At 43.2% G+C, this 144,179-nt stretch overlaps 1 protein-coding gene across 2 annotated transcripts; it reads left to right on the plus strand.

Moving 5' to 3' along the window:
* Window positions 1-17,751: 17,751 nt before the first annotated feature.
* Window positions 17,752-113,072, plus strand: si:dkeyp-120h9.1 (Y+L amino acid transporter 2-like). Of its 2 annotated transcripts, none has more exons than XM_068001683.1 (10): window positions 17,752-18,109; window positions 44,491-45,040; window positions 70,235-70,360; window positions 72,408-72,552; window positions 89,480-89,603; window positions 96,286-96,389; window positions 100,088-100,184; window positions 103,331-103,480; window positions 106,491-106,674; window positions 108,337-113,072. In XM_068001683.1, exons 2-10 carry the CDS (start codon window positions 44,566-44,568, stop codon window positions 108,414-108,416), a joined length of 1,485 nt encoding a protein of 494 aa, XP_067857784.1. In that variant the 5' UTR covers window positions 17,752-18,109; window positions 44,491-44,565; the 3' UTR covers window positions 108,417-113,072. The 2 variants fall into 2 exon arrangements, with proteins under 2 accessions (XP_067857784.1, XP_067857783.1); XM_068001682.1 differs by lacking the exon at window positions 17,752-18,109 and adding an exon at window positions 18,471-18,836.
* Window positions 113,073-144,179: the final 31,107 nt, after the last annotated feature.

Here is a 144,179-nt window from a genome sequence, read left to right on the forward strand (position 1 = left end):
GTTTTCAGACAAAATTTGACATTGAGCCACAAAAGGAGATATTAGGACAGGTGATCAAAAGCTTGGTCAAAGAGATAAGTTTTAAGGAGCGTCTTAAAGGAGGAGAGAAAGGCGGAGAGACGGAGAGGTTTAGGGGGGGATATTCCAGAGCTTAGGGCCTAAGCAGCTGAAGGCACGGCCGCCAATGGTGGAGCAATTCAAATCGGAGATGCACAAGAGGCAAGGATTGGAGGAGCGCAGAGATCTCGGAGGGTTGTAGGGCCGGAGGAGGTTAGAGATAGGGAGGGGGCGAGGCCATGGAGGGATTTGGAAACAAGGATGAGAACTTTAAAACCGAGGCATTCCTGGACCGAGAGGCAATGTAGGTCAGCGAGCACAGGGGTGATAGGAGAATGGGACTTGGTGTGAGTTAGGATACAGGCAGCAGTGTTTTGGATGAGCTCAAGTTTATGGAGGTTGGAAGATAGGAGGCTGGCCAGGAAAGCATTGGAATAGTCAAATCTGGAGGTAACAATATATATATACATATTATAATTCTATCATGTTACATGCTGGCATGTCATAAAGTCTACATTCTGTATCCAAGAATGGCATCCCTAATGCTAGACACAGCTTTTATGTTGCCTCTAAAGATTAAGTAAGCATTAAGTAAATAAATTGAAGTTGGACTGGTACTATGAGGGCTATTTTGCAGACCTTCCCTAATGGCTAGTGTGTTAATGGAGATGAGGGTCACAGCATTGTAGCCCCAATTGTTTGACCCATGCTTGCCACTAGTGAGGCTTTGTAAATTATCCATTTTATATCACCTGCCACAATATTTCCAGCAATGTTTTCCCAGCACTGTATAATTACATTTACAATTGGTTCTGTCTAGTTTTACTGCTTGTTGAGTCAGAAAGGGAGAGAGACAGAATGAGAAAAACTCAATTTAAAGTGCCCTGTCAATCAAAAACTCTTAACACCAATGACCAGGTGGCTTGTTTACCAAACTATAGCCTGCTGTGTTTCACAAGAATGCAGACTGTGGCCCTCTTCTTGACATCCCAGTAATTGCTTTGTTTCTGTCATATTAAGTATAGAATCTCTTGTTATACAAACTGGACCCAGCTATTTATAATGGTATATTGCTGGCTAATTCGTTTTTCAGACAATCTGACATTCATCAAGATATTACCTGGAAATTACTTGAAGTCCTTTTTAAACCTTTTATACATTTTTTGCTAAATATTGTCTGTTCCCTGGTTGGTTCCTTGACATATTGTTCTAGAAAACTGCCTCGAATGCATTCCATGAACTTGTCCTCCAAACTAGTTTTGTCAATTTGGCTTGCCCAGTCTACGTGAAGATTAAAGTCCCCCACGTTTATTACATTACCCTTGTTACATGTTGATTTATACTTTGTCCAACACTATAACCACTGTTAGGGGGCTGATAAACTACTCCCACCAGTATTTTCTGCCCCTTGATATTTTTTAGCTCCACCCATACTGATTTTACATCCTGATTTTCTGAGCTAAGATCCTTTCTCATTACTGCCTTTATCTCATCCTTTATTATCAGGGCTACCCTCGCTCCCTTTCCATTTTGCTTATCTTTTCTAAAAGTCAAGTACCCTGGAATATTTAGTTCCCAACCTTGGTCGCCCTGCAACTACGTCTCAGTAATGGCTACTAGATCAAACCCATTTATCTCTATTTGTGCCACTGATTCATCGATCTTGTTACGAATGCTTCGTGCATTCAGATATAGCATCTTTAATTTTAACTTTTTACTATTTTTTCCTGATGTGACCTTAGTCACTAATGCCCTATTACATTTGTTAAACTCTCTGTCCTTTCCTGACACACTCTGCTTGTTTTTATCCAAATCACTACCCTGCTCTACAGCCTTGACTTTTCTCTTTAGACGTATAATTTAACCCTTACCTGAAACCCCTCCCCCCCCACTATTTATTTAAAGCCCTATCTACCACCTTAGTTATTTGATTTGCCAGGACATTGGCCCCAGCCCAGTTTAAGTGGAGCCGGTCCCAACGGAACAACTCCCTCTTTCCCCAGTACTGGTGTCAATGCCCTATGAATTGAAACCCTTGCTTCCCACACCACTCTTTCAGCCATGCATTTAACCATCTAATCTGTTTGTCTAATTTGCACGTGGCTCAGGTAGTAACCCAGAGATTATTACCTTTGAGGTTCTGCTTTTTAATTTGGACCCTCCAACAACACTCAAGAAGCTCGACATCATCCAGGACAAAGCAGCCCACTTGATTGGCACCCCATCCACCACCTTAAACATTCACTCCCTCCACCACCACCAGCACACTGTGGCTGCAGTGTGTACCATCTACAAGATGCAGTCCAGCAACTCGCCAAGGCTTCTTTGACAGCATCTCCCAAAACCGTGACCTCTACCGCCTAGAAGGACAAGGGCAGCAGGCGCATGGGTACACCACCACCTGCACGTTCCCCTCCAAGTCATACACCATTCTGACTTGGAAATATATCACCGTTCCTTTATCGTTGCTGGGTCAAAATCTCGGAACTCTCTACCTAACAGCACTGTGGGAGTACGTTCACCACACGGACTGCAGCGTTTCAAGAAGGTGGCTCACCACCACCTTCTCAAGGGCAATTAGGGTTGGGCAATAAATGCTGGCCTTGCCAGCAATGCCCACATCCCATGAATGAATTAGAAAAACCCTAGCTCCTCAAACTACATCAGCAGAACCTCATTCCTAGTTCTGCCTATGTCGTTGGTTCCAACATGAACCATGACAACTGGATTCTCCCCCTCCTTCTCCAAGCTCTTTTCCAACCACGAGGAGATGTCCTTAACCTCGGCACTGGGCAGGCAATACAGCCTTCATGTACTATTCCCTAACTACCACATTCCTTTCACTCCCCCCACTTGAATGGTCTCCTGTACCATGGTGCGGTGATCAATTTGCCCATCCTCCCTACAATCTTTGTTCTCATCCAACAGGTAGCAAGTACCTCGTTCCTGTTGGACAAGGTCAAAGGCTGAAGCTCCTCCACCACTGCATCTGGGGTCCCCTTACCGGCCTGACTCTCCGTCACATCCTCCTGTCCCTGACCACTAAACAAATCTAAACCACTACCTAACCAAAGGGATGTGATTGCCTCCTGGGTCAAAGTGTCCAGATAATTCTCCCCCTCCCTGATGCATTGCAATGTCTGCACCTTGGACTCCAGCTCAACAACTTTGAGCCGAAGTTCCTTAAGTTGCAGACACTCACCGGAGATGTGGTTGCCTGGAATCACGATGCTCTCCACGAACTCCAACATACTGCAGTTACCACACACCATCTCCACTGCCATCTCTATCTAACCTTGTTTTATATGTTTAATTAACCAAAGTTTTTATGTAATTAATTCACCTGGTTTATCTTTAGTTTTTTTAAAACTAATTAATTTATCTAGTTTAAGTTATTACTTCAATAAAGTATTAGCAAGTTATAGGTTCCTAGTTCCTAGTTTAAACCATTCCCCTAGCTTAGAGAGCAAAACTTAAGGTCTAGATAATATTTAGTAGGTGGATTTTAGCTTGATTTTGAATTAATTAGTAATTAATTATTCTGAATGTTTATTTATTTAACTATTTATTTATAGTTTATAGTTAAAGATAGAGTTTGTATAGTAAATTAAAGATTTAGTTTAATTTCCTCAGGTTCTGCCGCTCCCCGTTTTGTGCTGACTATCATGTCGCCTTTTGAGATTTTTCCCTGGGTTTGTTTAACTGCTCCGGTTTCCTGTTCTTTTTAACTGTTTGTTTATCTTTAAGGCTTTTTAACTAACACTAACAGGGCACCTAATTTACGTGGAGCCAGCAGGTACCTGTGACACTACAGGCAAATCACTGGTGCCCAACTGCCCTATACAGCTGGAAAATCCATTGTCTGCCTGCTATTGGAAGGTTTGCCTCGGCTCCCTCCGCGCCCTCCCCCCCCCCCCCCCCCCCCCCCCCCGCTAAAGACCCTGTAGTGGCCCTCCTCAGTTGCTTGTGCAAGGGGGACTGATCCAATTTTTTTTGACGAGTGAGTTGAAGAAAAATGTCTTTATGTCAAGAATTGTTATAGCATTGAGTGGTTTGCTACAGGGAGTAGTTGAGACAGAGGCAACAACAACAACTTGCATTTATATAGCGCCTTTAGAAAGTGTGAGGTGGTGCATGAGTGTGGGGTGGTGCATTTTGGTAGGAAGAATAAGGCGGTCACGTACTGCTTGGATAATAAATTTAAATGGGATAGAGTAGCAAAGGGATCTAGGGGTACAGATAAACTAATCACTAAAAGTAGCGTTGCAGGTTAATAAGGCCATAAAAAAGGCAAACCAAGCTCTAGGGCTCATTTCTAGAAGGTTAGAATTGAAAAGCAAAGAAGTTAAGTTAAACTTGTATAGAACCTTGGTTAGACCACACTTAGAGTGGTCACCATATTATAGAAAGGATGTAGAAGCATTGGAGATGGTGCAAAAAAGATTCACAATGATGATACCAGAACTGAGAGGATATCCTCATCTGGTAAGGCTGAACAGGCTGGGGCTCTTTTCTCTAGAAAAGAGAAGGCTGATGGGTGACCTGATTGAGGTCTTTAAGGTAATGAAAGGGTTTGATAGGGTAGACGTAGAGAAAATGTTTCCACTTGAGGGGGAGTCCAAAAATAGAGGTCATAAATATAAAATAGTCGCTAATAAATCCAATAGGGAATTCAGGAGAAACTTCTTTACCCAAAGTGTGGTAAGAATGTGGAACGTGCTACCACAAGGAGTAGTTGAGACAAATAGCATAGATGCATTTAAGGGGAAGCTAGATAAGCAAATGAGGGAGAAAAGAATAGAAGGGTATCCTGATAGGGTTAGATGGAATAGGGAGGGAGGAGGCTCATGTGGAGCATAAATGCCGGCATAGACCAGTTGGGTCAATTGGCCTGTTTCTGTGCTATAGTTTCGATGTAACTCGATGTAGTAAAATGTCCCAAGGCGCTTCACATGAGTGTTATCAAACAAAATTTGACACCAAGCCAGATAAAGAGGCATTCCAATTTTTAAGAGAAGATAGACATCATTAAAGTCAGTTTTTACTGATTTCATAGAATCATAGAATGATATAGCATGGAAGGAGGCCACTCGGCCTATCGTGCCTGTACTATTTCTTTGGTAGAGCTATCCAGTTAGTCCCACTCCCCTGTTCTTTCCCCATAGCCCTGAAAGTGTTTTCCCTTCAAGTATTTATCCAATTCCATTTTGGAAGTTACTATTGAATCTGCTTCCACCACGCTTTCAGGCAGTGCATTCCAGATCACAACAACTCGCTGCATACATTTTTTTTCCCTCAGGTCACCTTTGGTTCTTTTGTCCTCTTGTTACTGACCCTTCTGCCACCAGAAACATTTTCTCCTCATTTACTCTATTAAAACTGTTCATGATTATTGGAAATATGTTATTACTAATGTTACCAAGGGTTGTTAATTCTTCTTAATAATATCTTCCACAATGATTCGGGCCCGAGTGTGACCGAACATGCAAGCTTTATTATAGACACAAGAACAATGGTCTAATGCAGTTATACCAAACAACAAGTATTTATATAACAATGTTCCAATACAGTTATATCAAATAAACAATATTATACAACCTGCTGCCACTAGGAGATATCAGGCTGATCAGACCTAGTTCATGGAGTACGTGGATCTCCGCCGTCCTGAGAAGCTTCTAGCTTTCAGTGGGACAATGCCCCAGCTCTTATATCTTTCTGAAGGCTATTTGCTTCTTGTAGCTTAATGACATTAGCCCCATGATGTAACCTGTCCCGGACATCATCCCCCCAGGATGCCCATTGTTCCAGGCATCTTTTGGCTATCGATTCTATGGTGTTAACTGTTGTCAGACACCTTTTCTATGGGGTTAACTGTTGTAAATTCTATCTAGCTTATGGGGAGGGATGTGCCCTTATCATTCTGTGTAGGCAGGCCCCTATGTGTCCTGTTTTTGCTCCACAATCTTAATTTGGATTGTTCGGATGCATTTAAGATGTCTTATCTTGGGTATGCCAATCATGAAGGTTACCTCATTACCTGAACAAAGTTCTTGCAATTAACGTAACAGGATTAGTCTGTGCCAATATCCTGAGCCTTTGATTATACCTTGGGACTTCTGTTATCTGCTTCTGACAAGTGGTCTTCAATGTGTCTGTTTCACGCTTCTATTGTCTCTGCAATCTTACCATTCACTTTGCCTGATGTCAGACTTAATTTTGTCAGACCTAACTGTCTCAGCAATATAAATGTTACCATTTCCTGTGGAATGTTGGCTCCCTTTGTAGCCTCACCTCTCCTCACAGTGGGTGATGCATGCTGTTAAGTGTTCTTATAGACACAGGGTCTGCGCTTCCCACAGCATCGCTTTTTAGCCAAGCACCTGAAGCTTTGCATGATGGGATACACGATTATGATTTCGTATAGAAATCGTATTTCTTACAATGATTTTGAACACCTCTATCAAATCTCCTCTTAATCTTCTCTGCTCTAAGGAGAACAACCCCATCTTCTCCAGTCTCTCCACATAACTGAAGTCCCTCATTCCTGGTACCATTCTAGTAAATCTCTTCTGCACCTTCTCTAAGGCCTTGCCATCCTTCCTAAAGTGTGGTGCCCAGAATTGAAAACAATACTCCAGCTGAGGCCTAACCAGTGTTTTATAAAGGTTTAACATAACTTCCTTGCTTTTGTACTCCATGCCTCGATTAATAAAGCCAAGGCTCCATATACGATTTTAACAGCCTTCTCAAGTCCTGCCACCTTCAATGATTTGTGAACATACACCCCCAGGTCTCTTTGTTCCTGCGCACCTTTAAAATTGTACCATTTAATTTATATTGCTTCTCTTCATTCTTCCTACCAAAATGTATCATTTCATACCTCTCTGCATTAAATTTCATCTGCCATGTGTCTGCCTATTTCACCAGTCTGTCTACGTTCTTCTGAAAGTCTGTTACTATCCTCCTCATTGTTTACTACATTTCTGAGTTTCATAACATCTGCAAACTTTGAAATTATGCCCTGTATATCCAAGTCCAGGTCATTAATATAGATAAAAAAGAGCAGTGGTCCTGATACTCTCCCTGGGGAACACCACTGTAAACTTCCCTCTAGTCTGATAAACAACCGTTGACCACTACTCTCTGCTTTCCGTCCCTTAGCCAATTTTGTATCCGTGCAGCCACTGCCCCTTTAATCCCATGGGCTTCAATTTTGCTAACAAGTCAATTATGTGGTACTTTATCAAATGCCTTTTGAAAGTCCATATACACAACATTAACCGCACTACCCTCATTTATCCTCTCCGTTACTTCATTAAAGAACTCAATCAAGTTAGTAAAACATGATTTGCCTTTAACAAATCTGTTGTGACTTTCATTAATCAGACCATACTTTTCTAAGTGCCAATTAATTTTGTCCTGGATTATTGTCTCTAAAAGTTTCCCTAACACTGATGTTAGACTGACTGGCCTGTAGTTGCCAGGTTATCCCTCTCTCCTTTTTTGAACAGGGGAATAACATTTGCAATCCTCCAGTCCTCTGGCATCATCCCCATATCTAAGGAGGATTGGATGGTTGTGGCCAGAGCCTCTGCAATTTCCACCTTTACTTCCCTCAGTAACCTAGGATGCATCCCATCCGGACTGGGTGACTTTTCTACTTTGAGTACTACCAACCTTTAAGTACCTCCTCTTTATCTACTTTTAACCTATCCAATATCACTCCTACCTTCTCCTTTACTGTGACATTGGCAGCATTCTCTTCTCTACTGAAGACAGATGCAGTGTACTGACTTAGTACCTTGGCCATGCCCTCTGCCTCCACAAGATCTCCTTTTTGGTCCCTGATTGGACCCACCCCTCCTATGACACCCCTTTTACTATTTATATATATATATAAGATTATTGGGTTCTCTTTTATGTTAGCTGTTAATCTATTCTCATTCTCTCTCTTTGCCCCTCTTAAGCCCATTTTTAGATCTCCTCTGTACCTTTTGTATTCAGCTTGGTTCTTTACTGTATTATGAACCTCACATTTGTCATATGCCTTCTTTCCATCTATAAATTCTCAGATCTTTTCAGGCTGGTGGATTGGTAAAAAATTATTCTCGTCTGATTTTGGCATTACGATCCCTGAATTCTCCCTGATTTTTACACTGAAAATCAGGGGTCCCGGGATGTACACACATTACATTAATGACTTCATCACGCATGTTGTGTGATGTTCACTATGTGCTTAATTACAGCAGCCTGCGAGAACTTTTGGACCTATCGGTGAGGTCAATAAATTGTGGACATTAACTGTATAAATAATTCAGGCTATCATTTAGCTTGACTGTACCTTTTTTTAAAGTCCCTTGCTCATTTTATTGATTCCAGCAATATTCCAAGTAAAAAGTGATTTTCTCCAAATTTACCTAGCTTTTTTGCAGTTCAATTCTCCCCTGGCTTTTGACCTTAAAAATAGAACTTGAAAAAAACTGGGTATTTAAATTGGCAATAAAAACTGACTTTAATGATCCTTGGAAATAGATAAACATTTGAAGCAGAAAATGATACTGGGCTACGTGTAGAGGGAGAGCAGTAGGATTTGTTTTGGATTGCTCTAGCAAAGATCTGGCACAGACATGATGGCCCAAATGATCTCCTTCTGAATGTTGGTTCTATGGTCTAAACTCATTCCAACCTGGTTTTTGCTAATCTTTGTTAATTGCCCTCTTTCATTATTCCCCTTTAACACAGGTAAAATCTTTTCAACACAGAAGTACCTGCTCACTCTCTTGCTCTGAAATGCCTCAAGTAAGTGAATATTTTCATAATGCCCCACAGATCAGTACCCTATTATGTTTTTAAAAAATATTGACGTAAATTAAGAGTAATTTAAAGGAGTAAACTCCTTAAAGGGAGTAACTAACTAGCTTAATCTAAGGCAAGTCATGGCAGCAGAGCTTGCCATGATATGCTCCTCCTGCACTATGTGGGAAGTCAGGGACACTATCGGTGTCCCTGGCGACCATGTGTGCAGGAATTGTGTCCAACTGCAGCTATTGGCTAACCCCATTTCGGAGCTGGAGCTGCAGGTGGATTCATTGTGGAGCATCCGCGATGCTGAGATTATCTTTGATAGCACATTCAGTGAGATGGTCACACCGCAGGTAAAGATTACTTAGGCAGAAAGGAAATGGGTGACTGCCAGGCAGAGTAAAAGGACTAGGCAGGTAAAGCAGGAGTCTCTTGGGGCCATCTCCCTCTCAAACAGATATTCGGCTTTGGATATTGTTGGGGGAGATGGCTAATCATGGGAATGCAGCAAGAGCCAAGACCGTGCCACCACGAGTGACTCAGCTGCACAGGAGGGGAAGAAAAAGAATGGGAGAGCAATAGTGATAGGGGATTCCATTGTAAGGGGAACAGATAGGCGTTTCTGCAGCCGCAGACATGACTCCAGGATGGTATTGTTGGCCAGAGGCTGCAGAAGACTGCTGAGCTGAATTCAAAGTGCTAACAAAGACACTGACCTTTTGAACTGAGGTGACCTGGCGTTCAGTCACTGGTCTGAACTGGCCAGAACCGGTTTGAATTCGTTCCGCTTCTTACAGAGACAAAGGAACGGTGATGCTACCTGAGCCCTTGGAACAGAGCCAATCAGGGGATGACATCGGTCACTCCAGCAACTTTGAGCCAACCGGAGAAGACAGCATCGTTCGAAAAGACAGACTTGGGGAATAAAAACTGAAGAGTTGCTGGCTTGGGCTCAGTGTGTGTCTTTGTTTGTTTGTGAGCAAGAGAGAGAGTGTGTGTGTGTGTTTTTGTTGGTGTGTCTTTGTTTGTGAAGGAGACTCTGGAGACTAACCCTCGTGGAAGTGAATACCTTACGTCAGGGACGTAAAGACTGCGTCGGGGACGTGGAGACGACGTCGGGAGTAAGAGGGAGAATTGCCTGGCCAGCAGCGTCTCTCCTTTCCGGGTAATATAATATCCTTTCTATTCTGGGACCACTCTGGGAGTGCTGTCAGGAAAACCTAGTGGGTGTGCGTTTAAATCCTAGTTTGAGTATAAACCTGTATAACCTGCTGTAAACTACATGCCTATATCTAACTAGACGTATAAGCGGTATGTACATGATCTAATAACGTTAATAAAGCGAATTGAGAATTAAGAGAGAATTGACTCTTCCTTTGTGTACTAAGCTAAAACCGTTAACCGGTGACTTCCGGTCAACAGTATGTTGCCTCCCTGATGCTAGTGTCAAGGATGTCACGGAGCGGCTGCCGGACATTCTGAAGGGGGAGGGTGAACAGCCAGAGGTCGTTGTCCATATCGGTACCAACGACATCGGTAAAATAAAGGGATGAGGTCCTGCAAGCAGAATATAGGGAGTTAGGAAATAAATTAAAAAGCAGGACCTCTAAGGTAGTAATCTCAGGATTACTCCCAGTGCCACGTGCTAGTGAGAGCAGAAATAGGAGAATAGACCAGATGAATGTGTGGCTTGAGAGATGGTGTAGGAGGGAGGGATTTAAATTCCTGAGGCATTGGGACCGATTCTGGGAAAGGCAGGACCTGTACAAGCTGGACGGGTTGCACCCAGAACCGGGACCAATATCCTCACGGGGGCATTTGCTAGTTCTGTTGGGGAGGGTTTAAACTAGTATGGCAGGGGGATGGGAACCAAAGGGCAGGTACAGATAGGACAAATTCAAACCAGGAGACAGGAAGTAGAAAAGCAGTTAATGACGTAGTTAGCGACTCAGAAAGGCAAAAGAAGCACAGGTTAAATAGTGTTCAGCGCAGGAATTTGACGGGGTTAAAGGGTATATACTTCAATGCAAGGAGTATTACAAACAAAGCAGATGAGCTAAGGGCACAGATAGACACAAGGCAGCATGATATCATTGCTATAACGGAAACCTGGCTTAAAGAGGGGGATAATTGGCAGCTCAGTATCCCTGGATATAGAGTTTTCAGGCAGGATAGAGTGGGTGATAAAAAAGGAGGGGGGGTAACATTATTGGTTAAAGAATCAATTACAGTTGTGAGAAGGGATGACATGCTAAATCGATCATCAATCGAGGCCATATGGGTTGAGCTAAGAAATTAAAAAGGGGCAGTCACACTACTATGAGTGTACTATAGACCCTCGAATAGCGAAAGGGAGATAGAAGAACAAATATGTAGGCAAATTTCTGAGTGCAAAAATAAGAGGGCAATAATAGTAGGGGACTTTAACTACCCTAACATCAACTGGGATTCAAACAGGGTGAGGGGCACAGAGGGTGCAAAATTCTTGATCGGTGTCCAGGAGAACTTTTTTAGCCAGTACGTGACAAGCCCAACAAGAGGGGATGCAATTCTAGATTTAGTCCTGGGAAATGAAGATGGGCAAGTGGGTGACGTGACAGTGGATGACCATATTGGGGATAGTGATCACAATTCAGTTAGTTTTAGCATTATTATGGAAAAGGACAGAGTTAAATCAGGAGTAAACATTTTAAATTGGGGGAAGGCTAATTTTACAGAACTAAGAGGTGATTTGGCAGAAGTGGACTGGACACAACTACTTGAGGAGAAATCAGTGGCAAGCCAGTGGGAGGCACTAAAAAGTGAAATTCTACGGATACAATGCAGACACGTCCCCTCAAAGAAAAAGGGTGGCACTGCCAAATTTAGAGCCCCCTGGTTGTCTAGAAGTATACGGGGCAAGATAAAGCAGAAAAAGAAAGCTTACGACTGTCACAGAAAACTAAATACTGCAGAAAGCCTAGAGGAGTATAGAAAGTACAGGGATGACGTAAAAAAGGAAATAAGGAAAGCAAAGAGAGGGCATGAAAAAATATTAGCTAGTAAGATTAAAGAAAACCCAAAGATGTTTTATCAGTACATTAAGAACAAGAGGATAGCTAAGGAAAAGGTGGGACCTATCAGGGATGATAAGGGTAACTTATGTGTAGAAGCAGAGGATGTGGGTAGGGTTTTAAATGAATATTTTGTCTCCGTATTCACAAAGGAAAGGGCTGATATGGACGTAGTAGTTAAAGAGGAGAGGTGTGAAATATTGGATAAGGTAAACATAACGAGAGAGGAAGTACTAGAGGGACTGGAATCCTTGAAAGTTGATAAGTCACCAGGGCCGGATGGATTGTTTCCTAGGCTACTGAAGGAAGCCAGGGAGGAAATAACGGATGCTCTGAGGATCATTTTCCAATCCTCACTAGATACAGGGGAGGTACCGGAGGACTGGAAAACTGCAAACGTAGTACCATTGTTTAAAAAGGGTACGAGGGAAAGGCCGAACAATTATAGGCCGGTCAGTCTTACCTCAGTGGTGGGCAAACTATTAGAATCAATACTGAGAGATAGAGTAAACTGTCATTTGGAAAGGCATGGTTTAGTCAGGGATAGTCAGCATGGATTTGTTCAGGGAAGGTCATGCCTTACAAATCTGATTGAATTCTTTGAAGAAGTGACAAGGAGGATTGATGAGGGTAGTGTAGTGGATGTTGTCTCCATGGATTTTAGTAAGGCATTTGACAAGGTCCCACATGGCAGACTGATCAGAAAGGTAAAAGCCCATGTATACAGGGAAATGTGGCGAATTGGATCCAAAATTGGCTCAGTGACAGGAAACAAAGGGTAAAAGCCAATGGATGTCTTTGCGAATGGAAACCCATTTCCAGTGGTGTGCCACAGGGCTCAGTGTTGGGTCCCTTGCTGTTTGTGGTATATATTAAAGATTTGGATTTGAATGTAGGGGGCATGATTGGCAAATTTACAGATGACACAAAAATTGGCCGTGTAGTTGATAGTGAAGAGGATAGCTGTAGACTCCAAGAAGATATCAATGGGTTGGTGGAGTGGGCAGAAAAGTGGCAAATGGAGTTCAACCCGGAGAAGTGTGAGGTAATGCACTTAGGGAGGGAAAACAGTAAAAGGGAATACGCAGTAAACGGGAATATATTGAGAGGGGTAGAGGAAGTGAGAGAACTTGGAGTGCACGTGCACAGGTCCCTGAAGGTGGCAGTACAGGTAGATAAGGTTGTGAAGAAGGCATACGGAATGCTCTCCGTTATTAGCCGAGGTATAGAATACAAAAGCAGGGATGTAATGATGGAACTGTATAAAACGCTGGTAAGGCCACAGCTGGAGTATTGTGCGCAGTTCTGGTCACCACATTACAGGAAGGACGTAATTGCTCTGGAGAGAGTGCAGAGAAGATTTACAAGAATGTTGCTAAGGCTTGAAAATTGCAGCTACGAGGAGAGATTGGATAAGCTGGGGTTGTTTTCCTTGGAGCAAAGGAGGCTGAGGGGAGACTTGATTGAGGTGTACAAAATTATGAGGGGCCCAGATAGAGTGGACAGGAAGTACCTGTTTCCCCTAGCGGAGAGTTCAAGAACTAGAGGACATAGATTTAAGCTGATTGGCGGAAGGATTAGAGGGGACATGAGGAAAAGCTTTTTTACCCAGAGGGTGGTGGGTGTATGGAATTCACTGCCTGAATTTGTGATAGAGGCAAGGACCCTCAACTCTTTTAAAAAGTACCTGGACCTGCACCTAAAGTGCTGTAAGCTGCAGGACAATGGATCAGGTGCCGGAAGGTGGGATTAGAATGGGCACCTGATTGTTCTTCGAACCGGCGCGGACACAATGGGCCAAATGGCCCCCTTCTGTGCTGTATCTTTTCTATGGTTCCATGGTTCAATGGTAAGAATATAGATAAGTTTTTACCTTACTTTTATTTCCAACAAAGAAAGAATAGTAATGTAGACAGAATTGGTTTAAACTGTGTTCTAGCAAATCCTGTCTTTTCCCCTCAATGATGCTGGTAGCATTGAAGGAGATGAGTTTCAGGGCTGAAGACATTGTACTTTACGGATAGGGACGTATAGATTATTAAATAAATAAGCTAGGTGGATAAAATTGAGCTTAAAGGGTTATTAGGATTAAAACACATCGGCTTTCAAAACACAGGTGTTTGATCACAGCAGGGTTAGTGTAACAGAGGCGATTACTGCAACATAAAAGGCAATAAGTTGCTATAGAGCTTACATCAAAGGTTTTGTACAACAAAGCTATGGCTCAGGAAAAGCAATGACAAGAAATAATAGTATGGTATGAAAATCAAAATACTGCAGATGCTGGAAATCTGAAATAAAAACAGAAAATGCTGGAAATACTCAGTAAGTCAGGCAGCATCTGTGGAGAAAGAAACAGAGTTAAAGTTTCAGGTCGGTGACCTTTTGTCAGAACTGGAAGAAGTGAAAGATTTAAAGTTTTTAAGCAAGTACAGAGCCAGGGAAAGGGGAGGGGAGGATAGAACAAAAGGGAAGGTCTGTGATAGGGTGGAGGGCAGGAGTGATTAAATGACATAAGGGATGATGGTGCAAGGTAAGGGGGATGGTAATGGGACAAGTAAAGAGACAAAAGACGGGTCCAGAGGAGCTGTAAATGGCAACAGCAGAACCAATACCAGCACCTGCTGACTGAAAATAAATGGGAGCAGTGGTTCTGATCTGAAGTTATTGAAATCAATATTGAGTCTGGAAGGTTGTAAAGTGCCTAATAGAAAGATGAGGTGCTGTTCCTTGAGCTTCCGTTGAGCTTCATTGGAACAGGGTAAGAGGCCGAGGACAGAAAGGTCAGAGTGGGAGTAGGGAGGGGAATTAAAATGGCAAGTGACTAGCAGGTCAGGGTCACGCTTGCGGACTGAGCGGAAGTGTTCAGCAAAGTGATCACCCAATCCGCATTTGGTCTCCCCAATGTAGAGGAGACCGCATCGTGAGCAGCGAATACAGTATACTAAATTGAAAGAAATACAAGTAAATTGTTGTTTCACCTGGAAAAGAGTGTTTGGGGCCCTGCATGGTGGGAAGGGGGCCCGATACAATGGTGACTGTATCGGGCCCCCGAACTGGAAAATTTCATTAACTTTGCTTCCAATTTCCACCCTTCCCTCACCTTCACATGGTCCAACTCTGCCCTTCCTTGACTTCTCGATCTCCATTTCTGGGGATAGGCTGTCAACCAATATCTACTATAAGCCCACCGACTCCCACAGCTACCTTGATTACACTTCCTCCCACTCTGCTTTCTAAGGGCTCTATTCCTTTCTCCCAGTTTCTCCGTCTCCGTTGCATCTGTTCTAACGATGCCACCTTTCACACCAGTGCTTCCGATATGTCTTCCTTTTTCTTCAACCAAGGATTCACCTCCATTGTAGTTGACAGAGCCCTCGACTGTGTCCGTCCCATTTCCCGCAATTCTGCCCTCACCCCTTCCCCTCCCTCCCAAAACCATGATAGGGACCCCTTGTCCTCACCTTCCACCCCACCATCTCCACATTCAAAGTATCATCTTCTGCCATTTCTGCCACCCTCAGCGTGATGCCGCTACCAAACACATCCTCCCCTCCCCTCCACTTTCAGCATTCTGAAGGGACCGTTCCCTCCGCGACGCCCTGGTCCACTCTTCCATCATCCTCAACACTCACCCTCCTCCCCACGGCACCTTCCCGTGAGAGTGCAGGAAATACAACACCTGCCCTTTCACCTCCTCCCTTCCCACCGTCCAGGGCCCCAAACACTCCTTCCAGGTGAAACAGCGGTTCACTTGTTTCAATTTAGTACACTGTATTTGCTGCTCACGATGCGGTCTCTACATTGGGGAGACCAAACCCAGATTGGGTGATCACTTTTGCTGAACACCTCCGCTCAGTCCGCAAGCATGACCCTGACCTTCTGGTCGCTTGCCATTTTAATTCTCCGTCCCACTCCCACTCTGACCTCTCTGTCCTCGGCCTCCTACACTGTTTCAATGAAGCTCAATGGAAGCTCGAGGAACAGCACCTCATCTTTCAATTAGGCATTTTACAGCCTCCAGACTCAACATTGATTTCAGATCATAACCACTGCTCCCATTTTTTTCGTTCAGCAAGGGCTGATAATGGTTCTGCCATTTACAGCTCCTCTAGACCCATCTTTTGTCTCTCCCTCTCCATTACCACCCTCCTCGCCTTGCACCATCGTCCCTTTTTGTCATGTAATCACTCCTGCCCTCCACCCTAACACAGATCTTCTCTTTTGTTCTTTCCTCCCCTCCGCTTGGCACTGTCCTTGCTCAAAAACTGCTAAATCTTTCACTTCTTCCAGTTCTGATGAAAGATCATTGAACTGGAACGTTGGGCCAGAAATTGCTCCCGAAATAACAGAGGAGCTCAACAACGCTCTCTGTTTTTAGTTGCGAATTGAAGGAGCAATTTCTCGCATTTGCACATGTTCACTAAAACGCAGAAATTGTGAACTTGCTCCTATTGGTTCACCGTTGATTTGACAGCTTTGAATTAAAGGGCCATTGCACGCTGCAATCATTGAAATCACTGAAAAAATGGCAACTTGCTTATCTGCCCAGCTGGAAAGTAACTAGTTACGCCACCAAGCAGGTACCCTTAAAAATACCAGGTCTAAACAAAGTTTTAAAAGTGTGGTTAGTCTTAATGACCGTCAAGCAACCAAAAATTAACTTTTAAAAACGTGGAGACTCATATTACTCATTTTAATAGTTTTTGGTCATTGAAAAAAAAAAATTTTAATTAAAATTTTTCTTTTACTTTAATTTAATTCAATTATTTCTTTGGTTTTTTTATTAAAAAATGTTGATTTTTTATTTACAATGATATACAGAATACTAACTTTAAATGAATACCTGTCTGCCTGTGGGCGTGCCTTCTCTTCCTGACAGATTTTTGGGAGTGTCTCCTACTCTCACAGACTGTTCCATGCCTATCAACACACATTGCTCAGAGGCTGGGTTGATAGCACACAATTTTTTTAAAGTTCAAAATCACGCAATAGAGTTTGCAGTAAATATATTTGTTAAATTAATTTGCAGGAGCTGTTCTGTGTGATTTCTGGAGCTCTATTTCTTTCTCCACAGATGCTGCCTGACTTGCTGAGTGTTTCCAGCATTTTCTGTTTTTATTTGAGGCCTCTTATACCTGTCTAGCTATCTGTTCAAAGAACTTGGGTTGCATGCAGCAGGATGTAGAAAATGGTATAAAAAGGGCTACATTTGACACCATAGGAACTTTTGCTCCGCTGACAAGACCAGGTATGTGAATAGGCTTGGATAAGCCATTCTCGCGATTTCCCCCTAGAAGTTAACTGCACGGATAGTTTTAACCTTTAAAAGGTGACAAAATCACTGGGAAAAAAATAGCCTTTACTTATGACTTTAAAAAAAAAAATTACGAATTCAAATAGAATTTTTCCAAAATTTACATGGAACTTTACCTGAACGCGGCACTTTACCTTACCGTGCGGGGTTTGGGCAAAACAGGGAAAACAATTGACATAAAGGCTTGGTAGGTGTTTTGCCAACGCCTGTCCTTTCTAAAGTTCTCCTGCTGTGCTTGCTGAGACTCTGGTAAATCAGATTGGTGTTTTAAAAGAAGAATATTCAGTAACCTTTTTCCTATATGAAAATATTTGTTCAAAATTGCTGAAAAGTAGAATTTAGATAGCAATCCCCATTTGAACTACCCATAACCAAAACAGTGCCGGGCAGTGAGTTGGTCGATATTCCAATATAGTGCGTTGATACAAATATGCAGCGCTCGGATATTGCCGCCGTCTGGTTATACAAGGGCCAGCTGTTATGCTGTAATATCTTGTTTTGAAATGCAAGCGAGGAGGATGAATGGATGTTGTTTGTGCCTTTAAGGATTGCCACTCCGCTCGTTGCCTGCCTTTTCTGCTCGGCCTTCCTAATTGGAATATTAGCCCCTCCAATCCTTTGCTGCAAGGATGGAGGAATAAAGCGTTTGGGTTAACACGTAGTTTTTTTAAAAAATAGGTCGGGGAAAGCTGTAACGATAAGAAGTACACCTGGAAGCTCTTCTGGCATGCGAGTTCAGAGAGAGAGAGAGAGAGACAGCGCGGGATTGGAGAATTTACATTTATTTTTAGATTTGACTCTTTCTCCGTCTGCAGGCAGCTGGGGTTTTGCTATCGCCGCCGCCGCTTGCTGTTCCCTGGGCACGGATTGGCTTTATGAGGTGAGTGGTGGCGATGGAAACTCTCCGGGACAGTCTGCGGCTGCAGTGGAACGTTGTGTCAGGAATGACGATGTCTCAACGTTCTAAATTGGAACATCTCCGGGTGTGTCAGACCCGGGCCTGCGCCTGCACCCGCACGTCTTGTGCTTGCAACGCTCCTTTTACATTTGCTAAATGCTTTTTTATTTGTTTTGTTCCCCGACCCCCCCCCAAAAAAAAAACCGGAAAGGGATATTTTAAAGACTCATTTAATTCTTGCATATACCGAATGGGCGTTTAATATGATTCCCCCCCCCCCCCGTTATGAGATGGATTTTTGTTCTGCCAAATTGCGCGCGTGAGTTTTTCGGAATATGTAAAGTGAGATAGACTGATGCAATCCTCTTCCTCCTTCCTTACTTGAGTGTGTCTGTGGAACAGCACCACGCTTGTACTCTCCTTTGCCGGGATGAGTAAATCTGATCCTGCTGATTGAACCCCCGGCGTTGGGTTGTCTATTTACGCCGGCCAGAGATATAGCCCGATTTGTGGACGTTTGGTCCTCGCCGCCGTTAATTGTAAGTTCCGCGTTCGATGCAGCCGGTAGTAAGAACTGACACGTGTTTCTGCGCTCCGGATCCAGGAAAATCTACAGCTCGGTGAAAGTTCTCGTCTAGAAGCAGCAGGTTTTTAGATTTCATCGTGTGTAAGTGTCTGTCCCAGGGAGCGGAGATTCGAGTACAGAAAGGTAACGATAAACTCCTTAGACGGTAATTATGCGTATTGTAAGCGCCATTCAGATATCGACTATCATCTATTACTAGTCAAGAAGCATGTTAAAATACAGCTTGCTTGTATTCAGTCAGGGCTGTTGTGAGTTCAGATTTTTTGGGGGTGGGGAGGCTTTCTTGAAGTTGTTGGTCAGCTTTTGCTAGTTTTCTAGATTGCTATGTGTAATTTTATTATTGAAGACCAATAAGTTGGTGGATTTAGACTTTCCTGTGTGTTTAAAAAAAAATCGTTGTTTTTTCTCTTATATTATGTATTAAAAGTGCTTCACAGTCTATGAATTACTTGTGAAATGTTATCCCTGTTAATGAGGGCGAACACAACAGCCAATTTGTGTGCATGGTCTCGCAAACAGCAAATGAGATGAATTATCAGTTAATCGTGTTTTTGGTGGTGTTGGTTGAGGGAGGGATGTTGATCAGGACACTAGGAGAACTCGCTGCTCTTCTGTGACTAGCATCATGACATCTTTTATGTCCTCCTGAGCAGGCAGACAGGGCATCAATTAACATCTCATCTGAAAGACAGATCCTCCGACAGTACAAAACTCCTTTAGTACTGCACTGAAGTGACCCACGAGGGGGAAAGGAAGGGCATCCAAAGGTAGAGCTCCCTGGATGACTAAAGATATAGAGATTAAAATGAAACAGAAAAAGGAGGTTTATGATAAATGTCAGACTGTAGAGAACAAAGCTGAATACAGAAAGTACAAAGGAGAACTGGAAAAAGGAAATGAGAATAGATTAGTGAGTAACATAAAAGGGAACCCAGAAGTCTTTTATAAACATATAAATAGTAAGTGGGTTGTCAAAGGAAAGGTGGGGCCGATGAGGGACCGAAAAGAAGATCTTGTGGAGGCTGAAGTACTAAATGAATACCTTGCATCCATCTTCACTAGGGAGGAGGATGCTGCCAATGTTGCAGTAAAAGAGGAGGTAGTAGTGATATTTTATATGATTAAAAATAAAGTGGAGGTACTTAAAAGATTGGTAGTGCTCAAAATAGAAAAGTCACCTGGTCCATATGGGATGCATCTTAGGTTGCTGAAGGAAGTTAAAAGTGGAGATAGCAGAGGCTCTGGCCACAATCTTCCAATCCTCCTTAGACATGGATGCGGTGCCAGAGGATATTACACCCCTGTTCAAAAAAGGGGAGAGGGATAAACCCGGTAATTACAGGCCAGTCAGCCAAATGTCAGTGGTGGCGAGACTTTTAGAGACAATAATTAATAGTCACTTGGAAACGTGTGGGTTAATAAATGACAGTCAGCACGGATTTGTTAAAGCAAAATCGTGTTTTAGTAACTTGTTCGAGTTCTTTGATGAAGTAACGGAGAGGGTTGATGTTGTGTATATGAACTTTCAAAAGGCTAGAGGATAAAAGGATAAAATACTACATAATAGGCTTTTTAGCAAAATTGAAGCCCATGGGGTTAAAGGAGCAGTATCAGCATGGATATAAAATTAGTTAAGGGACAGAAAGCAGTGAGTAGTGGTGAAGGGTTTTTTAGACTGGAAGGAAGTATACAGTGGTGTCTCAAAGGGGTCGGTTTTAGGACCACTGCTCTTTTTGATATATATTAATGACCTGGACTTGAGTATGCATGGCGTAATTTCAAAGTTTGCAGATGACACGAAACTCGGAAATGTAGTAAACAGTGAGCATAGTAGCAGACATATAGACCGATAGCAGATGCAGTTTAACGCAGAGAAGTGTGAAGTGATGCATTTTGGTAGGAACAACAACAACTTGCATTTATATAGTTCCTTTAACGTAATAAAATGTCCCAAGGTGCTTCGCAGGAACGTTATCAAACAAAATTTGACACCGAGCCATGTAAAGAGATATTGGGACAGGTGACGAGATAGGTGAGTGAGCAAGTATTTCTGAGTAGGTGTCGTTTCATGGCGTTATTGAGGACTCATGACTACTTTTTGGGGGAGGCTGATGGTGCAGTATTTGGTTGATATGAGATAACTGCAATTTTCCTCATTGTAGGGTAGATGACAGTGACAACTGGACTGAAACAGGGGAGCGGCTACTTCTAGTGCGCAGGTGTACAGCAGTACAGCCTGGATATTGCCTTCACTCACAAATTTATGCATTTTGAAAACTTGTATTGTGTGTTCATTTAAGAAATGCGTCCATGTTGTGCAGTTCAAGGCTATACATTATCACATTGAGTGGTACCGTAAATAAAGCTGAAACCTTTTGGGAAGATATTCTGCAGTAATGCACTGTTCTGTGCAGCTAGGTAACTTTAGTAAGAATTGTAAAATATCTCACAATGACCATCTCAACAATCTTCTAGGCTTGGAGTTGTAGATTGGGAATCGTTTTGTGTGTTCTATTGTCACTGCAATTTTATGTCATTAGACAATATTCTCTACGAATTAAAAACTACTTAGCAATAATTAATTGAACCCTTACTGTTGCTACAAAAATAAAACTGCGGTGTGCATGTTTATAGTTGCAGAGATGAAAATGATCATTATGTTGCTAATGACACCTTGATCTCTGCAGCTTTCCACATGGTCAACCACACCATCCTCTCCAACAGTTCTCCTTTGTTATCCAGCTCCCTGACATTGCCTTCGCTTGGTCTATTCTTAACTATCTGATTGTAGCCAGACCATCTCTAGCACCGGCCTCTTTTCCCATCCGGCTCCCCACCATCATCATCTCCAGAGTCTCTGAAGAACCTATCCTTGGCCTCTTCCTTGGCTACATGCTGCCGCTTGTTGATGAGATCCATAGACGTGGGGTCAGCTGATCACTGATGACACCCTGTTTTCTTGCCCCTTCGACTGTCTCCAACATCAAGTCTTAGATGAATCTTAACTTTCTCCAGCTAAATATTGAGAAGACTGAATCAAAGAACCATAGAAGGGTTACAGCATGGAAGGATGCCATTCGGCCCATCGAGTCCGTGCCAGCTCTATGAAAGAGCAATCCAGCTAGTCCCACTCTCCCGCCCTTTCCCCATAGCCCTGCAAATTTTTTCCTTTCAAGTACTTAGCCAGTTCCCTTTTTGAAGGCCATAATCGAATCTGCCTCCTCCATTCCCTCGGACAGTGCATTCCAGATCCTAACCACTCACTTTTTTTTAAAAAAAGGTTTTTCTCACGTCACCTTTGGCTCCTTTGCCAATCATTTAAAATCTATGCCCTCCGGTTCTTGACCCTTCTGCCAATGGGAACAGTTTCTCTCTATCTACTCTGTCCAGAACCTTCGTGATTTTGAATATCTCTATCAAATCTCCTCGCAACTGTCTCTCTTCCAAGAAGAACAACCCCACCTTCACCAGTCTATCCACGTAACTAAGGCCCTTCATCCCTGGAATCATTCTAGTAAATCTCTTCTGCACCCTCTCCAAGGCGTTCACATCTTTCCTAAAGTGCGGTGCTCAGAACTGGACACAGTACTCCAGTTGTGGTCAAACCAGTGTTTTATAAAAGTTCATCATGACTTCCATACTTTTGTATGCCTCTATTTATAAAGCCCAGGATCCTGTATGCTTTTTTAACCACTTTCTCAACCTGCCCTGCCACCTTCAACGATTTGTGCACATATACCCCCAGATCTCTCTGTTCCTGTACCCCTTTCAGAATTGTGTCCTGTAGTTTATATTACCTCTCCTCATTCTTCCAACTGATATGTATCACTTCGCATTTTTCTGCTTTAAATTTCATCTGCCGGGTGTCTGCCCATGTCACCAGCCTGTCTATATCCTCTTGAAGTCTATCACTATCCTCCTCACTGTTTACTACCCTTCCAAGTTTTGTGTCATCTGCAAATTTTGAAATTGTGCCTGTACACCCAAGTCCAAGTCATTAATATATATCAAGAAAAGCAGTGGTCCCAGCACTGACCCCTGGGGAACACCACTGTACTACACCTTCCAGTCTGAAAAACAATTGTTCACCACTACTCTTTCCTGTCCCTTGGGCAATTCTGTATCCATGTTGCTACTGTCCCCTTTATTCCATGGGCAGCATTCTTGTTCATAAGCCTACAGTGTGGCACTTTATCAAACGCCTTTTGAAAGTCCATTTACACCACATCAACTACATTGCCCTCATCTACCCTCTCTGTTACCTCATCGAACAACTCTATCAAGTTAGTTAAACATGAATCCTTTAACAAATCCGTACTGGCTTTCCCTAATCAATCCACACTCGTCCAAGTGACTGTTAATTTTGTCCCGGATTATCGTTTCTAAAAGCTTCCCCACCACTGAGGTTAAACTGACTGGCCGAGAGTTGCTGGGTTTACCCTTGCACCCTTTTTTGAACAAAGGTGTAACATTTGCAATTCTCCAGTCCTCTGGCACCACCCCCGTATCTATGGATGTTTGGAAGATTATGGCCAGTATCACCGCAATTTCCACCCTTGCTTCCCTCAGGAACGTAAGATGCATCCCATCCAGAGTGGGGGACTTATCTACTTTAAGTACAGCTAGTCTTTTTAGTACCTCTATCAATTTTTAGCCCATCCAGTATCTCAACTATAACTTTACTGAAACTCTGGCAGCATCTTCTTCCTTGGTAAAGTCAGATGCAAAGTACTCATTTAGTACCTCGGCCATCCCCTCTGCCTCCATGAGTAGATCTCCTTTATGGTCCTTAATCGGCCCCATCCCTCCTCTTTGCTACCTGTTTACTGATTACATGCCTGTAGAAGACTTTTGGATTCCCTTTTATGTTGGCTGCCAGTCTATTCTCATATTCTCTCTTTGCCTCGCTTATTTCATTTTTCACTTTCCCTCTGAACTTTCTATATTCTGCCTGGTTCTCACTTGTGTTATCAACCTGACTTCTGTCATATGACATCTGAAGCCTTTATCAATGGTCCCTGACACACATTCTGCTCCCTCAACACTACATCTCCCTCCTCAACCATTGCCTCAAGCTGAAGCAGACTGTTTGTAACCTGAGCATCCTGGTCAACTCCTAAGTGAGTTTCTGACCCCGTATCCTTTCCACCATTAAGATGATCATCTTTGAAACCTAACCTGCCTCCATCTAAACGTCAGTCCACTTACCGTTGTGTGGAAGTGACAAATTAACCCTTGAATGTTCATTTGTCACTTCCACACTTGATTACAGCAACCCTCACCTTGCAGGTCTCCAATCCTCCCGATTGGTCATCAGCTGTTGTCCTCACTGACCTTTTATTGGCTTTTTATTCATTCATGGGATGTGGGCGTCGCTGGCAAGGCCAGCATTTATTGCCCATCCCCAATTGCCCTTGAGAAGGTGGTGGTGAGCTGCTGCCTTGAACCGCTGCAGTCTGTGTGGTGAAGGTTCTCCCATAGTAACTTGTTCGAGTTCTTTGATGAAGTAACGGAGAGGGTTGATGTTGTGTATATGAACTTTCAAAAGGCTAGAGGATAAAAGGATAAAATACTACATAATAGGCTTTTTAGCAAAATTGAAGCCCATGGGGTTAAAGGAGCAGTATCAGCATGGATATAAAATTTGATTGAGTTTTTTGAAGGGGTAACCAAGAAGATAGATGAGGGCTGTGCAGTATACGTGGTCTACATGGACTTTAGCAAAGCCTTTGACAAGGTACCGCATGGTAGGTTGTTACATAAGGTTAAATCTCACGGGATCCAAGGTGAGGTAGCCAATTGGATACAAAATTGGCTTGACGACAGAAGACAGAGGGTGGTTGTAGAGGGTTGTTTTTCAAACTGGATGCCTGTGACCAGCGGTGTGCCTCAGGGATCGGTGCTGGGTCCGCTGTTATTTGTTATTTATATTAATGATTTGGATGAGAATTTAGGAGGCATGGTTAGTAAGTTTGCAGATGACACCAAGATTGGTGGCATTGTGGACAGTGAAGAAGGTTATCTAGGATTGCAACGGGATCTTGATAAATTGGGCCAGTGGGCCGATGAATGGCAGATGGAGTTTAATTTAGATAAATGTGAGGTGATGCATTTTGGTAGATCGAATCGGGCCAGGACCTACTCCGTTAATGGTAGGACGTTGGGGAGAGTTATAGAACAAAGAGATCTAGGAGTACAGGTTCATAGCTCCTTGAAAGTGGAGTCACAGGTGGATAGGGTGGTGAAGAAGGCATTCAGCATGCTTGGTTTCATTGGTCAGAACATTGAATACAGGAGTTGGGATGTCTTGTTGAAGTTGTACAAGACATTAGTAAGGCCACACTTGGAATACTGTGTACAGTTCTGGTCAACCTATTATAGAAAGAGTGCAGAAAAGATTTACTAGGATGCTACCCGGGACTTGGTGGTTTGACTTATAGGGAGAGGTTGGATAGACTGAGACTTTTTTCCCTGGAGAGTAGGAGGTTTAGGGGTGATCTTATAGAAGTCTATAAAATAATGAGGGGCATAGATAAGGTAGATAGTCAAAATCTTTTCCCAAAGGTAGGGGAATCTATAACGAGGGGGCATAGATTTAAGGTGAGAGGGGAGAGATACAAAAGGGTCCAGAGGGGCAATTTTTTCACTCAAAGGGTGGTGAGTGTCTGGAACGAGCTGCCAGAGGCAGTAGTAGAGGCGGGTACAATTTTGTCTTTTAAAATGCATTTGGACAGTTACATGGGTAAGATGGGTATAGAGGGATATGGGCCAAGTGCAGGCAACTGGGACTAGCTTAGTGGTATAAACTGGGCGACATGGACATGTTGGGCCGAAGGGCCTGTTTCCATGTTGTAAACTTCTATGATTCTATGATTTCTCCATTGATTTCAATGGAGAGCCAACTGGTGCATTGTCAATCCCCGGAATTCTCTCATCGCCAGCGAATCAGGAAGAACAATTTCCGGATTTCCACGCTCGACTGCCCGTTTGCGGTCGCGGGAACTTGCTCTTTGATTTCGCCTTTAATAACAGTGAGTGCTGTTAGGCGCACTGTTATTTTAAAATGAGAAGGTATAATAGAGCAATAACCTTTATCAGCTGGGCTTGACTGATTTACTTAAAAGGAATCTTCCAATACCCTAAAATGAGGGAAAATAACATTGTAGCCTACAGGAACAGATTAGATTATTAATTTTGATTTAAATAGGCAGAATGATTCACTTCACCTTCATCATGTCCAGTAAACTGAAGTAATTGGGCACAGTGAAGTCTGTAGTTAATCATCATTTATTTCTCTAAAAGGTATTAACTTTTGACATCATCTTCCATCTCTAACTTATTTGTATAATAGCAATTCCACAGAGGTCTTTGAATAGTGCAGGCAGGAAATTTAGAGGTCTCTTTGGGTGCGTTTACACTATGTTTAGTGTCTGTTTGGTTTCCAATTTGTACTGATACGAACTTGTTCAGTGCAAATGTGGAGCCTAGGCTTGAGCTGACCGCGAAGGAAAGTGGAACAAGACTGCCTTCTTCAGGGAGTCTTTGCTTCAGTGTTGGGTTGGGCCATGATTCCGTTTCAGGTTCCATTTACACTACAGCTGTAGCATTGGTGTGAATTTGTTCTTGGGATATGGGCAACACTGGCAAGGCTGGCATTTATTGCACATCCCTAATTGCCCTGAGAGGTGATGGTGGGACGTCTCCTTGAACTGCAGCAGTCCATGTGATGGTGCTCCATAATGGTGTTATGATATTGATCCAGTAATGATGAAGGAACAATGATGTATGTCAATGTCAGGGTCGTGTGTGACTTGGAAGGGGCCTTGGAGGTGACGTCGTTCCTAACATTGGTATTCGTACCCTTCCGGGTGGTAGAGGTCACAGGGGTTAGAGGTGCTGTTGGAATCATAGAAAGGTTACAGCATGGAAGGAGACCATTCGGGCCATCGAGTCCCCACCGGCTCTATGCAAGAGCAATCCAGCTAGCCCCACTTCCATGCCCTGTCTCTGTAGCCCTGTAAATTTTTTACTTTCAAGTACTTATCCAGTTTCATTTTAAAGGCCATGATTGAATCTGCCTCCACCACCTCGGGCAGTGCATTCCAGATCCTAACCTTTGGTTCCTTTGCCAATCACCTTAAATCTATGCCCTCTGGTTCTTGACCCTTCTGCCAATGGGAACGGTTTCTCTCTATCTACTCTGTCCAGACCCTTCATGATTTTGAATACCTCTATCAAATCTCCTCGCAACCTTCTCTGTTCCAAGGAGAACTACCCCAGCTTCTCCAGTCTATCCACGTAACTAAAGTCTCTCATCCCTGGAATCATTCTAGTAAATCTCTTCTGCACCCTCTCTAAGGCCTTCGCATCTTTCCTAAAATGCAGTGCCCAGAACTGGACACAATACTCCAGTTGTGGCCGAACCAGTGTTTTATAAAGGTTCATCATAACTTCCTTACTTTTGTACTCTGTGCCTCTATTTATAAAGCCCAGGATCCCGTATGCTTTTTTTAACCACTTTCTCAACCTGCCGTGCCACCTTCAATGATTTGTGTACGTATATCCCCAGATCTCTCTGTTCCTATACCCCTTTTTAGAGTTGTGCCCTCTAGTTTATATTGCCTGTCCTCGTTCTTCCTACCGAAATGTATCTCATCACATTTTTCTGCATTAAATTTCATCTGCCACGTGTTCACCCATGCCACCAGCCTATCTATATCCTCTTGAAGTCTATCACTATCCTCCTCACTGTTTACTACCCTTCCAAGTTTTGTGTCATCTTCAGATTTTGAAATTGTGCCTTGTACAACCAAGTCCAAGTCATTATGTCAAGAAAAGCAGTGGTCCCAGCACCAACCCTGGGGAACACCACTGTACACCTCCCTCCAGTCCAAAAAGCAACCGTTCACCAATACTCTCTGTTTCCTGTCCCCTAGCCAATTCTGTATCCATGTTGCTACTACCCCCTTTATTCCATGGGCCGCAATCTTGATGACAAGCCTATCGTGCGGTACTTTATCAAACGCCTTTCGAAAGTCCATATACACCACATCAACTGCATTGCCCTCATCTACCCTCTGTGTTACCCCAGGTAACCTTGGTGAGTTGCTGCAGTGCATCCTATGGAAAGTACATACTACAGCCACAGTGTACTGGTGGTGGAGGCAGTAGCTGTTCAGTCCAGTGGCAGGGGCGAACTGACGTGTGCTGGATGCTGTTAAGGTTCTTGAGTGTTGTTGTGACTGCACCTGTCCAGGTAGATGGTAAGGAGTCCATCACATTGGAGAGGTTTTGAGGGGTCAGGAAGTGAACCACTCGTTCTGGAATACACACCCTCTGTCCTTCTCTTGTAGCCGTGGTGTTGATATTACTAAGCTTCTAATCACTTGTGACCCCCCAGGAAGATGATGATGGTGGTGCTGTTGAAGGTCAAGGAGAGGTGGCTGGACTTTCTCTTATTGGAGATGGCCATTACCTGGCACTTTTATGTGGCACAATATTACTTGCCAGCCTAAGCCTGGGTGTAATCTTGGCCCTACTGAAGAATGACATGAGCTGTTTAATTATCAGAGGAGTTGTAAATGTTGCTGAGCATTGTGGAATTGTCAACAAAAAGCCCCACTCCAACCGTATGATTGGGGGAAAGTCAATGATGAAACAGCTGAAGATGGCTGGGCTGAGGATCCGACAGTGATTTTGCGTTGATTGGCCTTTGCTAACCACAACCACCTTCCTTTGTGTCAAGTATGACTCCAACCACTAAGGGTTTTTCCACTAACGGTTTTGCTAGGGCTCCTTGGTACCCTAATTGGTTGAATGGTGCCTTGATGTCAAGGGGAGCTACTCTTACTTTTCCACTGGCATTCAACTCTTGTGTCCTTGTCTGGATCAAAGTTGTGATGAGGGCTGGAACTGCGTGGTGCTGGCAGAACCAAAATTGAACACCGGTGAGTCGGTGTCACTTGGTGGCATAATTGAAGACTCATTCCATTACTTCACTGATAATTGGCAGGTAATTGACTGGGTTAGATTTGTCCCATTCTTTGAGTTGAACATACCGCAGTAATCTTCCAGTGTAGTATTTCTAACTGCTAAGAGGGTAAAACTGCCTTTTGATGTGTGGGTGGGGGTTTAGTGCAAAGAATAGTGGAGACCGAGGCTGGGATTTTCTTAGAATATCATAGGCTAGGAGCAGCTGCCATTTCAATTTGATGAGTGGAAAATTGTGGGCTGGGGAGTGCAGAAGTAGAAAATCTCAGTCATAATCTCTACCTCCAATGGGACAGGCTCCCAGTTGACACTGGTTGCTCATGGCATACAACCCTAGCAATCTCAGTGACCAGTACACACTACAATCAGTGTATGTACCCCACTACTCAACTGCACTCAAAACGTATTCTAAGATTGACTTCTTCCTGAAGCAATCTGTCTTGTCTCAAGTTATAAGCTGCAACATAAAGCCAACTGACATCTTAGACCATTCCCCAATTTCCCTTTGGGTTACCCTAGCTAAACTTCACTCCATCCTGATGTTGGTATCTTAACCCTGGTTTCCTCTCTGACCTGGAGTTCCATAGGTACAGCTTCTTTATTGCAGAACTGAGAACCAACAATCTCTCACCTCCCACAAGCTACTGTAAGAGATGAGCAAATCAGTCAGTCCTTGGAGGAAACCTTTCAGCTTCAATCAGCAAGAATATAAGTTAAGAAGAAAGGTTCAGGTAACTAAACTTATTTTCGCTAGCAAAAAGAAAACTGAGGGGAGACGTTATACAGGATTTCAAAATGCTGGAAGACATTTGGCACAGGATCAAGGGACACCAGCACAAAATTCACAAGCCTTGAGCAAGGTTAAAGAAAGGATATTGGACATGTCAAACAGATTTCAAGAGAAGGGAGTTTGTTTGGGTCAGTTGACTTTTAAAAGAAGTTGGATCAGCGTCCCATGTGAACTGGGACTAGAGATTTTAGCGAGATTCTAATAGCACTGCTTCACACTTTTTCAGGGAAGGAGCCTAGTTTTCCTTTAAAGTAGGAGATCAACAGTTATTGATGGGAGAACAAGCCCTTGATTTGAATAATCACCCATGGACTTTGGATGGAGCGGGCATGATGAATCTTGTGTCCACTTCTAACAATCGACTTTGATCTTGAGGCACAGAAAGCCACCGAGATGTGGAGCAAATGGTAAAAATGAGAAAACAATAGAGAGCGTGGACAGGACCCTGACCGTGACCAGAAGTGAAATAAGTGGGCTCTGTAAACCTCCTCAAAGTTGAGGTTACCATCACTTTTTTTTAGCTGATAAGTCACCTTTTTCATAGTCAAATACTATGAACAGGGTTAACTATTGCATCATTTAAGTAGAGTAACCTCATCTCAGACCTCACTCAAAAGTGAACTTGCAGATTACTCTCTATACCTCCAGGCCATGCAACAGAAAACTGTACAATGCCCACCTATCCTCGTCTTCCACAAAAGTGTTCAATTTCTCAATCTTAGCCAGTAAGATCCATCTGGGTGTAAGAAGCTTCCAATTTGTGTGCTATCTCTGCTCAATTTAAGAAAAGGCATGGCTTTTAGTGTGTGTTTTCCTACAGCAACATAGCTGAGATCAGGAATTTAGTAGCATGTATGAAAAAGCCCATACCTTACCATGTCGTGACATTGTGAAATGATGCACCAAATGAACAACATCAGAGCCCATCCAATGTGATTTTTTTTTTTGGGTTCACATTTTCTTCTTGCCTGCAATCACTCCCAAGCTCATCCATTGCTATTTCACACAGTCCACAACTCACCACCAATGCTGGAGTCCAACAGTGCTACCATCTTGAATGTCTTGGGTATGGCAGCATATTTCCACAACGTACAGCTGACTCAGCTATGGCGATGCCAGAGTCACCCAATGCCGCTTCGTGACTGCCCAACATGCCAAAATCACGAATTGCCTCAATATTAGCTCCTTGGCAGTTAACATCAGAACCCACCCCTTACAGCAGCTGACCATTGAAATTTTTCATCAACCTTTGCCAATGCCATTGTCACTAGTACCCACAGAATATGGCAATATCACAGTGCAAATAACACCACATAGTCCAGGAGCTTGCATCTCGATTATGTGACTGGTAGTAGATTCTGCCCAATACAGGTCTATTGCTACCAAATAAATCAGCACCAAAACCTACCCACAATAAATCTTATGCCTTTCATCTCCTACCTTTTTCATTAGGTCTTGCTCAGAAGCTGCCAACACTGAAATGACACTTTTTTAATGGAAAATGTTTTCCAGCAGTTCTAATTCTAAAAACTCTGTTTTTCCTAACCCCTTTAAAATCCAACAATTCTCCCCACGCCATTTGCAAACTTGGGTCCTATTTGCAACAGGTTCTTAACCCTCAGCACTTATCACACAAAACTCACTGGACTCTACCTACCCTTAGTTACTTCTGCAACACTTCCTCTCCTGCAGCTTCTTCTACCCAGGAGGGTAAGAACAGCTATTTCATGGGAACAAACATTAAGGAAACTAACTGAGGACTTTCTAAATTAATTGACTATATTGGTGGGGAAACTTTGTATGGAACTGGCACCTGGGTTTTGAATAAAATTTGGGGCAGAGAGTGAGTACTGGCACTTTTGCACAGAGAGACTCTGAGGACTATTGGATGGGAACTAGAAGTGCTCTTCTGGGTTTGTGACGTAGAGAAGACCAAAACTAGGAGCAATAAATAAAAGATTGTCTAAAATAAATCCAATAGGGAATTCAGGAGAAACTTCTTTACCCAGAGAGTGGTTAGAATGTGGAACTTGCTACCACAAGGAGTAGTTGAGGCGACTAACATAGATGCATTTAAGGGGAAGCTGGATAAACACGAGGGAGAAAGGAATAGAAGGATATGTTATAGCATTAGAGGAGGCTCGTGTGGAGCATAAATGACGGCATAGACCAGTTGGACCGAATGGTCTGTTTCTGCACTGTAAATTCTATGTAATTAAAGCATGTCATTGAGCATAGTATAGTAAATGTTATTCTCCCTGTGGGAGTGCTTGTGTGCCAAAGTGTAAAATTCCTTTCCACTAATGTTTTTCACCTTTTGTGAATACAAAGAAAAAGGGAATGATTGTTGTCTGGCAAATCTTGACTGTGAGGGAAGGTGTCCATAGTATGTGATTTTTGGGATTCATAGCTCATCTGTGGGAACACGGAAATGCCTTCATTATCTGAATTTAGGTCAGACTCTATGCCTGTTGGAGGCAGCAGAAAGAAGGAAATCCCTACTATCCCTGGGAATTCTATGAAGGATTGAAAATAGCCCCATAGATGGAACCAATTATAATCCAGGTCATCCCACTTACTGGAGAAAATTGGCCAGTCAGGCACCTAGGTTTTAGGGTAAAGGGAGCATGGCACTCACATTAAAACCAATAAAAATTAAAAATAAACAGAACTTGCAATTCATTATTTCCTCAGGATGCCTCAAACTGCTTCAAAACTTTCAACTTTTGAAGTATAATCACTCTCTAATGTCAGCAAATGTAGAAAGATCCCACAAATCAAAAACGAGATGAATGAACAATTAATCTATTTTTTGCATAGTTATGTTGGTTAGGCCTGGAGAGCACTCTATTATTCTTCACGTAGTGCATGGGATCTGCTTCCAAGGTGATGGTGCTAGCCACTGAACCAAGCTGATACCCAACTGGTTCTTTTTCTACATGCTAAGTCATCAGATAGAAATGGGTGAGGAAGGCTATTTGGCACCCCCAGGGAAAAATAATCTACATTGCCCACATCCAGCTGTTTCTTAATTCCAGAGTTTTTGCCTCCACCACCATACCTTGAAATCCATTTCATGTGTCAACAACCCTGTGTGAAAATGTATTTCCTCATCATCCTAAATGAGTCTTTCTCTAGTTTGAACCTGTGCTCCTTATCCTACTAATTTAAAGTTGAGTTCTGGATTCACCTTTTTAAATTGGTTTCTCAAGAAGTACATTCATATTTTATGAGGGTCTTGCACATGTTTACATTCATACATATATTTTATGAAGCTTTTATGCATATGTGTATATTACACACACATTCTATGAAACCATTGTATGATTAAGGGTGCATTCAGGCACACATTTTATGAAGCCAATGTATATTTAGATGTACAATTTGTGCACATTTTATGTGCACATTTCCATACATAGTTTATGGAGTTGCTGTGCGTCCTGACTGCACATTGCTTGCAGGAAGAATGTATTCCATCAGGCTGCCCACTTTGGAAGCATTAAAAGTCGGGGCCCTGAAACAACTTCTTTGGCCCAAAGTTTTGTGGTTGGTTGGGCTTGGGGACGGTGGGGAAACAGTCCTGCATGCTGGTAGTCATGTTGGTTGGGGTTGGTGCCCCTCATGGCCAGTGGGTGGTTGCTGTATTGAGTGGATAATTATGTTGAATGGGTCTCCAAGAATAGACCCCAGACTGCCTGGTATTTTCCTAGCTCCAGGTGGAGGCCAAATATTGCTTATTCTGATCGTCAGATGTCCGACATGTGTTTCAGCCTTGTGAGGCCGCATTCTGTCACCGAGGGAGAATGCATCATCCTGTCGCTCATATAATTTTGTTGCGGAGATCCTTTCTCTCCAAGGTGCAGGCCCAATGAGCACTGAGCTGGATTATGAGATCTGTCACTAAAGTGATCTCCCAGAATGTTGTCCAGAATGGCTGGATGAGGGGCATGACCAGAGTACGTGCAGGAGGATGCACCCCTTCAGGAGTTGTTTGGAATGGAGGGATGGAATTTGCAGAGTACGTGTAGGGTGCTGTGTGCGCCATGCATAGTTTTTGAATTGAACTTCATGCATTTTACTGAAAGTGTGGAGCTTAGGATCTGACTCCACACATTTTGTCATTCCTTCACCATTGGCCTAAGTCATTTCCCAGGCATCCTTTAAGCTTTCAGTTCCATCCTTAATCACACACAGGAGATACTTCTGCATGAGGCTATTGAGGTATAGCTCATATTGAAGTCTCCACAGGGTTCTGGAGTTACATCAAAACTACAACACAGAAACAGGCCATTCAGCCCAACTTGTCTATGCCGGCCTTTATGCTCCATACGAGCCTCCTCCCCCTCTACTTCATCTCACCCTATCAGCATACTTTCTATTCCTTTCTCCCTCATGTGTTTATCTAGCTTCCCCTCAAATGCATCTATGCTATTTGCCTCAACTACTCCTTGTGGTTGCGAGTTCCACATTCTTACCACTCTTTGGGTAAAGAATTTTATCCTGAATTCCCTATTGGATTTATTAGTGACTCTTTATTTTATATTTATGACCTCTATTTTTGGACTCCCCCACAAGTGGTAACATTTTCTCTACGTCTAACTTATCAAACCCTTTCATTATCTTAATGATCTCTGTCAGGTCACCCTTTAGCCTTCTCTTTTCCAGAGAACAGAATGCCAGCCTGTTCAGCCTTTCCTGATAAGGCTATCCTCTCAGTTGATGCTTCATCTGGAGATAGTGGTGTTCATCATGTTGGATAAAGTCAAATTCGTTTGATAGCTGGTGGATGGCCATATCTGGCCCTTGTGGAAGAGCTGGCGTAATGTAGTAATCCTTTTCTCACGCCAGGTTCTGCCTCCAACTGAAGTAAGTCCTTTTGGAAGCTCCCCATTCTTCCATATTGGACCCCTTGAGATCTTTAAGGAAGCACCTATCTGATTCCTGGCTGAATTATAGTGACAGTTAAGTTCTTATGGCACTCTGATCTCTCCTGAGAGTGTATGAATTGTAGGGGTGTTAGGGGGAGACATCCTGGCTTCCATTCCCAGCCTTGGGTTATGTTGGCAGGGGAAGGGATCAGGCCACAATCAATTGGATCCTAGCTGCCCAACAGTAGTATCTGAAATTTAGAAGATTGAGTCCTCGCTCTTGTTTAGGAAGCTGGAGGCTTTTGAGGTGTATTTGTGGCCTTTTCTCCACCCAAAGGAACTTGGAGATGCAACTGTTCAAGTTGTGGAAAACTTGGGCTGGTTCCTTAATAGCAGCATGTGAAGTAGGTAGAGGAGGTGGGAGAGAATCTATACTGTGTTCATTTCAAGAGTGATATCGGCTGGTTGTTCCATCTGGTTAGGTCAATGTATATGCTGATTTGGGAGAGGGGTGGAGAGAATTCCTGTGGTACAGGATGGCAAGAGTTGGTATGGAGAAAATAAGCAAGCCACCTTTCTGCTGAGCTACTGGCACATTGCATACCAGGCAGGAAAGGCAGAGTGCTTGCTGTCAAAACTCTGGATGCTGGCAATTTCCCCCTAAAAATCCTAAGAGTTTGGAAGACCTTTTGAAAATCATGTGTACAGGTTGTGATGTCAGCAGAAGTCTCCAGATTTACCTATTCTACACTGCTCACTATCTTCTGTACTGCTAGATGGTCATCTCTGTCATCTCGTGAATGCTGAAAAACCCAAGTTTCTCCAGTCTTTTCTCATAGCTCAGACCTCTGATGCTGGGGATCAGTGTTGTGGTGCGTCTCTGCACTGTCTCCAGGGCTCCAGTGTTTGTTGTATCTTAGTGACCGGAACTAGGCGCTGCACTCAAGGTGTGGGTTTGATCAGAACACTATATAGTTTATGTATCACTTTTTCCTACTTATACTCTACTGTTTTGGCTACAAGATAAAATAGTTATTTCCTAATCAGAGAGGAAGATTGGGGTAAGAAGCTTGGAATGTAAGTCTAGAAGAAGAGAACGGAAGCAGCTTCTTTGCTCAAATTAAGCTGATTTCTTGGGCAATTCTGGACTACTGCTGGACAAGGGAAATTAAAGTTAAGTGAAGAGTTTGGCCTTATTAAAGACAGGGTGCGTTTGAACTTCATTGCTTCTCCTTGTGGTATAACCTCGACTCTTGTAAAAGCTAGAATATCAAAGCAGGAATGGCTGCACCTGAGGTTCGAAAGGACCTATGAAACCAAATATTGCTACTCTAACTAGAAGACTACAATTGTAAACAATTTTACAACACCAAGTTATAGTCCAGCAATTTTATTTTAAATTCACAAGCTTTCGGAGGCTTCCTCCTTCCTTCAACATTTACCTGAGGAAGGAGGAAGCCTCCGAAAGCTTGTGAATTCAAAATAAAATTGCTGGACTATAACTTGGTGTTGTAAAATTGTTTACAATTGTCAACCCCAGTCCATCACCGGCATCTCCACATCATGACTAGAAGACTACAGTACAGGGTTTGCTGTCTGCCTTGTTATGTAGGTATACTTTGTGTCAATTCAACTCAACTCAGAAGATTGTGGTTTCAAGCCCTACTTCAGGGCTTCACGTATGCAAATAGTGCAGTGCAGTACCAAGGGAGTGTTGCACTGTTGGAGGTGCCATGTTTTAAATGAGACATAAAACTGAGGCCCTATCCACCATTGAAATGGATGTTAAATATCTCTTGGACTTTTTGAACAATAGTAGCAAGTTGTCCCATTGTCCTGACTAACATCCCCTCAATCAGCCGCACCAAAAATAAACAAACAGATCATCTATCCTTTTGTTGTTTGTGGAAGTTGCTGTGTGCAAATGGCTGTTGTGTTCACCTTGATAACGATAGTTCATTGTATGTGAAATGTTTTGGTGTGTTATATGGCAATGTGATAAGGCACTATGTTAATGCTACTTCCCTGCTTCCAAAACTCCTACAGTAGAGTCCTGGAGAGCTGTTTAAAAGTAGGAAACACTATAAGAAATCCATTGCCTGTTTGGCTGCAGAAGTTCAATGTAACCTAGGAGTGTTTGACAGTCTTAAGAAGAGAAATAGGATCTGGATTGATTTTTAGATTTTACATACATCAGCTCTCACTTACAGTTGTAAGTGAGAGCTGATGTATGTATCGTATTATTGGGATAGACACGGGCACAACTGTGAATATTTTTAGCGAGCCTAACTGTACAGACTGTTTAACAATCTGTCAGGTAACCATGGCAGTACACATTAGATCAATTTATTTAATGTACAGCATGCTAGGGTGAATTTCTGCTTGCACTTTCAGCCTTAAATCTAATAACAGCATGAATACAGTGTTGCCTCAGAATTGGTGACCTGAAGAAACAGTCAGAACCAGGGTTACTACCCCTAAAAGAAGTACAAGTGCCAAGCGTCTAATATAGTACTTATAAATGTAAGATTGAATTCTAGCCAATAAGGGGTAATGGCCAAATTGAATGTAATCAATTTTGACACCTTTTGAATTAAGAACAACATTATTATTAATTGGCTGTATTGAGGACCAGGATTTTCTGTGCTATAATTTGGGAACAGTACTGGACAAATGTATATTGACAGGTATGGGGTAGTCCTGCTTTCTGTACCATAGTGATTGTTATTTTTGCTTTCTATGATTGCTAAATGGCAGCCATCCAAGAATCTTTTACATTTGGTTGATTATTGTAAGCCTTTAAAGTGTAGCCAAAAATGAGATGCACACTGCAGGATTCCAGGTGCATGGATTGCTTCTTGGGTCTGGAACTCTGTTTCAAAAGTTCCTATGCTACTGCTGTGGACTAGGTCAAGGGAAGTTAACTTAAAACTGAAAAGTACAATAGATTTATCTTAATTAGAATTAAGTAACTTCGAATTTTCTGAATTCAAATTTTTTTTACAGCATTAAATTATTAGGTGGCTTTATTCAAATTATTGAATAATTTAATTTTTTTCACGTAAAAAGTGACTAAGAATGATCAGGAGTAGACCTGATTAGGAGCGATTCTGGAGATGGCCTTCTCCATCTAGAAATACTACAAAATGCTGCGGTACAGAGGGATCTGGGCGTCCTTGTATATGAAACACAAAAAGTCAACGTACAGGTGCAGCAGGTAATCCAGAAGGCAAATGGAATATTGTCCTTTATTTCTAGGGGGATGGAGTATAAAAGCAGGGAAGTCATGCTACAACTGTACAGGGTACTGGTGAGACCACATCTGGAGTACTGCGTACAGTTCTGGTGCCCTTATTTAAGGAAGGACATACTTGCATTGGAGGCAGTTCAGAGAAGGTTTACTAGGTTGATTCTGGGTATGGAAGGGTTGTCTTATGAGGAAAGACTGAACAGGTTGGGTCGATACTCATTGGAGTTTAGAAGAAGGAGAGGAGATCTTATTGAAACGTACAAGATTCTGAGGGGACTCGAAAGGGTAGATGCTGAGAGGATGTTACCCCTCATGGGGGAATCTAAAACTAGGGGGCATAGTCTCCGAATAAGGGGCCGCCTGTTTAAGATGGAAATGAGGAGGAATTTCTTCTCCCAGAGGGTCGTGAATTTTGGAATTCTTTACCCCAAAAAGCTGTGGAGGCTGAGTCATTGAATACATTCAAGGCTGAGTTAGACAAATTTTTGATCAGCAAGGGAGTCAAAGGATATGGGGAAAGGGCAGGAAAGTGGAGTTGAGGTAAAAATCAGATCAGCCATGATCTCATTGAATGGCGGAGCAGGCTCGAGGGGCCGAATGGCCTACTCCTGCTCCAATCTCTTATGGTCTCATCCTCGCAAACATCTCTCATCATGTCATGTGGATTCTTGCGTTAGTATTTATGCTGCAGTAAAGTGAAAGGGCTGAAATTGGTCCTGATGGCAGTATTTTTTTTTATTCGTTCACGGGATGTGGGCGTCGCTAGCAAGGCCGGCATTTATTGCCCATCCTTAATTGCCCTCAAGAAGGTGGTGGTGAGCCGCCTTCTTGAACCGCTGCAGTCCGTGTGGTGACGGTTCTCCCACAGTGCTGTTAGGAAGGGAGTTCCAGGATTTTGACCCAGCGACAATGAAGGAACGGCGATATATTTCCAAGTCGGGATGGTGTGTGACTTGGAGGGGAACGTGCAGGTGGTGTTGTTCCCATGCGCCTGCTGCTCTTGTCCTTCTAGGTGGTAGAGGTCGCGGGTTTGGGAGGTGCTGTTGAAGAAGCCTTGGCGCGTTGCTGCAGTGCATGTGCAGTATATTGTTATAGATCGAGCTGTTATTTAAAATGAAAAGGTGTTCCTGAAAGGAAGAAAATGGCGAGATTTCACTTTGGCAGCTCTCATGTAATCTGCTGTCGAGATTGTTTGCCACAATCTCTGTTTAAACACCAACTTCAAGCATTGCAGTGCAGCAGAAACTGCTTCTTTTGAGATGCTAAAACTGCTTGTAGGATCATCGAATGGTTACAGCATAGAAGGAGGCCATTTGGCCCATCGAGTCCATGCTGGCTCTTTATAAGAACAGTCCAGTTGGTCCCATCCCCTCTCTCTTTTCCCCGTAGCCGTGCAAATTTTCCCTTCAAGTATTTATCCAATTCCTTTTTGAAAGCCATGATTGAATCTGCTTCCTCCGCTCTTTCAGGCAGCGCATTCCAGATCATAACTACTCACTGCATTTAAAAAAAACAAGTTTTTCCTCATGTTGCCTTTGGTTCTTTTGCCAGTGCCTCTTTGAAAGTGTGTACTCCACTCTGAATAGTTTTACGTGATTTGATGTTGGCCTAGTACACCCAGTTTAGTGTGTTGTGTGTGCGTTTCTCTCCTCCCCATAGATGCAGGTCAGAAGGCTTAGTTTAAATTTAGAAAATAATTGTGCAATATCTCTGTAATTTGTGGCAGCAATTTGGCTTTCAATCTGTCACATGTAAAATACATCTACATGTATTAAATTGCCTCCACTCAGCATCTCTTTATAAGAGATGGCAAATCTTCAATTGTAAAACTTTTTAACATACTTGTATCAATCATCTCACCACAATGTCAACAAAGAATTATGAAATGTACCAGGTAAGTCAGCCATTGTCTTTAGATATATTGGCCTTGGAGTGGGTGCAGCCCAGATTCACCAGGATGATAGCGGGGCTAAAAGGGTTAAATTATGAGGACAGATTGCATAGACTAGGCTTGTATTCCCTTGAATAAAGAAGATTACGGTGTGATCTAATTGAGGTGTTTAAGATGATCAAAGGATATGATAGGGTAGATATAGAGAAACTATTTCCTCTTGTGGGGAAGTCCAGAACAAGGGGGCATAACCTTATAAGTTAGAGCTAGGCTGTTCAGCGGTGATGTCAGAAAGCTCGTCTTCACACACAGGCTAGTGGAAATCTGGAACACACTCCTCCATAATGCTGTTGAGGCGAGGTCCATTGAAAATTTCAAAACTGAGATTGATAGATTTTTGATAAGCAAAGGTATTAAGGGTTACTGAAGCAAGGTGCATAGATGGAGGGAAGAATATCAGCCACCATCTAATTGAATGGTGGAACAGACTTGAGGGGCTGAATGGCCTACTTCTGTTCCTATGACATTGGCATTGAACAGGTTGGCTGTTTCATGAGGTGGTGACGATAAAGGACTGTATGCATTTTTATTGTATTTATTTGAATCTCCATCTCATCTTGTCCTCTGTCCTCTTATCCTCCCTAAACTACTTCCTCCACATAAACTCTTCTGCCTGTATTCATGGCCACTCCCTCGACCTTACTATCTCCCATGGCCTCTACTTATATGGTCTCGATCACAGACAAGGCCATCTTTGATTGCTTCCTTGTATCCCTTACCACCCACATTCCCCTACCCCCTCTTCCAACCCCACTACGTTCTGCATCCGCCCCTGGGGGAAAAAAAACCCCTTCCCTCAAGTCAGTTACAACTGCACTTTCAATCTGCTAACTGCCTAGTTTTTGGCTCCACCTTCACCATGATACTTCTGTAGCTGTCAAACTGCTCAAACACTTGCTTTTCTCCACCTTGATACCCTTGTCCCCAGTAAAATCCTTACACTCATCCTGGTTGTTCGCCCTGGTATGAACCCCTATTTGCTCTCAAGTCCAAGGGGCGTAGGCATGAGCGTATCTGGTGCACAACTGCTTTAGCCATCTAATCCAAATCTAGCTGGACCACATCAAGTGCTATCGGGCCTTGCTGTCCTTTTCCACCAATGCCCACTACTACAGGATCATCCTGCAGAACAAAGATGACCTTCAGCTTTTCTCCATTACCAACCATCTCCTTAAACCCCTCTTCCCCCTCCACCCTCCCCTCCAACAACAAATGTGAGGAGCTCATGGACTTCTTTGTCACTAAGATTGAGACTGTTCATTCAGCTGCCTCTGCTGCTTCTACCCCTGAATCCATATCCTTCTCCAATTTCTCTCTTATCTCTTCTCATGCCCTCTCTAAGCTCCATGAGATCGACCTCCTGCTTACTTCACTCCATTCCTACTAAACTGCTGACCACCCAACTTCCTTTCTTAACCCCCCTGCTAGCTGACATTGCAAATGGTTCCCTCTCAGGTACTGTCCCCCTCCCTTTCAAAACTGTTTCTGAGCCACCCTCTTCAGAAAAAAATCACCCTTGACCCTCTTGTGTTTGCAAACTACTGCTTCATCACCAACCTCCCTTTCTTCTCCAGCCTTTGAAGGATTGTCGCATCCCAAGTCTGTGCCCACCTTTCCCCAACTCCATGTTTGAATCTCTCCAATTAGCTTGCCACCCCTCCCACAGCATTGAAATATATCTGTGACCATGGTGCACTCGAACATCTTGGCTTCCTCGACCTCTCTGCAACCTTTGATACAGTCGATCACACCATCCTCCTTGACCACCTCTCCTCTGCTGACCAGCTTAGTGGGAATTGTCCACTCTTACCTATCTGATTGTAGCCATGGCTTCTCCTTCAGCCCCTGCAATGTTTCCTTGGAGGCCCGCAAAGATCTATCTTTGGCCCTTCCTCTTCCTCATGCTACTGTTTCGTGACATCATCCAAGGACATGGGGTCAACTTCCACATGTACACTGACAACACCCAGCTCTACCTCCACCGTCTCTTTTATCCCCTTGACTGTCTGTGCTGTCAGACTGCTCGTGTGACATCCAGCCTTGAATGAGCCACAATTTTCACCAGTTAAACATTGGGACGACCAAAGCAATCATCTTCGGCTGCCACCATCACAAACTTTGTATGCTTGCCACCAATTCCATTCCCTTCTCCAGCTGCTGTGTCTGGTTGAATCAGACACTTGGCGTCCTTTTCAACCCCAAGATGAGCTTCTGACCCCATATCCTCTCCATCACAAACACTGTCTACTTTTACCTCCACAACATCGCCCAGCTGTGCTCCTGCCTCAGTCCATCTGCTGATGAAACCCTCATCTATGCATTTGTCACTTCCAGATTTGACTCTGCCAATGCTTTCACGGCTGGGCTCCTGACTTCCGTGCTCTGCAAATGCCAGCTTATCCAAAACTCTGCGACCTATATCCTATCCTACATCAAACCTTCAATTTAAAATTCTCATCCTCGTGTTCAAATCCCTTCATGGCCTCGTCCCTCCCTATCTCTGTAACCTCCCCCAGCTCTATAAATCCTACCCCCCCCCCCCACCCCCCCAATCCCAGAACTCTCCGTTCCTAGGACTTTGGCCTCTTATGCATCCCTCCCACCCTTTGCTCCACCATTGACAGCTATGCCTTCTGCTAGCTAGGCCCTAAGCTTTGCAATTCCCTCTCTAAACCTTTCTGGCTCTCTACCTCCCTCTCCTCGTTTAAGACCCTCCTTAAAACCAAAGCTTTTAGTCCCCCTTCCACCCGTCCCTACTCCCCATATCTTCTTGGGCCCAGAGTTCATTTTTTGTCTGATTACGCCTCCTGCGAATGTCTTGTTAAATTGTTACATTGAATCTTAACATAAACTGAATGCAGTAGACCATAATCATTGAGAACAGCTCTTGAATCTCACATTACAGTAAATACTTGTTGTTACTCTGTATAGCTCAGGTACGGGGCTAATACTGCATTTTCCTTATGTTTAATTATGTAATTATCTAATGTCCAAACATGTTGAAATATTCATGTGTGAAATAATTGTGTATTGCATTCTGGCAACGCACAAATAAGGCCGTGTGATTAAAATGAAGCTCCATGGTGATTTTTTTCTTTTATAACTTTCATTGTTTATAGGGAAATGTGAAAGAGTTTGAACTAACTATAGTTAAAATGCTAACTGTATTCCCCCAAAACCCATTGTGACTAGCGCCAGGGATTGACTGCTTCCGCTATCGATGATGCACATGCGCACTCTGGTCCGGAGCGCGTTGGGCCGCGCATGCGCAGCTTGACACGTGTTGCACGTGCACACTTGATGTTGAGCCGAGCACACGCATTCATTAATCATTAGCCGAGCGTGTGGAGCCTGCTGTGCTGGGCTGTCTGTCCTCTGAAATCAGTAGTGTCAGCGCTGTGTGTTCTCTGAACTCGGTAGCCTGCCTGACTGGATCAAATTACACATTCCAGACAAAGGGTTGGGTGAGTATTGCCCTCCCACAACCTGTCGATGGCAATAGCAGATTATGTTACTTCCACCATGGTGATGGCAATAGACGCCACCCTCAAAACTGAGAATGGAAACAGAAAATGCTGGGAAACACTCAGCAGGTCAGGCAGAATCGGTGGAGAGAAACAATTAACAATTCAGGTCAATGTCCTTTTAATCAGAACTGGAAGAAGTTAGAGATGAATAGCTTTTAAGCAAGTATGGTGTTCAGGAAGAGGGGAGGGGGGTGCTGGAAAAGAACACAAGGGAAGGTCTGTGATAGATTGAAGGGGAGGAGTGATTTTAAATGACAAAACGGATGATGGTGCAAGGCAAAATGAGCTGATAATGAGACGAGTGTAGAAACAAGGGATGGGTCTGGAAGAGGTGTAAATGGTTCCAGCAGAATAGCAGAGGAGGAGGAGGGAAACATGGAAAATTTGATAGAGAAGACTTCCATGGCCCAGGAATGTGGCGGAAGAAAGGCAGGTAGACCCAAGGGGTGCGGACCACCCCCGATAGGGATCCCCGTCCCGAGTACCAGCCCACACCTCCTCCACTCCCAGTGGCCCTGATGGAGCCATCCTCCATTACCAGCAATCCATGTCAGAATGGAGTCAGGCTGTTTGCAAGAAAATAGAGCAGATTATTTAATGTGATGATCAGTCCGATAGAGAGTACGTGATTCATTGTCCACAGCCTTTAATAGTTCCTGGATACATGAGGTCTGGATTAGGTGTGAACTTGTGTGCTTCGAATGGTGTCTTGTTCAAGGTGCTCCTTTGTGTCGTTTGAAACCAGCTGTTTGAAACCAGCTGTGTCGTGTGAAACACATCTCTTCGAAGGACTATTAAGAGTTGGGTAGTTTTTTTGCTACTTGTTTGACCAGTATGTCCAAATCACTGGAGCAAGATGGAACTCCGTGGTGATTAGTGCTGATGTTTGTCTATCCAAACTTAGTTAAAGCATTCTGAAAGGAAAGGGACTCTGAAATGCTTTATTTTGCACTCAGGAGATATTACAATAAATTGGAATTAGTATTTTTAGCCTGAATTATATGATCTGTCAGTGTGGCGTTTTTTCCCTTTGGCTGTTGGAGAGATCTAGAGTGGACATTGGACAACCTGTACTTATTTCGGTAATATCCACTGGTAAAAGCATGGATTTTCAACCCTGAGATACTGCATCCCATTCACTACCTGCATACGGTCAAGTTTTGATTCATAAGAGATTGTGGGCCTGCCTATGGAACCGCTTGCCTATGGAACCACCTTTTTGAGGTGGACGTGAATAAAGAGTAGGGGGAGAAAGCCCCAATTCATAAGAGGCTAAGCTGGGGCTGAAGGAATTAGGAATCTTGTTGCATGCTGATCAATATTCTAAGAGCCTTGTTTAATTTAGAAATGTAAGTGTTTATTAATCTAATAATTGTTCTTTTAACACTTTTTTTTCTACAGATTCCCAAGGCGTGTCTTCAGCTCAAACACAGTCTGATATTGTAGGATTGAGTTGGTCCATTATATTGTGACAACATGGGGGGTGACAACATGGAGGTTGACAACATGGAGGTTGACTCTAAGGAACCCACCACTGAGTCCCTGAGACTTAAGAAGGAAATCTCCTTGCTGCATGGCGTTTGCTTGATTGTCGGAAATATGATTGGATCGGGCATTTTTGTTTCCCCCAAAGGAGTTCTGATGTTCAGTGGCTCCTATGGCCTTTCGTTAATTATCTGGGCAGTGGGAGGAGTATTCTCTGTGTTTGGAGCATTATGCTATGCAGAACTTGGAACAACTATAAAGAAATCTGGGGCAAGTTATGCCTACATACTGGAATCGTTTGGTAGTTTTCTGGCATTTCTACGCCTCTGGACATCTCTGCTGATTGTTGAACCAGCGTGCCAAGCTGTCATCGCCATCACGTTTGCCAATTACCTGATTCAGCCATTCTTTCCTACCTGTGACCCACCCTATTCTGGTGTGCGATTGATGGCTGCCTTTTGCATAGGTGAGGAGCAAATACTGAATCAAGTATAATATTGTGAAACTGAATTCAATAAATGCAGTAACTTATAGGCTGGCATCAGAAAAAAATGACCATGAAACCTGCTGGCTTGTTGCAAAAACCCAACTGGTTTGCTCATGACCTTCAAGGAGGGGAACCTGTCTCCCCTACCCTGTCTGGGCTACATGTGATTGCAGTCCCACGCACTATATGGTTGACTCTTCATGCCCTCTGAAGCGACCTAGTAATCCACTGGTTGTAAAAATCATTGCCACCAAGGCAATGAGGGATGGTCAAAAATGTAGCCTTGCCAACATCACCCACATCCTGAAAACAATTTTTAAAAAAAATTACCACTCTCTATAAATAAATATGGATATGTCATTAAATTATATTTTGTAGAGTAACATGAACTTGCATTAGGTCAGAAAATCGAATGGCTTCTCTGAGGGATTTTATAGGAGGTAAGGATCAAAACATTTGAGGGTAAGAAATTTATAGATGAGCGGTATGTCAGTATAGGATTTCTAATAAATGTAGTAAACCCTCACAAGAACATGGATTATTATTTAATAATACAATTATTTTATGTGTGTGTTATATATGCTTAAGGGTGGTGTACATTTAAATGGCATTGATATAAAGTAGGATTATAGAAACATTTTTGAAAGAGTGTTCTGAGTATGTGACAGGACAATTTCTGTGCTGCTAAGCTGAGAGGGGTTGTTGGTTGGAGATGGGGATACAACATTGATGCCATGATTCTCCAAGCAAACCCGGCTGGGATTACAGAGTCACTCCTAGAGTATGATATTCACATTGACCAGTCTGGTCGATGGCAATAATAATCTTAGTGCTTCACTCTATCAACAGCAAAACTGTACACTTAGTGGGTCATTTGCCTTTTATGTACCTTAACAGAATTCTTAAATAGTGAAGAAAAATTTGAATTTTTTTGAAATGGGGATGTTCAAAAATAAGCATGTACATTGTCAGTACTGAAATAACAAGTTACAGGCAGCTTACATCTTGATAACTACACTGAAAATTTCAAATTTCAACGATTTAAAGTTCTGTTCTAATTTTGTTCCACTCAACCACGTTATTCTTCTCCCCTCCTTTCTCCAGCTCTTCACCCCACAGGGGTAGATGTTGACAACACCAACAGAAACTTTTTTTTCCCCCGCAACTCCCACCCGCCTAGCTCAGGCTGAACCCCTGGTATGGAACCACAGTGTGATTTGACCCTGAGCTGATCTTCAGTCTCCATATCCTGTCTATCACCAAGTCTGCTTACATCCACCTTTGCAACATTTCCTGCTCTGCCCTTAACTCACCCCCACTGCCATTGAAACCCTTATTCGTGCTTCATTTCAGTGTTGTCCTTTCTTGTTCCTAAATTCTCACCTGCTACCCCCACCCCCCCCTCCTCGTCCTGTACTAAGTCATGCCCATCATCCCTGTTGTAGCCAACGTTGATACGTAGAGGGTTGTTTTTCAAACTGGAGGCCTGTGACCAGCGGTGTGCCTCAGGGATCGGTGCTGGGTCCGCTGTTATTTATTATTTATATTAATGATTTGGATGAGAATTTAGGAGGCATTGTGGACAGTGAAGAAGGTTATCTAGGATTGCAACGGGATCTTGATAAATTGGGCCAGTGGGCCGATGAATGGCAGATGGAGTTTAATTTAGATAAATGTGAGGTGATGCATTTTGGTAGATCGAATCGGGCCAGGACCTACTCCGTTAATGGTAGGACGTTGGGGAGAGTTATAGAACAAAGAGATCTAGGAGTACAGGTTCATAGCTCCTTGAAAGTGGAGTCACAGGTGGATAGGGTGGTGAAGAAGGCATTCAGCATGCTTGGTTTCATTGGTCAGAACATTGAATACAGGAGTTGGGATGTCTTGTTGAAGTTGTACAAGACATTAGTAAGGCCACACTTGGAATACTGTGTACAGTTCTGGTCAACCTATTATAGAAAGAGTGCAGAAAAGATTTACTAGGATGCTACCCGGGACTTGGTGGTTTGACTTATAGGGAGAGGTTGGATAGACTGAGACTTTTTTCCCTGGAGAGTAGGAGGTTTAGGGGTGATCTTATAGAAGTCTATAAAATAATGAGGGGCATAGATAAGGTAGATAGTCAAAATCTTTTCCCAAAGGTAGGGGAATCTATAACGAGGGGGCATAGATTTAAGGTGAGAGGGGAGAGATACAAAAGGGTCCAGAGGGGCAATTTTTTCACTCAAAGGGTGGTGAGTGTCTGGAACGAGCTGCCAGAGGCAGTAGTAGAGGCGGGTACAATTTTGTCTTTTAAAATGCATTTGGACAGTTACATGGGTAAGATGGGTATAGAGGGATATGGGCCAAGTGCAGGCAACTGGGACTAGCTTAGTGGTATAAACTGGGCGACATGGACATGTTGGGCCGAAGGGCCTGTTTCCATGTTGTAAACTTCTATGATTCTATGATACGATCCATGTTCCTCAACACAATGAATTCAAAATCCTTATCCTTGTTTTCAAACCCCTCCATAGTGTTACTTCTCCTTACCTCCTGCAATCTTGTCTGTTCCATGTTCTGGTCTTTGCACTTTTGAGCCATCTGCAACTGTCCACCACTCCCCCCTCCCCCACAATCCCCATTTCCTCTATCCCTCTCTCCCTTACTCTCTGTCTTCTCCATCATAGCATCTGCCTCCTCAAAGTCTATCTATTTGACGATGCATTAGATCATCTCCCTTAACTTTTCCAATATAGCTCGGCATCTGTTTCTCCTTTTGTGAAACCTCTGGGACATTTACTAAGTTAAAGGCTGTATATAAATATAAATTGTAGATATGTAGGATACTTCTGGGGCTAGGAGCTAAGTTTGGGATGGCTTAACCTCAAGATTTTATATTCCTGACTCCAAGAGTAATTTTTTGTACAGGAAGGTGCCCATTGTCTTCACGTCATCAGCGCGACAACTGCCCACATTTTACGAATTGTAGACAGGAATTTAAATTCAACCACTCCGTTAACAAGCTGCCCAGTGTTTTAATGTAACGTTGGAAAATACTACATTGAGTGCTTTGATTTGTTATCGCTGAGATCTGCTTAGCAACCTGCATTTTTGCTGCCTCCATGACTTTTTATGCAAAATTGTAGTACTATAATTGCAAATCATGCTCCAAGTATAGAAATTTGTGGGACTCTGCACATATCACTTGCTCTGCGTATGTTGGAAAATGACCTGGACTTGGGATGGAGAAATGGTTTGAACAGAACCCTAAGATGCAGTCAAGTTTTTTTTAATATATAAAATAAATATCTGTAGATGCAGTCAGGGCTCTGTTTCCTCCTGCGCTCTCCACCCAACCCCCACTCCCCCAAAATAATATGTGTAGTTTTAAATATGTTACTGCCATAAAATCTAAATGCAATCTCAACAGTTTGGCAACAAAGCAATTCTGATGCTGCATTACCTAATGAGAAATATTGGCTCATGGGTAATAGTTATTCAGTTAATTTATAGTAAAACACCATCCTTCCAGCTAATGCATTGCTCCTGAGATATAGTGCTTGAATTAATTGCTACTGGCAGTGTGGGGCAAACAGCACTTAAAATTTGCTTTGAAAAGGAATTTCTATGATGTTTGAGAGTTAAGTGCGACAGCATTCTTTTGACTGCCTTATTCCATTAGAATTCAATTAGGTTGGGTTGACCTAATGGCTGGGACTGGGAATTCTAGCATTAGTTGACATTTGCACCTGATCTTTCTCCAGATGGCATACTGTTGATAGTTTTTGGGTCATAGTAGTGATGGTGTGATTGAAAGACTATTTTAGCTAGTAATGCTTCCGCACTTGTGCCACGCTTCATCCCTTACTGGATGGCTAGCGAGATGTTTGGGCTGATTTGCTAACCTCGCGTTGTTTGGGAGCTTCGCCTGCTGGCAGGATATGTAGGGAAATAATGGACAGAGTAGAAAGGAAATGATGGACAACATGTCAACTAGTTCCCAATACACATGGCCAGCGGGTGAGCCTCTCCTTCAGCAGTCCAAGCTCAAAGTGCTCTTTTCTTGCTCATATCAGAAGGATAGCCCAGCATGATATAAAGGGGTAGAAATTGGTGTGTGTTGCGCCCATGTGTCGGGCGTTAAACTGTTGCAAAGTGTGCCAATTTAGCAGTGGGACAATTGTCGCCCAGTCTGCGCAGGTGTTGGTCCCGCTGCTAAATTCGGGGGGACCATTTTGTAGGTGTCCTGGGCAGAGGCCGAATACATGTGTTCGGTGCCTTAAAAATGTTAAGGAGGGGCCTAACATCTGTTGAAGGCCCCCTGTGTAAAATTTGTTATTGATGGGCAGGTATCGGACCTGCTGTGCTCAGGATTCTTCAATGGCTGCCAACGAAAGGTAAATGTTTTTGTGCATTATTTTTAAAATTTATATTTTTTGTGGAGCCAGGAGAAGCAGCAGTGCTCCCCGTCCTAACAATTGCCCCCGTTGCCCGATCCAACCCCCCCCCCCCTCCCAGAACTTACCCGAGAGCCGCTGCCAGTGACCAGACATTAATTTGTCTCGTGGGACGAGCTGCCTGTGGAGGTATGCGGCAGCTCACCCCGAAGATGTAGGTGAAGCTCGAGGCCCAATTTCGGCATGGCCCTGGGCCTGTCTGTCAGGCTGTGTGCTGCTCGTGAAGTCTGAGCCCAACAGTAGGCCCAGACTAATTTCTTCTCCACAAACCATTGGAGGACATTGGTGGTGGAATCTCCTCCCCCTCCCCATTGAATATCCTGCAATTATCTTCAGGGATGGCAAATTGGCTAAATTTAGTTGGATAAGAATCACTCTAGCCTGTCAGAGTACCATTGCTTCCCATCAACAGATCACAATGTTTAGGAAAATGTGGCTGTGATGGCGTGTATCACATGTAGAAAATCTGCCCTTAACAATCTGTGTTCCCCTTTTTAAAAAAAAAAAAAAATTTTGGGGTGTGGGGGGGGGGGGGGTTCTTCCCTCCTTTATCATCAATTGCTAACTTCCTGCTGGGGTACAGGTCCACCTGGTACCTTGTCCAAGTAGGCATTCTTGTGTAAGCCTAGACAGTGAGCATGGGCAAGCTATTCAAGCACCATCACAGCCTGGTTCCAGTTACAAAGTCATTAAAGGAATACTGTAAGATGGTCTCCTTTCCATCCTTTCAGTGGTTTTATCTTGAAGTATTTCTCTGTGATGTCCAGTGTGTATATAATAATTGAAATGAAAAGAACTGGACAGAGTTTTGAAGGGCAGGGTTTGGCAATGAGCCTTCAGTTTTGACGTCTGATTCGTGAACGCTAGTACCAAACCACCTTCAGTATTAACACACTAAAACTGCTGGCACTTATTTAGAAAGTGAGATTTCCCCCCATGTTCCATACTCCCAACGTCCAGCGAACTGTGTTTTTCTAACAAGAGGAAACCAAAAACTTGACCTGGGTTGAGGATTGACTCACCAAGCTGCCAATCAATGCTACAATCTTCCCCTCTTCTGCCCCTCCCGTGTGAGAGCCATGAAAGATCCACTGTCTGTTTAGCTGAGAGTCCTGTTGGTGCTAATGAGTGGAAGTCATCCAATATTTAGGTGCAAACCTGTCTGGAACACCACCACCCCCTCCCCCACACACAGTTGTCTTAAATGATATGAATAACTGTTTTCATGGCTAACCCATTTCACTTCCGTCAAACTCCGATCCACTCTTTGTTAGCTTTTTGCTATCAAGTCAGAAAAGTATGCTGGAACTCTTGAGAATTAACCCTTTGTAATCTGAACCTAACTTAATATTAAAAATATTATAATTTAAATCAAAAATCCCTTCCTGGTTCAATAGATAAGTCCCAAAATGTTACAATTCTAAAGATAATTTGATGATAGATGTTCATTAGTTAGTATGTTAGCCCTCAAGGTAGTTTGAGAGTAGTGTTAATTATCAACCAATTTACATGAGGAAGTTACTCTAATATCCAAGTAGTTATGAAGCTTGTGAACTGCAGTGCAAGTGCTTTCTAAATATACAAGAACGATCGTTAATGGCACTGACTGCTTTCAGGAACACTGGATCCTTTTTCAATTCTGAATCCGTGAGATAGTGAATGTGATGTGGATGCTTTTTAATGACTTGGCTTAATGATTAATATAATTAATAATGCCAAAACCAGCCTCTCAGTTCAGCACTACTCCTTTAGAAAATAATGGACTTGTGAAGGAACAGAGTAACAGTTAGGGACAAGGAAGCCAGATTCATTTTGCTTAGATTCATTTTGCTTAGATTCATTTTGCTTAGATTCATTTTGCTTCGGCCTAATTCTTTTCACACCCGCCCCTGCGTCTGATATTTTTGCTTAAACATTCACTGTACACAAGGAGAGCTTTTAAGGAATAGCTTTCCTGACTGCTGTGGAAATGGACACCTCTAAACAGTCAGAAGGTCACTAGAGCAACTAGTCAGATCAAATTCATGTATCAACACAGAGTAAAAATAAATTGTTTATCCGCTACTAGGTATCTTCCAGCCACTGACATTAGGAGCAATCAAACAGTTGCCATGTCACTATCCATATGCATAGAATTGACAAAAAGTAACCAAATCTTCTTCTGTTCATCTCCCAACATTTTCTAGGTAAGGTGCAGCGAATCTGTCTAAATTGGACCAAAATTGTCTCATTATTAAAGAATAATTTTCAGGACCCAACCTGGTTTGGAGTATATCCCTTTCAGCTCAGTTGTTGTAGGCTCACTTGCTCCAGCCCAAAGCAATTCTGCACCATGATTGATCTGTGCACCAGATGTTGTTTTCCCAGGCTCTCGAGCTTCATTGGGTATTGATCTCAAATGGGATGTTTTTCTTTTTCTGTAAATGTTCTCATCTCCAATCCCCCTCTTTGTTTTCCTTTCTCTTCTCTCTTTTCTCCCCCCCCCCTTCCCCCCAATGAAGGGTTTGTCTCCTTACAAGGGTAGAGTTCTACAGATGTGGGTGCTTTTGGGTACATCGCCCAACTATTTCCATGGGTGTAATTTTAGAGAGAGAGAGAGAATTGACCATATTTCTGATTCTGTACCTTGCTTCTCTGATCATGGCAGTACCTCTAGCATACTGGACTCTTGTCATATATCAGGACCTTTTCAGTGTCTTTGGTTTGATGCCTTTTGTGTCGAGTTTCTATCTTTTATCTTTCACTCTGGGTCTCCAGCTTTATGTCGCTCTCTGCTGCTTGGCATGGGTGAAGTTGATGATGCGGTCCTTAACGACTGCATTGATAGTCTCCTGGAAGTAATACTCGGGAGGTGCCAGGACCCTCATTCTCCGCTATGCAGCAGACAAGTCATACCTGTAAGAAGGATAAGAATTCTGGATCACTGGAGAGGGCTTTGTTGAGGAGGAAGGTGAGTGAGGGTGAGCTGGAGTAATTGGGACATGTTATACCCCTGAAAGTTTGCTTGAAGTATTTGTAATTGTACCAAAAAATAATGTTTAAGTAGAAAATGAATTTCTACTCTGGGGTGCCTTGCACGCCATGGTTGCCTGTGTCAGATGGAGCCTGGCAGATGGACTTTCAAGTCTCTACCCATGATCTTTGCGCCTTCAATATGGGGCAAATAAGAGGAATGTTGCTGTTTGGTGCATAGACACTGAGCAATGCCGTCAGCCCTCTTTCTGTTTGACCCTTTTTATTAAGATGGAATGTCCATCCTCCCCAGGGGTGTGCATCTACTGTGAGAAAAGGAAGTATTTGCTAATTGTTCAGATTTTCAACTCCACTTCATGCAGCAAAATTCATAGCAGATGACTGCTGAAGGCACTGTGGCTTAAAAAGGTTGTACACATGTTCTGATCATTCCCCCTGCATGCCACCATTGTGGAATGCAGTTTAGGAGACGAGAGCAGGACTGCCCTTGCAAGACCTGCAGACCAAGCACCATATCTGCTGGGCCTGCTCACTAAAGACGATGTGTTCTCTACACAACAGCACAATAGACCAATACTGTTTAATGCTCGACCCCCCCCCCCCCCCCCCCCCCAGAACCCCTGCTCCAGCCACCCCCACAAAAAATATGGCTGAAACACCTCTGGGACTTTTCCCATCAGAGTGAGTGATATCTGGCCTCTGCCAGGAGTTTATTCCTCACCTTTCTGGAGCAAAAGGACACATGAAATAAAAACAATGTTGGCTACTTGCTGGAGGAAATAAAAATCAAGGTATGATACTATTTAGTGTTTTGCCTTTGTGTTTAATACATTGCATCTGATTTTAGTCTTGACACCAGCAAGCAACTCCATGGACCTAGTGGTGATTGGTATCCGTTGTGACCTTGATAGGTGTCTGATACCGGAAGAGCCAATACCTACAGGAGTTTGTCCCTTTTTTTTCTCTGGTCAGTTAGTCTCTTGGTCTTTACTCTCTGTACTTGAATCTTCAGTTGAATATTCCCGATTTGAATTTTATTCTTCTATACCAGTGCAGGATTTTTTTAAAGTGTGCCCCGTGGTGGGGGTGAGGACAGGCAAACCCCTAATGGCACATTATGTATTTCTGTGGTGTCTCCCAGATCACAAGTGTAAGGGTTTGTTGTCACTTTAAAGATCTGGGTGAATGCTATCCTAACCCCTCTCTCCACCCCCAAAGTAAGAGGACCCTCTCTGGTTGGACATGAATGTGATTGATGGTATTTTGCCATATTAGCTGGTAATGGTTTGTAGAACAAAGTTCTATTGTTCTGTGAAAGCAGATGATGGAAAGCTGCTTTTTAAAAAAAATGCTTGTGATTTAGCTGAACTCTTATTCTGATTTCTAACTCGTGTGCACACTTTATCATAGAGGAGAGTTTCACTGCCCATAACTATGCCCTTGATGGAGAAGGTGCAAAAAAGATTCACAAGGATAATACCAGAGCTGAGAGGATATACTTATCAGGAAAGGCTTAACAGGCTGGAGCTTATCTCTTAAGTTAATGAAAGGGTTTGATAGGGAAGACATAAAGAAAATGTTTCCACTCGACGGGGAGTCCAAAACTAGAGGTCATAAATATAAAATAGTCACTAATAAATCCAATGGGGAATTCAGGAGAAACTTCTTTATCCAGTGAGTGGTTAGAATGTGGAATGTGTTAGCACAAGGAGTAGTTGAGGCAAATAGCGCACATGCATTTAAGGGGAGGTTGGATAAGCTAATGAGGGAGAGAAGAATAGAAGGGATAACTTTCCTCACAAAATGAGATTTTGGCAATAAATGCCGGCACAGACTACTTGGGCCGAATGGCTTGTTTCTGTGCTGTAGTTTTGATCTAACTCGATTGTGCTCTAGGAAAATGCAAGAAAGCAACATCTGCCATACAATTGGAGCTTGAATGCAAAACAGTTATCTTCCTTTCCATGCTCCGTATTTCCTGTTCTCACTGGAAGTCCTGAGACTTTCTACCCAGGCACTGAGACAACTACTTCACTTTATTAAATGGGAATAATGACAAAGCAGAATTTATAAGCTATGAATAGAAACAAAATGCTACACGTCATCGGTGAAAAACTCCAAAGACTGATCTGAGAAGCTGTTGTGGCAAAATAGAGGGATTTCTATATTGCATCCTACATGACCGTAGATAGACAGAATAAATGCGAGTTTAAAAATTGCCATCAGAGAATCTCATTGTTTCTTTGGCAAGAGCAATTGTGACTGGTTCAGTGGTCCTGTCACTGTGTAAATTTAGATAGGTGGAAAGTAGTCTTATGTTTTTATATTTTATTTTCTCTATGTAAATAAAAAGCTAATGTGCGTTTGTCCTATGCCGAGAAATCTTAAAAAGCCCGATAGTTGCCAAATTGTCTGGACTGCAGCCTGGTTGGATGTGTTAAAAGAGCCAAAGTGCCCAGTTTCTGAGATGTGAATTCTGTACTCAATTCACAATCTAACGGTCATTGTCAGAGATACTGATTGAGTACTGTAAGACCGACTGTCTTTTTATGTCGATATTTAATTTACTGTGATCGCTGGGCAAAGTAGAGAAATAGGATATATAAATACAGGCCTAAGGGGAGGGGTGCTGTTGGGGAATGTGAGAACAAAAGGAAGAGGATTTAATACGCAGGGCCTCTGAACTATCGTGAAGTTAGGGCTGCAGTGAGACAGACTTGTAAAAGACCTGCTTACTGTTGGCAGAGCAGAGTACATCACCCAGTAACCAAGTACTTACAGAATTGCACATTGATGAGCTACAAAACTCCCAGACTGGTAGCCCATCAACATGCTGTTCTGTAAGTACTTGGTTATTTTCTAAATTTTGTATAAATTAACTTTAGTGTCAGCTTGGCTCAGTAGTAGCTCTTTCACTTTTTGAGTCAGAGGGTCGTAGGTGCAAGTCCAACTCAGAGTCTTGAGCACATAATCCACGCTGTCGCTCCAGTGCAGCACTGTTGGAGGTGTAGTCTTTTGGAAGGGATGTTAAATTGAGACCCTGTCTGCCCCCTCAGGTGGATGTAAAAATCCCATGATGCTATTCAAAGAAGAGCAGGGGAATTCTCCTCTGCGTCCTGACAAATATAAGAATATAAGAAATAGGAGCATGAGTAGGTCATCCGGCCCCTCGAGCCTGCTCCGCCATTCATCAAAATCATGGCTGATCTTCTACCTCAACGCCATTTTCCTGCACCATCCCCATATCCCTTGATGCCTTTAATATCTAGGAATCTATCACTCTCTGTTTGAATGTACTCAATGACTGAGCCTCCACAGCCCTCTGGGGTAGAGAATTCCAAAGATTCACCACCCTCTGAGTGAAGAAATTTCTCCTCATTTCAGTCCTAAATGACCTACCCCTTATTCCGAGACTGTGACCCCCTGGCTATAGGCTCCCCAGCCAGTGGAAACATCCTCCCTGCATCTACCCTGTCGAGCCCTGTAAGAATTTTGTACGTTTCAATGAGATCACCTCTCATTCTTCTAAACTCCAGAGAATACAGGCCGAGTCTACTCAATCTCTCCTCACATGACAATCCTGCCATCCCAGGAATCAGTCTGGTAAACTTTCGTTGCACTCCCTCTGTGGCAAGTATGTCCTTAGGTAAGGAGACCAAAATTGTACACAATACTCCAGGTGTGGTCTCACCAAGGCCCTATATAATTGCAGTGAGACATCTTTACTCCTGTACTCAAATTCTTTTGTAATAAAGGCCAACATACCATTTGCCTTCCTCATTGCTTGCTGCACCTGCATGTTAGCTTTCAGTGACTCATGTACAAGGATACCCAGGTCCCTTTGAACATCATTTCCCAATCTCTCACCATTTAAAAAGTACTCTGCATTTCTGTTTTTCCTACCAAAGTGGATAACTTCACATTTTTCCATATTATGTCCCATCTGCCATGTTCTTGCCCATTTACTTAGCCTGTCTATATTCCCTTGAAACCTCTTAACATCCATTCTCATATACATTCCAGAAATTCATCCTCCACAGTATTAGTGCTAATTTGGTTTGCCCAATCTATATGTAGATTAAAGTCCCCCATGATTACTGTATTACACTTGTTACATGCACTTCTAATTTCCTTCTTTATACCGTGCCCTACATTACCACTACTGTTTGGCCTATAAACAACTCCCACCAATGTTTTCTGCCCCTTGCTGATTCTTAGCTCCAGCCAAACTGATTCTACATCTTGATCTTCTGAGTTAATATCCTTTCTCACTATTGTACTGATCTCATCCTTTATTAACAGCACTACCCCACCTCCTTTTCCTTTTTGCCTGTCGTTCCTAAATGTCGAATATCCTTGACTATTCAGTTCCCAGCCTTGGTCACCCTGCAGCCACGTCTCCGTAATGGCATTTAGATCATACCCATTTACCTCTATTTGTGCCGTCAATTCATCTACCTTGTTGCGAATGCTGCGTGCATTCAGATAAAGTGCCTTTAATTTTGCCTTTTAACATTTTTTCCTATTTTGACCTTATTTGCTGCTGGCCTTTGTTCCGCTGCCTTCCAGTTTCACTTACTACTTTTCTGCCTTCCACTTCCAGCTTTGTTACTCTCCTTCTGAATCTCCTCGCAAGTTCCCATCCCCCTGCCATTTACTTGAAACCCTCCCCAACAGCACTAGAAAACCTCCCCACAAGGATATCGGTCCCGGCCCTGTTGAGGTGCAACCCGTCCGACTTGTACAGGTCCCACCTCCTCCAGAACCGGTCCCAATGCCCCAGGAATCTAAAGCCCTCCGTCCTGCACAATCTCTCCAGCATTCATCTGCTCTTTCTATACTCACTAGCACGTGGTACTGGGAGTAATCCAGAGATTACTACCCTTCAGGTCCTGCCTGTTAATCTCTTTCCCAACTCCTTTAAAATCTGCCTGCAGAACCTCATCCCTCTTCCTAACTGTCATTGGTACCGATTTGGACCACAACCTCTGGCTGTTCACCCTCCCCCCAAATATTCTGCAGCCGCTCAGTGACATCCATGACTCTGGCACCGGGGAGGCAACATACCATCCTGGAATCACAACTGCGGCCGCAGAAACGCCTGTCTGCTCCCCTAAGTATGGGACCTCCTATCACTATCGCTCTCCTGACCTTTCTCTTCCCCCCAACCCCCCCCCATACAGCTGAGCCATCCATGGTGCTCTGGTCTTGGCTCTGGCTGCACTCCACAGAGGAACTCGCTCCCTCACAACTGAATACTGGTTGGAGAGTGAGATGCCCTCTAGGGACTCCTGCACTACCTGCCTTGGACCTCCTTGTCTGTCTGGCGCTCACCCAGTTCCTCTCTGCCTGCACTCTCTTAAGCTGCGGGGTGACCACCTCCAGAAACCTGCCATCCACGTAGCTCTCAGCCTCGCGGATGCACTGCAGTGACGCCAGCTGCTGCTCCAGCTCCGAAATCCGGAGCTCGAGCTCCTCCAGCTGACGACACTTCCTGCACCTGTGGTTGTCCAGGACACTGGAAGCGTCCTGGAGTTCCCACATGGCACAAGATGCACATTCCACGGGACTAAGCTGCCCTGCCATTCCTCGATTTCTCTATTTATTATTTTAATAAACAAACTTAATAGAAATAAACTTTAAGACTTAAAAAAAATCACTCACCAATCAGCTCCTTACCTGATGCTGATATCACTTTGTTTTTTTCTTTCATGCTCCGACTCTGGCTCCGCCTCTCCCTCTCCTCCGCTGCCTCGGCTGATCTCTGCACTCTGAATCCCGCCTTTTTATGGGCTGCTCCCTCTCCTCCTCCGCTGCCTCGGCTGATCTCCGCGCTCTGAATCCCGCCTTTTTATGGGCCTCTCCCTCTCCCTCTCCCTCTCCTCTGCCGCCTCGGCTCCGGTTTATCCCTCGAACCAACGACACTAGAAGAAAAACCCAGATTTATCTGGTCGTTATCACGCCGCTGTTTGTGGGACCTTGCTGTGCACAAATTGGCTGCCGTATTTCCTACATTACAACAGTGACTACACTTCAAAAGTACTTAATTGGTTGTAAAGCGCTTTGGGATGACGTGAGGTGGTGAATGGCATTATATAAAGGCAAGTCTTCCTTTTATTCAGTTCGGAGTTTGAAGTTAGCTGGACTATGGTGTGCTGGTATTTTCGTCTTCTGGAGTGACTAAGAGTGCAGGTTACATTGGCGAATTAGATCTGTGTGAGTCGCAAGTATACAAGACCTCCATGGGGCAGGAATCAGACAGGCTGCAGCTTCTGGATTGTATACGGTGTGTGATTTGCTTAATGGGATTGCAGCTGAAAACTGCTCATTAAATCTCTTTCACAGTGACCAGTACTTGTAACTGGCTGCATCATCACATGGCTATGGGAGCTGCCTATCCTGCTCAAAAGTTAATTCGGTCAAAGTATGCGCTCAATTTCTGCGACTAGTTGTTTGATACGTTAATGTTTAATATGCATGGAACAAATAAATTCATTATGGTTTATGAATGAATGCTTAAAGGGAGATGTTTACTAGAAGACCATATTATCCCATTATTAACCACTTTCCCGACAAGATGTGAATCCTACCGTGTTCTTAGTTTGCCTGTGCACTTCAAAGACACGGCAGTAGCTTAAATTTCCCCTGGCATAAAATACAGCTATGATTACTCCGTCCTTTTTTCTGTCCAGAGATCTGAACGCCATGAATTTTAAATTCTCATCGCCCACATCCAACTTTGCATCGTGAAAGTCTTTGAAATACTGTTTTATCCAAAATTTGGTTACTGTATAAGTGTATAAGAAATATGTTCTAAAAATGGTATTTTAGCCCCCATGTGTATTGGTTGTATTTTAATTATTGTACTTTCAGTAACTTGCTGTGTTTTCCTATTTCTGTATTACTCTACTTGTGAAGAGATCTGTCAGTTGGTCTGACTGATTTCTGCCTTTTTGAAAGAATTAAGGAAGTGGTGGGTATCCCATGTGACCTCTAGTGGCCAATATCAAAATAAAAGGATGATTATTAATCCTGGGCGCACTATCCCAAACCTGCCTGTGTAACGGTACAGGTCTCAGTTCATACAAGACTCTGTTTGCTTATGAAAACGTTTTTTTACCATGAACGGGCGAAAAAAATGTTGATGGCCTGAACCATAACCGTAGTAAAGATATTAATTTTACCTTTACTTAGAACTTAAGTTCCTTTATAGAACAGTTTCCACTGTGCCAGTTTTGCTGTTCAAGTTCCACGATTTTTCTGCAATGCTGTGTCCGCCTGGGCAAAAGTTTCCAGAAAAATTAAAGATCTCGTATACTGAAATTTAGTCTTGTTGCCAGGAAACTAGTTTCAAGTGCTGTGGGTGAGCTCTATGCTCTGTTCAGCACTTTCACTTCTTAGCGTCTCGTGGCACATCACACAAGATGGCATGGCTTGTGCCAGAGGTCTGTACAATGCCTGCAGAAGGTAGTTATTAACAAAGGTTTGATAAGTAAAGGGAGATTTCCACCACCCTAAAGATTGCCAGTTATTGGAAGGAAGATGACTCTTTTCTGCTTTATGCTAGGAGGATACACATGACCAGCCAACCAGTAGTTTTCTTAAACTGTATGTTTACGATGACACTTGTGTTTTACTGTATTGACCGTGTTATTTGCCAATAAGTGGGTGGAAATGAAATGTTACTGATGCGATAGTTGCTAGGAAGAAGCATTTAACGTGGCTGCTACTGTGGAAAAATAAGTTGTTATTTTAACACAAGGCAATGGCTTATATTGGCCCTGGTAACTAGAGGAACAGCATGCTATTAGAGAACCTCCCAGAAAATATGTTAATGTAAGAACTCATTTGTAATTCATATTTACACAGTTGGCACTTTGCCCTCTTCACTTTTAAACAATAAGTGGCTGATAATTGCACCTGATGGCTCTTATCTGGACCAATGAAATCCAGGTTTGATGCATAAATGAACAAAAATAAGTACATACTGATCTACGCCCTCTTGTAGCTATGTTCTAAATCTTGTGGGTTTTTTCTCTACACATCTGAGTGAGAGACATTAGCAGTGGGAGCTGGAACACCTTTTTTCAGGTACCGCCTGCCACAACACTCTGCCCCAACATCTGCAGCCACCATAATGACCTCTCTGAGTAAGGTTATACATTAGTGCCAAATTATTATTTGAGAGCTGGGCTCAGACTGCTCATATCCAATAACGTAGGACCCTAACCAGCAGTACAGAGAGGAGCATTTCATTCAACTAGCCTGAGCTTGGTTCAAACCCAAGTCCTTCAGGTGAAAGGACAATCCATTGACCCACCGCACCACACAATCCGAATTCCAAAAACTTTTTTGTAGGTAGCGATGAACTTCACTGTCTGGTGTCTATCTCTTTAAAAACTCTGCTTATACTGAGTTGTTTGAAGTTAATTCATGCTTTCATATCCACACCAAAGACTCTTCTATATACAAAGTCTATTTGAGGCCACCTAAGAAAGTATCTTCATTTTATCTTAGAACCTGGATCAAAGAGAGGACCTGGACGGATCAAAGAGAGGACCTGGACAGTCCAAAAACAGGTTTTTGGCAGGCAGTGGCAATTGACCCATCTAGCCTACCCTTCCATTAGGTTCTGTACTGTAATTTTATAATTTATAGCCTTGAATTAAAAGGGGGTACGGTAGTGGCTACTTCCACTTCCATAACATCATCCGTCTCTGCCCCTGCCTCGGCTCACCTGCTGCTGAAACCCTCACCCATACCTTTTGTTACCTCCATGCTGGACTATTCCAATGCTCTCCTGGCTGGCCTCCCATCTTCCACCCTCCATAAACTTGAGCTCATCCAAAACTCTGCTGCCTGTATCCTAACTCGCACCAAGTCCTGTTCTCCCATCACCCCTGTGTTCGCTGACTTACATTGGCTCCCGGCCCAGGAATGCCTCGGTTTTAAAATTCTCATCCTTGTTTCCAAATCCCTCCATGGCCTCGCCTCTCCCTATCTCTAACCTCCTCCAGCCCTACAACCCTCCGAGATCTCGGCGCTCCTCCAGTCCTTGCCTCTTGTGCATCCCCGATTTTAATTGCTCCAACATTGGCTGCCTTGCCTTCAGCTGCCTTTGCCCTAAGCTCTGGAATTCCCTCACTAAATCTCTCCGCCTCTCTACCTCTCTCTCCTTCTTTAAGATGCTCCTTAAAACCCACCTCTTTGACCAAGCTTTTGGTCACCTGTCCTAATATCTCCTTATGTGGCTCGGTGTCAAATTTTGTCTGATAACGCACCTGTGAAGCACCTTGGGACGTTTTACTACGTTAAAGGCGTTATACAAATGCAAGTTGTTATGTTACCGAACTAGTAATCCAGAGGCCTGGACTAATAATCCAAAGAACGTGAGTTCAAGTACCACCACGGTAGTTTGAGAATTTGAAATCAGTTTTAAAAAAAAAATGTTAAAAATCTGCAAATGAAAGCTGGTAACAGTAAAAGTGACCATGAAGCTGTCAGACTGTCGTAAAAACCCAACTGGTTCTCTAGTGTCCTTTTAGATCTGGCCAATATGTGACTCCAGTCCCACACCAATGTGGTTTACTCTTAACTGCCCTCTAAAGTGACCTAGCGAACCATTCCATTGTATCAAACCTCAAGAAGAAGGCCCATCATCCCATCTTCTCAGGGCAACTAGGGATGGCCTTGCCACATAAGCCACAGGAGTTAACACTCATCATCCTTCCTCTACTCTCTCCCAACCATACCTTAAATTGAAACAGTAAGCAGCAGGGCACTCCGTAAGCACAACCAGGAATCCTGTTGTGAAGCTATAGTACATAAAGTCTCATGTGAACAACTAATAACCATAGGAAGCCAGGGTAAAACATAAGACTGGATTTAAAAAATAGGAAGCTGAATATGAGAGAGAAATGTCGTGTCAAACTAAGGGGAAGTTATGAGTACCATAGGGGTTAGTGCCTGGACTCCCTGTTTGTTCTTTGCTTACTTGACTAAGTTGCAACTCATTTCTGCTCTCAGGATATTTATGTATATGACCATAAAATATGGAGTGCAGTGGGGATAGAAAATTTTAATTGTAGAATCGATGGCACATCCTTTTGTGGAGCTATTTATAAATTCAATCCCCAGCTTCTCTAGGCATGGGTCTGTCCCACAGTTCCATATGTACCAACCTGGAAAACTAGCAAAAGCTAAGCAATGATGTAAAAAAGAAACCTGACAGTTCAGCCTTGAATATAGCCATTAGTTACACTGAAAATGCAGTGTATCACTTGTTTAGCGGAAGGCTGGCAAAAATTGTAGGGTTTCCCTCTTTTTGCAGAGAAATTGCAGGCTATTGTGGATCTGTATTCATATTCTGTGTTTCTAAATCTTATTGTTAAATACTTCATACTGTTCTCAGTCACCGTTCTCTCCTTCCTCACTTCACAGTGCGTGCTCATGCTTTTCACCCACTTTAGTCTTAGTGAAAACTTAGGGCACGATTTTAAAAGGAAAGTCCGGATGCGTTGGCGGGGTGGGAGAGGGGGCAAAGAAAATCAGGATTTTTTGGAGGAGGCAGAAATCCCGCCGAAGAATCATCTGGGTGTGCGCGCTGTTCCCGAATCCGGAAGTCCCACCAGCTTTAATCGCTATTTAAAACAGTAAATCAAGTATTTAAAGTACTTGAAATGTCCAGAAATCTAATTAAGAATGAAGGCAAGCGATTTCATTGGGGCCTCAACGTGTTTCCCATGCTGTGTGAAGCACGCCATGGGAATGTAGTTGTATTTCTGCCAGCAGCCATTTGGCCATTTAAATCCCTGTTTGACACATAGGGATAAAAGGTGAGTCATTGCAGGAGGGCACTCAGTTCTTTCAAACTTTTGACTGGGAGATCTGTGTGTTTCGACTGAAAGTTCATGGTTCGCACTCAATTGTTCTGTTTACACATATCTTCCAACTTTTCGGACCCCCTCAAACTGACACCTTTTGGATGGGCGGCGCGATAGCTGCATTCATGAGTACATCCGAGGACGAGGAACATCATCCTCGCCAGACACGGGGTGCACTTCTGCCACTTGTAGATCCACAACACAGTGCTGCACCACAGGCACCGGCACAAGAGCAGAGAGGGGAACAACAGAGGGACCGACATAGCAGGAGGCAGTACCCTCGTGAGAGGGTCTACAGACCGAGGCTGACCTTCCTGGACCTCTCTGAGGAGCAGTGCCTACGGAGGCTGAGAGAGAGTCACCAGGCGATCGCAGTTAGCTGCAGCCTCCTTCATGCCGAGCTGGACCTGGCGGCATCTCATTACCCGTTGCAGTTAAAGTCACCACTGCCCTCAACTTCTTTGCCTCCGGATCATTCCAGGGTGCCACTGGTGACATCGCCAGGGTCTCTCAGTCGTCTGCACACAAGTGCATAAGGCAGGTCACCGACTTTGTTTCGCAGGGCAACTTCCCCTTTGACAACCTCAGCCAGACTGAGAGGGCAGTGAGATTCCATTCTGTGGCTGGCTTCCCACGGGTACAGGGTGCAATCAATTGCAGGCAGATAGCAATCCGAGCACCTCCACACGAGCCAGGACTGTTCATCACAGAAAGTGGTATCACTCCATCAACGCTCAGCTCGTTTGTGATCACCGCAAAAGATTTCTTCACTTGTGTGTGAGATTCCCTGGCAGCTGCCACAATTCATTCATTCTGAGGGAATCCAACATCCCGGCCCTCTTCCACACACCAAGCAGACTTGAGGGCTGGCTCCTCGGGGACAAGGGATACCCCCTGCACAAGTGGCTCATGACACCTCCTGAGGAACCCCATCAGTGAGGAACAGCGTCGATACAACGACAGTCACATCGCCACCAGTTCTGTAATTGAACATGCGATAGGACTGCTGAAGATGCGATTTCGGTGGGGTAGCGCTGCAGTACGCACCAGCGAGAGTGGGTCATATTACAGTAGCGTGTTGTATCCTGCGCAACAGAGAGGGGTACCAGTTGATGAGGCCCCATCCACATCTGCCGTGAACATTGAGGAGGACGAGGACAACAACAACAACCACCCATCGGCAGAGCAGCGGCTCACCTGGCTACCCTTGAGGCCAAGGAGTCACTAATATGTGAACGGTTGTCCACCTGGAAAGACCAGCGCCAACACCATTTCCCCCCCACCCCGCACAAAACAGTCCTGCAACTACACGTACATCCACTGTAAATTCATCCACTGGGTGGCAACAAGTGTCACCAATCATGATGAAGCACGTGAAAGGGCGCTATCACAAAAGGCAGTCAAGAATGGGCAAGACGTGGCAGTCGTGGTGAGAATGATAACGTTTAATGTGACTTTGCCAAAAAACAAATCTAAATGAAAAACATGACATTCTGTCAAACACCCTTGTGCATACCCTTTGTGATCACAAAAACTTAGCCTTTCGCTTCCTAGTACTTCTACGTGGTGCATCCCCGTGGCTGCAGCAGAGGTAGTGGCAGGTTGCTCAAGTTCATGCCCTGACTGCTTAGATGTTTTCGGCCTACGCCTTCTGGGTTTCGGAGCCCGTGAGGGCCCCTCCAAAGACTGCTCCACCTGTGCAGGGGCAGACTCGGCCACCTGGAGACGAGGCAGCATTGCAGGCACTGGTTGAAAGGGGGGCAACGGGTGAGACGTGGGAGCGCTTTGAGTGTCATCCCCACTTCCATGTCTTTTTGCCATCATCCCTCTCCTGGGCCAGGCCCACGTCACTCCTACCACCCTGCTGGACAACAGCTTGGTGGTCATATGTGATGCCTTGTAATCCCAGTTGTAAAGTTTCTGTCTGCCTGTTTTAGGTGGCAGAATGTTGTTCGCCCTGAATCCGAATGGCCGTTGTCAAGGCCTGAATGGACTCATTTGTGAGCCATGCTTGAAGCTCAATGGAATCTAGCCTTCTCTCCATCGCAGACATTCCCTCGTGTACCTGTGCCACCATTCTACTAACGCAGGAGTTTCAACTCCTCCATCCTCTGCGCTATCGTGGAGTGTGCGCGTGGCACCTGTTCCAGTACGTCGCAAATGTATTGCTGTCCCTCAATCATTTTCCTTTTAAAGGATAGCCCCCGGGATTCAACATCTGTGTCCTGCTGAGCAGAGCCTGGAGAGGAGTGCGCCCACTGACACGGACTCTCCACAGCTGCCCCTGCCATCAGTGTCTGCTCGTGCTCACTTGTGTGTGGTGACTCACCAGGTGCCAACCCAACTATCTGACTACTGGGACCCACTGAGGTGTGAGTATCTGCACTGGTGGATGGCTCACTAAGATGTGTGCCCTGAGAGGCCTAGAGCTCCTCTGAGGAATTGTCTTCTCCCGTCACTGTGGTCATTGAAGGGCTTGTAAAAGAACAGAAGGCAATATTAAGCATCATCACAGATGTGTCATGTTGCAATGAGCATACTGAGGTGTTCAACATGACAATCGTTGTTGACGTCAATTCATGTTGTGTGTGATGAATGTTAAAGTTGTATCACCGGACGTTTGTGGGCTGCCAGTCTCGGCGTCCCCGACGGACAGGCGCTCGAGGGAGTGGCTGATCTCCAGGGCCTGCGTCTCTGCGGATCACTATTTTTTGTGGCCCCTCTCGCGTGCATTTTCCGCTCTCCTAGAAGGGGAGAGAAAGTACAAACGTGTGAGTGAGGGTGAAGTTGTCAGCTGATGAATGCATTGCACTGGGTGAGGCTGACCGTGAAAGAGGGTGAGTATGAGACAGAGACATCACATTGGATCAGGATTGGGGTGAGTGGTCATGGTGGATTCACAAATGCGGGGTTGGGGAAGTGCTCGGGAAGTGCAGGTAAGTTGAGGATGAGCCTTAAGTGGGTGTGAGGAGTGATGTGATGGAGTAATCTTGGCAGGGCAGCATGATGTGGGGGAGGGGGGGCAGAGGGGTGTGATGTGCGACACGGAATGCAGGAGAATCAGTAAGTGTATTCACTTTTGCTGACCTAGTTAGGTCATTGAAATGCTTCCTGCACTGGATCCAAGTGTGGGATATGTTGCTCCTGCTCGTGACCTCTGCCACCTCAAGCCAGGCCTTCTTGGTGGCAGAGGCAGGGTGCTTCCTCCTGTCGGACGGATAAAATAGTTCTCTCCTTCTCCTCACCCTGGCCAGCAGCACCTCAAGTGAAGCTTCGCTGAATCTTGGAGCTGCCTTGCCCCTGTGCTGCTCCATTGTGTCTCTTTGCTCCAGCAAAATCCATTGGAGCAATGGCCCTTTAAATCCAGACGCTCCAGCTGCCAGCAGGTCATGCGGGTGCACAGTCCGCCCGCTGCACAGCTTTCAGATGGCAAACCCAGAAACTAGGTTAATGGCTACCAATTAAGTTGCGATCGCGTGGGGAACGGTAAGCTTTTATTATTTGGGTTACCCGCGCGCGCCATCCTGCCGGCCTTTTACGTGCCCTTAGTGTCTGATGCAATACCCTGAAGGGAAACTAGGCATATACACCAACTGTTTTATACCTAATTAAGATGACTGGGTGGTTTCTATGGATAAACTGGTGATCATGTTTCTCTTCTGTCATGTGAAAATCATTTTATGGGGAATCAAATTTACATTATCTTTTTTAAATAACAGATGATTAAAGGTGAAATGGGACATTTCTTTAAGCTTGGTTGTAACCCACAACTTCCCCACTTCGAACCATTTCCTGCAGAAGTACATCAGAAACAAAAGGAAGTCGCAGACGTAAACAACTTCAAACAAACTCCCACCGAACAAGATTTGACTTACTTTGACTCTCTTTGGCTTGGTGGTGAATTTTGTCTGATTACACTCCTGTGAAGCGCCTTGGGACATTTTCCTTTGTTAAAAGCACTAAATAAATGCATGTTGTTGTAGTCAGGTTAAGATCTCTGATTTGAGTCATATATTAGGAAAGTGAATACAAGATAAAAGAACAAATTATCAGAATTCATCTGACTTGGTTTAATTTTTTTTAAATTAGGGTCTTAGCCTCGCTACAAGTTCATATTAAAGTATGCAATGTCAACATTCTTATAACTTGAAATTGGACATATTACGTAGAATCTACAGCTCAGAAGTGGGCCATTTGGCCCAACTTGTCTATTGTTTATTATTGGCACAATATTGTTGGCGATGGCACCAGATAGCAATAAACCAGCATAACATTTCCGAATTTGATACAATGACCAACATAAGTGTAGAAGTGTCAGGTTGATTTCATTATCTTAGCTTCCATTTCATACATTGTGGTGGATGCAGCTAGCTGGGGATGGAGATAGGCAGGAGCAGATGGTTGGAGAAGATGATGCAATAAACATGCGCCTTATATTTGAGTGGGTGGTGGGCAGGGGTGGCGGTGCTGGGGGGCTGTGGTGGGCGGGCGGCGATGGTTGTAAGTCTGGGTATTCAAAGATACAAAAAGAGTGTTACTTAGAATCCTATGTTCTAACACAATGTAGTCTTTTTAACCTCTCAAATAATAAAATTGTCAGTACGCTATCTAGGGAAAAGCAAAAAAAAGTTACAGGAAAAAAAGAATTGTGTTTTTCGACATTCAACTCTGAGACTGCATTAAAATTGGAAGAGCCCTGTCTATTAAACCAGGAAGAATTGAGAGTATGGTTATAATAGTGATCACTGCGTGCTGTAGGGATTGCTGCTCATGGGATCGCTGTGTGAATGATTGCGGTGGGGATCGCTGTGTGAATGATTGCGGTGGGGATCGCTGTGAGCGGAAAGTATGTGCTTATTTTTTAAAAGGAAAACGTTTTGTGCAAAGCATAAACCCAACATCAGTTCAGTGCTCAGGATGTGTTTTCTATTGTCCGCCTGGGAAGTGTTTCTTTAAAGCACCAAATTCGAGTCAAATTATAAGAGTAGGCTGAGGATCCTGTATATTTGGCTGGTGATTGGGAATACACTGAGCATTTCAGCAATCCCAAACCATAAATGCAGCACTCAAAATTCTTGATTTGCTGCAAAAACATATAGTTTATAGAGTTTGAGCGATTGCAGTGGAAGATGTTAAATTGCTTCACTTCTACTTTCTTGTGCTATTATTTCACTAACTAGTTCATCCATTGCACAGTTTCTGTTAACTATCATTGGCAGTGTGTGTGTGTGTGTGTGTGTGTGTGTGTGTGTGTAAATAAATAAAAATATACCAGCATGGATAGAAAGTTGTTTCCTGTCCATCGACCAAAGAGTTGGGGTCAATAAATGTTGCTCGGATTGGAGAAAGGTTGGGAGTGGTGTACCTCATGGGCCAGTGCTGGCTCCACGTTCCATCCCTGTATGTGTCTAAAATTTAGACACAAACTGTAAAAGACTTCAGGCAGACAGGCAGAAGGCTCAATTTAATGTGGTTAAATGTGAGGTAATACATTTTGGGAGGGAAAACAAGGATTGGGAGCATACACTCAATGAAAAGATGCGGAAAGTTGTGTATGAGCAGAGACACCTTGGAGTCAAATACATAAAGTCATAGATAAAGCCATAAAAAGGCCTAACACCATACGGCTTTTATAAATATGAATATAGAGTACAAGAGTAAATAAGTAGTCCCCACCACTTACAGCTGGCGTGTTGATGCTAATGCAATTTGCCTGATATAGGCTTTGAACAATTTACATGATCAAAAAGTTCTGAGACAAATTAAAGCTTGAAAAAGGCAAAAAAAAAACTTCGAGAACCTGTGCACAGTGCCATTGGAAAGCTCTGATTTAATCCCTATTGCTTGTTTGCCATAACTTTCCTCTTTCACAATGCCTGCCTGCATAAGAACAGTAGCAGCAGCAGAGGAACTGGAACTCCACTGAAGCTTGCCAGAGGTAGCAGATTACCAAAGATAAAAATTGTCTTAAAAAAAAACTTGTTGGATGAACTGTACCTATACTGCTTGGTTGAGTTATTGTTATTTCATTTACTTAGAAGTAGACCGTAACGAGGCGCAACTAGTTACTGAACTCCTTGCCCGATATAGCCGACGCAGTTAACACCTGGAAGAGGTGACTTTGTAATTGGTAATGGGAATTAGTTAGTGCTATTTGCACGATTTAAACGTGGGCGGTTTATATGATGGTGACTGTACTAAATTTATACAAAACATTGTTTAGACAACTGTTAAATTACTGTGTGCATGTTTTTGATGTCCTGTTATGGAAAGGAACTTGAAGCCGTGGAGAGCATCCATTGTGGATTCACCAGGTGATGCCATGATGGGGAACCATAGAAACATTTAAGATGCTGGGACTATTTCCACTGGAGCAGAGTATTTAGGAGAGATCAGGATATTTAATAGGTTTTCCTATTTATGAAGGGTTTTGATGGAGTTAATGGACAAAGACTATTTTCTCTGGTTGGAAAGTCAGTGATGAAGGGCCATTAATTTAAAATGGTCGCAAAGAGCACGAGGAGCAAAGTTGGGGGAAATTTCTTTATGCAGCAGTTTGTTAATGTTGCTTGGGCAGACACCATTGGTTTTCAGGGAAAATTGAATAAATATTTGAAGCAAGGGAAGATAGAGTTACGGGGTGATAGCAGGCAAGTCAGATTAGTTTTGGATTGCTCTAGCAAAAAGCTGGCACAGGCATGACCGCTTCCACCTGTGCTGTAAACGTTTATGGTTCAAAATGTTGTTTGCTCCCCGGAACTGGATTTAAACAGGTATTTTGTATTCCATGCCCATTATCTATTTTGCCATTGTTAGCTTTTTAATGAAGACTAGGCTTTCTGTTGAACTTTCAGTAAATAACTGTTTTGAATCCAAAGGTCTCCTGACGTTAATAAATTGTGCCAAAGTGAAATGGGGAGCTGCTCTCCAGGTGGTGTCCACCTTCGCTAAAGTGATTGCATTGATCATCATCATCATAGCTGGGTTGGTGAAGCTCTGTCAAGGTAAATGGCGTTAACTTGTTACCACATTTTTGTGGGGGGGTGGGGGGGTTGGTGGGGTGGATGGAGATGATGATTCAATGAAAAATATCCTCTTTGTTGTATTTCGATTTGAGGCAATACAGCAAACCAACCCAAAAAATTAAATACAATTTTCTGTGAGCTAGTGGTGAGGCAAGAGCTGTCGCAGCCTGGAAATAAAATGCTGGTAATCAGTAAAATTGACCATGAAGCTGCCGGTTTGCCGTAAAAATCCAACTCGTTCACTAATGTCCTTTGGGGGAAGAAACCTGCTGTCTTCACCTGGTCTGGCCTACATGTGACTCCAGCCCCGCACCAACGTGGTTGACTCTTAACTGCCCTCTGAAGTGGCCTAGCAAGCACTCAGTTGTATCAAACTGCTTTCAGTGGTTCAAGAAGGCGGCCCACCACCACCTTCGCAGGGCATCTAGGGATGGGCAATAAATGCTGGCCTTGCCAGCAACGTCCACATCCTGAGAATTAAAACTTAAAAAAAAAATAAGTGTGGTACTTAACCACTGTTGCCAATGCTACCCATATCAGATTTTCACATCGTTCACCTGACGAAGGAGGAAGCCTCCGAAAGCTTGTGAATTTAAAATAAAATTGCTGGACTATAACTTGGTGTTGTAAAATTGTTTACAATTGTCAACCCCAGTCCATCACCGGCATCTCCACATCATGACCCATATCAGAGGTTGAGAATTCCCCGGCCCACACCCTTCTACTCTGTTGAGTGAATGTAAAAATTCAGTGGAAGAAGATAAAAGGTTTTTAACTTTGAATAACTTTTCCCACCATTTTGTTCCTAAAGTTTCCAAAGGGCATAATGCTGAATATTACAAGCTAGATGGAGAATTTGTATTTTGTTACAAAATCCTTTCAATCTTTTGGGGTGGGGGAAGATATTCAGAAAACCTACTGTTGATTGTTAATTGTGTTGAAACCACTAGAGATGTTGCAATGTCAAACACTGGTTTTGTGTTCGTAAAGTAAGTAAATGTTTCATTAAGATTCCAAAATTGTTTAAATTCTCTGACATATTGAAGACAAATTGCCATGACAAATTGCACTGACAGCTGATATGTGCATCTCTCTGTCTCTGTCTCTGTCTGTGTGCGTGCGTGCTCACTCTGTCCCTGACGTCATAATTGGCCATAATGATCTGATTTGGCTTAACTTCGGTTCTTGCCTCTGAGCCAGAAGGCTGTGGGTTTAAGTACCCCTCCAGGGAGCATTTAATTTAGTACTGAGGGCGTGCTGCGTTGTCCAGTCAGCTTTTTCAGATGAGACATTAAACCAAGGCTCCATCTGCTTGTCCAGGTGAAAATTAAAAATCCCGTGCCACTAATTGAAGAGGAGTAGTTGGCTATTTTTCCTCAACCAACACCACCACAAACAAGCTATCTGGTTATTAATTCAATTCATTTGGTCTTTGTGGGACGTTGCTTTATTCAAATTCACTGCTCCCTTTGCCGATATCAGAGTACCTGCACTTCAAAAGTAATCCATTGATTATGAAGTGCTTTGGGGCATATTGAGAATGTGCAGAGAGCTGCAATAACTGCAAATTCATCCCTTCCTTTCTTCCTTCTTGATATTGGATGTTTAGGAACTATGCATAGCACAGAAGAATAGATTTTGTGAGGCAAGGCTCCTAGTGCGGAGCTTTGCTTAGCGGGAATGTGGGACTTATTGGCAGTCCTTCCAATTTTTCAGCGATTTAACTTTAATCACTGGGATATTGTAGGTGCCACTGCCGATCGGGTGAGCTGACTCCTTGACTTAATCTGAAAGACTTACATTCCCAAGTTGGAGAGGCAGGTGCACGTAAGGTTCTGTGCCAGGAGCTTCATCTTGCAAAATTCACCACGTGGTTTTGAGGCTGGGAAGCAAAGCTGTTTCTCAGAAAAATATTTTTTTTCCACTTATGATTAAAAGGTGCTTTTTAACAAACTGTTTCCTTGGGAAGGCTTACTCACTGAATGTGCTGGTTTTCATTTCCTAATACTGGAATTATCTATTGCAGGACATACGGATAATTTCCAAAATTCCTTTGAAGGCTCCAAACTGAATGGTGGAGATATGGCCCTCGCCCTGTATTCAGCATTATATTCTTACTCTGGTTGGGACACTCTTAACTTTGTGACTGAAGAGATCCAAAATCCTGAAAGGTGTGTATCGAGACTTCCTCATAGTTTATGAATGCAAGGGCAGGATTTTCCTTTGCTATCCCGTCCCAAATCAGGCGGGATAGTGGCGGGAAAGTAGAGCAGTGACGAGCTACTGCTGCCTCCCCACCCTGATCTGGACTTCGTTGTCCGGTCCACCGCTGGCCCCCCCCCCCCCCACCCCACTGCCTGTAAATTCTGGCAGTGAGACAGAGCCCTGCTTCCCGGCTCATTTTCTTCCTCGCTCACCTCTCCACCACTTCCTGGGACCACATTGTGGACAATGGCAATATTGGCCCTGAAGTCTTCTGATGGTGGGGGAGGGCCTAGTAGAGGCCTACCAAAACTGCAGCTATTTCCATCTTCAAAGTCTTTCTGCCCCTTTTAAGGGCAGCGATGGAGGTTCTCTAATGCTGCAGCGGCATCACCGATTTTTCTTTTCACATTTGCTTCTTGGCAGGAGCAATCCCACATGAGCCTGCCCTGGTTGCCTGGGTATCCTCAATCCAGCTAAATGAGGCAGGGCCAGAGGGATGGGTGGAAGTCCCAGCCTGCTGCTACTCTGCCCCAAACAGAGGAAATCCCACCTTAAATATCTTCAAGTGAATTGTTCCAATTAAGGTGACCCAAGGGAGAAGAGAGTTCAAGTGTAGCTTTGTGGAAACCCAGTAAATTCATGGAAACTTCATCATCCATCCTCTATTATTGAAAGTATACATTTTCCCACTTACATTTTCTATGTATATTGCTTAAATGCCACAAAACAAGTAAAGTTATTTTTACTACATTAAGGCACTATATAAATGCAATTTGTTGATTTATTTATGTTTCTAACTTTTTTTTCTTTCTTGGTAAATTCCTAGATTTTTAAAACTTGCTAATAGTTGTTTAAAACCAAAAAACATTGGTTCCAAATAATTTAAGTTTCCTGAAATCAGTTTCTTTTTGAGAGGTTTTGGTCACTGACTGCTTCAGCTGCACCGTCGGGCAATGGGGCAGAAATTGGTCACGAAGACGGCCGCAACACGCAGCTGAACCGGGAGGCCATAGGGCCGGCCTGAAATTGAGCCTCGGGCCTCATTGATATAAATTGAGTGAGCTGCCTGTCGCGCCTCCACTGGCAGCTCATCCATTTGAAAAAATTAACTTTGGGCTGCTTGCCTCTCCGGCTGTGGTCCAAACGCAAGTCTCCGGAGGAGGGGTGGGGTGTGGGGGCGGGGAGAAGGGAGGAACAATCAATATACTGTGAAGTCGGGAGAGCACTGCTGCTCCTCCTGGTTCCACAGCAACTATTTATTTTGTTTTTTTTTAAGAAAACACCATTTGGTGGGTGACCGCTTCAGAATCCCGAGCGAAGTGGGCCTGGCGCCTGCCAACACTGAATATTGGCGAGGGGGGCCTAAAACAGGCAGTAGGCCCCTCATTTACATATGTCGCCCAATATCTGGTTGGGCATCCCTTGGGCATAGGACGTTAGTGCCCAAAATTGTGTCTCATTGCGCCCGTTTTATGCCTGAAAACGGGCGGAATGAGGTTCAATTTCTACTCCAATATCCGATGTAGTCTGAAGTGCTTTATCTCTCCTTTTTCTCCTGTAGATCAATAAAGGTTAATTACTGAATGAAATAATATTAACTTGCATTGCTCTGTTTGCTTGTGTGATGACCAGCTGCCAGGCTCCGTGTTCTGCAACTTTAAATATGTCTACTTTTATTGTTGTTTTCCAGATTCTTTCCTTATTTTCCTGGTCCCTACTTAGTCTCACTTAACATTTTTGTAGCTTGGCTGTATTTCTTTCCATTTCTGTGTTAGGATTAATGGACATCAGATCTGGTGCTCCTGACCCCAACTAAGTTTGAACCTCCCATCTATCTTTAAAATATATTGCTATTTAAAGCAAGTTGTTCAACTTGGGGAGCTGGGGGGAGGGTGGTGTTGGAAAGAAGAACAGAATGCATAAACGGTTTCTGGAGGGTTTTTTTGGAATCATAAATTTCACCATTATATGATTCACCAAGAACATGTAGCTTTTAGTTCCCCTCCCCTTGAATTTCCGTGGATATTTTTTCAGTAAAAACTAAAAATGAAATGAAAAATCAAACTATTTGATTAGTCTGATAATATTACCCATGTAGGAATAATAGGTTTAGATTTATTTCTAGGGTTTATGAGTAAAATGTATTGTGGCTCTTTAGTAGTCTGATGTAAAGAAACTCAAATTACAAGGATCTAACGTTATCAAGGACTACACAGGACCCAGTTTGACATACAAATAAAACGACTTTGTTACACTACTACCAAATCAAGGATGAGACCATTTGTCAACTTAATCATCGCAAACAAACCAAATAATTTGCCTTGAGTTCCAATAACTGCATTCTATATTCAGTTGAACATAGCTTATTACTTAGTTAATTAGTAATTAGAGTACCACAGCTTTGGCTGATTCAACTTAATTTTGAGGATTGCGGTACTTGCTTGGCAAAATTGGCACTTTTGCAATTTAGACTGCAAACTAACTGATAAATTGTGCTTAGCCTTTTTTAAGTCCACCTCGGCTGATATAAAATCAGCCTCTGATCATTGAGTACATTAACTGCTGTATCAAAACAGTTGTCTTCTTCTGAAGTGGGCTAGTTCTGGTTTCTGGGGTGCATTGTCAGTGAGTCATCTGAAGTCTTTTTTTCCTGATTCATCAGCAGTCTTCTTCAAGCTAACATCTTCCACATACTTATATGGTTAGACTGTACCTCTTGTGCTGTCACAGCAGTTGGTGGTTTGAACATCTTAATAGGTACAAGTTTGCCATTCACAACTTGTCTTCCAGAGGGTGTTGCTTCAGGATAAACTGGTACTGCTTTCTGGGCACTTTTGTTAACTGCCACCTGATGACTGCAAAAAGCATGCTGATGAAAGGTATTTTCGAGTGTTGGCAGATATCTCTCATCCACTGTTGTGGTTTTAAAAAAATAAAAGTTTCTATCAAACTCTGGCCTCCCATACAGTCCGACAAATATATATTTTGTTGCGGTGAATGACCTGTTTATTTAAATGCAAGGATACATCAGTTACGGTCTATAGGGAAGCAGGAGATCATTTGAGAGAAATATCAGGTGCCACTTGATATGCCTCTTAACTTGTCTAAAAGAATAACTAGTAGTATCACAGCCACTTAAGGGGTAGGCACTGAGAAGATCAGATGTGATGCTGGAAGGATTAGCCTCACACAATTTCAGCAGATACGTGACGACATGATGAGTATGAATGTGTCAGCGTAGCTTAGTTGGTAGCACTCTTTCCTCTGAGTCACTCCGGGATTTGAGCACATATTTAACTAGTTGCCCAAATAGGTATTCGGAGCATTGAAGTTAGCCACTCTGTTGCCTTTCCTTGTAGCATAGGCTACTTCCAGGTTGGAATCAGGCTGAAAGAAAGTTGAAGAGTATGCTGTGCCTTTTATGTCTGAAGTGTTTTCCATGTTTGACCTTCAACAAAGTACAAGATGAAAAGGACTGCAATCTCTGTGCTTTGGATGTTGATGAAGAACCCTTTCTGCTTGGTAGAGATGTTTATAATTTTACTGGTGGAACTTTGGGTCACTCATTCCTTGAGGTGCTATCAAAGCTTTTCTTGAGATTTACTAGTTCTGAGACACAGCCTCTGAACAATACAATAGTGAACAGGTCCTTTGCACAGCAATTGAATGGATTGATCCGTTTCAATTCAGTTCAGTCTTTGATATTTTGATTGCCTCAGAATCATTCTTTGCAATTCACATGGAGTCCCCAGGGTGTTTATGGCCCATATTTGCCATCACTTTTGTTTGTTCTAAGGTTGCTGTTATTAGTAAGGTCCATTAGTATTTCTCCTTAGTAGAGTGGTTTTGACTTGTGACTTAACTTGTGGTGAATCTTTGGAATTCACTACCCCAGAGGGCTGTGGATGCTGAGTCATTGAGTCTATTCAAGACTGAGACCGATAGATTTTTGGACTCCACGGGAACCAAGAGATATGGGGATCGAGTGGCAAAGTGGAGTTGAGGTTGAAGATCAGCCATGGTCTTATTGAATGGCGGAGGAGGCTCGAGGGGCCGTGTGGCCTACTCCTGCTCCTATTTCTTATGTTCTTATGAAAGAGCTATGTTTCCAAATCATGATTGTACATTTGTTCCAGTGTCAAGCCAGGCCAAAAACAGTTGAATTTCCTGTAGGTTTGACGAACAGGGAATTGATTGGCCTTGAATGCACAATAAACAGCAGATGCCGACGTAGGCAAGTCTTTTGTTGCTTCCAAATAAGGTGAAAGGCAGGAGCCATGTTCATAGTTCTGCAACTATTAGGCACAGAATCAATAGTTTATGGAGTTTTCCACCACATTATTGATTATGGTTGATTGTAACAAACACCACAACCACAATCATTGTCTCCAGTGTTTTTCTGTGATCACAAAGTCCTCTCTCAAATTAGCCAATTACATGGCTCTAGCACGAAAGCTACTGGAGAATTCATGGGATGCTGACCATATTTTTCTTTTACCTCAGATGATGGGAAATATCAGAGCACTTTCTACAGGCTGATGCACAGAACTACAAAGACACAGGCAAAATTCTGTACAGCACAATTGTCAAATGTACAGAGCACACAAATTGATCGTTTTAAACTAGTCTAGTTCTCTTAGCTTCCCTCAGCCAATTTTTAAAAGGATATGCTGTCTGGAGTTTTACATACATAAACTCTGCTCACGAAGCTCTATCCGCTCCCAACGCATGTAGTAACATAATAAATAGCAAACTGAAGAACATAGGCAAGTCCCTGAGTTATAAGGGCGCTTTCTTTTGCAGTTTGAACAAATGGTTTGGACGATATCACCTGTCATTGCATGTCAAATTAACAAAGGTGCCAAACCAAAACCATTATGTAAAATGGATCTCTATTTGCTTAGCAATTATATAGAATGTCACAGCACAGAAATAGGCCATTCCATCAGCCCAACAGGTCCATGCCATTGTTTATGCTTCTTACAAGCCTCCTCCCACCTTACTTCATCTAACCCTATCAGCATAACCTTCTATATTCCATTGTCCCTCATGTACTTAACCAACTTGCCCTTAAATGCATCCATGCTATTCGCCTCAACTATTCCTTGTGGAAGCGAGTCCCACATTCTCACCACTCTGAGTAAAGAAGTTTCTCCTGAATTCCTTATAAGATTTATTAGTGACTGTCTTATACTTATGGCCCCTAGTTTTGGACTCCCCCACAAGTGGAAACAATTTCTCTACATCTATCCTATTGAACCCCTTCAGGAGGTGAGAGTGACTGCCTTTGATATCAATGCAGCATTTGACCTCATGTGGCACCAAGGAGCCCTAGTAAAATTGAAGTCAATGGGAATCGAGGGGGAAAACTCTCCAATGGCTGGAGTCATACCTGGCACAAAGGAAGAAGGTAGTGGTTGTTGGAGGCTAATCATCTCAGCCCCAGGGCATTGCTGCAGGAGTTCGTCAGGGCAGTGTCCGAGGCCCAACCATCTTCAGCTGCTTCATCAATGACTTCCCTCCATCATAAGGTCAGAAGTGAGGATGTTCGCTGACGGCGCAGTGTTCAGTTCCATTCGCAACCCCTCAGATAATGAAGCAGTCCGTGCCCACGTGCAGCAAGACCTGGACAACATCCAGACTTGGGCTGATAAGTGGCAAATAACATTCGGACCAGACAAGTGCGAGGCAATGACCATTTCCAACAAGAGGGCATCTAACCACCTCCCCTTGACATTCAACAGCATTACCATAGCCGAATTCCCCCACCATCAACATCCTGAGGGTCACCATTGACTAGAAACTTAACTGGACCAGCCACATAAATACTGTAGCTACAAGAGCAGGTCAGAGGCTGGGTATTCTGCGGCGAGTGACTCACCTCCTGACTCCCCAAAGCCTTTCCACCATCTACAAGGCACAAGGCAGGAATGTGATGGAATACTCTCCATTTGCCTGGATGAGTGCAGCTCCAACAACACTCAAAGCTTGACACCATCCAGGATAAAGCAGCCCGCTTGATTGGCACCCCATCCACCACCCTAAACATTCACTCCCTTCACCACCGGCGCACTGTGGCTGCAGTGTGTACCACCTACAGGATGCACAGCAGCAATTCGCCAAGGCTTCTTCGACAGCACCTCCTAAACCCATGACCTCTACCACCTAGAAGGACAAGAGCAGCAGGCACATGGGAACAACACCACCTGCACGTTCCCCTCCAAGTCACACACTATCCCGACTTGGAAATATATCACCGTTCCTTCATCGTCGCTCGGTCAAAATCCTGGAACTCCTTACCTAACCACACTGGGAGAACCTTCACCACACGGACTGCAGCGGGTCACCACCACCTTCTCAAGGGCACCTAGGGATGGGCAATAAATGCTGGCCTTGCCAGTGACGTCCACATCCCATGAATGAATTTTAGACAACTTTAAAATTATTTTTTTTATATCAGTTATGAGAGTAAAGGCGTGTATGCACCCAGTAGTTAATTTACAGATGCAGGAACACCTACCCCACTAAAATTGTTGGCAAATAATTGCCAACGACATAACCTACCTGGAGGCTGATGATGGAATTGGCATTTAAAATGTTACTTTCTCTTTCAGTGATGGCATTTAACTTTATTCATTTTCAATCAAAGCTTTTAGGTGCTCTGATACAGACAGCTGAGCTGCCATTATAATTTGAAGTAATATTCTGGATTTGTGTTTGATGTACCATTTGCTATTTTATACACCTCTCTAATATCACCTCTCAGTCTTTTCCTTTAATGACTGAAAATTCCAAGGTTCTCCAATCTTTGCTCATAATTCACATCTCTGATATTAAGGACTTTGGGCGGCTCTTTTCTGAACTCCTCCAACGATTGATGGACTCCTTTGTGTCGGACCTGGACACACTACTCAAGGTGTTGTCTATATAGTTTGATTTCCTCTGACTTTTACAGTTTTGTGTAAGTAGTTCAGCATTCTGTTCTGTTGATTGCTGCTCTGCAGTGGTCGATGTGTTGACCGTTGAGTCTACTAAGAGTCCTCAATTTCATCGAACTTCATCATTCATTATTTCAGCACCCCTCGTGGAGTATGTGTGTCACCCACTTTTGTTCCCATGTGTCGTACCTGTCCATATTGAATTTCATCTGCTACTGTTTTGCTCACTTACATGTATGCCAAATTATACAAAATATTGAAAACTACTGTAAAAAGTATACAGGAGGATACCCATAGAGCAGTGATTCAGTAAAGAAAGGCTGCATGGGTTTAGAAGGGGACGGTCCTGCCGACAAACATCCTTGATTTCTTTGAGGACATTACAAATAAAGTAGCTAAGTGAACTTCCTATAACATGGTCCATTTGGGCTATTGGCATAATTTCACATGAAAGGCTTCTAATTACACTAAAGCTGCAGAACTTCAGAATAGAACATGAGTGAATCAGAGGTCAGTTTTTTTTTTAAAAGGGTTATTATGATGGGTATAATGTTAGTTTGGGTGGAAGGAGACTTAAGTCTGGCAAAGGTCAGTGCTTGAACCCCTATTCTTTTGAATTTTAAATGACCTGGCTTCCGTAACTGCATGTAGACTGCTCAAATTTACAAACAACACAAAAATAGGGAGAACAGTAGAGATCAAGGATGCAGTTGAAGATTTGCAGATGAATTTAGACCAGTTATGAAGTTAGGTAGGCAAATGAGATTCAATTCAACCAGAAGATATTGCACATTAGTTGATAAAAAGGGCAATATAAATAGACATTAAACTGAATAGAATTAGCATAGAGAAGGAACAGAATTAGCAGGGGGAGACTTGACAAGGAATAGCAACCATGTCACTTGCAATATCTAGATGATGTGGCAAAATAATTTTAGAAAATAAAGCAAATGTCATTTTAGGTTATGTAGCCAGAACAGTAGAGTCTAAATCACAGAAATTATACTATGGTTTTACAATGCAGTACTATGTTCAATTCTGGTCTCCATGTCACAAGAAAATATATATTTGATCTCCATTTCATAAAAAGGACGTGTATGGATTGGAATGGATACAGAGAAGAGAAAAAAAGATAGATCCCAAGTGTGAAGGGTTTGAGTTGAGGAAAGATTTGGGAAGTTTAAGCTCTACAGCCTGAGAAGAAAGTTGAGGCCAGACCTCACTGAGGTATAGATGAGGTAAACCCACAATATTACTTGCAAGTATTGGGACCTGAGGACATAAATTTAAATCAGTGAAAATAAACTTGAGCCAGATTTTGGGAATAACTTCTTTACTCAAAGATTGACAAAATGTTTCTTCCAACTAGGTTACTGGAGACAAATATTGGAGGCATTCAAAATGTAGTGTTTTTCTAGGATGGGAGAGTCAAGGTTGTGCTTCAGTGGGCCATATGGCCCATGCTCATCCTTTTATTGTTCTGATGTTCTGACATAGATCTGGGGTTAAACCAGGAGCATTCCTGAAATCTGTCGCTCATTTCCATGGTGAGCTGTGTCTACCAGCTGAACTAACTGTAAACCAAATATGTGTTTTAAATGTTAGCATGTAGAAGCTGTGAAGTCCTCCTGAATGACACAGCAAATAAACTCTGAAAGCACTTCTGACAGATCTCGTAGTATAATAACAGTCATAACCATTGAAGTTTACAGTACAGAAGGTGGCCATTTGGCCCATTTTGTTTGTGCTGCCTCTTTGCGAGAGCAGTTGAAAATGAACCCGAATGCCTTGCGCTCTCCTGTGTATCTTTATCTGATTCAAATGTTTATCGGCTCTTCCTGTAAATGCAATGGTTTCTGCCTCAACTACTCCCTGTGGCAAAGCTTTCCATGCTTTAATAACACTGTGTAAAGAAACTTCTAACTTCTCTCTACTTTCTTAGTAACAACTTTTAATTGATCCCTTGCCACTGACTCCCAACCAGAGAAATTGGTCTTTTCCTAGTCACCCTGCCAAAACGCATCATAATTCTGAAAACTTCCATTAAATCTCCTCTTGATCTTCTCTGTTTCATTGGAAATAGTCTCAATACCTCAAGTCTCTCTCCTCAAGGTCAACATCAAAGATGAGAAACTACATGAGATGAAGTAGCACGGGGGGAAGTGCAATATAAGAACCGTAGATCATTTCTCCACAGAGTATTTCTTCAGAGTACTTCTCTTCTAATTAAGGAGTTTTAACTTCACCTCCAGTAACTAACTGTACTGCAAACAGCAGAGGGAGTGGGAGCAAGGTGGATGATGAGATCATAAGAGAAAGCAGAAGTGGAATGAAAGCTGATGCTTGATGCAAGGACCAATCTAAATACATTTCATCCCAATAATAAAGATAAGATAGAACAGGAAATTTCAAATTTCCAGTGAACTGAGGAATCGTGCACAACCTAACATGCTTAATGGGTTTATTGGCCTTGAACAAGTTATCTAACAATCTTATTGCTCTGTAGTCAGTTATCTATTTACAACAAACTCAGTGCAGGAATTGTTAAGTAATATCACAAAATATAAAGTGTTAGATTATTTTTTGTAACATATTACATAATTTTTCAACTCAACTGTCAACAGCTTAGCTGAGTTGATAGTGCACTCACATGTGAGTCAGAACGTTGTAGGTTCAAACCCCACTTCAGGACTTGAATACATAATCTGGAATGGCACTCCAGTCTAGCACTTAAGGGAATGCTACATTGTTGGACGTGCTGCTGTTTGGATGAGATATTAAATTGACATGGGTGTTAAAGATCCCATTGCATGATTCAAAGAAGAGCAGTGGGTTGTCCTGGTGTCTGGGCTGACATTCTTCCATTGACCAACGGCAGATAGAAACGTGGCAGTATGGTATCTTAGCTATTACAGAAACATAAGAACATAAGAAATAGGAGCAGGAGTAGGCCAATCGGCCCCTCGAGCCTGCTCCGCCATTCAATAAGATCATGGCTGATCTGATCCTAACCTCAAATCTAAATTCATGTCCAATTTCCTGCCCGCTCCCCATGACCCCTAATTCCCTTCGAGGAAACTGTCGATTTCTGTTTCAAATTTATTTAATGATGTAGCTTCCACAGCTTCCTGGGGCAGCAAATTCCACAGACCTACCACCCTCTGAGTGAAGAAGTTTCTCCTCATCTCAGTTTTGAAAGAGCAGCCCCTTATTCTAATAATATGCCCCCTAGTTCTAGTTTCACCCATCCTTGGGACCATCCTTACCGCATCCACCCGATCAAGCCCCTTCACAATCTTATATGTTTCAATAAGATCGCCTCTCGTTCTTCTGAACTCCAACGAGTAGAGTCCCAATCTACTCAACCTCTCCTCATATGTCCACCCCCTCATCCCCGGGATTAACCGAGTGAACCTTTTTTGTACTGCCTCGAGAGCAAGTATGTCTTTTCTTAAGTATGGAGACCAAAACTGTATGCAGTATTCCAGGTGCGGTCTCATCAATACCTTATATAACTGCAGCAATACCTCCCTGTTTTTATATTCTATCCCCCGAGCAATAAAAGCCAACATTCCGTTGGCCTTGATCACCTGCTGCACCCGCATACTAACTTTTTGATCTTCTTGCACTAGGACCCCCAGATCCCTTTGTACTGCAGTACTTTCCAGTTTCTCGCCTTTAAGATAATAACTTGCTCTCTGATTTTTCCTGCCAAAGTGCATAACCTTAGATTTTCCAATATTGTATTGCATCTGCCAAATCTCCGCCCACTCACCCAGCCTGTCTATATCCCCCTGCAGGTTTTTTATGTCCTCCTCACTCTCCACTTTCCCTCCCATCTTTGTATCATCTGCAAACTTTGATATGTTACACTCGGTCCCCTCCTCCAAATCGTTAATATAGATTGTGAAGAGTTGGGGACCCAGCACTGACCCCTGCGGAACACCACTGGCTACAGGTTACCAGTCCGAGAATGTACCATTTATCCCAACTCTCTGCTTCCTGTTAGATAACCAATCCTCCACCCATGCCAGAATATTACCCCCAATCCAGTGATTCTTTATCTTGAGCAATAATCTTTTATGTGGCACCTTGTCGAATGCCTTCTGGAAGTCTAAATACACTACGTCCACTGGTTCCCCTTTATCCACCCTGCACGTTATGTCCTCAAAGAACTCAAGCAAATTTGTCAGACATGACTTCCCCTTCGTAAAGCCATGCTGACTTTGTCCTATTAAATTATGTTTATCCAAATGTTCCGCCACTGTCTCCTTGATAATAGATTCCAAAATTTTACCCACCACAGATGTTAGACTAACTAGTCTATAATTTCCAGCCTTCTGCCTACTACCCTTTTTAAATAAGGGTGTTACATTAGCAGTTTTCCAATCTGCCGGGACCTTTGCCGAGTCCAGTGAATTTTGGAAAATTATTACCAAAGCATCCACAATCCCTACTGCCGCTTCCCTCAAGACCCTCGGATGTAAGCCATCAGGTCCACTTATCCGCCTTGAGTCCCATTAATTTACTGAGTACCAATTCCTTAGTGATTTTAATCGTATTTAGCTCCTCCCCCCCCCCCCCCCCCATCCTGAGCCCCCTGCTTGTCCAGCGTTGGGATATTCTTAGTGTCCTCTACCGTAAAGACTGAAACAAAATATTTGTTCAGCATTTTTGCCATTTCCATGTTTCCCACCATTAATTTCCCAGTCTCATCCTCTAAGGGACCTACGTTTGCCTTAGCCACCCTTTTTCTTTTTATATAAGTATAGAAACTCTTGCTATCTGTTTTTATATTTTTTGCTAATTTATTTTCATAATCTATCTTCCCTTTCTTTATCAATCCTTTAGTTACTTTTTGCTGTCTTTTGAAGACTTCCCAATCTTCTATCCTCCCACTAAGTTTGGCTACCTTATATGTCCTTGTTTTTAGTCGGATACTGTCCTTAATTTCTTTACTTAGCCACGGATGGCTGTCATTTCTTTTACACCCTTTTTTCCTCAGTGGAATATATATTTTTTGAAAGTTGTAAAATAACTCCTTGAATGAACACCACTGCTCATGTACCGTCTTACCCTTTAATCTATTTTCCCAGTCCACTTGAATCAATTCCGCTCTCATACCATCATAGTCTCCTTTATTCAAGCTCAGTACGCTTGTTTGAGAACCAACCTTCTCACCCTCTAATTGGATATGGAATGTAACCATGTTATGGTCACTCATTCCAAGGGGATCCTTAACTAGGACATTATTAATTAATCCTGGCTCATTACACAGGACCAGGTCCAAGGTTGCTTTCCCCCTTGTAGGATCAGTTACATACTGCTCAAGAAATCCATCCCTAATACACTCAATAAACTCTTCCTCAAGGCTGCCCTGCCCAATTTGATTTGTCCAGTTAATGTGATAGTTAAAATCACCCATAATTATAGCTGTTCCCTTATTACATGCCCCGACTATTTCCTGATTAATACTTCTTCCAGCAGAGTTGCAACTATTAGGAGGCCTATATACTACACCCACTAGTGTTTTTTGCTCCTTATTTTTCCTTATCTCTACCCAAACTGTTTCATTATCCTGATCCTTTGTCCCAATATCATTTCTCTATATTACAGTGATTCCTTCCTTTACTAACATAGCCACCCCACCTCCCCTTCCTTCCTGCCTGTCCTTCCTGATTTGTTAAATAACCTGGCATATTTAATTCCCAGTCGTTGTCACCCTGCAGCCATGTTTCTGTAACGGCCACAAGATCATACCCATACGTAGTTATTTGTGCCGTTAACTAGTCCATTTTGTTATGAATGCTACGTGCATTCAGATAAAGAACTTTCAAATATGTTTTGTGACACTTAGTTCCTGCTTTTTCCTTTTTTAACACTTTACCTTTTACTCCATACCTTCTGTCCCTTCCTGACACGCTTTCCTCTGTCTCCCTGCTCAGGTTCCCAACCCCCTGCCACAGCTTTGATGCTGGGTTAATCGCCTTACGCCTTCTAGTTTTTATTTTATCCGTCGTGCCTAAAGTACACTTTCTTTCCGCTTCTCTACGCTTTTCCCTTTCACTTGTTCTTGAACAACTGTTTGTACTATTTGTATTGTAGATTTCCCCATGGTCTTCCCCTCTCTTGTTGCTCTCAATTTTATTCCCTTCTGACTCCCCACTCAGGTTCCCATCCCCCTGCCACTCTAGTTTAAACCTTCCCCAAAAGCACTAGCAAACACCCCCGCGAGGACATTGGTCCCGGTCCTGCTCGGGTGTAACCCGTCATGCTTGTACAGGTCCCACCTTCCCCAGAACCGGTCCCAATGTCCCAGGAATCTAAATCCCTCCCTCCTACACCATCCCTGCAGCCATGCATTCATCCTGTCTATTCTCCTGTTCCTATACTCACTAGCACGTGGCACCGGTAGTAATCCTGAGATCACTACCTTTGAAGTCCTGCTTTTTAATTTATCTCCTAACGCCTTAAATTCACCTTGCAGGACCTCATCCCTTTTTTTTACCTATGTCGTTGGTACCAATATGGACCACGACTACTGGCTGTTCACCCTCCCCCTCCAGAATGCCCTGCAGCCGCTCCGTGACATCCTTGACCCTAGCACCAGGGAGGCAACAAACCATCCTGGAGTCACGTTTGCGGCCGCAGAAACGCCTATCTGTTCCCCTTACAATGGAATCCCCTATCACTATAGCCCTGCCACTCTTCTTCCTCCCCTCCTGTGCAGCAGAGCCATCCGTGGTGCCCCGAACCTGGCTCTTGCTGCATTCCCCTGATAAGACATCTCCCCCAACAGTATCTAAAGCAGAATATCTGTTTGAGAGGGAGATGGCCCCAGGGGACTCCTGCTCTACCTGCCTATTCCTTTTACTCTGCCTGGGGTCACCCATTTCCTTTCTGCCTGCGTACTCTTTACCTGCGGCGTGACCACCTCACTGAACGTGCTATCCATGATAGTCTCAGCATCGCGGATGCTCCACAGTGAGTCCACCCGCAGCACCAGCTCCGAAAGACGGTTAGCCAGTAGCTGCAGCTGGACACACTTCCTGCACACATGGTCGCCAGGGACACTGGTAGTGTCCATGACTTCCCACATAGTGCAGGAGGAGCATATCACGGGTGCGAGGTCTGCTGTCATGACTTGCCCTTCGACTCTCCGACTCTCCTCCCGCTCTAGGTGTCTCCTTTTATACTGTGCTCACCTCTCGGACTCTCCTGCCTCACCTGTGACGTCGCACAGTAGTTGTCTCTTGTTGCAGGTCTGCTGCTGCTTTTTATTCCCCAATCTCAGACTTCTACTCTCAGGTCCACTGCCGCTCTGGGGAAAAAGTTAGGAAAAACATGGCTTAAAGAGGGGCAGTAATGGCAGCTCATCATTCCTAGTTACGAGGCTTTCAGACGAGATAGAGAAGGGGATTAAAAGAAGGAGAGGGGGGGTGACAACTTTGGTTAAAGAAACAATTACAGCTGTGAGGAGGGATGATATGTTAGAAGCATCATCAAGTGAGGCCACATGGGTTGAGCGAAGGAACAAAAAAGGGGCGTCACTACTGGAAGTGTACTATAGACCCCCAAATGGTCAGAGGGAGACAGAAGAACAAATATGTAGGCAAATTTCTGAGAAGTGCAAAAACAGTAGGGCAGTAATAGAATGGGATGTTAACTAACCAATATTAACTGGGACTCAGTGTGAAGGGTATAGAGGGTGCAAAATTCTTTAATTACATTCAGGAGAACTTTTTTAGCTGTACATAACAAGCCCAAAAAGAGAGGGGGCAGTTCTGGATTTAGTTTTAGGAAATGAGTCTGGGCAGGTGGAAGGGGTATCAGTGGGAGAGCATTTTGGTGGTAGTGATCATAATTCAGTTAGTTTTAGCATATTTATGGAAAAGGACAAAGATAGAACAGGAATAAAAGCTCTCAATTGGGGAAAGGCCAATTTTACTAAGCTTAAGAAGTGATTTAGCAAAAGTGGACTGGAAATGGCTACTTGAAGGTAAATCAATGTCAGAGCAGTGGGAAGCATTCAAGGGGAAGATTCAAGGGGTTCAGAGTAAACATGTTCCCACAAAGAAAAAGGGTGGGGTTGCCAAATCTCGAGCCCCCTGGATGCCAAGGAGCGTACAGGGTAAGATAAGGCAGAAAAGGAAAGCTTAAGTCAGACCACCTAGAACTCAATGCTACAGAAAGCTTAGAGGAGTATAAAAAGTGCAGGGGTGAAATTAAAAAGGAAATCAGGAAAGTAAAGAGAGGGCATGAAAAAATATTGGCAAACTATTGGAATCAATTCTGAGGGACAGGATAAACCATCACTTAGAAAGGCACAGAGTAATCAAGGACAGTCAGCATGGATTTGTTAAAGGACGGTCGTGTCTGACTAATTGGATTGAATTTTTTGAGGAAGTAACAAGGAGGGCCGATGAAGATAGTGCATTTGATGTAGTCTACATGGATTTTAGCAAGGCTTTTGACAAGGCCCCACATGGCAGACTGGTCAAAAAGTACAAGCCCATAGGGGAGAGTGGCAAGTTGGATCCAAAATTGGCTGTGGCAGGAAGCAAAGGGTAATGGTTGACGTGTGTTTTTGTGACTGGAAAGCTGTTTCCAATGGGGTTCCACAGGACTCAGAACTAGATCCCTTGCTTTTTATGATATATATATTAATGATTTGGACTTAAATGTAGGAGGCATGATTAAAAAGTTTGCAGATGATACAAAAGTTGGTTGTGTGGTTGATAGTGAAGAGGAAAGCTGTAGATTGCAGGAAGATATCAATGGACTGGTCAGGTGGGCAGAAAAGTGGCAAATGGAATTCCATCTGGAGAACTGAGGTAATGCATTTGGGGAGGGCAAACAAGGCAAGGGAGTACACAATACATGGGAGGATACTGAAAGGTGTAGAGGAAGTGAGGAACCTTGGAGTGCATGTTCACAGATCCCTGAAGGTAGCAGGACAGGTAGATAAGGTGGTTAAGAAGGCATATGGGATACATTCCTTTATTAGCCGAGGCATAGAATATAAGAGCAGGGAGGTCATGCTGGAACTGTATAAAACACTGGTTAGGCCACAGCTTGAGTACTGTGTACAGTTCTGGTAACCACATTACAGGAAAGATGTAATTGCAGTAGCGAGGGTACAGAGGAGATTTATGAGGATGTTGCCAGGACTGGAGAATTTTAGCTATGAGGAAAGATTGGATAGGCTGGGGTTGTTTTTTTGGAACAGAAGATGCTGAGGGGAGATTTAATTGAGGTATGTAAAATTATGAGGGACCTCGATAGAGTGGATAGGAAGGACCTATTTTCCTTAGCAGAGAGGTCAATAACCAGGGGGCATAGATTTAAAGTGATTGGTGGAAGGATTAGAGGGGAGCTGAGGAAAATGTTTTCACCCAGAGGATGGTGGAGGTCTGGAATTCACTGCCTGAAAGGGTGGTAGAGGCAGAAACCCTAACTCATTTAAAAAGTACTTGGATGTGCACCTGAAGTGTCGTAACCTACAGGGCTATGGACCAAGTGCTGGAAAGTGGGATTAGGCTGGGTGGCTCATCTTCAGCCGGCGCAGACATGATGGGCCGAATGGCGGCCTCCAGTGCTGTAAATTTTCTATGATTCTATGATCACCAAATGCAGATTCATTAGTCATTGATCTGATTGTGGGATTTTGCTGTATGCAAAATGATGGCCACATTTGCTTATATAACTGTGTTGCTGCACTTCAGACTAATTCATTATGTGAAGCCCTTTTGTAACTGAGACGTGACTAGGTGCTATATAAATGCGAGTCCTTCCTTCCTTGCAGCGTTCGCATATCTGCATTCACTTTAGGCAGGGTTATGTTATAGCTGTTTTCAGCTGTCATAAAGGGGATAGAATTAAGATGAAACATTTACTGTTCTCTTGGTCTGCTTTTGTGGTGCTGTGATTAATGACTTTGTTTGCTTTGTGACAGAAACCTGCCCTTGGCTATTGCTATTTCTATGCCTCTTGTAACGGTTATCTACATCCTGACAAACGTGGCTTATTACGCTGTCCTGGATATTCCTACCATCCTCCACAGTGATGCTGTGGCTGTGGTAAGTCTTTGTACAGAGTGGTTGAAATACAATGAAATGTGCTTTTAACAAACATCTTTGGGACTCACTTTAGGTACTGTTATATAGTTAAGTGTTTTTTTAATCTGTGGGTTCCTTAAAGAGGGATGTATGTTTAGTGGAGTAGTTTTTTTGTTCCATTTTAAAGAAATGTCAAATACTTACGAAAATTAGATTTGGCCTTTTTTAAAACAAATGTCAAAATTTGTCTGCATGTAGACACTCGAGTGAAGTCTCCCTCCCTGCTAGGCATTGCCAACACTGGGGATCCTTGTATTTTTTTTATTTTTTTTATTCGTTCACGGGATGTGGGCGTCGCTGGCAAGGCCGGCATTTATTGCCCATCCCTAATTGCCCTCGAGAAGGTGGTGGTGAGCCGCCTTCTTGAACCGCTGCAGTCCGTGTGGTGACGGTTCTCCCACAGTGCTGTTAGGAAGGGAGTTCCAGGATTTTGACCCAGCGACAATGAAGGAACGGCGATATATTTCCAAGTCAGGATGGTGTGTGACTTGGAGGGGAACGTGCAGGTGGTGTTGTTCCCATGCGCCTGCTGCCCTTGTCCTTCTAGGTGGTAGAGGTCGCGGGTTTGGGAGGTGCTGTCGAAGAAGCCTTGGCGAGTTGCTGCAGTGCATCCTGTGGATGGTGCACACTGCAGCCACAGTGCGCCGGTGGTGAAGGGAGTGAATGTTTAGGGTGGTGGATGGGGTGCCAATCAAGCGGGCTGCTTTATCTTGGATGGTGTCGAGCTTCTTGAGTGTTGTTGGAGCTGCACTCATCCAGGCAAGTGGAGAGTATTCCATCACACTCCTGACTTGTGCCTTGTAGATGGTGGAAAGGCTTTGGGGAGTCAGGAGGTGAGTCACTCGCCGCAGAATACCCAGCCTCTGACCTGCTCTTGTAGCCACAGTATTTATATGGCTGGTCCAGTTAAGTTTCTGGTCAATGGTGACCCCCAGGATGTTGATGGTGGGGGATTCGGCGATGGTAATGCCGTTGAATGTCAAGGGGAGGTGGTTAGACTCTCTCTTGTTGGAGATGGTCATTGCCTGGCACTTATCTGGCGCGAATGTTACTTGCCACTTATGAGCCCAAGCCTGGATGTTGTCCAGGTCTTGCTGCATGCAGGCTCGGACTGCTTCATTATCTGAGGGGTTGCGAATGGAACTGAACACTGTGCAGTCATCAGCGAACATCCCCATTTCTGACCACATGATGGAGGGAAGGTCATTGATGAAGCAGCTGAAGATGGTTGGGCCTAGGACACTGCCCTGAGGAACTCCTGCAGCAATGCCCTGGGGCTGAGATGATTGGCCTCCAACAACCACTACCATCTTCCTTTGTGCTAGGTATGACTCCAGCCACTGGAGAGTTTTCCCCCTGATTCCCATTGACTTCAATTTTACTAGGGCTCCTTGGTGCCACACTCGGTCAAATGCTGCTTTGATGTCAAGGGCAGTCACTCTCACCTCCATTACAAATGGTGGAGGGGGCTACATCTTGTCTGAGAGCAATTCTGGAAACCAAGCTATAGCTTGGGAAATCTGCATCTCCAGCCAGCAGTGCAGTTTTTTGAGATCGACCCTAAATAGTTTAAAGTTACAGCCCCCATTACCTGCAACATATTGGCCTTCAGACGCTCCTATTGATATCAGTGAACAGCTTAGCAGGGGGGACAGACTTGACCCAAGCAACAAGATTACAGTTTTTCACCTTGTATTGAAGAAGAACATAGATGTTGGAAGCAGAGTCCAGAGGGGGATGGGGGCACTGCACTAATTACAGATTTGTTATCCATACTGTATCATTTTGGAGGACCCCAATACTGTATGACATTATGACAATTGCAGCTCTATACTTTCAGCTGTTCATCACTATCTTTATTTCCTTTCACCTACTATACAATGGAAAAGTAAAACAAACATTTTTTAAATGAGCTACACAATGTCAATATCTTAAAAATCTTGCATATGGCATGCAGTTCCTCATACACATTAACCTTATTTGCTGTCATGTCTTTATAATGAAAAACACATACATTAAAATGCCTCAGCGGAAAAGCCCTCTAAAAAGCCTGATGTTTTATAATGGGAAAAATCCTATCTAAATATGTTAACATTTCACCATCACAGTTTGTTGATGAACTAAACCAATAACTCAAAATGCTTCATTAAAAATTTTCATGTCTTTTTTTTCCCCCTCAGTAACTAAAACTTCTGAAATGCAAGATAAGATTTTACAAAGCAATTTCAAAAATAACATTCACAACAACATGGCTAAATATATCAACTGAATTTTATTGTGTGTCTTTTAATATCTTCACTAAAGTTTTTGCTTGAAGGCTTTGTTCCTATCTAGAAGATTGGGCTTGAACATAATGGCCCAGAATTTACTGGAAAATAACAGCGAGTTTACTGCACTAGCTGTTATTAGTGTGTAAATAACCCAGCCACTTGTGGCAAGGAAGAGATGTGACGTGAATTGTGAATCACCACAAATTGCGGGACGATTTGCACCGCTCCACCATTAGCCCCCACGAAAATGAAAGCTCACAGTCATCCTCCCCATGACTTTCAAGAAATTGTTGTATTTGTGCTGTTAAAATGAATTAAACTCGCTGTAGAAAATTAGGGTTGGTACTTAACGACATAAGGACCCTTTTAATAACGAGATTTATGTTCCTGCAATGCCACTCAACCTCGGAGGCCCAGAAAAGGAACAATTGAAGCTGGAGTCTCATTCCTGCAGGTAGTAAATTATTCCTAGAGCTTTTCAAAATTTTACATTTTATATTTTTAAATGTTTTTCTTGCTTTTCCTTTCTGCCTCTTCTTTCTCTTATTCCAATCTTTCTTTCCCTCTCTATTTCTCTAATTCACTGTATTACCTTCTTCGTCATTTCTTTGTTCCTTTCTCTATCCTTTAAGTCTCATTGGTTAAGGAGACTGTTGGTCCCGCTATTCACCAAGGTCCCAGATGCCCATTGATCTTGCCACACAGTTATCAGCTCGCACTTCCAGCAATTTTCGCACAAAAATTTTTCGAGCTGAAGGCTGAAGAAAAAAATCTAACAAACTGGGCACGCTGCGAGACACCCCGCTCCAGCAAATGCTGGGTTGATATTTTTGCTCAGAATTGTAATTGTTAGCTGAAGGTAGGCCCTACAGTCTGAGGATCGGCAGTGTACACAATATCCCAGGATGTATCAGTCAAATAATGGAATGCTTCTCTCTCAGTCGCTAATGGAATCGTATTTGGTTGTTTTTCCAAATTATTTGATTAAACTTAATCAAATTACAAAAGCATTAGTCAGTTAAAATTTCTATTGAGTGTTTTTAAAATAGGCTGGCCGTGTTTGAGAGAGAAAAATAATAAGACTCTGCTGATTACCATCTGTTGTAGCTTTAATTGGTGTTTGAAAAATAAATGCTAAATTTCAGAAGGCATATTAAATAGAGAGAAAGAAATACTGAGTATCTTCCCTCTTCCTAATCTGAGTTTTCTGGGGGGGAAAAACAAATCAATTGAATTTTGAAAGCGAACAGAAAGCCTCTAATTATCATCTTTATTTGGTTCATAGTTTAAAAAATCTCAAAATTGTAGTTACTGACACCTGAAAGACACTGCAGGATGCTTCCAAAATCAAATTACAAAATACCAAATTTAATGTTTGCTCAGATCTCTTACAAAGTTACAGAGCAGTGCTGCCGCAGCTAGGATGCTGTCTTTCCCCCACCCCCAGTGCTATCAAAACGCAGGACCACCTCGGTACAACTGATACATTTTGCATGCCATCTTGCTGTGTATTCTCAGCTCTAAAACTGCTAAGGGATAAAAAAAAATTAAACACACAGGTAAAGGAGCATCTAATCACGGACAGAATTGTGGCATTCATTCCAAGGCACCAGTAAAAATCTCAGAACACCAGCTAATAAAAATTGAATTCTTATTCAGTCACTATAAATCATTGGTCCTAATATCCTCTATATGATATGAATACTCCAAACTCTGTATCCTCTGACTGTGTTAATTTTTTACAATATAAGGCCTACCTACAAGTTCATGTAAAATATGGAATTTTGTTAAGAATTGAAACTGGACAGGTCCTAGAATCCACGACAGCCTGTACAGTCTCCTAAGAGTGAAAAAAGTATAGCCAAACAGAGATAAATTCAGACAGGTAAAAAATAGTGACAGGAATGCCATAATACCATGAAAATGAGTGAGAAATACTGAGGAAGGGAGAAAAGGAACAAAATCAGAATGCTAAATACTGAATGAGAAACAAAAATATTGAGGAATAAGTACAAATGATATAGAGAGAAATTTCAATTTTATATTAAGAAGAGATGGCAGCAGGAGGAGGAGAAATAAATGTGAAGGAAGAGCAAGGGAAATTAAACTTATATTGAGGAACACAAATGAAGGGGCGGTAAGACTTTTTTGTGGGCTGTGGAGTGCCAGTATCCATGGTTCATTAGGTGCTGTAGTCTTAGCCTGCCTGGGTATGCCCTGGCCCAAAAGCACTTTTGAGAACTGCTAATGTAACCAGCAACATTCTCTAAATGTACATGTAAAGATGTATCTGATTTGATCTTTTTCTCTAGACAGTAGAGATTATGCTTGCTTTTCTTTCCATCTTCTCTAACGTTGCTCCTGAGGTGAAGTCTGCCCAGTGCTTTACAACGCCTTTTCTGACCGTATAATCCTCTCCTTTTCTGACTATATAATCCCAACATTCTGTTTGCTTTTTTAATTGCTTCTACTTATTGTCTTGACATCGAAAGTGATGAGACTGCAGTCGGGTCGCTCCCAGCATTAATTTTATTCTCTTCATTGTCTCTCTACATTCCTCTTTTTTTTTGTCTTTTACACATTGCTTTACAGCAGCCAGTATTAAATTTCGCTTATCATTTGAAGGCTAATTTATGGTATTCATTTCCAGGTCATTTATGTGGATAATAAACACTGTGCAGTTCTCCACTCAACACCTTCTGACACTACAGCTCCCATGAGTACAATTTGTTCACTTTTTTTTCATGCAGCCCCATATTCTGCACTGGATTCCTATAGTTTTTAGTTAGTTAGTAGTCCCTCATGTGAGATCTTGTTGAAGGCTTTCTGAAAACACCAGTAAATCATATGCGGAATTTAATTATCTGCTTTACTTGTGACGTTCTCAAAGAAGTTGAGGAGAATTGTCTGGCAGGATCTTTCCCTTCTACATGTATGCTGGCTGCTTTTTTAAAATTAAGCTATTGTGTGGATATTGCTGCAGCCTACTCATTAGAACTAGGGTGCGGATATGACTAGTACTGCTTCAACTAAATAATAACCTGTCAAAGTGGAAAGAACAGATGATACTAGTCAGACCAGACTCTTGCAGTAATGCATGTACTGCTGGCCCCTGACGTCACTACAATGGGTGTAGATTCTTGGCTGCTGTCGGATCACTTTTGCCATTATTAATAGTTCAAAATGGAGCCATTACATTTTTAGCTCTTCACACATCAATAATATTTCATGAGTTACGATAATTTTGCTAGAAATGAGTTGATCGAATGATCATAAGGAAGACTTTATTTCTGTGTATCTTTTCTGTGGCTCTTTTATGATGCTTAACACTTAATAATAGAAAATTCTCCCTTTATTTTAAAAAAAAAAGTACTTCAACCCTCATCAGTGCCGTGCACACAGCAGGAAGTATAGGACACTATTAATTGCAGTAATACACTTGTTTTTTTTTGTGTGGATTGGGAACTTATTGAGTGAAAGTGCATTAAATTGAGAACCAAATGGTAGGTAGTAGCAGTAAAAGACATAGGCACAGCAGCATGAACTATCTTCTATTGGATATCTTACAGTATACACTGAATCATGTTGAGCTTCATCCATGTTCCCATGTTAACGTACATATACCTAGACCTGGGATGTCATTGCCCCTTTAAAGTCTCATGGGCTTTCTTCTTCTAGGCAAGAACCTGTTGCTATAGGTGCTATGTGGGGTAATCTTTAAGTAGGAGTACTTGTAGATCTTCCTGACCACCTCCACATGACTTTGGGTTCAAGGTGACAGGTATAATTTAGTTTTAGTGCGCAGAAGGTTTCCCAATTTTTAAAAAATGGCACAAAGCCAGTGTACTGTTTATGACCTGTTGATGCATTGCAGGGGTGCAGCTGACCCAGCTGGCCTGCAACAGTTTGAGATGGGAGGGGGGTGTATCCTACATCCCTTTTTTGTTCCACACTCCACGTGCTGTGAAGGATGGCACAGTCTGTTGAGTGGTAAGAGTCTGAGAGAAGGATTGACACTGAGACTGAGGGTTTGGTCCTAATATCTAGTAATCCTTGGTTTGTGTGACCCAAAATCCAATCGTTGCAGTTTTAGAAGTGTTTTTTTTTTCCCCCTTACTAAGGGCTAGGAAAGTTTATTATAGTTGTATTACTTACTAAAAGATATTCAGCTATTTGTTTTTATTCCTGCATGGGCCAGTTCTATAGAATGTTTTTATTCTAGAACTAAACATCAATCTAATGGGTAAAAGTCACCAAAGGAGGTGTTAAGATAGTCACTTCAATGAATGCCAATGATTTGTGTCTCTTAAGCACTTGCAACTTTTGCAAACAGAAGGTGAAATTCAGAATTATCGATGGCAATATTTCTTCAGACTTTTGCAGATCAAGTTCTGGGTTATGTGAAGTGGCTCATCCCATTATCGGTGGCAATATCGTGTTACGGTGGACTTAATTCATCGATCATTGCAGCCTCCAGGTAATTCTGAAGTTAATGAAATGTCCTCATAGAATTTAAGTTTGAGGGTGGTGGGAGGGAGTGCGGGAGGAGTGCAAGTTGCACAAGTTGAGAGACAAGAGGTAATTCTTTTCTATTGTAGAGAAGAAACACTATTTTTAAAAAAAAGATTGGCTGGTCAATGAGTTGGACACTCAAAACCAAACTTTTTTTTACTCTAGGGGATGTGAGTGACACGAGCAAGGCAGCATTTATTACCCATCGCTAGTTGCTGTGAGCTGGTGGTGGTGGGTCACTGCTTTCAAATAGCGACTGTTTTTACAACCGAATGCTAGGCCATTTCAGAGCACATTGAGTTAACCCTGTTTCAAATGGAAGTCTCCTGTGGTGGTCGAAGGGTCCTATGTGAAATGAGTTGGCAGTCTCAATCCAGTTTCCACAAACAAGTCATTTATTTAAAAAAAGACACAAATGTCCGTGGTAAATTATGAAGTGTTGTGATCAAGGATTTAAGATGACTCTTTCTCTCCTCTTTTTCTCTTTCCCCCGCCCCCCCCCCCCCCCCCCCCCCCACAAATTGGAAAATGTTTACATCAAAAAGTAGATGTACTTTGATTGGAGACCCTCAGTTACTGGATTTGCCTAATGTTTCCTGGAACAGTGAAGGTAAATGTAACGTAAAGCTCTTCCCCAGTAATGTACCTTAGGCCCATACTCGGTCGAGCACCTGTCCATTAGACCAGTGAAACTTTTTCCACTTCCAACATTAGCCATCCCAGTGGCCTCTCTGACCAAGATAACCAATTTGTACCAAATTATTAGCAATCTTGAGCATAGACTCTTCCTCCCCACCAACCCCTATAGCAACTAGATCAAGAACTCTTGCAGCCAACTGAGAGCAAAGGCTTTCATCCCATGGGCCTGGGCTGGATTTGAACTTGGGCCCTGAAGTGAAAGGCCATTGCTGTAGCTCATTGTGCCACACCTTCTTCCCTAATTGTTAATATTTCTAACATTATGAAAAGTTAAACTCCTGTATGTTAATCTAGTTTAGAGCCCCAGACCAGCTGTGTGTCTGCAATGTATCTTGGAAACGTCTGAATTACAGGTTTGCACCACAACAATCAGGAGATTGATTCTGTTTAATCAGTGTTATAGATGCATGGGTTTCTCAAAAACAAAGCAGGATCAGTTAAGGAGCTGAAGTCCGAGTGGTGATTGTTCTCAATCTGCTGCTGGTTTGATCAAATGAGCTGCGCTTCCCAGTGATGTGAAAGGAACAGGAAATTAACACTAAAAAATTACCTGGATAAACTCTCTCTGTTGGCTGGTTTTATTATTAAATATATTTTATGATGCTAGAATTAAGTCAGGTATTTTATCCAGGCAATGTATTTGTGTTTTTGAAGTATTTACCTGACTGCTATATTACTTAAACTTTTAAATATGCATTTCACATGAGTATTTCTGGCACATTTATACTGTAAGTTACATCCTTAGTGCAACTAGCAGTGTCAGTCTTTGGGACTGAAGTGCATCTTAATTCCAAGAAAACATTCCATTTTCCATCTCTCACTTGATCTGAAGATCTCAGTAAGATAATGACCCGTGTGATGTGGGACAGTTGTTAGTGATTCAGGACCTGTGCAGTGCCAATGCATGTCATGTATAGGGTCAACTGAATTCAGACCAGATGGTCCCAAATCACCCTTGGCAGTAACTGCACTATCGACCAACAGGTGGAGTGTGGCACATTGTAGGTTGCTGGGTTGCTCAGTTGGGCAGTGTTGAAGTGAGGAGTGTTTTTGGGGTGTTGGGGTTAAAACTGTGGGCTGCATCATGGGTGTATACGGGGAAACTTTCTGTACTGGTGTGGAGCAAAGTGTGGGACTTGAGAAGTAAATATAACAACAACGACGTGCGTTTATATGGCACCTTTAATGTAGAAAAACTTTCCAAGCTGCTTCACAGAAGTGTAATCAGACAAGAATGGACACTCAAAGGAGATATTAGGAGGGGTGACTAAAAGTTTGGTCAAAGAGGTGGGTTTTAAAGAGGGTCTTAAAGGAAGAGAGAGAGGTGGAGAGGTTTAGTGATGGAATTTCAGAGCCTAAGGCTTACACGGCTGAAGGTACAGCCGCCAATGTGTGGTAAAGGCAATAGGGGATGTACAAGAGGCCAAAGTTGGAGCAATGCAGAGGTCTTGGAGGGTTGTTAGGGCTGGAGGAGATAAGATGAGATGAGGCCAAGAAGGGATTTAAACATGAGGATGAAAATTTTAAATTTGAATTGTTAGGGGACCGGGGGTTTTTGAGGGTTAGTGAGTGTTGGAGGAGGATGGTAGCCATGCTCTCGATTCTGCTCCCAGTGCCAATCCCCCATCGGCTCAAGTGGCCAGACTCAATATTACATCCTGTGGCGGTCTGTGAGAGCAGTCCTTGAGCAGGTCACCAGCCCTCGGCGTATGGCAACAGGAAAAAGGGGGAAGGCACTATATTTTATTTTGTGATGGGTTAATGGGAACAGGAGCTGAAAAAGAAATGTGAATCCTGATTTGTGCAGACAGTAATGTAACTGGAATTGGATCTTGCAAATATCAAACCTTCATTGAACACTTTGCATTTCAGCACAGACTACAGATTGATATCAATCTGCAGAAATAAAAAGAACAACCTGCAAATGCTAGAAACCTGAAACCAAAGCCCAAAATGTAGGAAAGATCTAACAAAGCATCATGCCTGAAATATTAACCTGCCTTTTCTCTTTACAGATGCTGATGGACCCGTTGTGCATTTGCAGTGTTTCTTGTTTTTGTTTTGCAATCTGTGGTTGTGGTTTGAATGTTACATTTGAATATTAATTGCTTTTTAATTAAGATGGTGGCAGGGGGAGAAATCAGTTGTAACAAAGCACTGTTAATTTTTACAAGTTTGTGACCCTAAAAGAAAATGGATCTGGAGAAGAATTGAGCTTAATTTGTTTGATTAACCATGTAGGGTGTCAGCTGTGGCTCAGTGGGTAGCACTCTCGCCTCTGAGTCAGAAGGTTGTGGGTTCAGGCCCCGCTCCAGAGACTTGAGCACAAAATATAGGCTGACACTCCAGTGTAGTACTGAGGGAGTGCTGCACTGTCGGAGGTGCTGTCTTTTGGATCAGATGTTAAACCAAGGCTCTGTCTGCCGCTCTCAGTTGGATGGAGAAGATCCCAAAGCACTTGACAAAGAAGTGAAGGGGATTTCTCCCTGGTGCCCTGACCAACATTAACCCCTCAACCAATGCTACCAAAAATAGATTACTTGATCATTTATCTCATTGCTGTTTGTGGGACCTTGCTGTGTCCAAATTGGTTGCTGCGTTTCCCTACACTGCAACAGTGACTACAATTCCAAAAAAATACTTCATTGGCTATAATGTGGTTTTGAATGTCTTGAGGGTGTGAAAGGTGCTATATAAATGCAAGTTCTTACTTTCCTTGAAGATCTCAGCTGCAAAATAATTGATTTAAACCTTCTGTATTTCACTTGGCATTACAGGTGCACAGTAAAACTGGCTTGTGATAGGAAGTACAGTACTATATTCAAAACACTGTGTCCTCTTGCTGAACTACATTGTGCTGCATGTGGTCTCATTGTGCTGCATGTTAAGTAGGTCATTAAATTGTGGTAAAGCTTGTGTTGGTGGTGTGACAGCGCTCCTTAAGTCCAAATTGTTGTATTGCAGGCTTTTCTTCGTTGCTTCGCGTGAGGGCCACCTCCCAAGTGTTCTGTGCATGATCCATGTTTTTAGATACACCCCAATCCCAGCCCTGTGCTTTAATGTAAGTACAATTCAGAAAGTGATATTTTTAATGCTTTATTAATATTTATAAATGTCAGTAGAACTTGTTTGAAGCTGTCTAACTGTTGAGTGCAGTAATGGTGATAGAGATGAAGGACAGAAGGAAACCATGAGCTTTTGTCCTGTGCAGTCGCACTACCTGGTTCAGATAGACACATGCAGAGGAATGGAAACAGCTGGCCCACTGCCCTCTAGTAATTTGATGTAATGGACCTTACAGTGAAAATGTTAGGGTTTTTAAAAAATGCTACAATTTTGATAACATTATGACCAAGTCTCATGAAAACATTCTTCTTTCTTTCTGTTCCTTCTGCTCCCCACCCCCACCCCAGCCATCCCAAGTGACATTCTAATGCTCTGCCTTATGGCTTGCATGCACCATTTCTGTGGACTTGGGGAGGAGCAAAAGAAAACTGCAGAGACCCATGATGCTAGCATCCGTTTAGTTTGTACTTCTTTCCTGGGGCATCCCTGGTGTAGCCAGGAAGGTCCCACCTGACATGGGCACAAGCATTGGAATAGAATATGAATGAGGCGGGAGTGCAGTCGTAATCTCTCCCACGTCATTTTGCTATCTGGCTGCTGCTTCTGATATCAAGCCCAGATTTGCCCTGCGCACAGCTTCCAGCCTCTGCTTTTGAGCGCGCGCTGATTCCCAGGCGGTCATTCCATCTGGCACTTTCCCATTTATATTTAAAATAGCTGAGCCAGGGAATAAGGCCTGATTTAGCCAAGGTTAAGTCAAGTGTTTGTGAAAAACGCATGCCTGACTTGCACTGGGATGGGGCGGGGATCGGGGCCTCCTTCTTTAGTAATCTTATTTCCTTTTCATTATATATTGTAAAAATAATACCTTCAAAGTCAGAAGTACTTGGAGGGGATGGCTGTTCAGTATTAAGTGGATTTGAAAGCTTTAAATAAGTTAAAGTTTCATGTTTGTAAAGTTCATGCATTTTATTTAGATTGGGTCTGTAAGATTGGTGGCAGTCAGACCACAATGGTGGTGGCCTCACTCCACACATGTTTGTGATTTTTTTTTTTCTTTGCATTTTCTCCCAACCCTTTATCTAGATAGGGCAATATGATGTGCTCCGGACCTGTCAGTACCACTCTCTGACCAGCCGTAGGAGAGTGTGTAGGAGCCGTCCTTGATAAATTGCCTTCTGACAGATCCTCCTTCCCTCTGGGATGGACTTAAGTCTCTGCTCAGCACCTCTCCCTGACCCTATTGTTGCGATAGGAGACTCACCAGGAGAAGGATTGCAGACGCGCGCACTCTATTGGTGTGGATTTCGCACATTCCTGTGTGGGGATACCCGCAAACATTCAGGGACTCTTGGAGACCCTTTGCAAAATTGACACACTCCTAGGCACCCCTGCAAATACTGGCACACTTCCAGTGACCTGTTGTTTTAACATCCAAAAGATGATGCCAGTTATTCAAAGGTAATCTGTGCTCTCATTGTAGATTTTCATTAGTATACAGCAACAGAAGTTAAGTGCTAACAAGCCAACAAATGCAGAGTAGTAAACAAATCTGATAACCTGCAGGCCTTCTGAGTTCCCACCCCATTTTGTAAACATGTGCTGTATTGCTCTGCAATACACTACACCATCAGAGGGTAGTGCTTATGTAATGTGATATAAAATTATTGAAAATATTTACCTATTTAAAGGAAAGAAATGAATTGTTATAAGAACATAAGAAATAGGAGCAGGAGTGGGCCATCCGGCCCCTCGAGCCTGCTCCACCATTCAACAAGATCATGGCTGATCTTCTACCTCAACGCCATTTTCCTGCACTATCCCCATATCCCTTGATGCCTTTAATATCTAGAAATCTATCGATCTCTGTTTTGAATGTACTCAATGACTGAGCCTCCACAGCCTTCTGGGGTAGAGAATTCTAAAGATTCACCACCCTTTGAGTGAAGAAATTTCTCCTCATCTCAGTCCTAAATGGCCTACCCCTGATTCTGAGGCTGTGACCCCTGGTTCCAGACTCCCCAGCCAGGGGAAACATCTTCCCTGCATCTACCCTGTCGAGCCCTGTAAGAATTTTGTATGTTTCAATGAGATCACGTCTCATTCTTCTAAACTCTAGAGAATACAGGCCTAGTCTACTCAATCTCTCCTCATACAATAATCCCGCCATCCCAGGAATCAATCTGTTGAACCTCCGTTGTACTCCCTCTATGGCAAGTATATCCTTTCTTAGGAAAGGAGACCAAAATTGTACACAATACTCCAGGTGCGGTCTCACCAATGCCCTATATAATTGCAGTAATTCATCTTTACTCCTGTGCTCAAATCCTCTTGTAATAAAGGCCAACATACCATTTGCCTTCTTAATTGCTTGCTGCACCTGCATGTCAGCTTTTCAGTGATTCATGTACAAGGACACCCAGGTCACTTTGAACATCAACATTTCCCAATCTCTCACCATTTAAAAAATACTCTGCATTTCTGTTTTTCCTACCAAAGTGGATAACTTCACATTTTTCCACATTATATTCCATCTGCCATGTTCTTGCCCACTCACTTAGCCTGTCTATATTCCCTTGAAGCCTCTGGATCCTCCTCACAACTCATATTCCCACCTAGTTTTGTGTCATCAGCAAACTTGGAAATATTACATTTGGTCCCCTCATCCAAATTATTGATATAGATTGTGAATAGCTGGGGCCCAAGCACCGATCCCTGCGGTACCCCACTTGTCACAGTCTGCCAACCTGAAAAAGACCCGTTTATTCCTACTCTCTGTGTTCTGTCTGTTAACCAATTCTCAATCCATGCCAGTATATTACCCCCAATTCCATGTGCTCTAACTTTGTTCACCAACCTCCTGTGTGGGACCTTATCGAAAGCCTTCTGAAAATCCAAATACACCACATCCACTGGTTCCCCCTTATCTATTCTACTGGTTACATCCTCAAAGAACTCCAATAGGTTTGTCAAACATGATTTCCCTTTCATAAATCCATGTTGACGCTGACAAATCTATTATTATTTTTTAAGTGTCCTGTTATCACATCCTTCATAATTGATTCTAACTGATATGGTCTCTACTCCCTGCTTGTCCTTTTTATATTGACTATCATGGCTTTGTTTTTTTTTGTTGTTCAGGGAGGGATGGCTTTAATCTATCTCTGCGTAGAAGATATTTACAAACTCATTAATTACTTCAGTTTTAACTACTGGCTCTTCATTGGCCTGTCTGTTGCCAGCCAGATTTATCTGAGATGGAAATTCCCAAATCTGCCAAGACCTGTAAAGGTAAGAACATTAGCTAAAATGGCACTCACTAATGAAAATCTTTTATTGTTTAGGACACTTGGCCATTGAATCCACAATTTTATTTTTAAATTGAATTCCATTTCTCCATCTGTGTGAAAAGCTTTGTGCAGGAGAGTGGTAGAGAGCTGTTTCCAGGTGCTACCAATGTTACATCATAACTTTCCAGGCAAAGGTCTATTTCCAGTTACTACCAATGTTGCATCGTTACTAAGTAGGTGAAGGTCTGTTGCCAGGTACTACCAATGTTACAATGTAACGACAGGGAGAAGGTCTGTTTGCAGGTATGTTCAATGGCACTTGTCTGTCACATCCAGGCAAGTGGAGAGTATTTCATGCTTCACCACATGGCTATCCAATTTTAACATGTAGATCTGTGTTGTAGCTTCACTGGGTTGGCACCTCTTTTTCAGGTATGCCTGGTGGTGTTCTCGGCATGTTATTTTACACTCCTCATTGAGCCGGGTTTGGTCATCTGGCTTGATGGTGGAGTGAGGGATATGCCGGGCCATGAGGATACAAATTGTGGTGGTATACAATTCTACTGCTGCTGATGGCCCACAGTGCCTCGGTTTCGAGCTGCTCGATCTATCCCACTTAGCTCAGTGATAGTGCCACACAACAATGTGAAATCGGGACTTGGTCTCCACAAGGACTAGGTGGTGTTCACTCTTACCAATGGACAGTCACATCTGCAACAGGTAGATTGGTGAGGACAAGATCAAGTAGATTATTCTTGTTGGTTCTCTCACCAGCTGCCACAAGCCCAGATTAGCAGTTATGTCCTTCAGGACTTGGTCAGCTCAGTCACTGGTGGTACCACCGAACCACTCTTGGTGATGGACGTTGAAGTTCTCCACCCAGAGTACATTCTGTGCTTTTACTTCCTCCAAATGGTGTTCAACATGGAGGAGGACTGATTCATCAGCTGAGGGAGGGCGGTAGGTGGTAATCAGCAGGAGGTTTCCTTGCCCATGTTTGACCCGATGCCATGAGAGTTCATGGGGTCCAGAGTCAATGTTGAGGACTTCTGGGGCCACGTCCCCTGACTCTGTACCACTACCTCTGGTGGGTCTGTCCTGCCGGTGGGACAGGACATACCCAGGAACTGTGATGAAGTCTGGGACGTTGGCTGATAGTCATACTCATAGAATCATACCTATGTCAGGATTGACTAGTCTGAGAGACAGCTCTCCCAACTTTGGCACCAGTCTCCAGATGTTAGTGAGGAGGACTTTTCAGGGTTGACTGGGCTGGGTGTGCCTTGGTCGTGTCCTGATCCGATGCCTTGGTCGCAGCCGAATGGTCTGTCTGGTTTTATTTATTTTTTCCCTTTCTTGCAGTTTGATACAACTGAGTGGCTTGCTAGGTCACTTCAGAGTGCAGTTAAGAGTCAACCATGTTAGTGTGGGACTGGAATCACATGTAGGTCTGACTGGGTAGGGTACAGATGGCTGGTTTCCTTCTCTAAAGGACATTTGTAAACTAGATGGGTCTTTACGACAATCTAGCAGCTTCATGGTCACTTTTTACTGGAACCAGTTTTTATTTCCAGATTTTTTTAAACTGAATTCAAATTCCCAGACTGCCATTGTGGGATTTGAACTCGTGTTCCCCGGATTATTAAGCCAGTAATATAACCACTGCGCTATCCTCCTCACCGAGGCAGCTACAACTGGCACAGGCACGATTGGCCAAATAGCAGCCTCCTGTCCCAAAATTTCTATGGGGGTAATTTTTACTTTGTGATTGGGCAGTAAACTGGCAGAGCGGTCTGCCTGCCCATCATGGAAGTGGAAATTGAGCACATTCTATAAACAGGCAAGTGATCCACTCTGCCAGTTTACTGCCCAAGTGGTGAATGTAAAAATGGTCCCCTATGACTCTAAATATGCTGTACTGGAATCCCACTGAGTTTACTTTCTTTTCATTTGCATCGAGTCAAAACTATGTGGAATACAGAAACACTGCTTGTGGAAACAAAGTCAAAATTCAAATATCCTCACCCAGGCTGATTTGGCAGAAGTAAAATTACTCCTATAACTTTCTAGATTAGTAGTGCTTTTTACAGGTCTTTTTTTTTGCTATGTGTATCTTTGTGTAACACTAACTAGCATGTCCAAGCACTGCTGCTGTTTGGACTTGTGTACACCCAGCATATAAGTTCAGACTGTGACTTCAGAGGAACTAAACTTCAAATACCCAGGCTCTGAATTCACTCAATGCCCATCTTATTTGAAGTTAATGTAAGTGATCATTTGAAGTGGGCACAGTAATTGTCTGGTAAATGATAGCTTGGATCAGTGGGGGCACACCTGCTTTTGAGTCAGAAGGTTGTGGACTTATGCCCCACTGCAGAACTCAAGCACGTAATCTCAGCTGACACTGTAATGTAGTACTTGTAGGAGTGCTGCTTTGTTGGAGGTGCTGTCTTTCAGATGCAACGTTAAACCGAGGCACCGTCCACCTTAATGGATGTAAAGGACCCCCTCACACTATTTGAAGAAGAGCAGAGAAGCTCTCCCAATGTCCTGGCCAACTTTCCTCATGACCAACACCACCAAAAACAGAATAACTTCTCATTCATCTCATTTGCTGCTTGTGGGATCTTGTGTACAAATGGCAGCTGCAGTCGGTGGCAGTGACTACACTTCAGTGATGTGAAGTGCTTTGGGATGTCTTGAGGGCATAAGGCATTGTATAAATGGAAGTTCTTACTAAAACCTCTGAAAGGTTCTTCTGTGACTTTAAGAATTAGTCTTTGCTTATTGGTCATAAAATAAAACCTTGTGAAATTGATGTGAAGAGTGTGGCATGGGGGAAATTAATTAAGGGTTTTTTTTTCTGCAAATGACACACAAAGCAAAAAAGACTACCACAAGGCACTACTTGATAAGAGGTACTTAATATAAAATACATAATGTACATCTCAGCAAAGCTCCTTCTCGTCAACTATCATTTATAATTTCATCACTTGTAATTTTTTTTCCAGCTCAGCTTGTTTTTCCCAATTGTGTACTGCCTGTGCAGCTTGTTTCTTGTGGTGATGCCCCTCTACAGCGACACCATTAACTCCCTGGTTGGGATTGCAGTCGCACTCTCGGGAGCTCCAATCTACTTTTTCTGTGTTTACCTCCCCCCTGAGAAGCGACCCAAGTGCCTTGAGAAACTATTACGTAAGTTCCACAGTTGATTACTGCTTCTGATATCCGTGCAGTAGGAAGTCTTGTGTCTAATTTGCTTCATGTGCTCTCGTTTTCCTATTCTATAGTTTGATTGGGAGAATCTGACATGGTTTGCGAAATGGAGCACTTTGAGTGTGTGTGGGGATTGGTGTCCTTTTGTATTTAGTTTACTGGGGCTTGTATGTCATCACTAATGAATTCAGGTTATGTGCACCATGAATCCAAATTTTAATATGTAATTGCTGTTTAAAAATAGTTCACTTTTGTGTGTGTGTAATGTTTAGTAGTGGAGGGCTACCAATTTGTACTGTACTGAGGAATTCAGATTGAGGGCTGATCTGAAGGATAAAGTCACAGGTGGCTTCTTGGTATAGTATAAGCTCATGTGTTGCTGAAACTCTCATCCATGCCTTTGTTACATGTAAAGTCGACTGTTCCAATGCTCTCTTGGCCGGCCTCCCACTTTGAACTCATCCAAAATTCTGCTGCCTGCATCCTAACTCGTGCTGAGTCCCGTTCTCCCATCACCCCTGTGCTCGCAGACCTACATTGGCTCCTGGTCTGGCAACGTTTTGATTTTATAATTCTCATCCTTGTTTTCAATTCCCACCATGGCCTCGCCCCTCCCTATCTCTATAACCTCCTCCAGCCCTACAACTCTCCGAGATTTCTGCACTCCTCCAATCCTGGCCTTTTGTGCATCCCCGATTTTAATCGCTCCACCATTGGCAGCTGTGCCTTCAGCTGCCTAGGCCCTAACCTCTGGAATTCCCTCCCCAAACCCCTCCACCTCTCTACCTCACTCTCTTCCTTTAAGATGCTCCTTAAAATCTACCTCTTTGACTTAGCTTTTGGTCACTTGTTCTAATATCTCCTTACATGGCTCGGTGTCAAATTTTGTTCGACAATGCTTCTATGAAACGCTTTGGGATGTTTTACTACACTAATGCCACTATATAAATGCAAGTTGTTATTGAAGTTCATTGTTGCTCTTTAATCAGTTTGAGCCAATTCTGTCATTTCTTGCAGCTTCTGTTAATCATTGCCTGGGCTCTGACTAAGGTGCTGGTCAGTTGTTCCCCATCAATTGTTCGAATGTTGTGTGGGTATCCTGAATGGGATCCAACTGTGCACCATCAGGCTTGGTGGTGATGCCGCCAATCAGAATGCTTTCTTTTCAGGCATTGTGATTGAATTGCAAGTTAGTTAATGAAAGGAACAGCCTCTGTACTGCGGGTTAGCAAAGTGTGCACACTAACTAGAGAAACCTGCTTCAGCAAGGACTACATCTGTCTGCATGCTGTGATCAAACTGCATCTGTAGATTTGAAATTGCAAGTATTTACATGTATGGTCCTGTAAGTAAACCCTACAAATAAGCAGGTGTAAATCTCTCTCCCCTATCTCTTGCTGTTGATATTCTCTCTTTTGTTACATAAATATGAACCGTACACATATTTGTTAGAATTACATGTGGGAGGCTGAATTTTTCACGATAACAGTCCAAAGTGAAAATGGTTACAATTTGTTATTTTTTAATATACTTGCAGTGCAAAGATATAAAGTTTATGTGTTTAGCTACTTAATACTTTTCTAGGATTGTGGTAAGACCCTGCTATTAAAAGCTGCTGGTTGATTTTTTTTTTCTCTCTAGGTATCTTCTCTTTGTACACTCAGAAGTTGTCAATGTGCTGCCTAACCGAAAACGAGTTTGAAGATGACAAGGAATCTTAACCAAAATCTACCTAAAAACTGTTCGATACATGGCACAAGACATCGTTCGTGCAGACACCCAACTCTCATGTCGTTAAAACATGAATCCGGCAGACTTAAAACTTGATGATCAAAATGCTGGAGCTTCCACTATTGGAATATTTCTCTTGTATTAATGCAGCGTTTTCTTAAGCATACTCGTCCCCCTTTTCATAGAAGAAAATAATACTCATCATAAATTTTGATTTTTTTTTTGTGTCCATTTTCATCCTGCTATGGAGACTGTTAACTTTGGTCTCTCTGCTGAGCTGCTATGGTGACATTAGTGACGGGGAAAGTCCTGGAGTGACTAACAGGTAGTGTGGATGTGACCTAAAAGCCACTTCAGAGCTGCCCAGTGCTGGGAAACCACAGTAAAGCTGGGACTACCGATTCCCTGGTCTGCAGTGTGGTTTTCAGGAGTCAGAAAACTCTGGATGAACTCCTGCTTTTTTGAAGTTGCACCCCTTGCTGTTTGAGATGGAGCTTGTCTGGGACATTTCAGGACAATCCCCATAATTCACACCACTGGAGTGACCCAATTCGAGAGTCTCCATAGCAACATGAAGATTGACTTTTTTTTTAAAAGTTAAGTTGCATTTAATGTTTTTTTTAATATAAAATGAGGAACACATGGCACAACTTTTCTTGTTTAAACAAATGAACCTGTTATATTGATTAAATTCTGAATCTGTTCAGTCTGGAGCGGGCTTTTCCAGGATATTGACACTGCCTGATTCTTAATGCATTTTCCAGAGAGCTTGTGTTAGAAATAGCTGCAGCCAGAATATTGTAGAATAATGCCACAGAATGTGAAATGCTAGAAAACTCTGGTCCAACATCCAGTTAAAATAACCAGGGAAAGAGGTGCAAATAGCAGAACACTAAATTTGCACAAATATTATGTGACCAATGGTTTTAATACATTCCGAAAAAAGAGTGGGGATTATGTGTAGTAATTGAAGGTAGCTTGTTTGTAAACTTTTTTTTATCTATGAGCAAGTTTCCAACGGTTATAGTTTCTAAGTAAACTTAAATGCTTTTAAATTGTAACACATCTGTAGACGATCACAGCCTGATCCTGTCCTCACCCAATATTCACATATGTGCACTTTCCACCAGGGGTCACTGGAGTTTGATCAGGGTGAGGAGCCTTGGCTGCCTTTTCCTTTCCCTAGCCCAGGGGCACTGAGGGCCACTGTAGTGCCAACCCCGCTGAGGTTATCTAATTTAACACCAAGACTGGACGTATTTATTATAGGATAATCAAACAACAGGGAAACTACTCGGAACATCTTGTTTCAAGTTTGATAGGACCTGTGTTTGTGTAGGAGCTAAAACTTCTCTCCTTATTTGGGTTTATTAGGCTGTCAGGAATGCAGCAGTGGAAGGGCCCAAGCAATTATGGACTATACTGATCTAGTTCAGTATTTTCTGCTGATCTGTTGAGGAATATATTAACGTTATTACATCTGAAATAAAGTGAGTTTTAAAAAAAAACAAGTCCTGTGATGCTCAAATAATTCTATTTTATGTTCAGCATTTAAACTGTTTACAGATCCATTTGTATGTATTCTGTAACTGGGCACAGGCACACATCTTAGAGTGAATTGTTTTGTGGTTCAGACAGCTGAGCAATAGAAGCTTTTGGACCAAATGGGCTATTCATTTACCGTGTGTTCAGATCACAATTCTACAACTCAGGTACAGTGGAACAATGGCTAACATCCATTTCCTTATTGTGGGATCCAGTTGTGGTCTCTTTCCCCCCCCCACCCTGCCCACTCCCTCCAATTTACTTCTGTATAGCGTTGATGCAAGTTGGTTTTACTGACATTATGACAATTAACCACCTGTTGGTTCGGAAATTCAAGTGCACTTGCTAGTGTCCTGTTTGTGCACCGTGGCCAAATTTAGCTCTCCACTCCGCACACCAGCCTTGGTAATACATTGTCTAATCATGCATTTTTTTATTGATCCAAAGGGAAGTGACTTTGATTTGTCACTCCATCCAATCATAGTCAGAAATGTGTAAAATGAGGAAATTCAGTTTGAGTTCAATGGGTTTCTGCCTGATTAGGAAATCTTTCTGCTGGTGTCTTGAGCTGTACGGACACTGCCAGGTGCATTGTGTCACTCATACTTAGTGTGTGGGACTGTTCACCAATGTGAGTCTCGAGGTACAGCAGAGACTCTTAAGCTGTTTGTAGGTAACTTTTCAAACACAAATGGTCTTACATTTTCTATTTTATCTTGATGTATAGTTTGTATTTTTGAGGTATTATGTGTGAACTAGTGGTACTGCTGTTTGTACTGTAATCCGTTCACCTTACTGACACTGGTTCAGAATCCAGGAAAACCAGACAAGATCATCGTTGGTTGTTAATGGTTTAAGAATTTAGTGCTATCTTTTGCTATGTAATTGTATCTTCGTGTAGTTTTATCTGACTACAGATGGTTATAAAATAATGTTGTTGGCGAATACAGGGTATGAATCACTTTCTGTAGATGTGTACAAATAGCAATAAAAAGACTAGCAGCGTACAACTGCTTTGAGTATTGAAACTTAAGGGATGGTCTCAAAAGTATTAACTGCTGCCTTTCTCTAAATTTAAAGGTGATTTTTGAATGTGATTTTCAAATATGAAAATGTAAAATTCCAATGGTTTATGCCGGCTTGCTATTACTTGCCTGGCTTTTCTCCGTCCTTTCCTTGTTTCCTTTCTTTCTCCACTAAGTTCTTCTCCTCTTGTCCCCTTCTATCTTTCTACTGAGTTGCTTTGGAGACCAGAGTCGAGTGTTGTGCTGTGAGAGGCGAGTCCTTGGTGGAGATCATCTGTAAGCACTTAGAGCTATTTCACCAGTACTGGGGAGCATTGGAGTAATGTAGCCCTGATTCTCACTTGGATAGTAAACAAAAGCAGAAAAAGAATGCAAGAGGTGGGATGAACCAGTGAGAGATGTGGTGAAAGTGGAGTTAGAGTTAGAGTAAGAGATGCAGGCAGAGACCTCCCTCTCTATTAGTACAGACAACCTGCTTGCATGCAAGTCTTTCCAAAGTAGATCTGAGGTTCCCTACAAGTGCAAGTGATCTTCGCTCCATCAATATGTTCTTGTACGGGCACCAGTTTCTGTATCAAATGTTATTGGGAGCAAGATGTTGAGAAAAATCATGTGAAAAGGGCCAAAATTTCATTTCCAAATCCTTAACAAAAGTGGATCTCGAGCAACCAGCACTCTGAACACCCTACATCTAGGGGCAAAGTGCACATTTTGAGGTCACTCTTAAGGTTGCATGGCATTTAGGTTAGCTCCTTTACTACCACCTACTAGGGATGGACATTTGGAACATTCAGATGTGGATGTCTCCTAACATCTTGTATTTTTATTGCAAGTGTAGACGCAGCCCAATTTTCTGTCACACCAAATGTTTCAGACATTAAGATTGTAATGGGTGTCGGTGCCTGGGAGTGACTTATAAGGAACGTGCATTTTTCTTCTTTTCTTTGTGTTGTCCAGTTTCCATGATAGTTTGATGTATGAGTTCCTGGCCATTTAGTTGTGGAGATACTTCTGATTCTGAATAGTGAGGTGGCAAAGATTTGGTGAGAGGAGGATGGAGAATAGAAACATGGTGGATTCAGACAGGTAGAGTGAGATTGTGCTGGGAAAAAGCAACTGGCTTGAATGCAAATTTTCCAGGGCAGATCTGAGTTTCACAGAGATTGGTTTGATGATGCAAAATATTTTTTTTCTGGGTGAGTTTAGAGTATGCACCGAATGCTGATGGCAGAAGGGTAATGTGAGAATGTGTCTGAGTTACTAACAGTTCTGGGAAAGGGATGGAATATGTTCTAGTTCCCAGGTAGTCAGATGTAAATGTGTCTACCTTCTAAGGGAGATTCTATGGTGTCTAAGCTTCTGCCTTTGTGAGCCACGTAGGTGTGTACCACAGAGCCTCTGAGGGCCACATGTTAAGTTTAAATCCATGTTCTGTTAATTTGTATATATCTCTAGTTGCTGATGCTAAAAGACCTTGATGTTCTGATTTAGAATTGATCCGTCAACATAAGAACATCCATTTCCAAACCTCCAGGCACTTAAAATTGAAATGGGACAAAACAGTGAGTAAGAAATATAACCGCAATTGTGACTGGGCTGCCTGAGCTTTGGGGCTGAGTTGCCAGTGCTCATGGGTCACAGTTGAGGCTCCCCTAGGTTAGAGAGACTGTTTTCAGACTTCCAAATCATTAAAATTCTAATTTTGAGGTCTCAAGTCTCAATTGTCCCAAATGCTCAACCCTTCCATGTGTATTACTGCGAAAACAATTTCATAGTTCAGTATTAGCAAGTTGTCATGTATGTGCAGCAATCTCAGCACAGTGACATGGGTCTTATAGGATCTGCAATTGCTGTTGTAATGCCTTTTTACTTTGTTTCTTAGTAAATGCTTGGAACTATATGGGACTTCAAAATATTGCCACTAGGTGGTGGGTTTGGAATGTAAAGTGTTGCTGCTGCAGTCATTCTCAGTACAAAGTGATAAATTATCCTGTCAATTACGTTAATAGGTTTGTTATGTAGTGGTGTGCTGTTACATACTGTGGTCCTGCATCAAATAAACCTTTAAACACACAATGATGTAACATTCACTGTATTTTTATGTAAAATATTTTAATTTGACAATGAAGCTATAAATATGAGAACCGGCAAGGATCGTATTACTAGAATATAATATAACTAATCCAATGCATTGGCTGGATGGTGTGACGCCACAGGGCCGGTATCTGGTACTAGTGTGAGATCCTGATTCAATCTCCCCAAGGACTGAAACTCCATACTGCCTTGAATTTTCATATTGCTTTGTGCATTATTAGATATATCAAAAAAAGTTTGGCTTTGAATTTCCACGTCTTCCTGCAATGAAGAGAGTGGTTTATTTTGATCTTGTGCAAAAGCACCTGCTGCCTCAATCTGGGTCTTTGAGTAGGGCACCATGCTGCAGAAAGTGGTTTCAACAAATTTACAGATGACACAAAAGTTGGAAGTGTAGTAAACAGTGAGGAGGATAATGAGAGACTTCAAGACGACATAAGAACATAGACAGGCTGGTGGAATGGGCAGACAAAATTTAACGCAGAAAAGTGCAAAGTGATACATTTTGGCAGGAAGAACGAGGAGAGGCAATATAAACTAAATGGTACGACTTTAAAGGGAGTGCAGGAACAGGGAGACCTGGGGGTATAGAAACATAGAAAATAGGAGCAGGAGTAGGCCATTCGGCCCTTCGCGTCTGCTCCGCCATTCAATACGATCATGGCTGATCCTCTATCTCAATACTATATTCCTGTTCTCTCCCCATACCCCTTGATGCCTTTTATGTCTAGAAATCTATCTAGCTCCTTCTTAAATATATTCAGTGACTTGGCCTCCACAGCCTTCTGTGGTAGAGAATTCCACAGGTTCACCACCCTCTGAGTGAAGAAATTTCTCCTCATCTCAGTCCTAAATGTCCTACCCCGTATCCTGAGACTGTGACCCCCCTCGTTCTGGACCCCCCAGCCAGGGGAAACATCCTCCCTGCATCCAGTGTGTCTAGCCCTGTCAGAATTTTATGTTTCAATGAGATCCCCTCTCATTCTTCTAAACTCGAGTGAATACAGGCCGAGTCGACCCAATCTCTCCTCGTATGAAAGTCATGCCATCCCAGGGATCAGTCTGGTGAACCTTCGCTGCACTCCCTCTATGGCAAGTATATCCTTTCTTCGGTAAGGAGACCAAAACGGCACATAATACTCCAGGTGTGGTCCCACCAAGGCCCTGTATAACTGCAGTAAGACATCCTTGCTCCTATACTCAAATCCTCTTGCAATGAAGGCCAACATACCATTTGCCTGCCTAACTGTTTGCTGCACCTGCATGTTTGCTTTCAATGACTGGTGTACAAGGACTCCCAGGTCCATTTGTACATCAACATTTCCCAATCTATCACCATTTAGATAATACTCTGCCTTTCTGTTTTTCCTTCCGAAGTGGATAACTTCACATTTATCCACATTATACTGCATCTGCCATGCATTTGCCCACTCACTCAACTTGTCTAAATTGCCTTGAAGCCTTTTTGTATCCTCCTCATAACTCACAACCCCACCTAGTTTTGTGTTATCAGCAAACTTGGAAATATTATATTTGGTTCCCTCATCCAAATCATTGATATATATTGTGAATAGCTGGTGCCCAAGCACTGATCCCTGCAGTACCCCACTAGTCACTGCCTGCCACCCTGAAAAAGAACCATTTATTCCTACTCTTTGTTTTCTGTCTGTTAACCAATTTTCAATCCATGCCAGTATATTAGTCAATCCCATGTGCTTTAATTTTGCATACTAACATCTTTTGTGGGACTTATCAAAAGCCTTCTGAAAATTCAAATACACCACATCCACTGGTTCTCCCCTATCTATTCTACCAGTTACATCCTCAAAAAAAACTCCAGTAGATTTGTTAAGCATGATTTCTCTTTCATAAACCCATGCTGACTTTGTTCAATCCTGTTAATGCCCTCCAAGTGTTCTGTTATCACATCTTTTATCATAGACTCTAGCATTTTCCCCACTACAAATGTTAGGCTAACTGGTCTGTAATTCCCTGTTTTTTCTCCCTCCTTTTTTAAATAGTTGGGTTACATTTGCCACCCTCCAATCTGCAGGAACTGTTCCATAAGCTATAGAATTTTGGAAGATGGCAACCAATGCATCCACTATTTCCATGGCTACCTCTTTTAGTACTCTGGGATGCAGATTATCAGGCCCTCGGGATTTATCGGCTTTCAGTCCCATTAATTTCTCCAGCACTTTTTTTACTAATACTAATTTCCTTTAATTCCTCCTCACTAGTCCCTTGGTTCCCTAGCATTTCTGGGAAGTTATTTGTGTCATAGAATCATAGAAGTTTACAACATGGAAACAGGCCCTTCGGTCCAACATGTCCATGACGCCCAGTTTATACCACTAAGCTAGTCCCAATTGCCTGCACTTGGCCCATATCCCTCTATACCCATCTTACCCATGTAACTGTCCAAATGCTTTTTAAAAGACAAAATTGTACCCGCCTCTACTACTGCCTCTGGCAGCTCGTTCTACTCACCACCCTTTGAGTGAAAAAATTGCCCCTCTGGACCCTTTTGTATCTCTCCCCTCTCACCTTAAATCTATGCCCCCTCGTTATAGACTCCCCTACCTTTGGGAAAAGATTTTGACTATCTACCTTATCTATGCCCCTCATTATTTTATAGACTTCTATAAGATCACCCCTAAACCTCCTACTCTCCAGGGAAAAAAGTCTCAGTCTATCCAACCTCTCCCTGTAAGTCAAACTATCAAGTCCCGGTAGCATCCTAGTAAATCTTTTCTGCACTCTTTCTAGTTTAATAATATCATTTCTATAATAGGGTGACCAGAACTGTACACAGTATTCCAAGTGTGGCCTTACCAATGTCTTGTACAACTTCAACAAGACATCCCAACTCCTGTATTCAATGTTCTGACCAATGAAACCAAGCATGCTGAATGTCTTCTTCACCACCCTATCCACCTGTGACTCCACTTTCAAGGAGCTATGAACCTGTACTCCCAGATCTCTTTGTTCTATAACTCTCCCCAACGTCCTACCATTAACGGAGTAGGTCCTGGCCCGATTCGATCTACCAAAATGCATCACCTCACATTTATCTAAATTAAACTCCATCTGCCATTCATCGGCCCACTGGCCCAATTTATCAAGATCCCGTTGCAATCCTAGATAACCTTCTTCACTGTCCACAATGCCACCAATCTTGGTGTCATCTGCAAACTTACTAACCATGCCTCCTAAATTCTCATCCAAATCATTAATATAAATAACAAATAACAGCGGACCCAGCACCGATCCCTGAGGCACACCGCTGGTCACAGGCATCCAGTTTGAAAAACAACCCTCTACAACCACCCTCTGTCTTCTGTCGTCAATCCAATTTTGTATCCAATTGGCTACCTCACCTTGGATCCCGTGAGATTTAACCTTATCTAACAACCTACCATGCGGTACCTTGTCAAAGGCTTTGCTAAAGTCCATGTAGACCACGTCTACTGCACAGCCCTCATCTATCTTCTTGGTTACCCCTTCAAAAAACTCAATCAAATTCGTGAGACATGATTTTCCTCTCACAAAACCATGCTGACTGTTCCTAATCAGTCCCTGCCTCTCCAAATGCCTGTAGATCCGGTCTCTCAGAATACCCTCTAACAACTTACCCACTACAGATGTCAGGCTCACCGGTCTGTAGTGCCCAGGCTTTTCCCTGCCGCCCTTCTTAAACAAAGGCACAACATTTGCTACCCTCCAATCTTCAGGCACCTCACCTGTAGCTGTCGATGATTCAAATATCTCTGCTAGGGGACCCGCAATTTCCTCCCTAACCTCCCTCTTCTGTGAAGACGGAACAAAAGTATTTTCTCTGTTCCCCATTATAAATTCTCCCCTTTCTGAATGTAAGGGACCTACATTTGTCTTCAATAATCTTTATCTTTTTACATACTTGTAGAAGCTTTTACAGTCCACTTTTATGTTCCTCGCAAGTTTACTCTCATACTCTATTTTTCTCCTCCTAATCAATCTCTTGGTCCTTTTTTGCTGAATTCTAAACTGCTCCCAATCCTCAGGCTTGCTACTTTTTCTGGCAACTTTATATGACTCCTCTTTGGATCTAATACTATCCTTAATTTCTTTTGTTTGCCATGATTGGACTGCTTTTGTGTTTTTGCGCCAGAAAGGAATGTATAAGTGTTGCAATTCATGCATTCGTTCCTTAAATGTTAGCCATTGCCTATCCACCGTCATGCCTTTTAATGAAGCTTCCCAATCTATCATAACCAACTCACTCCTCATATCTTCGTAGTTTCCTTTGTTTAGATTTAGGACCCTAGTTTCAGATTGGAGTACTTCACTTTCCATCTTAATGAAAAATTCTATCATGTTATGATCACTCTTCCCTAAAGGACCCCGCACAACAAGATTATTAATTAACCCCTTCTTATTGTACAATACTCAATCTAGGAAAGCCTGTTCCCTGGTTAGCTCCTCAACGTATATGTGCACAAATCTTTGACAGTGGCAGGACACGTTGAGAAAGTGGTTTTTTAAAAAAAAGCATACGGGATCCCGGGCTTTATAAAAAGAGGCATAGAGTGCAAAAGCAAGAAAGTTATATTTAACCTTTATAAAACACAGGTTTGGCCACAACTGGAGTGTTGTGTCCAATTCTGGGCACTGCATTTTAGGAAGAATGTGAAAGCCTTGGAGAGGGTGCAGAAAAGATTTACTGAAATGGCTCCAGGGATGAGGGACTTCAGTTATGTGGAGAAGCTGAAGTTGTTCTCCTTAGAGCAGAGAAGGTTGAGAGAAGATTTGATAGAGGTGTTCAAAATCATGAGTTCAGATAAAGTATATAAGGAGAAACTGTTTCCATTGGCGGAAGGGTTAAGAACCAAAGGACACAGATTTTAGGTGATTGGCAAAAAAACCAAAGGCAACATGAGGAAAAACTTTTTTACGCAGCGAGTAGTTATGATCTGGAATGCGCTGCCTGAAAGGGTGGTGGAGGCAGATTCAATCATGGCTTTCAAAAAGGAATTAGATAAATACTTGAAGAGAAAAAAAAATTGCAGGGCTATGGGAAAAGAGCAGGGGAATGGGACTAACTGGATTGCTTTTACAAAGGGCCGGCATAGGGTCGATGGCCAAATGGTGTTCTGTTCTGTAACCATGTAACCATTCCATCGTTCTAACAGGATGATCACTGGGGCCTGGGTAGCGGACCCCAGAATCCATATTAAAAGACCAACGTAAAAGCACCTTTATACTGCACATGACCAGTGCTTGTGCCACTGGGTTCCCCAAGTGTGGGTCTCACACAGTCAGTGACAAATGAAATATAAAATTCTTGGCACTTGCTACGACTGGTGGTCTAGAAGACCTGCTGGAAAATCGGGTGGGTTCCTTCACAAGTGTACGTTCTGAGACACCCGATTTCCGATATTTGATGCGCCCAGGCAATCTAGTGCATTGGGCATAGACCCAGGAAATTCTCCTCAAATATGTTGAGGACCTGAGAGTTTGATGACATGTGTTAGCTCGACAGCAGTTTATGGAAATGTTTAAACTTGTTTATTTGTGTCCTACCTTGGTACTGGTTTGCACTGGTAATAAGTTGTTTATTTAATTGGTTAAGACAGCATAGGGGTAAAACTGTTCGACTCCAGTAGCATAAAATGGGCTCCTAGCAAATAGGCAGCCCGTTTTCCATTAGAAAAGTAAATCGGATGTGGTGTAATATGGGCTGCAGATTCACTATGAGCCTGTTTTGTGCTACTGGCCTGGACCAATTTCACCCCCTATAAATTTGAACATCCTAATGAGAGATTAGTTTCGAGCTGAGAAGGCCAGGAGACTATGGGAGTTTATCATCAGTGAGAGTTCAACCTTGAGGTGCATTTGTCCTAAAATTATACATTTGGGGTTAAATCACTAAGTAGTTATATTTATTAAGCTTTTAAGACAGACATTTTAGCATGAGGAGAGGGGGCACGTCCTGTGTGATGTGAGAAGTCACTGAGGCTTCACTCACTCAGGATGACCGCACTTGCAGAAAGTGGCTCCAACTGTTTGTGCTCAAGCTGAAGTGTTGAATCCTCGTTCCAGGAGGTGATCACCCTGGAGGTAGAGCGAGTTAGTGAGGAAGGGAAGTGGCTGAAAGAAGAAAGATCTTGCATTTCTATAGCGCCTTTCACGACCTCAGGATGTCCCAAAGCGCTTTACAGCCAATGAAGTACTTTTGAAGTGTAGTCACTGTTGTAATGTAGGAAAGGTTGACCAATCATTGTAGTAGGGAGAGGAGAGAGGACGGTGCAGGGATCATCCGAGAGTGTTGAATTGACCAGTAAGCATTCAGGGTGTGAGACCATGAGCAGAACCACGGCACTGTAGATCAAGTGGTTAACAAACGAGGGGGAAATGAAATGCAGAAACACAGTAATCATAGGAGATTCCATAGTCAAAGGAATATATTGGAGTCTCGACCAAGGGTCCCGAATGGTGTGTTGCCTCCAGGTGCCAGGGTAAGGATATCACTGAGTGAAGGCAAAACATTTTGAAGAGGACAGGGAACAACCAGAAGTGATGGAACCAATGACCTAGGAAGAAATAGAATTGGGTCCTGCAAACGGAGTTTCAGCAATTAGGAGATTGGGTTGAAGAGCAGGAACTTGAAGGTAGTAATCTTAGGATTACTCCCAGTACCACATGCTGGTCAGTATAGGAATAGTAGGATAAGGGAGTTTAAACATGTGATTGGAGAGATGGTGTAAGAGGGAAGAGTTCAGATTACTGGGACATTGGGACTAGTCCTGGGACATGAGTGGCCTACACAAGATGTGTTGGTTTCAGTTTAATAAGGCGGGGTCCAGTGTCCTCACTGAGCAACTAACTAGTGCTGTGGTTGCTAATTCTGGTTGGACCTATTCCTGCAGGTTCTGTCACATGACATACGTTGCAGTCCGCAAATGTTATTGCATTTACTTATTGGCCTGATAACTGCTTAGCTGAGAGTTTCAACGACTGCCATTTATATTCTGTTTAATTGGTATCCTGACAATCTACTACTTATCTTGCAAATCCATCGTGGCTGAGCAACCATGTCCTACTGGTCATTTGGCCCCTCCACCAGGTACGGGTTGTCTTGCTCCTGCCGACTCATGGCAATCAAGTGAGCAAGGCAGGCACAGAGAATCTCCTTGTAGCTGGCCCTGTTCTACTGCCATAACTTCATAGGAAGTGCGACCTGCTGCCTCTCCGGCGAATTTAAGTGTGGTGGGGGTGGGCCCAGCGGCCAGCCATGAGGGATATCCCAGCGGGGAATCACTCAATCTGGTGATAGAGCCCCTCCGGCTCCACGAAGCCAGGTAGGATGGTGCGGGGTGGGAATTGACAGTTCGGGCAGACGCAAAACGGAACGTAGAATTACTTTTCCCCCGGGGTCACCAACAACAGCGCCCGAGCGATTGATCATCTATTCAGGGAGACTCCCGGGCAAACTGGGAGGATTGACCATCTTTAGGTCTGTAATGTTCGTTACTACATTAGGCAACGTCTACCCAATCATCAGGCAAATTAGTATTTTTATGAATAAACCTGTTGTGAACCACGTCACATTGAGCCAGTGCCAACCCTCCACATTCTCCTTTTCGTACTGGGAGGTGTCTGTTCTCTGTACAGGACCTCCAGATAGTAATGTAGATAAGATTGAAAATAAAGGCTGGGGGAGGAATTGACCCTGCATTACTCCATTCCATATCACTCTGCATTACTCCATTCCGTATCACTCTGCATTCATGCTTAATGAGCTTGTTACAAATTTTGGGTCTGCACTCGATATTCTCTTGGGTTCAGCATCACCAGTTACTCCCATCACCTTTGCATCCCTTACGATCTTGAGAGTAGCTTTACTGCTCAAAATCTAGTTAAGCAAAGTAAGAGCTGGGGATACTAACAATAAGGTCCCTTGTTGTGTGCTGGATGCCCTGACACTGCATGCACTGCCGGATAGTTTCTTTCTCCCATCTTTTGGGAAGGTGGACTAATACTCTGGTGAGTCAAGGCCAAACATGAACCAACAAACTGGTTTATTTTACACCCCCCTCCTCAGGGCTGTGTGTGGAGGATAGGCTTGCTGAGACGTCAATCGAACTTGTTTCCTTGGCTAAGGACTTCCTACCCTGGAATGGGAGTCATGGCAATCAAATTATCCGTTTCGCTAGACCCTCTGCTGGGTGCCATTGATTGAAAACCATTTTAATGTTACAGGTGCAAGCATCTCCAGAATGTGTTGGGTGACTTCTCATTGTCTCAAACTGATGAGATTAACAATTCTTAAATGGCTGATTTATCTGGTATTCCAACGAATTCGTCCTAAACAACATCTCAGGTAGCTTGTTTGTGTCTGGGAGGTGGCCCTTTGATAACCGAATCAAACTTCATACCAACAGCATAATAAAGAAACCAAAATCTCTTCCAGGTCAAGTAGGTAAAAATCTCGAAATGTTATACATCTAAAGCTATTAGGGACATGGTATAATAGCATTTGCAGAGACATGGCTTAGGCTCGGGCTAAGGTTTCCAATTCTGGTTGGACATATTCCTGGAGGTTTCGTCACATGACCTCCTGCCTCCAACCGCCCCGCCCCCACGCTCCCGTCATTGGTCGCCTGACACGGCCAGCCTCGCTGCACGTCATCTTTCCCGCCAATTGGAAAGTGAATAGACTCTTCATTACCCGATTGGATGATTCTTAGCTGTCAGTCAAACAGACTTTTTTTTCCCCATCTCTAATATTTTTACAACTAATAATTGAAGAAAATGAAAAAAACACACAATTTTTTAATCTCTTTGATTTTCCTCCCAGTTTGCTCGCTGCAGTGCCCTGATTATTCTTTAATTCCTGGAGATTCCAGGACCATCCTGCAGGGTTGGCAACCCTAAGAAGTGTGGTAAACCCTATGACAGAGTGCAGCTCGACTTCCAAAAGGCTTTCGATAAAGTTCCACGTGAAAGTCTGTTAAACTCAAAACTGTGGGGATTCGTGGTAATTTAGGAGGTGGAAATTCAGGTGCTGCTGCAAATTCTTAAGAGTCTGCAGCAGCTGAAAGGGAAGATTTTTTTTTGTGGGCAAAAGAAGAAAGCAACACCATTGAGCTGCAGGAAGATGTCCGTGGGCAACATGAATTCCAGCAGGGCCCTGAGGTCGGGAGATCGGGAGCCGGGGATCTTGGGGCCGGAAATGGCAGCGAACGGGAGGGTCCTTCAATGTGGGCTCAGGAGGAGCACTCCTGCTTATCCTGGCTCCGCATTCAGGTAAGTAACTTACCATTTTTGTTGCAGGCATTCTGTAGGGTTGGTTTTCCCTGTGTGTCGCTGGCTTCCTCAGGACAACCAATGTTGCAGCGGGATCTCAAGTGGGCTTTAGGCCCCTTATTTGCATATACAAATGGCCTCACACCAGCTTCAGACGAGGGGAAAGGACACTTCTTGTTTGTCCTTACCCAATGTGGCGGGCTGCTCACTTCAGGTCTGAAGTGTGCGCACACTTCCTGCCCACCATTTTGGGGCCTTGGGTGTCTGCGCAATGCCTGAAAAACGGCCAAATTTCTAGACCCAGGAGTTCAAATCTCACCATCACAAGTTTTGAAGTATTTTTAAAAATTTGGTAATTTGTGGGCAAACACCATAAAATGACCAGGAAAGCAGTTGGATTTTGTGAAAACCCAACTAATTCACAATTGTCCTTCAGTCTGGTCCTACCAGGTCTGGCCTGCAAATGACTCAAGTCACAACCACTATGCGCTTTGCATCTTTCTGCTTTAGATCACTTAGTTCTTGTTCAAGTTAGCTGATTGTAGCTGAGGTGACTATCAGCGCACCACAGCTGGCCTTGGTACCATTAGGTTAGAGAGAGGAAAAACGTCTGCTGGTGTTCAGGCTGCTGATCGCTACCCAATGATCTCTGCTAAGAAAACTCAAGCACAATGGGTGGGAGAACGATTCACTGCCTTGATTCGTTTGCAAAGAATGCCTATTTGCGAGAGGTACTGGAGAGCAGCCAGCAAGGATGAAAATATATCAAAGCACAAGTCTGTAGCTTTAAGGAGGGTAAAGCAATGAAACTAAGGAGGAATAAGATGAAGACAAAAGATACATTTATGTAAGCCTTTTGGTACCCAGCATTCACCAGAACTTTAAGAATTACTTATGGAAACCTGGTCCATTTTTTTGTAGATACAGTAAATCTGAAATGATTACAAACTGGAAAGGGAGAAACCGTATTCGCAGAGGAGGTCAGATTGGAAAGATATCAATCATGAGACATTTTCAGTATTGTAATCAGATGGAACAATAGGCATGATATCAGGCAGCCCAAGCAGACCCTGGGCAGGAGGGAGGTAAGATCCTGGGGGCAGCCCCGATCTGTCGAATTTGGTGGGGGGTGTTTACTGGAGTAGCAGCGGCCCAGGCTGGGTTTGTGGAGGCCGGGAGTGAAGTGGAAGTCACCTATCAGATCTTTGGTCGGGTCGCTTGTTGATATTGGCTGGACCGTGCATGATGCACATAGGATCCCGATTTCCATTTTAATTCCCATAGTGTCAGCTGTGGCTCAGCTGGTAGCTCTCTTGCCTTTGATTAGAAGGTTCGGGGTTCAAAGTCCCACTCCAGAGACTGAGTACAAAATCTAGGCTGACTCTCCAGTGCAACACTGAGGGAGTGCTGCACTGTCAGAAGGGCCCAGTGGAATGGCAACAGCTGAAGATGACCTGCATGAGGCTGCCATTGCTCAGGAATTTCACCCACCAAGAGTCTTAAATGTTGACAGTTGGTGCAGGAGTTTTTTTTTACATATTTACGGATGCCTACTGATAAATATTGTGTGGCAGCTTTATATAAAACAGCTAATAATGCCACTGCATTAGTAGATTTACCACAGTGACTGAGTAATAACAGAAACAAATGAAAAACAACTTTACAATATCTTGCTCCCAGTGCAGAGCCTCGCCCTCTGGGAGTACGCGTCAGGTACTCAAGTGTGCGCTTTCCACAATTTTCCATCCATTTATATTAATAGGTGTGAAATTATGGCCTGTGTGCCGGAATTCCCATTATGTGCTCCCAGTGGACGAGGCTTTGTGATGCAAAATCAATTTTGTAAAACTGCCCATAACATATTAGTCAAACTGAGAGCTGTGGGGATTCAGGGCAAAAGCTGAGAATGGAAAGAAACTGTCTGATGGGTAGAAACTAATGGGTACTTGTTAAGGTTGGAGGGGATTGGTACTGAACGGGGTGCCTCAGGGCTTGGTGTTGGGACCACTGCTATTCTCATTGGATATAAGATTTGGTTTAGTGGTACCACTCTCGCATCTGAATCAGAAGGTTGAGGGTTCAAGTCCTACTTGAGCACATCATTTTTGCTGACACTCCAGTGCAGTACTGAGGGAGTGCTGCACTGTTGGAGGTGCCGTTTCTTGGATGAGACTTTAAACTGAGGCCCTGTCTGCCCTCTCAGGTGGATGTAAAAGATCCCATGGCACTATTTTGAAGAACAGCGGGGGAGTTCTCCCCTGTGTCCTGGCCAATATTTATCCCTCAACCAACACCTTAAATAGATTATCTCGTCATTTATTTAATTGCTATTTGTGCGATCTTGAGCGCAAATTGGCTGCCACATTTCCAAATTACAACAGTGACTGCACTTCAAAAATACTTCATTGGCAGTAAAGCACTTTGGGATGTCCTGAGGTTGTGAAAGGGGCTATATAAATGCATGTTCTTTCTTTAATGGTCCTACCACCTAACTTTGGGAGCCACTCTGGCCGCCAAGCATTGGCACCGGTGAACATTGCCCTGTAAACAACCACGGTGGCAACAGGGCCATAGGTCATTGCCAACTATTTTCAAATGTCTATCCACTTCCCTTTTAAAAGCTGCTATAGATTCTGCTTCCACCGCTGTTTTTGATCGTTATGAAGTGTCCGTTCATTTTCCAATTGGTGTGGGAAAGCGGTACACCACGGGGATGGACGTGTCTGGTGACCAACGGTGGCAGGTCGTGTGACGAAGCCTCCAGGGATACATGCAACCAGAGTTGGCAACCCTAAGTCCACTTGAGCTGCTACTTGCTCAAAGAAGTCAAGGAGGTTGGTCAGGCAGGATCTTCCCCTTCTGAATCCATGCTGACTACTGTTATCTAGGTTACTGTTGTACCGATTATCTTCAAGTTTACTCCTGATAATCGATTTCATTGTTTTGCAGGCAATGGAAGTAAGACTAATGGATCTATAGTTGCCTACCAGCCACTCAAGTGTTAGGGATGGGCAATAAATGCAGCCTTGCCAGCATCACCCACAATCTGAGCACAAATAAACCAAAGGCGATTCATCAGACACTGTTTCATAAAATCCTAATTTTAGGATCTCGAAAGTGTAAATTGTCCCAAATGCTCACCTATATTGTTACTAAACTAATTTCATATTTAATTAGTGTAGCAACCTCCATAAGGTGATAGGGGCCTGATTGGATATACTAATATAATTATGCTGTTGTACTATATTTTTTTCTTTATTTGTTAGTAAATGATTGGAATTATACAAAAGTTCAAAGTATTGCCACTAGGTGGAGAGTTTATCATATAAACTGCTGCTGCAGTCATTTTCAGTATAAAAAGAAAAAATGGCCTCTCAATTACTGTAATAGGTTTGTTATGTAAGAAACAGCTGAGTGCACTGGATACAGCAAAGGCAATGGGCCCCGACAACATCCCAGCTGTAGTGCTGAAGTCTTGTGCTCCAGAACTAGCTGCGCCTCTAGCCAAGCTGTTCCAGTACAGCTACAACACTGGCATCTACCCGACAATGTGGAAAATTGCCCAGGTATGTCCTGTCCACAAAAAGCAGGACAAATCTAATCCGGCCAATTATCGCCCCATCAGTCTACTCTCAATCATCAGCAGAGTGATGGAAGGTGTCGTTGACAGTGCTATCAAGTGGCACTTACTCACCAATAACCTGCTCACCGATGCTCAGTTTGGGTTCCGCCAGGACCACTCAGCTCCAGACCTCATTACAGCCTTGGTCCAAACATGGACAAAAGAGCTGAATTCCAGAGGTGAGGTGAGAGTGACTGCCCTTGATAACAAGGCAGCATTTGACCGAGTGTGGCACCAAGGAGCCCTAGTAAAATTGAAGTCAATGGGAATCAGGGGGAAAACTCTCCAGTGGCTGGAGTCATACCTAGCACAAAGGAAGATGGTAGTGGTTGTTGGAGGCCAATCATCTCAGCCCCAGGACATTGCTGCAGGAGTTCCTCAAGGCAGTGTCCTAGGCCCAACCATCTTCAGCTGCTTCATCAATGACCTTCCCTCCATCATAAGGTCAGAAATGGGGATGTTCGCTGGTGATTGCACAGTGTTCAGTTCCATTCGCAAACCCTCAGATAATGAAGCAGTCCGTGCCCGCATGCAGCATGACCTGGACAACATCCAGGCTTGGGCTGATAAGTGGCAAGTAACATTCACACCAGATAAGTGCCAGGCAATGACCATCTCCAACAAGAGAGATTCTAACCACCTCCCCTTGACATTCAATGGCATTTCCATCGCCAAATCCCCCACCATCAACATCCTGGGGGTCACCATTGACCAGAAACTTAACTGGACCAGCCATATAAATACTGTGGCTACGAGAGCAGGTCAGAGGCTGGGTATTCTGCGGCGAGTGACTCACCTCCTGACTCTCCAAAGCCTTTCCACCATCTACAAGGCACAAGTCGGGAGTGTGATGGAATACTCTCCACTTGCTTGGATGAGTGCAGCTCCAACAACACTCAAGAAGCTCGACACCATCCAAGATAAAGCAGCCCGCTTGATTGGCACCCCATCCACCACACTAAACATTCACTCCCTTCACACCGGCGCACTGTGGCTGCAGTGTGTACCATCCACAGGATGCACTGCAGCAACTCGCCAAGGCTTCTTCGACAGCATCTCCCAAACTCGCGACCTGTACCACCTAGAAGGACAAAAGCAGCAGGCACATGGGAACAACACCACCTGCACGTTCCCCTCCAAGTCACACACCATCCCGACTTGGAAATATATCGCTGTTCCTTCATCGTCGCTGGATCAAAATCCTGGAACTCCCTTCCTAACAGCACTGTGGGAGAACCGTCACCACACGGACTGCACCAGTTCAAGAAGGCGACTCACCACCACCTGCTCAAGAGCAATTAGGGATGGGCAATAAATGCCGGCCTCGCCAGCGACGCCCACATCCAATGAACGAATAAATTTTAAAAAATGTAGAGGTGTGCTGTTACATAAGAACATAAGAAATAGGAGCAGGAGTAGGCCATACAGCCCCTCGCACCTGCTCTGTCATTCAATCAGATCATGGCTGATCTTTTACCTCAACTCCACTTTCCTGCCCTATCCCCATATCCCTTGATTCCATTATCAATCTCAGTATTGAATATACTCAATGACTGAGCACCCACAGCGCTCTGGGATAGAGAATTCCAATGATTCACAACCCTCTGAGTGAAGAAATTTCTCCTCATCTCGGTCCTAAATGGCCGACCTTTTATCTTGAGACTATGACCCCTAGTTCCAGACCCTCCAGCCAGGGGAAACAGCCTCTCAGCATTTACCCTGTCAAGCTCTCTCAGAATTTTATACGTTTCAATGAGATCACCTCTCATTCTTCTAAACTCCAGAGAATATAGGCCCATTCTACTCGATCTCTCCTCATAGGACAACCCTCTCATCCCAGGAATCAATCTAGTGACCGTTCATTGCACCACCTCTAAGGCAAGTATATCCTTTCTTAGGTAAGAAGACCAAAACTGTACCCAGTACTCCAGGTGTGGTCTCACCAGAGCCCTATACAATTGCAGCAAGACCTCCTTACTCTTATACTCCAACCCCCTTGCAAGAAAGGCTAACATACCGTGTGCCTTCCTAATTGCTTGCTGTACCTGCATGTTAACTTTCTGTGATTCGTGTACAAGGACACCCAAATCCCTCTGAATACCAACATTTCTTAGTCTCTCACCTTTTAAAAAAATCCCGCTTTTCTATTCTTCCTACCAAAGTGCATAATTTCACATTTCCCCACATTATACTCCATCTGCCACCTTATCGGTCACCCACTTAACCTGTCTATATCCCTTTGCAGACTCTGCATCCTTCTCACAGCTTACTTTCCCACCTCGCTTTGTAACATCAGCAAACTTGGATACATTACACTCCATTCCCTCATCTAAGCCATTGAATCAGAGACTGGTTACAGCACGGAAAGAGGCCATTCAGCCCATTGGGTCCGTGCCGCCACTCTACAAGAGCAATCTAGCTAGTCCCACTCCCCTGCCCTTTCCTCGCAGCCCTGCAAATTTTTTCCCTTCACGTACTTATCCAATTCCCTTTTGAAGGCCATGATTGAATCTGCCTCCACCACCCACTCGGGCAGTGCATTCCAGATCCTAACCACTTACTGTGTAAAAATGTTTTTCCTCATGTTACCTTTGGTTCTTTTGCCAATCACCTTCAATCCATGTCCTCTGGTTCTTGACCCATCTGCCAATGGGAACAGTTTCTCTCTATCTATTCTGTCTAGACCCTTCATGATTTTGAATATCTCTATCAAATCACCTCTCAACCTTCTATGCTCTAAGGAAAACAACCCCAGCTTCTCCACTCTATCTACATAGCTAAAGTCCCTCATCCCTGGAATCATTCCAGTAAATCTCTTCTGCACCCTCTCTAAGGCCTTCACATCTTTCCAAAAGTGCGGTGCCCAGAACTGGACACAATACTCCAATTGTGGCTGAACCAGTGTTTTATAAAGGTTCATCATAACTTCCTTGAGAAAATTGGATGAGAGTAAACTAGCAAGAAATATAAAAACAGATTGTAAGAACGTCTACAAGTATATAAAAAGGAAGAGATTAACGGAAGTAAACCTGGGTCCCTCAGAGGCAGAGACGGGAGAAATTATAATGGGGAATAAGGAAATGGCAGAGACGTTAGACAAATATTTTGTATCTGTCTTCACAGTAGAAGATATAAAAAATATACTGGAAATAGTGGGGAACCAAGGGTCTAATGAGAGTGAGGAACTTAAAGTAATTAAGATTGGTAAAGAAAAAGAACTGAAGAAATTAATGGGACTAAAAGCCAACAAATCCCAGGGACCTAATGGCCTACATCTTAGGGTTTTAAAAGAGGTGGCTACAGAGATAGTGGGTGCATTGGTTTTGATGTTTCAGAATTCTCTAGATTCTAGAGGCATCCCCGTTGATTGGAAGATAGCAAATGTAACCCCACTATTTCAAGAAAGGAGGGAGAGAGAAAACAGGGAACTACAGACCAGTTAGCCTGATATCAGTAGCAGGGAAAGTGCTAGAATCTATTATTAAGGACGTAGTAACTGGGCACTTAGAAAATCATTATACAATTAGGCAGAGCCAACTCAGTTTTATGAAAGGGAAATCGTGTTTGACAAATCTATTAGAGTTTTTTTGAGGGTGTAACTAGCTGGGTAGATAAAGGGGAACCAGTGGATGTAGTATATTTGGATTTTCAAAAGACATTCGATAAGGTGTCACACAAGAAGTTGTTACACAAGATTAGGGTTCATGGGATTGGGGGTAATATATTAGCATGGATTGAGGATTGGTTAAAGGACAGAAAACACAGTGTAGGAATATATAGATCATTTTCAGGTTGGCAGATTGTAACTAATGGGTTGCCGCAAGGATCAGTACTTGGGCCTTAGCTGTTTCCAATAACCAGTCTCTGATTCTATGAACTCACTGCAGTGGCGAAGCATGGCACATTCTTTATTTTCTTTACTGTAGTGCTGTTCTGTATGTTCACCTTATTGTGAAATAAAACAGCTTATCAATTCATATCGAATGTTTGCTCGGTCTGCCTTCAAGAGAGAATGAAGAAGCACATGCATGAAAGATAGAAATATCCAGTCCAGATCACAAGAGGACTACTTTATGCTCCTGGGCTATGCTATCATACAATAGATACAGTTAAGTGCGAGTCAACATCCATAAAAGTAAGACACTCCGACCATTTATGGGAGTGACGGAACCCAAGAAGGTATCTATGGTAGACTCTAAACTTGCAGCAATGTTGTAGGCAGAAATTAAGTTTTCTCTCTCTTTTATTGCTCCAACTATTTTGCTCTCACAGTAAACACAAAGGCTAGTTGATGAACACAATCTTCCTGCCTGGGGCAGTCAGTATGTTTTGCTTGTTTTTTCCCATTGACGGAACACTAGCCGATACATTTGCATTTCAATGTTCCTTTTTAATTTTAATCAAGGCAGCAGCTTTCATAGTTTTACTTATCTGCTCATCATGCCGATGGCGTGAGATATTGATGATGTTGACCAGATGCGATAGACTGGTAAACTTGTTTATCTCCAGCGACTATTTTACATAATTGATATTCACATGATATTGTTAAGTGGCGGGTTGTTGGTTCTGGCTGATATCTTGGCCACATTAAACAGAAAATTGAAAATCTAAGAAATGTGTCTTCTGGAGATGGCCGGTAAAATAAAGCCCTAAAACAAAACTTTTGAAGTATGTAATGAGTTCCCAGATAAATAAGCTGTTTCAGATCAGCTTATGTTTACTTTGATTTTTTTCCCCAGGTAAAGAGAATGAATGAAAGAATGAGCTCTCTCTCGGTCTTCCCATCCTCAATGCTGAATCGCAGTGCACTTCAAATTGCTCGACGATGCGCTGATAAAATGTCAGAAGTCTATATTTCCTGGGCGGGGCATGCCTCGAGAATTTCCTAGGAAATACATTTTACATTTTATCAGAGCTCAGGGTGGCAATGGCCCAAACTGTTTTTTCTGGGGTCTGGAGGAGCACTCCTGCTCCACCTTCCTCCACAAATATAAGTTTTTTTTACTTACTTTGGTCCGACAACTTCTACCGAGCAGAGCGTCCGTGCCAGTAGGCCATAAAAATGGCTTTGGGGCCCTCTTTATGTAATAGGGCCCCGATTCATTAGACTCCCTCCTTAGTCAGACATAAGCAGGGAAGAAAAGAGCGATAAGTGGGCTGCTTTCATCTTATCTCCCATACCATCCGGCATCCACTGGCTGGTGGTAATTACAGTCCCCATCATTGGGTTTTCACAGAAAAACAATCTGAACTGCAGAATGTGATCCCACAACACTAATAATAACCCTGAGAACCAATGAAATCAAAAGAAATTTAACTCATCCTGTCACCTTGAAGCAGGGGCCTTGGTCCTAGGCCTTTAATCAGGACTGATTTCCAGTTGTACCTTATTTTCTGACTTGTCCGTTTATTTTGGGCTGTGTTAGCTTTTTTGAAGCTGTTTGTCAGCTTTTCCCAGTTTTGTAGGTTGGATTTTTCTCCAGGCCACTCCAATGCAGCTGCTTTCAATATATGTAAGGAATCTTACAACACCAGGTTATAGTCCAACTGTTTTATTTAAAAATCACAAGCTTTCGGAGGCTTTCTCCTTCGTCAGGTGAGCGAGTGTGGGATTCCATGTAAGGTTACCGCATTTATATTCAGAGAACAATACCTGGTGATTACAGATAATCTTTCCAACTGCCCGTTGTCAAGGCAATCAAAGTGTTAAGACAGAGTGATGTTACCTACAGGACCACCGAATACACAAACGGCCAGTGTTCTGGTTTTTTTTTTGTCGGTTTCCGTCCGACTGACAGGGCTGATTGACAGGCTGGTCTCAGTCGGACGGGAGAGCAGCCAGGGAGAGGACGTCTTCAGGTAAGTCTGCAGGTTGTTTGTATGGATGGGGGGGGGGGGGGTTATGGGGGGCATGGGTGAGCATGGGGGCATGGGTGGGCATAGATTGGCACAGGGTCGCGAGTCTTGGGGGATAGGATCGGGTGTCGTCGTGGGGGTTTGCGATTGTTGAGGGAGAGGGTCGGGGGTGGAAGGATCGGAGTGGGGGGGAGGATCGGGGTCAGAGGTGGGAGGAACGGAGTGGGGGAGAGGATTGGGGTCAGAGGTGGGAGGAACGGAGTGGGGAGAGGATCGTTGTCGGCGGGGGAGGGTCGGGGGGTTGGAGGGGAAAGATCGGGATCGAGGGGTCAGGGGATCGGAGTCGGAGGGGGAGGATCGGGATCGGGTGGTTGGGGTATCGGGGTCAGGGGTCGGAGGGGGAGGATCGGGATCGGGGGTTTGGGGTATCGGGGTCGGGGGTCGGAGGGGGGAGGATTGGGATCAGGAGGTCGGGGGATCAGGGTCAGGGGGGAGGATCGGGGTTGGGGGTTGGGTCGGGGGCTCCACGATCGGGGATCGTTGGGGGGTCGGTACAGGTAGGCTTGTTGGGCCTGGGGGAAGCACTCCTGCTCCTCCGGGCTCACAAGCTGTGCCTTTCTAGGCACCTACCTGTTAGTCTTGGGCCTTCTTGCCTCCTTTCACGAGGCATAAAACAGAAGGTCCGGGAATCCCAACCCCCTGGGGTTGAAATCGGGAATTGTTGAAAAATGGAACCTGATGCCTCCATGAAAGGTTTTAAGGCCTGACCCAACTCCTGGGAGCGGGTTGGCTGCCCACCCCTCATCCCGCCCCAGTGTAAACCGGAAATGGGTGCTTGGAGGTAGGTTGGGGGTGGGTCTGAAATGGTGGCAATTTTCAATGCCCCCCTGCCCCCAACCCACCCGTTTTTTAATTTGAAAATTGAGCCTCTTATATTTAGTGGCTTGGAAGATAATCACAAGTGTGATGAAAGATACATGGAGTTTTTTTCATAAAAGGCTTGCATTTATTTCGCATCTTTCATGACCTCAGGATGTCCCAAAGAGCTTTACAACCAATGAAGTACTTTTGAAGTGTAGTCACTGTTGTAATGTAGGAATCGCAGCAGCCAATTTGCACCCAGCAAGGTCCCACAAACAGCAATGACCAGATCATTATTTTTAGGTGTTGGTTGAGGGATAAATGTTGGCCAGGACACTGGCAGAACTCTCCTACTCTCCTTCAAATTGTGCCATGGAATCTTTTATGTCCACCTGAAAGATGGACCTGAGAGGGGGCCTGGGTTTAACGTCGCATCCAAAAGACAGCACCTCTGACAGTGCAGCACTCCCTCGGTAATTCACTGAAGGGTCAGCCTATATTACATGCTCAAATCCCTGGAGTGAGACTTGAACCCACAACCTGCTGACTCAGAGGAAAGAGTGCTACCACTGAGCCACTGCTAACAGTTAATATTTCCTTGGATGCACTGTCACCACCTACAGAGATAAAATCTACTTTCCTCTTAAGGCCTCAGGCTTTTGCAAGCAATTCCAAACTAGTTACAATTTACAACTGCCATCACAATGCAACCTAACATTTTTACCTCTGTAACTCTTAACCTTTTGCAGTTTGGAAAAAGTGCAGTACTCCCATTCGCATATCCCAGCAGTTCAGTCAGTATCATTGAGCTAATTTATGTTTTAACTTCTGAGCTTTTTAAATCATGTAATTAAAGGTCAAGTGGTCACAATTCCACTTCTCCCTCAAGTTGCAGCTCTGCGACTCTCCGACCATGGGAAGACTACATGGGATCAGGGAGTGATCACTGTGATCGCGCCCAGCAGATTTTCAGGGAAATTTGTATTTGCACAACTAACAAGAGCTTTAAAGATTACTCATGCGGCCCATGAGAGGTCTCCCCATGTGGTAATTGCTGTCTGTAAAATTTGGTGTTTGCTGCTCATGAGGCTCTGCTTGTCAGCTTAGGTTCTTTTTCTCTTGGATGTGTCAGTGCCCCACAAGCCTCTGGTAGGTAGGGAGCTTTCCCTCCCTTTGGTGTTAGACCTCCTCCTAAACTGCTTCCAGTGCAGCACAAGCTACAGTGGATTCCCTAGACTTAGGTGCATGGTCTATTGAGATTTAAGAACACAAGAAATAGGAGCAGGAGTAGTCCATACGGCCCCTTGAGCTCTGCCATTCGATAAGATCATGGTTGATCTTTTACCCCAAGTCCATGTTCCCGCCTTTCCCCATATCCCTTAATTCCTTTAGTGTCCAATAATCTATCGATCTCAGTCTTGAATATACTCAACGACTGAGCATCCACAGTCCTCTGGGGTAGAGAATTCCAAAGATTCACAACCCTCTGAGTGAAGACATTTTTCCTCATCTCGGTCCTAATTGGCCGACCTCATATCTTGAGACTATAACCCTTAGTTCTAGACATTTCAGCCAGAGGAAACAACCTCTCAGCATCTACCCTGTCAAGCCCTCCAAGAATTTTATACGTTTCAATGAGATCACCTCATTCTTCTAAACTCCAGAGAATATAGGCCCACTTTACTCAATCTCTCCTCATAGGACAACCCTCCCATCCCAGGAATCAATCTAGTGAACCTTCATTGCATCCATCTGTGGTAAGTATATCCTTCCCTAGGTAAGGAGACCAAAACTGTACACAATACTCCAGGTGTGGTCTCACCAGAGCTCTATATAGTTGCAGCAAGATCTCCTTACTCTTATAACTCTTGCAAGAAAGGCTAACATACCATTTGTCTTCCTAATTGCTTGCTGTATCTGTATGTTAACTTTCTGTGATTCATGTACAAGGATACCCAAATCCCTCTGAATATCAACATTTGCTTTTCTATTCTTCCTACCAAAGTGAACAACCTCACATTTCCCCACATTATACTCCATCTGTCACCTTCTTGCCCACTCACTTCACCTGTCTATATCCCTTTGCAGAGTCTGTGTCCTCCTCATAGCTTACTTTCCCACCTAGCTTTGTATCGTCAGCAAACTTGAATACATTACACTCGGTCCCTTCATCTAAACCATTAATATAGATCGTAAACAGCTGAGACCCAAGCACTGATCCTTGCGACATCCCACTAGTTACAACCTGACACCCAGAAATTATTCCTACTCTCTCTTGTCTGTCCGTTAACCAATCCTCAATCCTCTATCCATTCTAATATTACCCCCAATCCCATGAGCCCTAACCTTGTGTAACAACTTCTTGTTTGGCACTTTATCGATTTGAGGACATACTTGCTGAGAATTTCCAGTCTCCCGCCATCAAAGATTTTGGCAATAGATTTCCATGGAGCGAATCACTTTGATAACCAGTGTGAGGATCTAATGAAGGTCTATGATAACATTGGTAGAATGATAGGCCTGGAATTTCCTTGGAGCGGCTCTCGCTTTACCATCGTAAACCGGGTTTCCATGCACTTACGGTAAAGTTACGGCAGCGGAGCAGATGCAGTTCTGAGGATATTCCCAACCCTATTGCTATCAACAGGATGCAGTGGACTAAATCCTCATAAATGTTACAACACAGAAATAAGCCATTCAGTCCATTACAAGAACAACAACAATAACTTGCATCTATACAGCACCTTTAACGTAGTAAAACGTCCCAAGCCGCTTCACAGGAGCGATTATCAAACAAAATTTGACACCGAGCCACATAAGGAGGTATTAGGACAGGTGACCAAAAGCTTGGTCAAAGAGGTAGGTTTTAAGGAACGTCTTAAAGGAGGAGAGCGAGGTAGAGAGGCGGAGAGGTTTAGGGAGGGAATCCCAGAGCTTGCGTCTGTGCCAGTGCTTTTTGCAAGTGGAGGGAGGGGCTTTTTATGGAGGGCCACAATTAGAAAACAGCTATAAATTATAAAAATGGAGAGCACAACTCTTTTTTTAAGAGCCCCTAACTGACCTCCAGTACCAACACCTCATATTGAGTAACACAGTATCAATTTCACTTGCCCACATGAGGGATCAAACTCTTTATCTAGATGTAGCAGGTTTCTCTTTGACATAGTGAGCCATTGAAAGGAAATGGCTACAAGCTGATTTGCTGCTGTTATCTGCGGTGGAACAGCTTCCAGGGAACCTTACATAAATAAAGTCTAGAGCGCCAAGTGAAAGTAGTTCATAGGGCACCCCGTATGTAAGAGGTCCTTTTGATTCTGGAGTATTTTCTACACTTGGGTTTAAAAATTTGCTCCATGCTGGATTCTTGGTAGTTTTACTTTTGACTAGTTACTGGTGATCTGGCATGATGATTGGGTTGACTGAATCATACTTCAGCCTCTCTCTAGGCTCCCATCTATTGTGGTTTTAAAATTACATATATGGTAGGAAATTACTATTGCTTCTTTTTATTCCCTTGTGTATGAATTAGAGGTGGAATGCAGTTTCTACTATGCGGATGCCAAAATAGCCTGAGCAATGTTGATAGAACTGTATTCATGTGAAAAGTCAGAAAGTTGTGCTTTACAGGATCATTATATTTCAAACTGCTTTCTCTAAATGAAGGCAGGCAAAGTATGCTTTACATTATTATTAACTTGGAGGTGTGAATGCCCACTTCAGACGCCAGCATCTGAAATTTCTGTGGGGGTTCTTCTGATTGCGTGTTTGCTACATCTGTCCCCATTGTAAGTGTTTCACTTAGAGGCTCCCAACTGTTGTTGGATTAGACTTTTGTTGTAACTGGAGGATGCTGAATGAAGAAGAAAGCCAGATCACCTCCTTTGCAGGATGATCATCATTCTATAAATGAACGATGATGCACCTACTTAGATGTCTCCCATTCAGGTTCTCCACTCCCCTCTGTACAGATTATTGTATATAGTTATTTTCATTATTCTGAGCCCAATATAACCCACAAGAAAGAATGGGCCAGATCTTGCTGGGGTGGGACATCTCACGGTGTACGCCATTAGTTAGACTTTTTCCTTCACCCTTCAGTTCAAAAAATTTTTGTGCTGTAACTTGCTGGAAGTGCGAGCTGATAACAGGGCATCTGGGACCTTAGTGAACAACAGGGCCAACTGTCCATCTCCTTAACCAACGAGATTTAAGGATTGAGAAAGAAACAGGGGAACGATGGAGAAGGAAATAGGGTGAATTAGAGTCAAATCAGGAACAGGAAGAGAAATAAAGATTGGATTAAGAGAGAGAGAGAAAAAGAGACAGAAAGGAAAAGTAAGTAAAAAATGTAAAATGTTAAAATTTGACCTTTTTTAAATCTCTAAGAACAATTCACTACCTGAAGGAATGAGACGCCACAGTGTCAATTGTTCCCTTTGCGGTTGATTGGCATTGCATTAACAATTATCACATAGTTAAAAGGGTACTTGTGCTATTAATTACCAGACTTAACTTTCTGCAGCGAGTTTAATGGGCAATTAATATGCAAATCCAGCAAGTTCTTAAAACTAACAGGGAGGCTAAGGGCAAGATGCCATTTGTGAGAAGCAAATGGTGGAGTGACGTAAATCGACCAGTAAGTTCTGGAGATTCCCAACTCACGGCGTATCTCATAATCCCCTGAACACGCTGGCCGATTTGCGCATTAATAACAGCGTGTGGTATTAACATGCCTTTATTTCTCCAGCAAGATCCAGACCATTTTTTTTGTATTACATGGTTGACTGCTGTGTATCTGTTATGTGAAGAAATTTGGTTATCACCGGGAACCGGCAAATCCAGAAATCAGCGTTGCTTTGAAAAGATGTGCCCGATGATGTCAGCAAGGGGCACTCGCGAGATTGGAACCTTAGCCCCATTTTAATATACACGGCGAGCCGCCAATGCTCCTTGCACTATTTATTGTCTGCTCGCCAATTTGGGGGGGGGGCGTAAATCGGACTTCAGTGATGCCATTTAAAGTTTAGCCTGCATCTCTTAAAGGGGAGGTGCACTTTGGCTGCTGTGAGCAGATCTTCCACTGTGGAGTCAATAAATGGTGAACAGAGGTGCTGCAGCAAGACCCCACCCCCCCGTCCCCGATTCTCCAGTGCTATGCTGGAGGTGTTGGTGCAGGAGGTCGCCAGTGGAGACAGCTGCCAGTTTCTCCTGATGGCAGAAAGGCGCCTAGGCAAGTTGAAAGGCATAAGTGGTCGGAATTGGCCTAGTAGGTGAATGCCAGAAACTTTGCACCTGGAACCTGGGTTCAATACTGGAAGAAATCCAAAGATCTGACTAGAGCTGCTAAGGTAAGACCCCTACTTTTATCTCTCTTACTCTCTTTTTACTCTCTGCACCTCCTGGAGCCATAGTATTCACAAACCTTCCGGTCCCTGCTTTTCATCATCATCCTCCAATCACAGCAGCACACATCACTCAACCTCCTTCTGCTGGGCCAGGCTGCCACGGCAACCATTGAGATATTACCTGCGGTCACACACCAGCTGCACATTCGTAGATTGAAAGCCCTTCCTGATCACGAATACTCCAGTGTCTTTACATAGAACATGCAGGGCAATGTGTGTGCAGTCAATAATTCCCTGGACCTCTGGGAAGCCATCAAGTCGGGTGGTTCTCAGACCTCTCTTGTGCTACTCAGCAGCCTCCATAGGGAAGGTGCTGAGATTGTTCCTCTTGTGAAGGCTGTATCTGCTACCTGCCTTATGCAGCAGTGCACTGCAAATTGTCTTATATTGCTGATGGCTCCTGTTGCAGCCTGGAATAACCCTGAGGCATAGTGCTGAGCAGGCCCTGCTGCTAGGCTCCAGTTGTTGCTGCAAAGGTGACATAGCTCAGTCACAGCCTCCCTGTTGAAGCAGAGACAACGGACACACTGCTCCTCACTCAAGTTGAGGTTGGAGGTCCTGTTGTGGAAAACCCGCATGCTGTAAAGCCTCTTGCTCCAGTAGCTGGAGCACTTGGCCTTCTTGCTTGCTGTTGCTCCTCCTCCAGCCCTAAAGGTAGTCCCAGCAACACAGGACAAAGCAGCCCGCTTGATTGGCACCCCATCCACCACCTTAAACACTCACTCCCTCCACCACCAGCACACCGTGGCTGCAGTGTGTACCATCTACAAGATGCACTGCTGCAACTCGCCAAGGCTTCTTCGACAGCACCTCCCAAACCCACGACCTCTACCACCTAGAAGGACAAGGGCAGCAGGCACATGGGAACAACACCACCTGCACGTTCCCCTCCAAGTCACACACCATCCCGACTTGGAAATATATCGCCGTTCCTTCATCGTCGCTGGGTCAGATTCCTGAGACTCCCTTCCTAACAGCACTGTGGGAGAACCTTCACCACACGGACTGTAGCAGTTCAAGAAGACGGCTCACCACCACCTTCTCAAGGGCAATTAGGGATGGGTAATAAATGCTGGTCTTGCCAGCGACGTCCACATCCCATGAATGAATAATTTAAAAAAACATCCAATTTGCCACAATGGACAGTGCAGTGAAGCCGCTGCACTGACAGAATGTTGAAGCTCCAAAAAGTCACTTTCTGCAACTTTTCCCAAACAAAATTCTCAGCCAGGGAAGCCTAATAAAACCTGCTCCAAGCCCAATAGCAGACTAAAACGCCTAACCAGAGACTTAACCTGAGTGCAGCTCAGGATCCCTTTAAATATTACTGATGCAGCCTGTCTGCCCAGGAGAGTGGGGTTAGATAAGATGGCTCACATAGAAACCAGCACAGACTCGATGGGTCGAATGACCTGTTTCTATCCTATAACATTCCATGAGTCAGTGAATCTATTTTAGATGTCAGGAATGTCCTTGTTCAAGATTTCCATTTAAGTGCAGTGTTGACTGTAACAGGAAATATTATTTTAAAATAATTGTATTCATATTTTATATTATTGCAACAGTAGGATGTGTTGCGCTGCAGAGTTCAAAACATCCAGGACCATTTTCTGAGGTTAACAATAACCTTCAACGTGTGCTTGATAAATTTGAACATTTGACGCCTGCACAATCTATAAAGTTTGTGCCTGCAATTACTTATTAGAATCTTGAACAATTGCAAATCAAATTCCTCTTGCTGCTATCGGTTTCACATTATACTGAACAGTTCCACTCATTGAGCTCTTTTGAACTCTGCAGTTGCTGGGTCCAGCAGGTTTCTGAATACAAAATGTCACCCAGCACTCCAGCCAGCTGCTGCCCATAGACTCATAGAATCTTACAGCACAGGAGGAGGCCGTTCGGCCCATCGTGCCTGTGCCGGCTCTTTGACAGAGCTATCCAATTAGTCTCACTCCCCTGCTCTTTCCCCATAACCCTGCAATTTATTCCCCTTTAAGTATTTATCCAATTCCCTTTTGAAGGTTACTATTGAATCTGCTTCCACCACCCTTTCAGGTAGCGCATTGCAAATCATAATAACTCGTTGTGGAAAAAAATTCTCCTCATCTCCCCTCTGACTCTTTTGCCAATTACTTTAAATCTGTGTCCTCTGGTTACCGACCCTCCAGCCAGTGGAAACAGTTTCTCCTTATTTACTCTATCAAAATGCTTCATAATTTTGAACACCTCTATCAAATCTCTGCTTAACTCTGCTCGAAGGAGAACAAACCCAGCTTCTCCAGTCTCTCCACGTAACTGAAGTCCCTCATCCCTGAAACCATTCTAACAAATCTCCTCTGCACCCTCTCTAAAGCCTTAACATCCTTCCTGAAGTGTGGTGCCCAGAATTGGATACAATACTCCAGCTGAGGCCTAACTAGTGTTTTATAAAGGTTTAGCATAACTTCCTTGCTTTTGTACTCTATGCCTCTATTAATAAAGCCAAAGATCCCATATGCTTTTTTCACAGCTTCATCAACTTGTTCTACCACTTTCAAAGATTTCTGTATGCAAACCCCCAGGCCTCTCTGTTCCAGAACCCCCTTTAAAATTGTACCATTTAATTTATATTGCCTCTCCTCATTCTTCCTTCCAAAATCCCATCCAGATCCGTTGATTTTTCCACTTTGAGCACTGCCAACCTTTTAAGTACCTCCTCTTTATCTATTTTTATCCTATCCAATTTCTCCAATCCTTGCTCCTTTACTGTGACATGGGCAGCATTCACTTCTTTTTTGAAGACAGATGGAAAGTACCCATTTAGTACCTCAGCCATGCCCTCTGCCTCCACAAGAAGATCTCCTTTATGGTCCCTAATTGGTCCCACCCTTCCTTTGACTATTCTTTTACTATTTATATGTTTATAAAAGACTTTAGTGTTCTCTTATATGTTACCCGCTAATCTATTCTCATACACTCTCTTTGCCCCTCTTATTTCCTTTTTCAGTTCTCCCCTGTACTTTTTGTATTCAGCTTGGTTCTCTACTGTATTATGAACTTAACATTTATCATAAGCCTTCTTTTTCTGTTTCATTTTAATCTCTCTATCTTTAGTCATCCAAGGAGCTCTAGTTTTGGATGCCCTTCCTTTCTCCCTTATGGGAATGTGTCTAGTCTGTACCCAAACTTTCTCCTGTTTGAAGACCTCCCATTGCTTATTTACTGTTTTTCCAGCCAACCTTTGATTCCAATCCACCTGGGCAAGATCCCTATTAAACTCACTGAAATTAGCCCTCCTCCAGTTGAGTATTTTTATGTTTGATTGTTCCCTGTCCTTTTCCATAACTACTCTAAACCTAATGATATTGTGATCATTGTTTCCCAAATATTCTCCCACCGAAACATGCTCCATTTCATTCCCCAAAACTAGATCCAGCACTGCTTCCTTCCTTATTGGGCTGGAAACATATTGATTAAGAAAGTTCCCTTGTATACATTTTAGGAATTCCTCATCCTCTTTGCCCTTTATACTATTATTTTCCTAGTCTATATTAGGATAATTGAAGTCTTCCATTATCACTACTCTATAGTTCTTGTATCTTTCTGAAATTTGCCTGCAAATTTGCTCCTCTATATCCTTCCCACTATTTTGTGGCTTATAGTAAACACCCAGCAGCATAACAGCTCCTTTTCTGTTCCTTAACTCTACTCAAATAGATTCTGTCTTTGAAACGTCAAGCACATCATCCCTTTCCAGGGCTGTAACAGTATCTTTGATCAATACTGCCATCCCATCCTCCTTTTTTGCCTTCCCTATTTTTCCTGAATACAGGAATATTAAGTTCCCATTCCTCTCCTTGTTTGAGCTACGTCTCTGTTATTGCCACTATCTAATGTAACAACTTGTGCCTGCAGCTCACCAACCTTATTTGCCATGCTTCATGCATTTATGCACATGCACTCCAAACCCATCTTAGTCTGCCTTGTATGATCCTGTCTGATCCCTCCTATTTCTGAACTATTTTTTGTTCTAATGTTGTTTGTCTCCCCCAATCCTCTATGCACCTTGTTTCTCCTCTCTGCTGCTATGTCCTGGTTCCCCTCCCCCTGCCAAATTAGTTTAAACCCTTCCCCACAGGACTAGTTAACCTCCCCATGAGGACAATGGTCCCAGCCCTGTTGAGGAGCAACCCTCTGGCTTGTACAGGTCCCTCCTGTCCCAGAACTGGTCCCAATGCCTCAGGAACGTTGAAGTGGGAATGTAATTCGGTGGAGCATTATTTTAATCAACAAAAAAGTGAATGTACATTTTATATGTCAAACAGTCAGAGAGAGTGTACTTTGCACAAACTTTTCACTATTTAATAAAAAAACACCTTCACCACAAGCACCCGTCCCAGTAGCTGTATCTCTCAAATTTATAGTTATTCAGGGCACGTAATAAATAAATTGCTATGTGTAGCCTTAAACCACTGATGGCACTATAGGAAAGATGAAAGGCAGCATTGTGTTGTGCCTTTTGTATGCACACCGCATATAGTTCAGATCACATTTCATGTTCATTCCACATTGCAGAATTGAGCCATTGCAAATGGTGGTTCTCACTGATGTAGGTAGCAGGGCTAATTATGGAGTACTGATGGAAGAAATTACGTCCTGCCCTCATGCATAAAACATTGAGATAAAGAACGAGACAGGAGAGATGAATATTTAGTGTCACTGCTCCAAAACATGCTGCACGTCCTTCACAAGTACAAACTTGTGCTCGATTTTAAGTGGATTTCAACAGAATCAAAAATATCTACATCGGATTTGACGAAGCACATAATGTTCCTGGAACAACTGGTTACCTTCTACACTGTGAGTTATATTAGTTCCTAAAAGCATGGATGTGTCTCGGCGTTTACACTGGATTAGGCACAGGCCTTGGAGGAGCAGAACCAACTGGCGACACTTCAACAGTAAGTACATCAGCGGTTTTGTGGGAGTATCGTTGAGGATGATTAGTGGAGCAGCTGTGCATATTTAAGGTTTTTAACACAAGTTTAAAATGTTACTTTAAAGGTACTGGAACAGCTATTCCATGGCAGTAATTTGACTGTTCAATTTCCACCGGGCTGAAAACTGAACTCTAGGCGGTTCACGTACCTTTCACTGTTTTAAAGCTACTTTGCATATTCCAATATGGGTTTAACACAGCAGTAAATGTTTGTTGCTGTTAAACTAAAATCCCCCTTTAGCAAGGTACTGCGGGCAGATCCAATTAATGTAGGTATTGATATTTGAAACTCCTTACCCCGCCAACACTGTGAAAAAAAAGACTTGCATTTATATAGCGCCTTTCATATCCTCAGGCTGCCCCAAAGTGCTTCACAGCCAATGAAATACTTTTGAAGTGTTGTCACCGTTGTAATATAGGCAAATATGGGGCCAATTTTCCTGACCTTTGCCCCTAAGGATTAGCCTTCCCTGGGACACAAAAACATGGATAAAGAGGTGGGATTTAAGGAAGGTCTTAAAGAAGAAGGAGGTAGGGAGACAGAGGGGTCAATGGGGGGAACTTAAGTGCTCGTGGCCTAAGCAGCTGAGGGCAAGGCTGTCAATTTTGGGGTGAAAGGTGAGGGAGTGGGGATGGGATGCACAAGAGGCCAAAGTCAGAAGATGGAGAATTTGGGGGAAATTGTTGAACTGGAAGAAGTTTTAGAGATAGGAAAATTTAAGCACAAGGATGAGAATTTTAGATTTGAAGCTTAGGGAACCAAGGTCAGTGAGGTCAGGGCTGATTGGTGAGCAGGAATTGGTGCAGGATAGGATATAGAATGTCCACTCTGCATAAAACCGTTCCTAAGCCATTTTTTAATTAAAAAACGTTTTATTAAAAGATTATGCTTCATAGTTTTACAAAATGTAGTAACATACTAAAAGACCATAACATAAGCCCACAATGCTTCATTAGTATTAATCAACCTCCTAGCACTTAGGCAGACAATAAGACACTTTGGCCAGAGGCTAGAGGTGGAAGCAGAAGGCAAGCTGAGGTTAAAGTTAGTATGACAGTTAAAGATCGGGGAACAG

Source organism: Heptranchias perlo, chromosome 2 (genome assembly GCF_035084215.1).
Source record: "Heptranchias perlo isolate sHepPer1 chromosome 2, sHepPer1.hap1, whole genome shotgun sequence".
NCBI lineage: Eukaryota > Metazoa > Chordata > Chondrichthyes > Hexanchiformes > Hexanchidae > Heptranchias > Heptranchias perlo.

Bases quoted from the DNA above. Each gene is read 5' to 3' on its own strand.
- si:dkeyp-120h9.1 (XM_068001683.1), top strand. From the start codon at position 44,566: ATGGGGGGTGACAACATGGAGGTTGACAACATGGAGGTTGACTCTAAG. The intron at 70,361-72,407 runs GTAAATGGCGTT...TATCTATTGCAG, and splicing joins GTTGGTGAAGCTCTGTCAAG to GACATACGGATAATTTCCAA. The intron at 106,675-108,336 runs GTAAGTTCCACA...TTTTCTCTCTAG, and splicing joins GTGCCTTGAGAAACTATTAC to GTATCTTCTCTTTGTACACT.